At 41.6% G+C, this 121,896-nt stretch overlaps 1 protein-coding gene and 1 long non-coding RNA gene across 4 annotated transcripts; one reads left to right on the forward strand and one right to left on the reverse strand.

Annotated features, from left to right (window-relative positions):
• The first annotated feature begins 47,650 nt into the window (after positions 1–47,650).
• LOC309807696 lies at positions 47,651–104,783 on the forward strand. 3 transcript variants are annotated; one of them, XR_014294623.1, is made up of 3 exons: positions 47,651–48,154; positions 88,736–88,800; positions 98,540–98,564. It is a non-coding gene; the product is annotated as an uncharacterized lncRNA (long non-coding RNA). The 3 variants fall into 3 exon arrangements; XR_014294624.1 differs by lacking the exon at positions 98,540–98,564 and adding an exon at positions 104,123–104,783 and having other exon boundaries at positions 47,652–48,154; XR_014294625.1 differs by lacking the exon at positions 98,540–98,564 and adding an exon at positions 93,968–94,835 and having other exon boundaries at positions 47,652–48,154.
• Positions 104,784–105,970: 1,187 nt separating this feature from the next.
• Positions 105,971–110,364, reverse strand: LOC309808887 (speedy protein E4-like; the record flags this gene model as incomplete). The annotated part of the gene is made up of 6 exons (XM_082629459.1): positions 105,971–106,231; positions 106,392–106,560; positions 108,082–108,167; positions 108,652–108,793; positions 109,578–109,737; positions 110,256–110,364. 6 exons carry the CDS (start codon positions 110,362–110,364, stop codon positions 105,971–105,973), a joined length of 927 nt encoding a protein of 308 aa, XP_082485585.1.
• Positions 110,365–121,896: the final 11,532 nt, after the last annotated feature.

Below are 121,896 nucleotides of genomic sequence, written 5' to 3' on the forward strand. Positions count from 1 at the left end.
AGCCATAGAGAGTGGACTTGAGGACACAGGGAGGGGGAAGGGTTATCTGGGATGAAGTGAGCGAGTGGCATGGACATATATACACTACCAAATGTAAAATAGATAGCTAGTGGGAAGCAGCCACAAAGCACAGGGAGATCAGCTCTATGCTTTGTGTCCACCTAGAGGGGTGGGATAGGGAAGGGAGGGTGGTAGGGAGACGCAAGAGGGAGAGGATGTGGAGATATATGTATATGTATAGCTGATTGACTTTGTTATGAAGCAGAAACTAACACACCCTTTTAAAGCTATTACACTCCAATATAGATGGTTAAAAAAGAAAAAAAAGTGTTGGCAGAGCTACATTCTTTTCTGGAGGCTCTTAGGGGTGTTTCTGTTCCCTGGACTTTATCTGCTGCCAGTGGTCACTTATAGTCTTTGACTCAGAGTCCCCTTTCTCCACCTACAAAACCCAAAATGTTGCATCGCTGTGATTCTGCTTCTATGAAGTCATCTCTATCTTTCTCTTTCTACAGTTGGGAATGGTTTTCTGCTTTTAAGGACTCATGCAATTAGATTTGTTCCATGAGGTAATCCAGGATAATCTTTCTATCTCAAGGTCTATAACTTCAGTCATATCTGCAAAGTCCTCTTCACCATGTAAGGTAACATATTAATAGGTTCCAGGGATTAGGGTGAGGGCATTTTTAGGAGCCATTATGCTGCCTACCACACCCTTAACAAGTGACCTTGAGAAAATGACTGAGATTTTTAAAGCCTTACTTTCCTCAAACATAAAATGGAAAGAAAGATAACTAGTTAATATCATGCAAGTGAAACAGTATATATGAAATCAACTACTTCAGAAAATAAGATTTCTTCTTTTTCTTTATGATTTACATGATTCTCAGAGTTCAGTTACTTGAAGAGTTACTTTTTTGTAAACAGAACTAAGGAATTTCAGGGTTCAGATGCTGTAAGATTGTCTGAATTATCTGAGTAACAATTAGCTAAGCACAGGTGTAAAGCATTTGATTTACTCCCTAGTGTTCTTTATCTTCTCATCCCACTAAATGCATATCCCTTGTCTAGCTCCAGCCAGTAGAGTCAGAGCTTGTTTTCCTGTTTAACTAAAGTTCAATTTAAATTCTCTCTACATCTCCAGATTCTCAGCCCTGGTTGCATATTATATTCACTGGGGAGATTTCAAGAACTACTGATGTCCAATTTCTACCTATCATGGATATTTGAGGAGGGACCTGGAGTGAAATGCTCTAGCTTATGGCTTTGGGCGCCAAATCATGTTACCTGTAGAAGGTATCTTCTAGGTATGAAAATAGTTCAGATAAGTCAAATTTCTCAGTAACAGATGCCAAAACTATGGCTTAGGTGGTAAATTTTCCATGTCAATTTGTCTGGGCCACCATGCCCAGTTATTTGGTCAAATATTATTCTGGATATTTCTGTGATGGCGTTTTTGTGTTTTTTAAATTCTTTCTTTCTTTCTTTCCTTCCTTCCTTCCTTCCTTCCTTCCTTCCTTCCTTCCTTCCTTTCTTTCTTTCTTTCTTTCTTTTCTTTTCTTTTTGGCTGCGTTGGGTCTTCGTTGCTGCCCGTGAGCTTTCTCTGTTTGCAGCAAGCGAGGGCTACTCTTCGTCGTGGTGCACGGTCTTCTCATTGCGGTGCCTCCTCTTGTTGCAGAGCATGGGCTCTAGGTGCATGGGCTCAGTAGCTGTGGTGCATGGGCTTAGTTGGTCCACGGCATGTGGGATCTTCCCAGACCAGGGCTCAAACCCGTGTCCCCTGCATTTGCAGGCAGATCCTTAACCACTGTGCCACCAGGGTAGTCCCTGTGATGGTGTTTTTGGATGAAATTCATATTTAAATTGGTGGTGGACTTTGAGTAAAGCAGATTATCCTCCATAATATGGGTGGGCCTCATCCAATCAGTTAAAGTTCTAATAAAACAAAGACTGACTTCCCTGTGGCAAAAAGGAATTCTGCCAGAAGACTTACAGAAATTGAACTGCAACTCTTCCTAGAGTCTCTAGACAGCCTAACCTGCAGATTATGAATTTACCAAGCCTCTATTATTGTGTGAACCAATTGTTTAAAATCTCTCTCTCTCTTTCTCTATCTTTATATAGATATGGATATAGATCTAGGTATCAATATTGATATCTAGATCTATATCAATATATATGGGCACATTGTATAGACCTGCTGTTGGTTCTGTTTTTCTGGAGAAACTTGACTAACATAGTGGCCCATATAAATACAAGGATGAACCCAAGTTCACCCAGGTAGAAAGTAGTACAATGAGAACTGGAACTTAAGGCCTCATGACTCATTCAGCTGTGAACACTGACCCAGAACTGGGGTCCGCAAACTCTGGCCCACTGATCAGATCTCGCTTGACTCCTGGTTTTGTGCATAACGTTTTGCTTGAACACAGCCACACCCATTCATTAAGGTATCATGCATGGCTGTTTCTGTGCTACAGCAGCAGATAGGCAATTGCAACGGATACGTATGGTACACAAAATCCAAAATATTTACTCTCTGACCCTTTACAGAAAAGATCTGCTGACCCTTGCTCTAGGATGCCATCTGATTTCTGATAGCCCCGAGGAGAATAATTCATGCACATTGGGATAGATTGTTAATCTCATGTCCTCCTTATGTCAAAGATCTCTTAAATGCTCACCCTTGCAATAGCCAGCTTGGGGAGCACCGTCTGAGGATGCAGAAATATTTCTTGTCAGGTCTTTCCAATCCACACTGCTCCCTGACTATGGTTCTTAAAGCCTATTTTTGAGAAAAACTTTATTGGAGTATAGTTGATTTACAGTGTTGTGTTAGTTTCAGGTGTACAGAAAAGTGAAACAGTTATACATATACCCACTTTTTTTTTTTTTTTTTTTTTTTTTTTTTTTGCGGCACGCGGGCCTCTCACTCTTGTGGCCTCTCCTGTTGTGGAGCACAGGCTCCAGACGTGCAGGCTCGGTGGCCATGGCTCACGGGCCCAGCCGCTCCACAGCATGTGAGATCTTCCCGGACTGGGGCACAAACCCGTGTCCCCTGCATCGGCAGGCGGACTCTCAACCACTGCGCCACCAGGGAAGCCCCACATGTATTTTTTTTTAGAGTCGTTTCCAAATAGCCCATTACAGAGTATTGAGTGGAGTTCCCTGTGCTAATAAGAAGAGCAGGTTCTTATTAGTTATCTATTTTATGTAGAGTAGTGTGTATATTTCAGTCCCAATCTCCCATTTTAACCTCCCCTCCACAATCCCCTGGTAACCCTAAGTTTGTTTTCTACATCCGTGCCTCTACTTCTAACACCTGTCTATTTGAACCAACTACCACTCATTGCTTACTGTCTCTGGCTTTATGTACTTGATAATAAATCTACTTCTTGTTCTATCCTGGATGACATGTCCCAAGGACTGAGATAATATCTTACTCTACATAACTTGTCCTTGATATTGTCTATCTTGGGGTCTTCATCTATGTCCCAAAGAAGACAGTCACACTCTGTCTTCTAGTACTACTAATAATACCACATTTTGGGGCATGAATTTGACCCAATCCACTGAACTATCCCTTTAGAAGCTGTATGCAACCTGTCACTGGGTTTTAGCACAGGGGTACAACTCAGATTAGTGTTCCTATTTAAACAAATCTACTTGACCAGAAACCTTTTGTCTCACCATTTATTTTATTACACAAGTAACTTCTGTCTTTGCATCTATGATGTAAATATTTTTAATTTCCTAAATTATCTGAAAAATTATTTAGAGCTTCTGTTTCAGTAGGCATTGGAATTGCTGTGTTATGACTATTTCATTATTTTATTTCCAAATGTTAAATCAGGCTTCAAGCTTTGGCCAAGAGTAGACAGGAAAGGGTTTAAAAAGAAATGAAGAGTGGGAAAGACTTCTGATGCAAGGGAGACATGATAAAGATTTGATTTTGAATCAGTAATTTATAATAAAGGTTTGATTTTGAATCAATAATTTATGTCATTGCAAAATAGCTACCTGGTAAACTTCCATTCTTTGGTCATCATTAAGTCCAGAAATCAACAATCCAAATGTGCAGTGCTCTTCTTCATTTTCTAAACACAAACCTAGATCTAGATGAGAGGAGAATTCATTTCATCACTCAGGCTCTGGACTTACGACTCCAAGTCCTGTCTTCTTTCAACCATACCTGCTAAGTTTCTGTCTAACTTCTTGAGCATGAGGTAATGGCTTCAGCTTTCATCCCCTCCCTCAATATATAGCTTAGTGACTATGAGTAAGGGATCTAAAACTTGAGAACTTGGGTTCAAATCTTGACTCTCAAATTTACTTGTTGAGTACTCTTGAGCATGTTATCTGTTTTTGCCTCAGTTTTCTCATCTATAAAATAGAGATAACATTACTTCTCTCAGCGAGTTACTATGAGGGTTAAAAGAGAAAATTCATACAATGAAAGAATTTATCAGTTCTTGGAACACAATAAATACCAGAAAGAAATGTTAGCCATTATCAAGGGCCCCTCATTTTATGGATAATATAGATTAGTTTATATAGGTCTAATATTTACATATACATAAACATTTTTTACCTAGATGTGTGTATACTTTCTTCTTAGAAATTGAGCAGTTAACGTTCACATCTAAAAGTATGTGCTCTGTGAAATGTAGATCTCCTGTGTACAGACACAGTGCTATATTATCTATTAGATAATAGATATCTAACTGTGTTATCTAATAGATAATACAGTTATGTACTGCTACATAATTAAGAAGTCCAAACTTAGTGTTGAAACAAAAAAAAATGTTAATATGTGCCCAGATTCTGTGGGTCAGCAATTCAAACAGTACACAGAGGAGATGGCTTGTCTCTACTCCATGACTGATGTCTGAAACCTCAGCTCATGAGGATTGAAATGGCTGGGGCTGGAATCATCTAGATAATTTTAATTCCCATTTCTGGCCCTTGAGATGGGATGACTTGAAGACTGGGCCCAACAAGGACTGTTGACTGGAGTGCCTATAGATGGCTGCCCATGTGGCTTGGACTTCTCATAATGTGGTAGTTAGGATTCAAGGTAGAGTATCCCAAGAATGAGTGTCCAGGGTTCAAGCATTCCATGAGAATCATGCAAAAGCTGCATGACCTTTTATGACCTAGTCTTAGATGTTACATAGCATCACTTTCATTAAATACTATTGCAGGCGTTGGAGACCTTTTTCCATAAAGTGTCAGACAGTCAATATTTTAGGCTTTACAAGCCATACAATCTCTTTTGCAACTACTTAGCTCTGTTGCTGTGATGTGAAAACAGACACAAACAATACATATACTGAGGAACATGGCTGTGTTCCAATAAAGCTTCATTTATAAAAGCTGGTAGAGGACTAGATTTGGCCCACTAGCCATAATTTACTGACCCCTGCTCTATTGTTTGTTAGGATTTGGGAGCCAAAATGTTCCTCAGTATTTATTGCTTTGCTAGTCCATTTAAGAAAATGGACTATTGAAAAAATAGCTTCAGACACAATATGGCATTTTATGATTTAGCATAAAACCTGAGAAATATAGAGGTTATCTGAAGCCTGCAATGGTAAAGTTCCCTCTGCTATTGAAGTTATTGTCTTTAAACAAAGATTCTACATCAGTAATGCTATATATATATATATATATATATATATATATATATATATATATATATATATATATATATATTTATGATATTCTGGTTAATTTCCTATTCTCTCTAAGGAAGTAATTGGTTGGTTGGTATGAGAGATGGTGTGGCTTCCAAAGGTGAAAAGTGTTATTTTGTTGTAATTTCCAGCTACCTAAGGATGGGAGAGGCCCAGGACACTGCAGTCAGTATATTATGTGGAGCAGGTTATATTGTGGTTTATTCATGAACTTTTACATGTTTATTTTCTATGCAAGTTTGTGTGCTCCTTTTTGAGTTTTGGAAGATAAGTGTTTTGTAACTTTCAAATACTTGGAGTTATATATATATATATAACTTATATATACGTATTTTAACGTAGTAATTAAAGCAGTGGAGAGTGTACTATAGTCTACCTAGGTTCAAATTCTGGCTTTACTCTATGACTTCCCTGTGGCTTCCTCTGCTCACCTATTAAAAAGGAGTATAAAGACTGCTGTGGTGAGTTATATACTAAGTGCTATTTAAGCATTTGCTATAATGATTATGTATACTCGAAGGCAAGAAACTTGCCCCTTGATCGTGTCTGTATTCCTAGTGCTTAAGAATTCCTAGTGCTTTCCTAGTGCATTGTCTTAGGATAGAGATAGCTCAGTATAGTTCTTCTCACTATAAAGTACTGTTATGTTGAAAGTCTTGGCTTGTGTACTAATAATCTATGACATATCTGCTGAGGACAAGGAAACAAATAGTTTTAAAACGGCAATGGATTACAAAAGATTGTATGATGTAATGCCTTTATTATGTAATTATAAAACTAACAAATGATCATGGTAGAAAATTGAAAAACTCCTAGACAAAATAGAGATCAATAAAATTTGGAGTAACTTTCAGAATGTAGAGTTGTCCATGAATGTTAGTGCGTTCACATTTTCCGGGACTTTAAGTAGACTCTGCTTCTTAAGAGTCTATTCATGATATCTTATTTTAATGATGTTTTCATCATGGGGACACACACACACACAGAAATCTGCTAAAAAAAAAAAGAAAGACATGTAAATCACTGATGTTTCAGATAGCCACATGAAATAAAGTGAGAAAGGTCACCAAGCTGAAAGAATGTGCAGTAGCATCTCCTTAATTGCTTACAGAATTCTGATAATTACCTCTTTGTGGATAAAGTAATTAATGGGGAATCTAATTCAAGAAAAATGTATGAACTTCAAGCCGTCTCGAAGCCAAGTATTTCTTTCCACAGGAGGTTACTTTCCACGGCCGTGCTTCCTTATTACCTGACAGGGAAAGAGTATTGTATGGCAAAGGATCTTCCTGAAGGAGGGTGCTTCCCACACTGATTGTCATAGACGACTTCGGAATTACTGTTGCTGTATTACCAAAATCTTAAACTAGGATATTTTGGACAAATGTGGTCCTTAGTTAATTTTTAGAGCTACAAACTGTCAGATGGCTCTGCAATAGCAATTGTCTGGCTATTCTTCAGGGTGATCACAATATGGTAATGACCTTGAGGTATCACTAAAAAGCAGGAAGGTGGGAGTCTTCCTTTGGTTCCAGAGTGAAATGTGAGTTGGAGTTGGAGTTGGAAAAGAGGCCGACAACCAAGTGATAGAGAAGGAAATGTGAGGTCATTAGTGAAAAACCAGGTTTAAGTTAAGGTGAAGAGGCATGAGGAAATGGTCAGCTGTTACAGTATCACAAAGATCATCAAGAAGCAAATCCATGAATGTGGTTTGTATTGCAATCTGCTGAAAAAGAGACAAATATCCTGGCCTGGGCTTCATGGAGATTATATTTTATTGATTCTGATAATAGATTATTGTTGAAAAGGGCCTCCTATAAATTATAACCATGCAAAGGCAGCAAGATAATTTTTTTTCTTTATGTATGTGTTTCTCATTCCTACTCACTTGTCACTTAGGGGAAGAGAAAATCACAAAAAACAAAAATGTCAAATCTCAGCTATTCATTTTCAAAATATTTTTTTTCCAAATTCCAATGGAGGCAATAGGTTAACTGTTAAGATTTGTAAGGCTCAAAAAGCTAGATTTTTACAAAGTGTAGCCAAATTTTATTCCATAAATAATAGCTTTGGAAAGAATATGTGATGATGCAAAGTTGGAAAAAGCGGGTTTTTCTTCCGTAAATGACTTCATCATGTTGGGAGAAGAGGCAGAGAAGAAATCAAAGTAATAAAACATGGGGTGAGTTTTTCTGATACGGGACTCTAGTGCTTTAAAATAGACTAGATAATCCTAGGGATAATCTGAGGTCGAACAGACCAATGCCTCATTTCCAATCTGGTACCCTGGAAGAAAACAGTGTATTTCCTTTGAGGTCTTGAGAGGTTTTTCTTCTGCTTTGTTTTGGTTTTGGTTCATTTTGTAATCAACCTTATTAAGGTATCATTTACATACAATAAAATGCAGACATTTTTAGTCAACGGTTCAGTGACTTTTAATTAATGTATACATTTGTATAACTACCAGCCCCATAAAGATCGATAACAATTCTAAAACCCTAGAAAGTTTCCTCCTAGGCTTTTGCCAAAGTATCCCCATCTCCCAACCCAAGGCAACCACAGATCTGTTTTTTATCATTAGAGATGAATTTTGCCCAGTTTAGAATTTCCTGTAAGTTGAATAATACAGTAGGTGCCCTTTTGATCTGGCTTCACTTGCTTAGCATACGGTTTTTGAGAGTCATTCATGTTGGGATGTTTTAAACCAGGACTTTAGCCTGGGTGGCGATGTTGTCTGAAGGCACCTATAGGTACATCTGAGTCTCTGGCATTGTCACTGTCTGTTCTTGGCTTAGTATTTTCAACTTTACTAAGAAGCACAAGGTTGAAGTAAGGAAGACCATTGTCAGTATAATGGAGGTGAAGTGGGTTCTGTTATATAATCTTCTCAGCATAAATTGACCTGCTTGGAATCATCGTGTTGATAATCGACAAAGATACTCTTCCCCCCAAAACTCTGATACTATAAAACTTCTAAAGGACGCTGTCCTAGGACTCTTAGTTTTCAGTTTTTGGGAAATATTTCCGGAAAATTCAGATGCTCACAACCTGAAAGCAGCAGTTATTCACCTGATGGCTAGCTCTGCTAAAGTTGAGTTGTCCGACCTTTACATGCTGATAGAACCCAAATAGCCTTGCAAAACAATGCTCTCTTATTGCACATGAGCATATAGATTGTTTAAGTTGGACGTGTATATGCAATAGAGTGAAAAAAACAAAGAATCTTTGAGTTTCCCTTGCTGGGTTTTTTTTTATTTTTTCATTTAAGTTTCTATAGCATATGCTAATAGTTTAGGGTAACCTCAGGTTAGTTTTAGGTCCACTCTTTATGTAAATGTTGAAGTACTCCATACCCACCTTTTTTCTACCTTCCTTCTTTTCTTCCATCTTTCCTTTCTAACTTCTTATAATCCATTCTACTTAATCCTGCATTTGTTGAAGTGGCAATTACTGTAGGAAAATTGAAAGCAGTGTGAAATTTTGCTGTTCAGAATGCATGTTGACCAAATTCTATATTGAGAAAAGGTCTGAATTTACCCACAGTAACCCTTTCTCAGCGTCTCTGAATAAGGGCCATAGAAACTGGGCTATATATAATATCCTGACAGGTATGTAGAATTCACAGCAATTGCCCTCAAAGAGCTTACCTAGCGTAGATGCATATGAATGTATTTAATGATTGCTTTATTGGCAGCAGTGCCAACATACACAGTCTATTTTGTTTTATATCATTATCATTACCTGCTGTTTACCACTGTATACATTGCTAATGGTGTGGTTTCTATGGCTTGTGAATTTCATGGCCAAATATTATGTAATTTATGGCACACTTTATTGTAGAAGATGGAGACTCCATAAATTTTCGTGTGCTCTTTGCCCCTTTGGAATGTATTACGCTGAGATCAGGCAAAGTAATAAATTTATTTCAAATGTGCGTGATAGCTAAACATCAATTAGGACTGATGGGCAATATGTCACCTTCCAGCAACAGAACAGTTTTTAAAGACTAAGCCATTGAACGTGGAGTTCCTGAACATGGGACTCAGTTCACTGGGATCCCTTCTTAGAAAAATAAAGGAAAACTTGAATTGGATATGTGTGGCTTATTCAAGTAGTAACTAATCAGCTACATCTTTGTGAACTTAATTTGTCACAATCGTTTGGTATTTTATTAACTCTCTTGCCCTTCTTCCCCTGACTCTCACGAGAATGGATCATGAGTATCTTAAAACATACTAAGTCGTCTTCCATCCCTGTTAATCTAACTACAAAAGAACACTTTCCTTATCCAGTGTAACTTACTGTCTTTTAGAGTAGCTGTGGTTTTAATTCTCTACAAAATTAAAACCAGCAAAGAGAAACATTTTCAAGGAGCCAGCACATTGTAGAGCTTTAGGAAGAAGACTTTAGAATTAAGGGCAACTATATCATTTTATAGCTAAAGCACCTGAGGCCTAATGTAGGAAGGTAACCATCGAGGTCAGGGAAAGGGGTTGAAGATCAGGTTTCAAGCTGAGAAAGAGTCTACAGGGACTCAATCTGAGCAGGTCGAAAACGGAAATGAGACCACGAATGTTCTGGGAAGGCTGGCATCTGGCCTCAAGTGTGGGATTCAGACAGGGAGTGGGCCCGGGGGGAACTGAGCTTCTGCAGTAGGCAGAGAAGTCCACCTCATCTCCGGAAAGTGCCACTGACATCAGGGAGTTGAGGGGAAAGAGCAGTGAATTCCAGTCCACCTGAGAAAGCAGGCCAATGTGATTAACTCTGAATTTAGGCTTATTTCAGATACTTCTTGAGAAAGAACTTGGACAAGAGCAAGTCCCGCACAGCCTCTTTAAATCCATGCCCAGTATTTTCTGGTGGAGCTGCTTAAACCCTCCAAGCGACTCCAGTATTTTAATTTCACTCTATATTTAATTCCGACAGTTCTATGATTGATTATTTAATGGGCAAATAAGTAGGGTCACAAAAGAGTGTGAATGTATTTGACAGGATGAGGATGGGCAGAGTGGAACAGTCTGGAATAGGACACCAATAAAAAGGGATCTTGGTAAATAAGAAGGTCTATTAGAAATGGAGAGGAATTCTCAAGGAAATTAGTGCCTGACACCACGCCCTTCTCTCTGCATGTTTAGAAGCTAGTTTCTAATTTTATTTTCATAGGAGATGTCCCTGTGATGAATTGTCTTTTACCTCCACACTACTTATCCCATGGAAATATTGTGAAGTTTGTGTGAGAGAAAGTATTAGAATTTGTCTTGGAAGCAGCTATAAACATTTCCTGGAACCATCTAGGGTAGAAGGAAAAGGAAAGGAAGGTGGAAACAAAGGAGAAAGACAGCTAAGGCTGCTGGAGTCTCTCGCTGGGATTTGTGGTATCTCTTTTTGAAAGTAAGTACAGAAAGTCAGAACTTGACTGATTGTTTCTTGATCACGGTTTGTTTTCATTTTTGTTTTCTTGCTCTCTCATCAGTTATTCCAGCCAGTGATACGTCATTTTCAGTTTCAGTATGCATGCCTCTCTTGTTTCCATTTGCATTATTCATGCAAACGTTGATTGAACTGATGGCCCCCAGTTATCACGGAAACATTAGATACACCAGTGGATACATTTCTTAATTTTAGAAAAAAATTACCGAGTGAAGGTTAAAATAACTCCTCTTAAATTTGTCATTTTAAAAAAACTTCTCCTAACATACAATACCTCATTGCCTAATAATGCCAGATAAATGAAGAATTCCTATGTAATCATGAATGCAGGCTAGTCTGTATATTTTTGGGCAGGTATGGCCGAGGGTAACAGCCTGGTTTGCTGTCCATGTCCTGTCTCCTAGAAAGTTGTAGTTTCTGTTGTCTTTAAGTTGGTCCATTGGATATCAGAGGTGAATTTATAAAATTATACTTCCCTTTCCACTTACTTTGTTTTGTTTTGTTTTGTTTTTTTTACTTGAAGTATAGTTGATTGACAATGTTGTGTTTCAGGTGTACAGCCAAGTGATTCAGATATATATATTTCTTTTTCAGATCCTTTTCCATTATAGGTTATTACAAGGCATTGAATATAGTTGCCTGTGCTATACAGGAGGACCTTGTAGTTTATCTACTTTATATATAGTATACACTTACTTTGTGTGATCCAGGCTGGTCAGACCACATGATTATTTTCACTTTTGATATAATTTTTTCAGGTCCAACCTCAAATCTTTGATAAGAAGATATTTTAAAAGAAGTTTAGCATCTGCATGCTCTAAATCCAACAGTAGTTATTAGAGATATGGCTTTGCACTAGGTATTCCTCTGTTTTTTGTTCTTGGCCAACCAACTGAAAATTAGCTTTTATTTTCTGGTTGGTTTGCTATATGTGTATGACTATAATAAAAGTCTTAAATTTTGTCTCATATCTTAAAACACAATCTGAATTAGCAATGGATATTGTGCTATACATAGGGGCTGTGATATAAATATAGTTTCTAACTTCAAAAACATATAACCTGGAAGGGAACACAGACACATGTGCAGCAATTATGGCAACTGCATTTGTTTACTAAGTGAAATAGTACTGAGATGGATAAAGCGCTAGCAAGCCTTGAACAGCCAAATCAGCTTCAAAAATAGATGTGCAGTTCTTTAAAAATATTTTTAACATTTTTCCAGCTACATGTAGAATATAACAGCATAAAAACGGTATGGGTTTTATTTTAAGTAATTAAGCATTTTGACATCGTCATAATGAAATTAAATCCAGAAGGAGGTTTCTCTCCATGATCTCTTGAAATGGTCCTTGATCATCCACAATATTTCCCATCATCACAATGGTGATAGCAAGGGCAGGGAACTCCAACATTATTAAAGTTTCATAAAGCAAAGTCAATTTTAAGAATATAATGTCCCCAAACTGATAAAGGTCTTGACAGATAATTTCAAGGGAAGCATAAATTATTTTCTGTTTGTCAGAGGGCAAAAATATTTAGATTGAGTTAATGAATGGTAGAGTTTTTGAGTGGAGAGTGTCCTTAAAATATGTAGATCTGTACTGTCAACAGATGCTAGCTATGTGGCATTATTCATATGTAAACAAATTTAAAACTAAGATTAAAAATTCAGTTCCTCAGTTGCATTTGCCGTATTTCAAAGATGTTTATTAGCTCCATGTAGCTATTGAATACTGCTTTGCATAGTACAGATATAGAATATTTTCATTATCACCCAAAATTCTATTGAGCAATACTAAAATTATACCCAGATAGTCACAGAGAAGGCAACCAAGTCTCAAGGAAATAATCTAACTTCCCCAAGGTCACACAGCTATGTTTTTAAAGAAAAACAAAATGACATTTTTTCCAGAAATGGAAAAATCAGGTTGAAGGGATTAGCCTGGAGCAGAGAGACCAAGATACCCAAGCCAGTAGGTGGAACCAGACTTTTCATGGAAGTCTCCAAGCCTTAGTCAAGTTCTGGGACCACCAAGTACAAGTCTAAGAGTGCTCATTTAGCCCCTTTGGGCCCCCATGGGAGTGGAGGAAGACTGGACAGAGAGGGAGAATTGAAGGTACAGTATTTACTATGGGATTTAACTCCTGAAAGGCCTCCCAGTAGCTTCAGATCTGCTCAAGAATCCTTCATGTCCTGCTGGTTTGCAGTGAGTGGCTCACAGCTTCAAGGCCTCCTCTGCCAGATGGAGAACTATTTCAACCATCCTGCCTCTATTTTGAACTGTAGCAATGCAGACAGGAAACCTGACCCCATTTTCAGGTTCTAAAGAGAAATTCTAAGTACCTGAAAGACTAAGGAACATGGTGGCTTTTATTTAAGATGGGGAGCTAGAGAGCACATACCTGGACTTGGGCCTGCAGCAGCACCAGATTGCACCAAGAGTTCCCTTTAGTTTCTCTCGCATCTCTGTTTCTCCTTTTCTCTCTGCTGGATTAGCCACGGGGACTCCAAGTTCTTCATTGTGTGGTCCTGGTACCCAGATTCTCCTGGGAATTATAAAGCTATTTACCTTCTACATCGAGCACTTCTTATTTTTTCCCCAGCAACGTTAAGTCATCCTTAAGAGGAGTCAGGTGCTAGCTCTTAAATATATTTTAGTCATCCCTTTGTACATGAAGTGCTCTTTCTTGGAGACTGCTCCTGATGTGGCATTCACCGTGCTCTCAGCTGGCCTCCTGATGTTCTGCCCTGCCTTCCCCACCAGGTACAGTCCAGGAGCTGCCTACCTCAGGGTGATAGGTTATCTTCTAGTTGCTTTATTCCTGTCCCTTTTACTTTAGAGAATCTAATTTGAATACATAAACTTCTCTGTGACCACAGCTTTATTTGCAACCCACAGGTTTTGTTATGGCATATTTTCATTATCATTCAATTAATAAAATTCTAATTCCCATTGCGACTTTATCTTTGACCTACATAATGATCAGAAGTATGTTTTTAATATCCAACTATTTGGTAAAATATTGGTTATATATTTTTAAATTTCTTGCTTATTCGGAGTCTTGTTTTATAACTGGAATATAGTCAATTTTATAAATGTGCCATATGCACCTAAAAATTTCTGCGTAATGTATATATTCCATCATTGTTGGTGCAGTGTTTTATGTAAATGTAGGCCAAAGTTTTTTTTTTTTTTTTTTTTTTGAAAATGACATTCATTTCCCCACACCCTGAGAAACCACCATCATCTTGGTCATCATTTTTACATGCATCACCGTTTTTTTTTTTGCATACACATCCATGCTTCATACTTTTTTTTTTCATGTAAATTAATATGAAAACAGCTTTATTAAGTTGTTTATATAATAAAATGCACATATTATAGTATGCAATTTGATGAGTTTTTTTTTTTTAATTTAATTTAATTTTATTTTTTTGCTTTATAACAAATTTCATCAGTTATACATATACATATGTTTCCATATCCCCTCCCTTTTGCGTCTCCCTCCCACCCTCCCTATCCCACCCCTCCAGGCGGTCACAAAGTACCGAGCTGATCTCCCTGTGCTATGCGGCTGCTTCCCACTAGCTATCTACCTCACGTTTGGTAGTGTATATATGTCCATGCCGCTCTTTCACTTTGTCACAGCTTACCCTTCCCCCTCCCCATATCCTCAAGTCCATTCTCTAGTAGGTCTGTGTCTTTATTCCTGTCTTACCCCTATGTTCTTCATGACATTTTTTTTTCTTAAATTCCATATATATGTGTTAGCATACAGTATTTGTCTTTCTCTTTCTGACTTACTTCACTCTGTATGACAGACTCTAGGTCTATCCACCTCATTACAAATAGCTCAATTTCATTTCTTTTTATGGCTGAGTAATATTCCATTGTATATATGTGCCACATCTTCTTTATCCATTCATCCGATGATGGACACTTAGGTTGTTTCCATCTCCGGGCTATTGTAAATAGGGCTGCTATGAACATTTTGGTACATGTCTCTTTTTGAATTATGGTTTTCTCAGGGTATATGCCCAGTAGTGGGATTGCTGGGTCATATGGTAGTTCTATTTGTAGTTTTTTAAGGAACCTCCATACCGTTCTCCATAGTGGCTGTACCAATTCACATTCCCACCAGCAGTGCAAGAGTGTTCCCTTTTTTCCACACCCTCTCCAGCATTTATTGTTTCTAGATTTTTTGATGATGGCCATTCTGACTGGTGTGAGATGATATCTCATTGTAGTTTTGATTTGCATTTCTCTAATGAGTAAAGATGTTGAGCATCCTTTCATGTGTTTGTTGGCAGTCTGTATATCTTCTGTGGAGAAATGTCTATTTAGGTCTTCTGCCCATTTTTGGATTGGGTTGTTTGTTTTTTTGTTATTGAGCTGCATGAGCTGCTTATAAATTTTGGAGATTAATCCTTTGTCAGTTGCTTCATTTGCAAATATTTTCTCCCATTCTGAGGGTTGTCTTTTGGTCTTGTTTATGGTTTCCTTTGCTGTGCAAAAGCTTTTAAGTTTCATTAGGTCCCATGTGTTTATTTTTGTCTTTATTTCCATTTCTCTAGGAGGTGGGTCCAAAAGGATCTTGCTGTGATTTATGTCATAGAGTGTTCTGCCTATGTGTTCCTCTAAGAGTTTGATAGTGTCTGGCCTTACATTTAGGTCTTTAATCCATTTTGAGCTTATTTTTGTGTATGGTGTTAGGGAATGATCTAATCTCATACTTTTACATGTCCCTGTCCAGTTTTCCCAGCACCACTTATTGAAGAGACTGTCCTTTCTCCACTGTACATTCCTGCCTCCTTTATCAAAGATAAGGTGACCATATGTCCGTGGGTTTAACTCTGGGCTTTCTATCCTGTTCCATTCATCTATCTTTCTGTTTTTGTGCCAGTACAATACTGTCTTGATTACTGTAGCTTTGTAGTATAGTCTGAAGTCAGGGAGCCTGATTCCTCCAGCTCCATTTTTCGTTCTCAAGATTGTTTTGGCTATTCGGGGTCTTTTGTGTTTCCATACAAATTGTGAAATTTTTTGTTCTAGTTCTGTGAAAAATGCCAGTGGTAGTTTGATAGGGATTGCATTGAACCTGTAGATTGCTTTGGGTAGTAGAGTCATTTTCACAATGTTGATTCTTCCAATCCAAGAACATGGTACATCTCTCCATCTATTTGTATCATCTTTAATTTCTTTCATCAGTGTCTTGTAATTTTCTGCATACAGGTCTTTTGTCTCCTTAGGTAGGTTTATTCCTAGATATTTTATTCTTTTTGTTGCAATGGTAAATGGGAGTGTTTCCTTGATTTCACTTTCAGATTTTTCATCATCAGTATATAGGAATGCCAGAGATTTCTGTGCATTAATTTTGTATCCTGCAACTTTACCAAATTCATTGATTAACTCTAGTAGTTTTCTGGTAGCATCTTTAGGATTCTCTATGTATAGTATCATGTCATCTGCAAACAGTGACAGCTTTACTTCTTCTTTTCCAATTTGGATTCCTTTTATTTCCTTTTCTTCTCTGATTGCTGTGGCTAAAACTTCCAAAACTAGGTTGAATAAGAGTGGTGAAAGTGGGCAACCTTGTCTAGTTCCTGATCTTAGTGGAAATGGTTTCAGTTTTTCACCATTGAGGACGATGCTGGCTGTGGGTTTGTCATATATGGCCTTTATTATGTTGAGGAAAGTTCCCTCTATGCCTACTTTCTGCAGGGTTTTTATCATAAATGGGTGTTGAATTTTGTCGAAAGCTTTCTCTGCATCTATTGAGATGATCATATGGTTTTTCTCCTTCAATTTGTTAATATGGTGTATCACGTTGATTGATTTGCGTATATTGAAGAATCCTTGCATTCCTGGAATAAACCCCACTTGATCATGGTGTATGATCCTTTTAATGTGCTGTTGGATTCTGTTTGCTAGTATTTTGTTGAGGATTTTTGCATCTATGTTCATCAGTGATATTGGCCTGTAGTTTTCTTTCTTTGTGACATCCTTGCCTGGTTTTGGTATCAAGGTGATGGTGGCCTCGTAGAATGAGTTTGGGAGTGTTCCTCCCTCTGCTATATTTTGGAAGAGTTTCAGAAGGATAGGTGTTAACTCTTCTCTAAATGCTTGATAGAATTCGCCTGTGAAGCCATCTGGTCCTGGGCTTTTGTTTGTTGGAAGATTTTTTATCACAGTTTCAATTTCAGTGCTTGTGATTGGTCTGTTCATATTTTCTATTTCTTCCTGATTCAGTCTTGGCAGGTTGTGCATTTCTAAGAATTTGTCCATTTCTTCCAGGTTGTCCATTTTATTGGCATAGAGTTGCTTATAGTAATCTCTCATGATCTTTTGTATTTCTGTAGTGTCAGTTGTTACTTCTCCTTTTTCATTTCTAATTCTATTGATTTGAGTCTTCTCCCTTTTTTTCTTGATGAGTCTGGCTAATGGTTTATCAATTTTGTTTATCTTCTCAAAGAAGCAGCTTTTAGTTTTATTGATCTTTGCTATCGTTTCCTTCATTTCTTTTTCATTTATTTCTGATCTGATTTTTATGATTTCTTTCCTTCTGCTAACTTTGGGATGTTTTTGTTCTTCTTTCTCTAATTGCTTTAGGTGCAAGGTTAGGTTGTTTATTCGAGATGTTTCCTGTTTCTTAAGGTGGGATTGTATTGCTATAAACTTCCCTCTTAGAACTGCTTTTGCTGCATCCCATAGGTTTTGGGTCGTCGTGTCTCCATTGTCATTTGTTTCTAGGTATTTTTTAATTTCCTCTTTGATTTCTTCAGTGATCACTTCGTTATTAAGTAGTGTATTGTTTAGCCTCCATGTGTTTGTATTTTTTTTTTTTTTTTTTTTTTTTTTTTTCCGTACGCGGGCCTCTCACTGTTGTGGCCTCTCCCGTTGCGGAGCACAGGCTCCGGATGCGCAGGCTCAGCGGCCATGGCTCACGGGCCCAGCCGCTCCGCGGCATATGGGATCCTCCCAGACCGGGGCACGAACCCGTATCCCCTGCATCGGCAGGCGGACTCTCAACCACTGCGCCACCAGGGAGGCCCCATGTGTTTGTATTTTTTACAGCTCTTTTCCTGTAATTGATATCTAGTCTCATAGCATTGTGGTCGGAAAAGATACTTGATACAATTTCAATTTTCTTAAATTTACCAAGGCTTGATTTGTGACCCAAGATATGATCTATCCTGGAGAATGTTCCATGAGCACTTGAGAAAAATGTGTATTCTGTTGTTTTTGGATGGAATGTCCTATAAATATCAATTAAGTCCATCTTGTTTAATGTATCATTTAAAGCTTGTGTTTCCTTATTTATTTTCATTTTGGATGATCTGTCCATTGGTGAAAGTGGGGTGTTAAAGTCCCCTACTATGAGTGTGTTACTGTCGATTTCTCCTTTTATGGCTGTTAGTATTTACCTTATGTATTGAGGTGCTCCTATGTTGGGTGCATAAATATTTACAATTGTTATATCTTCTTCTTGGATCGATCCCTTGATCATTATGTAGTGTCCTTCTTTGTCTCTTCTAGTAGTCCTTATTTTAAAGTCTATTTTGTCTGATATGAGAATTGCTACTCCAGCTTTCTTTTGGTTTCCATTTGCATGGAATATCTTTTTCCATCCCCTTACTTTCAGTCTGTATGTGTCTCTAGGTCTGAAGTGGGTCTCTTGTAGACAGCATATAGATGGGTCTTGTTTTTGTATCCATTCAGCCACTCTGTGTCTTTTGGTGGGAGCATTTAGTCCATTTACATTTAAGGTAATTATCGATATGTATGTTCCTATTCCCATTTTCTTAATTGTTTTGGGTTCATTATTGTAGGTCTTTTACTTCTGTTGTGTTTCTTGCCTAGAGAAGTTCCTTTAGCATTTGTTGTAAAGCTGGTTTGGTGGTGCTGAACTCTCTCAGCTTTTGCTTGTCTGTAAACGTTTTAATTTCTCCATCAAATATGAATGAGATCCTTGCTGGGTAGAGTAATCTTGGTTGCAGGTTTTTCTCCTTCATCACTTTAAGTATGTCCTGCCACTCCCTTCTGGCTTGTAGAGTTTCTGCTGAGAGATCAGCTGTTATCCTGATGGGGATTCCCTTGTGTGTTATTTGTTGTTTTTGCCTTGCTGCTTTTAATATGATTTCTTTGTGTTTAATTTTTGACAGTTTGATTAATATGTGTCTTGGCGTATTTCTCCTTGGATTTATTCTGTATGGGACTCTCTGTGCCTCCTGGACTTGATTAACTATTTCCTTTCCCATATTAGGGAAGTTTTCAACTATAATCTCTTCAAATATTTTCTCAGTCCCTTTCTTTTTCTCTTCTTCTTCTGGAACCCCTATAATTCGAATGTTGGTGCGTTTAATGTTGTCCCAGAGGTCTCTGAGACTGTCCTCTGTTCTTTTCATTCTTTTTTCTTTATTTTGCTCTGCAGCAGTTATTTCCACTATTTTATCTTCCACCTCACTTATCCGTTCTTCTGCCTCAGTTATTCTGCTATTGATCCCATCTAGAGTATTTTTTATTTCATGTATTGTGTTTTTAATCGATGCTTGATTCATCTTTAGTTCTTCTAGGTCCTTGTTAACTGTTTCTTGCATTTTGTCTATTCTATTTCCAAGATTTTGTATCTGGGAAATAGAATCTTGGATCATCTTTACCATCATTATTCTGAATTCTTTTTCAGGTAGAGTGCCTATTACCTCTTCATTTGTTAGGTCTGGTGGGTTTTTATCTTGCTCCTTCTCCTGCTGTGTGTTTTTCTGTCTTCTCATTTTGCTTATGTTACTGTGTTTGGGGTCTCCTTTTTGCAGGCTGCAGGTTCGTAGTTCCTGTTGTTTTTGGTGTCTGTCCCCAGTGGCTAAGGTTGGTTTAGTGGGTTGTGTAGGCTTCCTGGTGGAGGGGACTAGTGCCTGTGTTCTGGTGGATGAGGCTGGATCTTGTCTTTCTGGTGGGCAGGTCCACGTCTGGTGGTGTGTTTTGGGGTGTCTGTGGACTTTTTATGATTTTAGGCCACCTCTCTGCTAATGGGTGGCGTTGTGTTCCTGTCTTGCTAGTTGTTTGGCTTAGGGTGTCCAGCACTGTAGCCTGCTGGTCGTTGAGTGAAGCTGGGTGCTGGTGTTGAGATGGAGATCTCTGGAAGATTTTCGCCGTTTGATATTATGTGGAGCTGGGAGGTCTCTTGTGGACCAGTGTCCTGAAGTTGGCTCTCCCACCTCAGAGGCACAGCACTGACTCCGGGCTCCTCAATTTGGGATGATGTGTTGTCTATTCATGTATTCCACAGATGCAGGGTACATCAAGTTGATTGTGGGGCTTTAATCCGCTGCTTCTGAGGCTGCTGGGAGAGGTTTCCCTTTCTCTTCTTTGTTTTCACAGCTCCTAGGTCTCAGCTTTGGATTTGGCCCCGCCTCTGCGTGTAGGTCGCCGGAGGGCGTCTGTTCTTCGCTCAGATAGGACAGGGTTAAAGGAGCAGCCTCTTCGGGGCCTCCGGCCCACTCAGGCCGGGAGGGAGGGAGGGGCACGGAGCGCGGGGCGAGCCCGCAGCGGCAGAGGTCGGCGTGACGCTGCACCAGCCCAAGGCGCGCCGCGCGTTCTCCCAGGGAAGCCGCCCCTGGATCCCGGGACCCCGGCAGCGGCGGGCCGCACAGGCTCCCGGAAGGGCGGCGCGGGCAGTGACCTGCGCTCGCACACAGGCCTCTTGGCGGCGGCAGCAGCAGCCCCAGCGTCCCACGCCCGCCACTGGGCCCCGCGCCCTCAGTCACGACTCGCGCCCGTCCGTGGAGCCCCCCCAAGCAGCGCTCTTAATCCCCTCCCCTCGCGCACCAGGAAACCAAGAGGGAAGAAAAAGTCTCTTGCCTTTTCGGCAGCTCCAGAGTTTTCCCGGACTCCCTCCCGGCTAGCTGTGGCACACCAGCCCCCCCCAGGCCGAGCCCCCGCCACCAGCCCCAGCCCTCCCCCCGCGCCCCGACCGAAGCCCGAGCCCCAGCCCCCAGCGCCGCGCGCCCCGGCGGGCGAGCAGACAAGCCTCCCGGGCCGGTGAGCGCCGCCCGGCACCGACCCTCCGCGCGCGGACCTCTCCGCCCCGCCCCACCCAGGTATGTGGGGAGTTTCTTGCCTTTTGGGATGCCTGGGGTCTTCTGCCAGCGTTCAGTAGGTGTTCTGTAGGAGTTGTTCCACGTGTAGCTGTATTTCTGGTGTATCCGTGGGGAGGAAGGTGATCTCCGCGTCTTACTCTTCCGCCATCTTACCCGGAAGTCTGGTCTAGGCCAAAGTTTTTAATGATGGTATTCAGATCTTCTCTAATCTGCTCATTTGTTCTTGTGGTTCTACGTTACTGATCTAGGTAATTTAGATTTTTCTATTTCTACTTAGATTTTTGGAATTTCCCTTCATCTATTTCATTGAAGTTTAGATTTATAATATATTCCTTGTAAAGTAACAGTGGGTTTTATTATCCTGCCTTATCACCAGTGATACTTTTTCCTTTCAAATCTATGTTAACATTAAAAACTCTTCTTCAATTTTACTTATTGTTGTTAGGACATAAGTTTTGAATCCTTTAATTTTCAATCTGACTCTTGTCTCTTGTAGGTGGCATAGAATTAGGTTTTTTGTTTGTTTCAATAATCCTTGTCCTTTAATTTGAGTACTTACAGTTAATGTATTTTCTTATAGACCATTTACTCTTCGTTTACTATTTGTCCCACCTTGTTATGTTCTTTTTGCTCTTCTTTCTTCCTTTTAGATTTCTTCAAATTCCATTTTCCCTTGTATTAGCTTGTTATTTTTACATAAGTAGCAGTTACACATGTACCATGATTTATTAGCTCTTTTACTGCTTCTCAAGCAATGCTGAGATCTTAAATTTCTTTTACTACTTTTCCTCTTCCATTTGTTTTAATGCATTCTAATTTTTGATATATTTTATTATTACTCTTTTGTGCTGTTAGATTTTATTTAGGTTTATCCACTTATTTATCCTTTCTGTTATACATAATTCTTTATAAAGTCCTTATTTTCGTCTCTGATAATCTTCCTTTTACCTGCAGGTCTCCCTTTATAATTTAATTAAGTCAGTTCTGATGAGAACATATTTTCTAAATTTTGTTTGTCTGCAAATTTCTTATTTCATCTTTCCTTCCAAACAACATTTTCTCTGCCTCTAGAATTCCCAATGGGCAGTTCTTTTCTTTAGCACTTAAAAATGTTATTCCATTATTTTCTAGTATCCAGTTTCATTGAGAAGAAAGCTGTAATCTTAATCCTATTGTTCCTTTGAAAGTAATCTCTCTCTTTTTCCTGGGCTGCTTTTAAGATGTCATGATTTTCTTTACTATTCATGAATTGTACTGTGGTGATCTTAGGTGTGCTTTTCTTTGTATTTGTTCTTGTTGCATTTTTTAGTGCTTATTGAATTTATGGCTCCACATATTCTTTTTACTTTTAGAGAACTCTCAGCTGTTAATATTTCTGAAATATTGTTTTCATCCCAATCTCTCTCTCCTTTTTTCTTTGGACTCCAGCTTACACATATGATAAAAATGTTTACTGTGGCCCATATGTCTCAAATGTGCTTTTGTGTACTTTTTATTCTTTTTGTTTCCCATGTTTTAGTCTTAATATTGTTACCATGCTATCTTCCAGCTCACTTACCTCTCTTTACCTGTGTCCAATCCACTACCGAATTTTAAATTTTGTATAATTTTTAATTCTATCAGTTCAACTTCAATCAGTTTATAGTTTCTAGTTGTCAAGTTAAGTTGTCCACCTTGTCATCTATTTTCTTGAACTTGATAATATTTACCAAAATATGTATGAACTTTAATGTTTAGGCCATCTATGATTCTGATTCTGTTTTGTATTTTATTCTAATTCTCCTTTTCTTGGTAGTCTTGGTGGTTCTTCAGTGAATACCAGACTTGGGATATGACAAGTTGTAGGGAACCTGAATGACGTTACAGTTGCCCTTTGAACAACCTGGATTTGAACTGCACAGATCCACTTATACATGGATTTTTTTTCAATAAGTAATACAGTACTACATGATCTGTGGTTGGTTGAATCCTCAGATTCAGAACCACAGATAAGAAGGGCCGACCATAAAGTTATATGTGGATTTTTGACTGTACGGGGAGTCGGTGTCTCTAACCCCTACCTTGTTCAAGGGTCAACTGTATTTTCTTGAGGAGAGAATTTCCTATTCTTAGGTAGGGAGCAGAGGGGAAGATCACCTCAGTCACTGGACCAACTTCATACTCATTTTCCTTCTTTATAAGGTTCAGTGTAGATGTTGCATCAACCTTCCTAACACACAGACACACACAGACACACACAGACACACACACACACACACACACACACGTAGAGACTTTCAATGTCCTAATTCATATCATTCGTTTTCCATTGGGCCACAAATCTTTCATAGGTTCTGAACCCCAATTTTGTCTCTTCAGCATTATGAGCCAACTAAGTCTTTGCTTTGAGTTCAGTTAGCTTTTGTTTGACTTCTTAGCATCTTGCCTTATCTACCTATTATACATGGAAAATACTGCAAGGGAACACTGTTGCTGAATCCAGCTCTGTTCTCTGAATCTTTACTCTCTCTGTGAGTTTGGTCCTTAAAATTCTAGCTGCCTTGTTATTTCTCAATTCCAACCTGGTTTCCTTAGTCCTATGACATTGTCCTAAGATCTACTGGCGTTTCTACCTCTTAGGAGCCACATTTGGTTTCTCAGACTTTTGCTCTTCATCAGTAGTTTCTAAATGACTGGGCTAGAAAAGCATGTGCAGAATATTGTTCTCACTTCAGTGAGTTTCTTTCTCTATTTTACTTTTCTAGGTCATGGCTACCTCAGTAGCTTTCTAACGCTCACAGTCCAATGTTGCTTATGATTTATTTGGCCTTTCTAGTACGTTTTCCTAAGGTAAACTGATATAGTTGGAAACAGAAGTTTGTACCCACCATTTAAGCAATTCTGTTTTGTCTTTCTATGAATTCTCTTTTTGTCCCATCTTCTGTCACTTTTTCCTACCCAAAATTCCCATTCTCACAGATAGATTATTTTAAGATTAAAAATTAAGATTTTTAATTTTATTTTTTATTTTTAATTATTTTAATTTTTAATCTTATTTTAAGATTAAAAATTAAGGTAATATGATAATTTTGAAAGGAATTAATTTTGCTTTGAATAAGAACACAGATTGGTGAATGGAATACGGAAGGTTCCTTAAGACCTTTTTCATCTCTAAGAGTAGTATCCAACCATCGGTACCATTATAAGTTTGTCAACTATGGAACAAAGCAGTCTTTATAAAATCAGCATTATTCAATAATCTCAAAAACTGCTTCACTTTCCTGCTCATGCCACGAATTTCCAAATGTTCAATAGGAGCAGAGAATCATGGGGTGGGACGTGGAGAAATGGCCTGTCATAGTAACTATAAATATTGGAAGAATGAAATTACAAATAAAGAGGGTTTTCTATGAATATATTTGAAGTGTTTGTTCCTAAAGAACTTCTAGAATAAGACTCAGAAGTTTAACATAGACACACCTCTTGATAAGTATGAAACTCAGTAAAATTTATCTCATCATAGTTTTTTCTTTTGTGTTATGTGATTGTCAGAGTCACACAAAACTGTTTTTCTGGACTTCACAGATCTTCTTATTTTTACTATGGGATCAGTGACCCTACATTTTTGAAACGTGGTAAAATCGTTAAAATTGGAACATTTCCCCAGAATCCAGGGCATATGACTTACATTTCTGTAGAAGGCAATATTATATTTCTGTCTAGTTCTGGGGTAAACATTTTCATACCTGCCAATCCAATTTGACTAATGTATCGTTTTTACAGTGCATTAGTGTAAATTAAATGGTAAATTCAGTCAAACAGTCATTTCATACATCAGAAAGGAAAATTAGTCAACACAACTGTCTGACTGAAATGAATGAAGAAAACAATTCAAGGCAAACAACTGTCCCAGTAGACTTGTATAAATACAGTAGTGGTGTCATGTGCAGAATTAATCTTCCCTCACCCTTAACTGGAGAACACTCTGCCAGCCAATTCAGTCACTCAAATGATACTGAATTACAATATTCCAGTTTCATTTACTCTCAGTTACTGGTGACTGCCCTTCCTTCTCCTTCATCTGTCCATCAGTGGAGAATGTCAGAGCAGGAGAATAGTAATATTGGCCTATTGTAATGTACTGTCTTGAATTCTACAGCTTCAAAATTCTTAGGCTAACTCAATGATCTTAAAGAGTCTGGTGCAGAAAGGATATGTGAATTAAATCGCAGACCACTGGCTGACCCTTGCAGCACTAACACCCCTTATTCCTGGTTCTAATATATCACAGAATACTCAAGAGGAAGGTTTTGAGTGGTCAGCATAAATATGGCTCCAAAGCAGGCACATGGAAAAGAAATGTTGTCATCTCTGATCCACTTTAAAGTTGACTTGTCTTTTACTCATAAACCAGATTCAGTTTGAATTCTGTTCTGCTAAAGGTTAGAGAATCTGTTGGAGGAGTGTGGCCAATTCTTTTGAATTTTTTTACTCTCTAACTTTTTGGTTTTTTTAACATCTTTATTGGAGTATAATTGCTTTACAATGCTGTGTTAGTTTCTGCTTTATAACAAAGTGAATCAGCTATACATATACATATATCCCCATATCTCCTCCCTCTTGTGTCTCCCTCCCACCCTCCCTACCCCACCCCTCTAGGTGGTCACAAAGCACCAAGCTGATCTCCCTGTGCTATGCGGCTGCTTCCCACTGGTATCTATTTTACATTTGGGAGTGTATATATGTCCAAGCCACTCTGTTACTTCATCCCAGCTTACCCTTTCCCCTCCCCGTGTCCTCAAGTCCGTTGTCTATGTCTGCGTCTTTATTCCGGTCCTGCCCCTAGGTTCTTCAGAACAATTTTTTTTTTTTAGATTCCATATATCTGTGTTAGCATACGATATTTGTTTTTCTCCTTCTGACTTACTTCACTCTGTATGACAGTCTCTAGGTCCATCCACCTCACTGCAAATAACTCAATTTCATTTCTTTTTATGGCTGAGTAATATTCCATTGTATATATGTGCCACATCTTTATCATTCATCTGTCGATGGACACTTAGGTTGTTTCCATGTCCTGGCGATTGTAAATACTGCCGCAATGAACATGGTGGTACATGTCTCTTCTAATTACGTTTTTTTAAGGGTATATGCCCAGTAGTGGGATTGCTGGGTCGGACAGTAGTTCTATTTTTAGTTTTTTAGGGAACCTCCATACTGTACTCCATAGTGGCTGTATCAATGTACATTCCCACCAACAGTGCAAGAGGGTTCCCTTTTCTCCACAGCCTCTCCAGCATTTATTGTTTGTAGATTTTTTGATGATAGCCATTCTGACTGGTCACACAAAGAACTTTGGCATGGTGTTCATCATCTAGCTTATCCTAACATGCAGACATTTATGAGAGTAAAGTCAGGTCTTTGCCAGAGTGGGTTGCTTATTTGGGCAACTGGGTCCAATCAAGAAGGACAAGTGTAGACTGCCAGAGTAAATAAGGAGAGGAAAAACAAAAAGAACAAGACATATCATTCATCAGTGATTTTCCCCCCAATATTCTTAGCCTCCACCTATCTCCATCTTACTGGTAACACAGGAACTAGACTGAACTATCAGGTAAAAGGTCTCTACAGAAACTGAGGTAATATAGAAAATAAAATAATAAAATATAAAATTGTAAATTTTCTTCCTAAGGATAATTGAGATGATACTTCAATAATAACATAAGATCAGGGGAAGTCTAAAGAAATTTTAGAAAACTTGGATAAAGTAAGAAAACCTCTGTTCACCAGCATCCGAATGTTTGAGAGACACGAAGACATGTGGGCCAAATTCTGGAGAGAAGGGAAACACAGATGCAAGCTTGACATTTGGTGCAGCTTTTCTCCTTGGGGCATTTGCTGATTCAACTCATACAGCCTAGGAGCTGAAAAGCCGAGGAGTTCAAAAGACTGTAACCACAGAAGCCAAACGGCAAGAGCTCAAGCTAAAAGCAACAACTAATGGAATGACAAGCTACACATATCCTTAGTTTCACGGGGCTGGGGGAACCATTACATTTAAAGCCTAACAAATACAAGGGTAGTTGGGAATAGGGAGAATCCAAACTTTCACATGGTAATCCCAAAGGGCAACACCCATAGAGGAAGGACAAGACAGAAATAGAGCACCCTTCACACAGACTGAAAAACAGCTTTGAATGAGCTCAAACTGAGAATGGACTAAGGTTTCCAGTCCCTATAGTAACTGTGTGCCATGGGCAAAAGGAAATCTTTTCAACAGAACAATAACAACATCCAGAATGTGGAGGTATCTTTATAGTTTCCTAAAATAAGTTAAGCCCAATTTTAATATACAAAATAATTGGACATACCAGGAAAAAGACTAAATGATCAAAAGCTCAAAAAAAATAAAAGAAAGAAAGAAAAAAGACAATATAAATAGACAAGGAGGACAAGAGTTAGTAGGTTTTGGTTAAAAAACAAAACAACTATGATTAAACAAAGAAAATAGACACACGGCAAATATGCATATGAAAAGATGCTACACATTCCATGTCATCAGGGAATTTTAAATTAGAACAATAATGAGATACCACTACACACCTATTCAAATGGCTAAAATCCAAATACTGAAATACCAAAGTTGTTGACAGTGCAGAACAACTGAAATTCTCATTTGCTGCTAGCAGGATACTTGGCAGTTTCTTACAAAACCAAACATACTTTTACCATACAGTGATCTAGTAATCATGCTCTTTGGTATTTACCCATAGGAACTGAAAAGTTATGTCCGCATAAAACCTGCACATGGATATTTATAACAGTTTCTTCCATAATTGCCAAAACTTGAAATCAACCAAATGTTTTTCAGTAGGGGAATGGATAAACAAACTATGGTATATCGGTACAAAGGAATAGCATTGAGCAATAAAGAGAAAAGGCTATGAAGCCATGAAAAGACATGGAAGAAGCTTAAATGCATATTGCTAAGTGAAAAAAAGCCAATCTGCAAAGGCTACATGTATATTATATGATTGCAGCTATATGAACCTTAGGAAAAGGCCAAAGTGTGGAGACAGTCAAAAGATCAGTGGTTGCCAGAGGTTGTGGGGAGGTAGAAAAGGATGGGTGAAGCACGTAATTTTAAAGGCAAAGAAACTCCTGTGTATGGTTCTGTAATGGTGGATACAGGTTATTGCACATTTGTCAAAAAATCATATAATGTACAAAACAAAGAATGAAGTTTAAAGTAAACCATGGACATTAGTTAGTAATAATGTATCAATATGGGTTCAGTAACTATAACAAATGTATTACGCTAATGTAAGATGTTAATAATAGGGGAAACTGGGTAGAGAGGTAAGGAGGTATGAGACTCTGCCCTTTCTGCTTAATTTTTCTGTAAACCAGAAACTGCTCCGAAATAGTCTGTTAATTGAAAAAACAAATCTAGACCTGCATACAAAACTTGCACGTAAATCCAACCACAGCAGCATTATTCATAAGAGCCCCAAAGTGGAAATAACCCAAATGGCCATTTACTGTGAATGGATAAATGAAACATAGTAATATCCACACCATGGAATATTATTCAGCCATAAAAAGACATCAAGTACTGATGCATGCTACAACATGCATGAACCTTGAAAACATGCTAAGTAATTGTATGATTCCATTTGTAAGCAATGTCCAGTCTAGACAAATCTGTAGAGACAAAGTATATTAGTGGCTGCCTAGGGTTTGGAGAAATGGGGGAGTGAGTGACCTATAATAGATTCTTTTTCTTTTGGGGGGTGGATGAAAGTTCTAAAATTGATTGTGGTGGTAGATGCATAACACATTAAATTGTACACTTTAAATAATGTGGAAAGTAAATTATATCTCAATGAAACTATTATTTAAAATTATGATTTATGTATTAAGAAAAGGACAACATGTACAATTTAAGCAAAAATGATCTGTGAAATGCAACCAAAAGAAACTTCTAGAATTAAAAAAGCTGAAATTAAGCACTCAGAAGATCGGTTGAACAGTACCTTAGTCAAACAAAAGAAAGGAATCCAAATGTCAATTAAAAAATAACTACACAAAAATTTGGAGGGAAAATGATGGAAAACAGAGAAATAAGTACTTAAGACATATAGAGTATATGTAAAACACTGTGTCTAGCCAGCCCCAAGTCACACAGCCTAGGGAGGAGACACACAGCCTACCTGAATCACGAAGACTTCTCCAAAGTAAAAATGAGGTTCTGATGCCAGAAGTGGAAGGAATGAATTACAAAGAAAAAGAACAATGGTAAACTATAATGTAGATATACATCGGCAAATACATAGGTTCCCTGGGGTTGTGATCTGGTACAACAATAAAAAAAAAAGATAAGACTCATAGTAGAGGCTGCTAGATTCTGCTGAGGAAAATGTCCAGGGAGGGAAGAGTTGATTTATTTCATTATTTTTTTAGAGTCCACATATAAGTGACATCATGCACTATTTGTCTTTGTCTTATTTCACTTAGCCTAGTGTCCTCCAGTTTTATCCATGTTGACTTAAATGATAGGATTTTCTTCTTTTCTAAGGTTGAATAATATTCTATTGTATATATATACCATATTTCCTTTATCCATTAATCTACTATGGACACTTAGGTTGTTTCCATACCTTGGCTCTTGTGCATAATGCTACAATGAACATGGGAGTACAGATATCTCTTCAAATCATGATGATGTTTCCTTTGGGTATATACTCAGAAGTGGGAGTGAGGAGGAACTTATGACACAATTCGACCATGTGTAAAAGATGTTGTAGGAATGAAAAAGTCTGAACACCTAGGAAGAGTGTGGAGTATTTGGAAAGGTCATTGTTCCAGGTCATACAAAGTTTAAAATTATGACATTTCAGTGCGCCTGTGTGCATGAAGGCTTGCTTATATTTTGGGATTTGAATACAGTGCAAAGAAGTGTTGCTAAATTTTCAATCAACATCAAAAAAAGGGTGGAAATGTTTTTTCTTTGATTATGAAACTACAGGAGAGGCAAGCCTAGAATTCTAGGCCCACTAGAATTTTCCCTAATGATAGTGCTAATTTAGGAGAAGAAGAAGGATCCCAGGCTATAGAACAATTTTGAAAGCAAAATAAGACTGCTGAGTCTTCACCCCGTGTATGAGATTAAGTTTTAATGGCATATGATGAAGTGGCCATGACACAGCCGGCAGAACTCGTTGAGTTGTTGAAAATGGCTCTTGAAGCTATAGGAAATGGACAGTAGACATAGAAAAAGAACAAGGTAAATCCCAAAGAGTGGAAGGACAAAATTAATCAAGAGAAAAGTCAAAAATAGAGAAGAAAAGCAGTAAACTTGACAAATAAAACCAAAAGCTTGTTCTTTAGAAAGACCAATAAAATAAGCAGTATTTGGCAAATATGATAGAGATGGGACTAGCTATAAAACAGAGTGAATTTTTTTTTAATTACAAAAGAATACTATGGTAGCTTTATACCAACACATTTGAAAATCTGGACAAAATGGCTGATTATTGATTAGTTCCATGCAGCCATTATTTATACCTGTTTTGAGTAGAGAATACAAGAAGCTTTATGAAAATAGAAAATATAATCAAAGATATACACCTTAGAAAGATATGAGTTATTTTCCAATGTATATAAAAAATTAGAAGAGTCCTAATACAAAAATCAGATATGGGGCTTCCCTGGTGGTGCAGTGGTTGAGAGTCCGCCTTCCGATGTAGGGGACACGGGTTCGTGCCCCGGTCCGGGAAGATCCCGGACCACATGCTGTGGAGTGGCTAGGCCCGTGAGCCATGGCCACTGAGCCTACGCGTCCGGAGCCTGTGATCCGCAACGGGAGAGGCCACAACAGTGAGAGGCCCGCGTACCGCACAAAAAAAAAAAAGTGAGTGACAACTTAAATGATATATGGAATATTTTGCTGACTTACAAGAACATGCAGAATTAACTATGACCCAGTTGAAATATTAATTTTATTTTAATGTGTATGTTGGGGTGGAGTCTTCAAGGTGCCAGAAGACAAGCATTCACCCATCCTGTTTGGAACTGCAGCACACAGACACCTTCAGTTACCAGTTCTGTTCATTCCACAGAATCATCTTGAGAAAACATACTGTTTTTTATGGACCTGGTATATATCTTAATTAGTTTGAAGAATTTCCCAAATACCTGTTAATATGTAGTTCTCCAATTCCAATCTTGTCACGTCCTGTACCAGTGACACAGCACATAGGAGTTTTATTTCTCTTTCTTTCTCTGGGTTGTTCAGAACCCAGCGAAAGAACAATGGAATGTCATCAAAGAGATCAGGGTTCTTGACTCAGATTTACCATAAAATAATAGTGTCCTCTTGGGAAAATTATAGTTATTCTAGGCCCTTTTCCTTTTCTTTCCTTTGACAGAGCTGCACTAGATGACCCCAAGGAACACTGCACTCTTTGCAGTCGTAGCTTAGATGTTACTGGTTTTTCTGAAACAAATGAGGACAATGACACGTGAAACTGTGCAACATCTGTGTAACTATGTGTTCTTCGAGTTGCCTCCATTTTACAGGTGATAAGATGGCTGAGCACAGAAGTAGATGTCTTGACCAGAGGTTCCAGAGTAGACGGAACTGAACCTCAAGTTTCCTTCTTTCCTGAAGCTCACTTTGCCAAAACATAGGCTTCTGAATATTAAGCTGTAAAGCATATTATCAGTGTGCTTTAAAAGAAGCGGTTCTTCTAGGATTTCCAATTAATAGCAGGAGGTTTTGAAATTCTTCAAAGATGATCTAATTTTGTGAGATTTACAGCTCTATTTTCCTGTCAAGCAACTTGTATTAGTGCCAGATAATCACGTGAGCTTCCGGATGCTTCTCTGACCCTCTTGAAGTTTTCTTCTTGCTATCTGAAATTCATGCCAGATAAGCCTTTTTCTAGAGCGTATATACAGACTTGTGTATTTTTATACAGAAAAGCGATGCAGTGAGTGAGGACGGGGGTTAAGCCCTCATTCTCAGAGTGGTATTGAGCTCCTGGTGAAATATAATCATCATTTCCTCAGAATCGAAAAGCAGTTATCTCTAGTTTTCAATCCCATTAACTATTTATACATTTATGTATGATACATGTATTTATTGTACCTACTAGGTGTGTTCTCTTTGGGAAGTACAAAGCTCTTTGAGACATAGGTTGTGCATTTTTTTGTTTTCCCACAAATACTGTGACCTTTTGAGCAGGAAGGTCTATATTTTACTAACATCTAGAACCAGCAGTTAACACGGTGTCTAAGATGTAGTCAGTAAATAAATATGAAATACATAAATGAACACATTTTTAAGGAAGGGCCAGGACATGAACAAATAGAAATTTTTCATTTTCAGTCACAAAGCAACCAGAGACATAAAACTGATACAGACAACAAGTGCTGTGGTCATTCAAAGAAGGCGTAGAATAGATACAACAAGGATCTCCTCTATGGCACAGGGAACTCTACTCAATATTCTGTAATAACTTATAAGGGAAAAGAATGTGAAAAAGGAATCACTGTGCTGTACACCTGAAAGTAACACAACATTGTAAATCAACTATACTTAAATTAAAAAACAAACAAACAGACAACAACAACAAAAAGAATCCGAAAGAGGTCATAGAAGTTTTTATGAGATTCCATAAGAGAAGCCATATGAGGACGGGAGAGACGGCTTTTGAATCAATTCGGAGGAGAAGTCACAGAGAAACTTGTCTTTGACCTGAACTTGAGTTTCCATTAAGATTGCAATGCAGGGATATTACAGATGAAGGTAATCACATAAACTTACTACACTGAGACTTGCAGAGGTTATGAGTGTTGTTCAAGATCCCAAAGCAAGTGCATTGTGGAATCAGAATTTTAAGTGAGGCCTAATGAACTAAAAACAAACAAAAGAACAAGCCCTTTCTGTGATACCATGTTGCCTTTGAAGCCGTTCTATTGGTGGGTTGGTAGAAACTGGTTCCAGTGTTTCTGGCAGGAATGACTAGCTCTGTCCCCCCACTGTCCCCCACCCCCGAGTTGATCCTCAAAGTTTCCTTTAGAATGGACTTGCTAAAATGCAGACCTGCAAGTATTCATGACGCCTGTGTCCAATCATTTCTCCTGCCATTGCCTACTTCACTTCTGGATTATATGAACAATTCACTGTCTTCATTTATGCTTTTCCCTCCTCCAAGAATTCCTTTCTCCCTATGGGGTACCTGGGCAACCCACTTCATTTTTCAAACCTCAGTTTACATATTATGTCTTTTGTGCAGTCTTCTTTTGAGTGTTGTGATCACACGCTCCTTTTTGCTACCCTTGCACTTCTTCATTCCTGATTGCTGCACTCGCTACACTGTATTATAATTGTATTTTTTACATATCTCTGTCTTCTCCTGGGCAACATTCCTTGGGGCCAGGGACTACCTTTTTTCATCTATTGATGTTGCCTTAGCATGTTACTTGTTGTGAAGTAGTTAGTTATAAAAATGAGATTTGATTAAATTGAAAATTGTTATGTACATATTAGTTATTATCATTTACAGATATAACAGGAAAAAATATTAATGTTGGTGCTGAAAGTTCACTGCTAGTAAATGGTGGTGGTACTTGACTTCACATATTATTTTCCCCACTATTTTATATCTTTCTACCTGATATGTCTTCTTTATTTCCACCTATGTTTCTTTATTACTACACCAAGAAAAACAGGGATAAGAGTAGGGCTAGGCCATACTTGGCTGGAATAGTAAAGGAATTGTGTGGGGTTTTGGTGAGAAAATCCTGAAGCATACAGGTCTGCATCTTCCCTTTGCTGCATGTGGAGGGTTCTGCTTCTAAAGACTTTTATTAGCAACTAATCAAGATGGGATTTTGGGTTTTTTTTTTTTTGTGGTACGTGGGCCTCTCACTGTTGTGGCCTCTCCCGTTGCGGAGCACAGGCTCCGGACGTGCAGGCTTAGCAACCATGGCTCACGGGCCCAGCCGCTCCGAGGCATGTGGGATCTTCCCGGACCACTGCGCCACCAGAGAAGCCCAATCAAGATGCTTTTGCACAAGGCTCCTGATAAGCTTTTGGTATACTAAGAGTAAATCAGAGTTAACGTAGCTTCTGATTTCTTTTACATTGTCAATGTGGATGATCATTTTTTTACTGCTGGGGGTGGCGGTGGTGGGGAGTGAGGGCATGTTCCTTTCCTGCTCGTGATGTTTTAGTCCTGTCAAGAGAGCTCGTAGGGCCCTATCAGCGCTGCTTCTTTACTGACTCTGCCCCAGGGTGATCAAGTGACTTATATAGAAAGCTTGAAAAGAATTAAGCGTGCATGCTTGCCTTGACTAATTCTGTTCTCTCCCTTGAGAGTGTGAGTGAGTGTCTTCTGTTTCTCTCATTCTGTGTATTACTAGTTAGTAAATCTGCCCCATTCTGGGGTTCAGTTATGTGATCATTTCATTCAAACTGGATTCTCAAGCCAGGGTTATCAACAGTAACAGGAATATTCGGCCCTCCATCTTTTCTCTTATTTTCTAATTTATGCCAAACCAAATGGAATTAAGGCATTGTAGCTGCTGAAAGGTAATTAAAAGACCCTAACATTTGGTGCATTACTTGGGAACACTGAGAAATAAAAAGAAAGGAGCAGACATTTTGGAGAGGAAAATGCCCACATGGAAAATACTTTGGTACTGCCAAGGAAGGTATTCCAGTGCCTTGGTCTTTAATGTATGGTGGGATGTTGGGACCTTTGACTGTTTGAAAATATTTAAGTTTGTGCAGTAAACTGCTGAAGCCTAGAAAAGGTTTAAGACATGCTGTATTATTCTCCCGTGCTTATTGTAACATACTACCACAAACTTGGACGCTTAACACAATAGAAATTTACTATCTCACAGTTGTAGAGGCCAGAAGTCTGATATCAAGGTGTCAGCAAGGCTGCTTTCCCTACAGATGCTTTAGGGGAGATTCTATCCCTTGCCTCTTTCAGCTTCTGGTGGTTGCCAGCTTCCTTGGCTTGAGGCCACATCACTCAGTTTTTGTCTCTGTCTTCACATCACCCCCTTTCTGTGTCTGTATCTTCTCTTTTGTCTGTCTCACATGTCCCTCTGCCCTTCTTGTATAATAAGGACAATTGTCATCCTATTTAGGACCCATCCAGATAATATAAGATGGAAATCCCATGTCAAGATCCTTAATGACATTTGCAAAAACATTTTTTTTTCAAATGAAGTAACCGTCAAGGATGAGGACATGGATATATCCTTTTGGGGGCCACCATCCAACCCACTCTACCAGCCATAAGATACTTTGATTTTGGCTGATGGCTGCAGCTTATGGTGTGGGAAAGTGGCTGTTTCTTTCGAGCCACTTAAGTAAAGGTCTGACATAAAGAGAAGGGGCATTAGGGAGTTGCAGGTGACTGAGCAATACCTGGAGTGGAATGAATAAGGCACCTGAAGGGTCTTTAGTATACCTGGCACTTGACTTGAGAGTGTGCAGGAGTTTACAGGGCAGAAACGTCTCAGGCAGCTGTCCATCAGCCAGCTGCTGCAATAGCAGCCACAGCCAACTGTACCCTTCAGGTCCAGTTTTTCCCAAGCAGGATTGACTGAGACAAAGACTCAATTGTAAGGAAAACATGTTTTATAGAACTTGTCGGCATTGACACATATGGTCTACCGTAGGCTCAAGTGACTCCCCTTACATGTGGACCCAAGCTGACACTGGATTTGTCAATTATGTTGGAGAAAGAAATGTTCTCTTCAAGGCAGCTGCCTTTGATCTAGGCAGTTCCATAGCAGAAGGCAGTGAAAATGGCCATGGCGGCATAGGACTGTCAAATCTACGCCTCAAAACTGGAGGTGTAATGTCACTAGACAGAACCCATAATTAGTTCAGTACTGCAGTATGAACCACAAGGTCATCAAACAGGAAGGATAGCTCAAGAGTCCACGTGTGATAGATGCTCAGGGCTGTGCACTGCACATGGCAAATTCATGGTGACAAATCAACGTCAGGCTAAAAGATTCCTCCTGGTTCGAGGTTTGCAGGTCAGAAATTTCAAAGAAATGGCATAGACTAATGGACATCCTAGTGAGGCTAAAACCAAAGAGACTTTCTCTTTCTCTCAAATGCCATTGAGTTTCTGCTATGTTCTTTGGTCAAATTCTGTACTGGATTCTGGGAACAAAAATGTGCCTAGTTTCACTCTTCTAGGAGTGGGGGATTGGCTTGCTTTTGAGATTGTTTTTAAATTTTGGGGATAGTGCTGTAAAATCAAATTGTATCGTAGTAACTCTTCAGACTCAGCATGGTTCATGAGAGGGTTGATAAACTGATAAAACAGCCAAGGCCCTGAGAGACCCAAACCCGTATCAGTCTGTTCTCTGTGTCTGTGAGTCTGTTTTTGTTTCGTAGACAAGTTCATTTGTGCCGTATTTTAGATTTCACATATAAGTGAGATCATATATTTGTCTTTCTCTTTTGACTTACTTCACTTAGTATGATAATCTCTAGTCCATCCACGATGTTGCTGCAAATAGTGTTATTTCATTCTTTTTACGGCTGAATAATATTCCATGGTATATATGTACCACATCTTCTTTATCCATTCATCCATCAGTGGACATTTAGGTAGCTTCCATGTCTTGGCTATTGTAAATAGTGCTGCAGTGAACATTGGGGTGCATGTATCTTTTCTTTCTTTCTTTTTCTTTCTTTCTCTCTTTCTTTTTTTCTTGTCACAAGGCATGTGGGATATTAGTTCCCTGGCCAGAGATGGAACCCATGCTCCCTGCACTGGAAGCACGGAGTCTTAACCACTGGACCACCAGGGAAATCCCAGGGTTGTATGTATATTTTTGAATTAGAGTTTTCTCCGGGTCTACGCCCAGGAGTGGAATTGCGGGACCCTATGGCAGCTGTATCTGTTCTCTGCACGTCTCACATCAACCACCTGCACTCCAATCCTTGCTCTCAACGTCATCTTCGGGGAACCCAAGCTGCGACAGGGACCTTGACAAGAAGAAATGGCTCAGGGAAAAGCTACCTGCACAGGGAGGAGCTAGAGGCCATCGACCCTGGGGTGTGGTGGGGAGAGTGGGCACAGAGATTTATCATTTCACCCCCGATACTCAGCCCTCCTGGCTGCCCCACTCTAGGTCACCTCGGGATACCCAGGTGACCCGGTTAGAGTCCCTCCCTGTGCAGGAATCTAGGGGCACCAGCGGGTCTGAATAATATTAGTGCAGGGTCTCCCCCACGGCACTGGGGTTATTTGGGGCGGGTCATCCTCTGCTGGGGGCCCCTCCTGGGCACTGTGTGGGGTTTAGCAGCATCCCTGGCCCCACCCATTTGATTCCAGGGGCCTCTCCACCCCAGTAGTGACCACCACAGATTTTCCCAGACATCACCAAAAAACGGGGAGGCGGGGGCAGGATGGCCCTGGGTGAGGACAGCTGTGTTGAAGCAACCAGCCTGGCCCAAGACAAGGTCTGCCCCAATCCCGTCAGAGCCTGCATTTAGAACTGCCCCTTCCCTCTCCCACCTCCCCTGCCCTGCAGTGGTCTCCGAGACATCATCCCCATGTAATCCATCACACCTTCTCAGTTTACTGTCCCCAGCACCTAGAGGAGTGTCTGATGTGTAGTAGATGCTTCATAAATACTTGCTGAATAAAGGAGTTGAATAAAGGGATGAGTGGATGAATGAATGAAGGTTACCATGGAAGGAGGGGGGAGATTCCCTTTCTGGCTCTCTGGGGTTGGGAGATCAAGTGAGAGATCCATGCTAAATAGGCTGACCAGCCTTCTGGGGTTCCCTGGGAATGAGGGTTTCCCCACAGTTCCAGCGCTCAAACCTGAGCGGTCCTGGGCAAACTGGGGGTGGGTGTTGGTCACCCTATGTAAACAGTAACAATTCCAACTGCAATAGCAATGGCCAAGGACCTCTAGGGTCTTACTGACCAGGCAGAGTTCTTTACCTGGCGGGGAAAGTGACACAGGAGGGAGGGAGGAGTCTAAGGAAGAACATCCCACACGACAATGTGTGCCAATGGCCCTGGGCCCAAGGTCACACCTGACCAGGGCTTGCTTTTTTTTTTTCTAGTTTACTTTTTCCCACATGGGTATGCAATTGTCCAAATGCCATTTATTGAAAACTCCTTCATTTCCCCACTTTCTGTCATATCCAGTTCTCACATATCTCCTTCTGGACCTTCATTCTATACCATAGAGCTTTACGTCCCATCCTTGCACCACTAGGGATGTTTCATCACTCTAACGTTATTTATTTTTTTTATTTTTTTATTTATTTTTAATTAGTTTCTGCTTTATAACAAAGTGAATCAGTCATACATATACCTCTGTTCCCACATCCCTTCCCTCACGCATCTCCCTCCCTCCCACCCTCCCCATCCCACCCCTCCAGGCGGTCACAAAGCACCGAGCTGATCTCCCCGTGCTCTGCGGCTGCTTCCCACTATCTATCTTCGTTACGTTTGGTAGTGTATATATGTCCATGCCTCTCTTTCGCTTTGTCACAGCTTACACTTCCCCTTCCCCATATCCTCAAGTCCATTCTCAAGTAGGTCTGTGTCTTTATTCCCGTTTTACCCCTAGGTTCTTCATGACATTTTTTTTTTAAATTCCATATATATGTGTTAGCATACGGTACTTGTCTTTCTCTTTCTGACTTACTTCACTCTGTATGACAGACTCTAGGTCTATCCACCTCATTACAAATAGCTCAATTTCGTTTCTTTTTATGGCTGAGTAATATTCCATTGTATATATGTGCCACATCTTCTTTATCCATTCATCCGATGATGGACACTTAGGTTCTTTCCATCTCCGGGCTATTGTGAATAGAGCTGCAATGAACATTTTGGTACATGTCTTTTTTTGAATTATGGTTTTCTCAGGGTATATGCCTAGTAGTGGGATTGCTGGGTCATATGGTAGTTCTATTTGTAGTTTTTTAAGGAACCTCCATACCGTTCTCCATAGTGGCTGTACCAATTCACATTCCCACCAGCAGTGCAAGAGTGTTCCCTTTTCTCCACACCCTCTCCAGGATTTATTGTTTCTAGATTTCTTGATGATGGCCATTCTGACTGGTGTGAGATGATATCTCATTGTAGTTTTGATTTGCATTTCTCTAATGATTAATGATGTTGAGCATTCTTTCATGTGTTTGTTGGCAGTCTGTATATCTTCTTTGGAGAAATGCCTATTTAAGTCTTCTGTCCATTTTTGGATTGGGTTGTTTGTTTTTTTGCTATTGAGCTGCATGAGTTGTTTATAAATTTTGGAGATTAATCCTTTGTCAGTTGCTTCATTTGCAAATATTTTCACCCATTCTGAGGGTTGTCTTTTGGTCTTGTTTATGGTTTCCTTTGCTGTGCAAAAGCTTTGAAGTTTCATTAGGTCCCATTTGTTTATCTTTGTTTTTATTTCCATTTCTCTAGGAGGTGGGTCCAAAAGGATCTTGCTGTGATTTATGTCATGGAGTGTTCTACCTATGTTTTCCTCTAAGAGTTTGATAGTTTCTGGCCTTACATTTAAGTCTTTAATCCATTTTGAGCTTATTTTTGTGTATGGTGTTAGGGAATGATCTAATCTCAAACTTTTACATGTCCCTGTCCAGTTTTCCCAGCACCACTTATTGAAGAGGCTGTCCTTTCTCCACTGTACATTCCTGCCTCCTTTATCAAAGATAAGTTGGCCATATGTGCGTGGGTTTATCTCTAGGCTTTCTATCCTGATCCACTGATCTATCTTTCTGTTTTTATGCCAGTACCACACTGTCTTAATTACTGTAGCTTTGTAGTATAGTCTGAAGTCAGGGAGCCTGATTCCTCCAGCTCCGTTTTTCGTTCTCAAGATTGCTTTGGCTATTCGGGGTCTTTTGTTTTTCCAAACAAATTTTGAAATTTTTTGTTCTAGTTCTGTGAAAAATGCCAGTGGTAGTTTGATAGGGATTGCATTGAATCTGTAGATTGCTTTGGGTAGTAGAGTCATTTTCACAATATTGATTCTTCCAATCCAGGAGCATGGTATATCTCTCCATCTATTTGTATCATCTTTAATTTCTTTCATCAGTGCCTTATAATTTTCTGCATACAGGTCTTTTGTCTCCTTAGGTAGGTTTATTCCTAGATATTTTATTCTTTTTGTTGCAATGGTAAATGGGAGTGTTTTCTTGATTTCATTTTCAGATTTTTCATCATTAGTGTACAGGAATGCCAGAGATTTCTGTACATTAATTTTGTATCCTGCTACTTTACCAAATTCATTGATTAGCTCTAGTAGTTTTTCGATAGCATCTTTAGGATTCTCTATGTATAGTATCATGTCATCTGCAAACAGTGACAGCTTTACTTCTTCTTTTCCAATTTGGATTCCTCTTATTTCCTTTTCTTCTCTGATTGCTGTGGCTAAAACTTCCAAAACTAGGTTGAATAAGAGTGGTGAGAGTGGGCAGCCTTGTCTTGTTCCTGATCTTAGTGGAAATGGTTTCAGTTTTTCACCATTGAGGACAATGTTGGCTGTGGGTTTGTCATATATGGCCTTTATTATGTTGAGGAAAGTTCCCTCTATGCCTACTTTCTGCAGGGTTTTTATCATAAATGGGTGTTGAATTTTGTCGAAAGCTTTCTCTGCATCTGTTGAGATGATCATATGGTTTTTCTCCTTCAACTTGTTAATATGGTGTATCACATTGATTGATTTGCGTATATTGAAGAATCCTTGCATTGCTGGAATAAACCCCACTTGATCATGGTGTATGATCCTTTTAATGTGCTGTTGGATTCTGTTTGCTAGTATTTTGTTGAGGATTTTTGCATCTATGTTCATCAGTGATATTGGCCTGTAGTTTTCTTTCTTTGTGACATCCTTGTCTGGTTTTGGTATCAAGGTGATGGTGGCCTCGTAGAATGAGTTTGGGAGTGTTCCTTCCTCTGATATTGTTTGGAAGAGTTTGAGAAGGATGGGTGTTAGCTCTTCTCTAAATGTTTGATAGAATTCGCCTGTGAAGCCATCTGGTCCTGGGCTTTTGTTTGATGGAAGATTTTTAATCACAGTTTCAATTTCATTACTTGTGATTGGTCTATTCATATTTTCTATTTCTTCCTGAGTCAGTCTTGGCAGGTTGTGCATTTCTAAGAATTTGTCCATTTCTTCCAGGTTGTCCATTTTATTGGCATAGAGTTGCTTATAGTAATCTCTCATGATCTTTTGTATTTCTGCAGTGTCAGTTGTTACTTCTCCTTTTTCATTTCTAATTCTATTGATTTGAGTCTTCTCCCTTCTTTTCTTGATGAGTGTGGCTAATGGTTTGTCAATTTTGTTTATCTTCTCAAAGAACCAGCTTTTAGTTTGGTTGATCTTTGCTATCGTTTCCTTCATTTCTTTTTCATTTATTTCTGATCTGATTTTTATGATTTCTTTCCTTCTGCTAACTTTGGGGGTTGTTTATTCTTCTTTCTCTAATTGCTTTAGGTGCAGGGTCAGGTTGTTTACTCGAAATGTTTCCTGTTTCTTAAGGTGGGATTGTATTGCTATAAACTTCCCCCTTAGAACTGCTTTTGCTGCGTCGCATAGGTTTTGGGTCGTCGTGTCTCCATTGTCATTTGTTTTTAGGTACTTTTTAATTTCCTCTTTGATTTCTTCAGTGATCACTTCGTTATTGAGTAGTGTATTGTTTAGTCTCCATGTGTTTGTATTTTTTACAGATCTTTTCCTGTAATTGATGTCTAGTCTCATAGCATTGTGGTCGGAAAAGATACTTGATACAATTTCAATTTTCTTAAATTTACCAAGGCTTGATTTGTGACCCAAGATATGATCTATCCTGGAGAATGTTCCATGAGCACTTGAGAAAAATGTGTATTCTGTTGTTTTTGGATGGAATGTCGTATAAATATCAACTAAGTCCATCTTGTTTAATGTATCATTTAAAGCTTGTGTTTCCTTATTTATTTTCATTTTGGATGATCTGTCCATTGGTGAAAGTGGGGTGTTAAAGTCCCCTACTATGATTGTGTTACTGTCAATTTCCCCTTTTATGGCTGTCAGTATTTGCCTTATGTATTGAGGTGCTCCTATGTTGGGTGCGTAAATATTTACAATTGTTATATCTTCTTCTTGGATCGATCCCTTTATTGTTATGTAGTGTCCTTCTTTGTCTCTTCTAATAGTCTTTATTTTAAAGTCTATTTTGTCTGATATAAGAATTGCTACTCCAGCTTTCTTTTGATTTCCATTTGCATGGAATATCTTTTTCCATCCCCTTACTTTCAATCTGTATGTGTCTCTAGGTCTGAAGTGGGTCTCTTGTAGACAGCATATATATGGGTCTTGTTTTTGTATCTATTCAGACACTCTGTGTCTTTTGGTGGGAGCATTTAGTCCATTTACATTTAAGGTAATTATTGATATGTATGTTCCTATTCCCATTTCCTTAATTGCTTTGGGTTCGTTATTGTAGGTATATTCCTTCTGTTGTGTTTCTTGCCTAGAGAAGTTCCTTTAGCATTTGTTGTAAAGCTGGTTTGGTGGTGCTGAACTCTCTCAGCTTTTGCTTGTCTGTAAACGTTTTAATTTCTCCATCAAATCTGAATGTGATCCTTGCTGGGTAGAGTAATCTTGGTTGCAGGTTTCTCTCCTTCATCACTTTAATTATGTCCTGCCACTCCCTTCTGGCTTGTAGAGTTTCTGCTGAGAGATCAGCTGTTAACCTGATGGGGATTCCCTTGTGTGTTATTTGTTGTTTTTCCCTTGCTGCTTTTAATATGATTTCTTTGTGTTTAATTTTTGACAGTTTGATTAATATGTGTCTTGGCGTATTTCTCCTTGGATTTATTCTGTATGGGACTCTCTGTGCCTCCTGGACTTGATTAACTATTTCCTTTCCCATATTAGGGAAGTTTTCAACTATAATCTCTTCAAATATTTTCTCAGTCCCTTTCTTTTTGTCTTCTTCTTCTGGAACCCCTATAATTCGAATGTTGGTGTGTTTAATGTTGTCCCAGAGGTCTCTGAGACTGTCCTCTGTTCTTTTCATTCTTTTTTCTTTATTTTGCTCTGCATCAGTTATTTCCACTATTTTATCCTCCACCTCACTTATCCGTTCTTCTGCCTCACTTATTCTGCTATTGATCCCATCTAGAGTATTTTTCATTTCATTTATTGTGTTTTTAATCGATGCTTGATTCATCTTTAGTTCTTCTAGGTCCTTGTTAACTGTTTCTTGCATTTTGTCTATTCTATTTCCAAGATTATGGATCTTGGAAATAGAATCTTGGATCAGCTTTACTATCATTATTCTGAATTCTTTTTCAGGTAGACTGCCTATTACCTCTTCATTTGTTAGGTCTGGTAGGTTTTTATCTTGCTCCTTCACCTGCTGTGTGTTTTTCTGTCTTCTCATTTTGCTTATGTTACTGTGTTTGGGGTCTCCTTTTTGCAGGCTGCAGATTCGTAGTTCCTGTTGTTTTTGGTGTCTGTCCCCAGTGGCTAAGGTTGTTTCAGTAGGTTGTGTAGGCTTCCTGGTGGGGGGGACTAATGCCTGTGTTCTGGTGGTTGAGGCTCGATCTTGTCTTTCTGGTGGACAGGTCCACGTCTGGTGGTGTGTTTTGGGGTGCCTATGGCCTTATTATGTTTTTAGGTAGCCTCTCTGCTAATGGGTGGGGTTGTGTTCCTGCCTTGCTAGTTGCTTGGCATAGGGTGACCAGCACTGTAGCTTGCTGGTCGTTGCCTGAAGCTGGGTGCTGGTGTTGAGATGGAGATCTCTGGGAGATTTTCGCTGCTTGATATTATGTGGAGCTGGGAGGTCTCTTGTGGACCCGGGTCCTGAAGTTGGCTCTCCCACTTCAGAGGCACAGCCCTGACTCCTGGCTGCAGCACCAAGAGCCTTTGTCGTTCTTCTTAAAGTCTAGGACTTCAGAAGATCATCTGAAAGGCTGCCCGGCACGAGCTTCAGAGGACCATGCACAGTGAAGTAAGTGCAGCTCAAATTAAGAAGAAAGGCCAAGATTCAGCTCTTCGGTCCATTCACTCCCCTCGTGATGAGGATAGGTTTCAAAACACCCCACTTAGCCTTTGGGCACACCAGAAGCCAGTTAAACCTGATGAGCTAAATTGGATACACTTGATGGTGAAGGGCACGGTGGGCCTGAGTCGTGGCTGGTGGCTGCGTGGAGGTGGGCCACGGAAGCGGCGTCACCAAACGTTGGCTGCCCTTGCTCCGGCCTGCCGTCACTGCCCCAGAGTCGGAGCTCTACAGTGACCATGGGAGAGTGCTCTCACTTGGACTGGGAGTCCAGGGGGCACTGGCCTCGCTGGGTTCGGGCTGAGCGATCTCAATATCTTGTAATAACCTGATTGGAAAACTTCTTGTCCTCAATTCATTGGCTATACTGGATTTTTTTTCTTGGGTCAGACCTTCAGACTTCTACCAGAAATCGTTCCTTTGGGGAAACCAGGCCTTCCCAGAAATTCAGGAAACTTGAACAAAGTAGCTTCAGGTGCTTCCACTTTTGAAGCTGAAAGACACCATAAGCAAGGCCAGTGGTGGTCATCAGGGATGGTCCTCTTCCATGTGCTGGGCCCACTTCTCCTCCTCTTGAGCTTCCTTTCTCCAGGGTGCAGACACCATCTGGTTTCTCTCCGTAGACCCGGAATTCAGCACCTCACAGGCCGAGAACCAGAGAATGAGAACCCAGGGCGCTATGCAGGTTAAGTGAACTCGCAACCTCTAACTTTATTTTTTATTCATTTATTTTTTTGGTTGTGCCGTGCAGCATGTGGGATTTTATTTCCCTGACCAGGGATCGAACCCGCGCCCCCTGCAGTGGAAACTCGGAGTCTTAATCGCTGGACCTCCAGGGAAGTCCCCAGGGCTTGCTTTGACATCCATCGAATGGTGGCGGGTGGACACGGGGAGCAGCTGTCTGTGAGCCATCCTGTGTAGAAATGCAGGGTGGAGGGCAGGACAGCTGGAGCGGGAGGGGAAGAGGCGGAGGAGGGAGGGAGGGAGGGTGGGCGAGAGACAGAGAGTTTCCGGAGACAATAGCTCTGGCCATGTCCTAGGGCATGAAAGCTGAAAATAGCTCCTAGTGCCAGGAGCCTTGGAGCCACAGCCTGTGAGCCAGGGTGACTGGCTCTCCTCCCTGGTGTGTGTGTGGGGGGGTAGCTCTGGGCTTCTCAGGCTGGGAATGGGATGCACGGAGCAGGGACGGAGTAGGGACCCTTCTCTCTGGGACCTCGCGGGCCATCCTTAGCTCACAAAGCTGAGCCACCCCTGGCCCTACGAGTGGGGGGCTTATCCTCCCTGTCCCCTGGATCACACCCCCTCACACACAACTTCCCCATGTGTGCTCCCAGCAGCCAAGAGAATCTGTTTTTAAAAGATTTGGGGGAGGGGGGTAAGCATACAAACAAGAGCAGAATGGATACTTTTTCAGAATGGGAATGGCTCTGTGTAACCCCACCCCCAGGGAAACCACAGTCCTGACCTCTAACACCCTTGACGAGTCAGCCTTGGTCTGGGCTTGCGGACCCATGGAAGCTTCCTCATCCCCTCTTTCAGACCCTGTCTCTCCCTCGGCGTCTTTGTGAGAAGCACTCGGGGAAGTGGGACTGCTAGGCTGTACTGCTGCTAGAACTCCACCTGGGCTCCACCAGGCTCCAGCCCCCCGCCCTGTGCACCTCTCTGACCCTGAGGCACCTCAACTGGTAGGAGCGGCATCACCTTCCCTCCCAGGACTTGTGACACTTAAGGGAGACACCAAAAAGACAAGCGTTTGGCTCCCTGGCTGGCAGAGAGCAGGTGCTCAATTGTCATAAGTGTCTGTATCAGTGAGGCTTCTCCAGACAAACAGAATCCATAGGGTGTGTGTGTGTATATACACACACATACATATGTACACGCATACAAAAATATACAGCTGTGTATATATGCAGTATGCATACAGACATATACACATATAGTATATGCAATACACACATACATATATACACACATATATAAAATGCATCGTTTGTATATATACAGTATGTATACACACATACAATACACATATACACTATACATACACACATATAAAATGCATAGTTTGTATATATACAGTATGTACACATGCATATAACATATGCAATAGACACACCTAGGTACATATATATCATACATATATACACACATACAAAGATATTTAGATGTGTATATAAACAGTATACATACATATATAATATATGCAATACACATACATACATATAGACACATATATACACCTACATATAAAAGCATGTAGCATAAAAATATATGTACTGTACATATAAATTCATCATATATATACATATATATCATATATATAAGATATATACACATACATATACACAATGTATACACACACATACACACCTATATGTAAATATGCGCATGTACATACACATATAAATATATATGCAAGTGTGTCTATATATAGTATATACATATATACATATAATACCTATGCAACATATACACATACAGGTATACAACATATATACACACCTATATATAAATATACACTGTATACATACATACGTACAGCGTACATCTACTGTATATATACACACACCCATATATCAATATATGGGTGTGTGTATATATACAGCATGTTCACATTTATAATATGTATACTATATATATACACATACATACATGTATACAATATATACACACAAATATATAGGCTTGTATGTATACTGTATATAGTACTTACACATATAATACAAACGCACGCACATATAAACATGTGTATACATATATATAATATGTATACACACATATACAAATTAATAGGCTTGTATATATTCAGTATTTTTACATATATAGTTTTGTTTTAAGGAGTTGACTCATGTGACTGTGAGGCAGGCAAGTCCGGGCAGGACTCTGGGCTGGAGACACAGGGAAGAGCTGATGTCCCAAGGCCACTGGAGGAACAGTTCCCTCTTTCTAGGGAACCTCATTTTTCTCTCCAGTCCTTCAACTGATGGACGAGGCCCACCCACGCCGCGGCACTGACAGTCTCCTTTACGCAAAGTGGACCAATTTCAGTGTTAATCTCTTCTGAAAAATACCTTCCTGGCCACATCTGGAATAATGTTTGTGGTTGCCGGGGCCCCACGCAGTGTGCACATGAGATTAACCATCCCCGTGGCGATGATGACACTTTATTTTCTCCCTTGAACATTGTCCCTACTATTCCAATTAAAATGGCAGTGCCATGAGGGCAGGGCATTTCCTTTTTTGCCAGTACTGAGCGTCCGCGGTCTGGTGCCTAGCATAGGCTAAATACACGGCATTTTTGTGAACAGAAGCCGGGATTCCAGCTGTCATATTTAATGAGGAATTATAGTCTTCTTATTGGGGGGGGGGGTGTCACGGTACGTCAAGGGCGGGAGTCGAACCCGCCACCCCAGGCCCCGAGGGGTCTCCTCGGGTCCCCACTTCGGGCCGGTGGGTGTGGCTGGGGGCAGCCGAAGACGTGCGTGCGTGCGTGCGTGCGTGAGAGCGGGCGTGTCCACAGGGTGGGCCGCGCGCGCCGCGAGTGGTTCGGCCCGGTCCCCGGCTCATTGTGCTCGCCTCACGCAGGCCCGAGTTCGCAGCAGCGCTGGAGGCCTGGGGCCTGTGACCACAAAGAGGGAGCCGGGGGCCGGACGGGAGCGCGGCGGCGGTGGCTGAGGCCCAGGCCAGGCCCCCTCCCCTCACTGCCCGCCTGCCTGTTTGCCCCGCCCCCGCCGGCAGCGCCGCGCCCCTCCCCCAACCGCCAGACTAGCACGGTGCGGGGGCGGCGCGCGAAGACATGGGGGAGAAGCTGGAGCTGAGGCTGGAATCGCTCGTGGGGGCCGAGCCCGCCGTCTGCCCGTGGCCGCTGCCGGTCTACGTAAGTGCCACCGGTCCCCTCCTTCCGGACCCCCGCCCCTCTTCCCCCACGGCGCGCGCTGAGCCCACCGAGAAACGGAGCGACTCGAGTCGCCAGACCTTCTTTGGAGCCCCCCTTCCCGCCCCGCCGTGGTTCTCCGCGGCCTTTTCCAGCCCCCGCGCGCAGGGTGGGCAGAGGGGAGCCGGCGCCGGCCGGGGGCGCAGACTCGGCCGCGGGGACCCCGGGCTTCTGAGGGGCGCCCGAGCCGGTCTGCGGTTGGCTCTGCAGGGCTGGGGACCCCGGTCTCCCCGGGCCTGGACTGCCGGCGGGCTTGCCCTTCTGTACTTTAGGATTTGACATGTAGGGTTTCTTTTGCCTGGTAGTTTATTCTTAGCGCTTTCAACGTGCTTAGGTTTTTTTTTTTTTTTTTTTTTTTTTGAGGGCACCCTTTCCTCCCTCTCTCCAGTTTTTTGTGTTTCTGTTTTGTTTTGTTTTAGTTAGGCATTTTGTCCCTCTGATCTTGAGTGGGTGGGCTGGCAGGACACTTGGAGAGGAGGCGTGCTGTCCCCTGATCTTGAGTGGCCTTTGGAAAATGACACGCCAAAGGGAAATTTACACACAAGTCCGGTGATTCCAGAAATGCAGGGTGTCCGGCCAGGTGGGCGCCCGGCCCCTCGTCCCCTGTGGCTGCGTGGTGCGCGTGTACCTTGTCTCCGGGTTTACGCTTGGGCCCCGCAGCCCACCTTCCGGAGGGAAAGCGCAGCGGGCGGCTTGGGCCGGCGCCTTTGGGGCGCCCTTTCGTGCGCTCAGCTTGCGGGGGACCGGCCTCCAGGCGACCCGGCGGGGAAGCCCGCGCGACCCGCGCGTGTGTGTCAGTTTTGTGGAAAGTGTGTCGCGGCCGGGGTCGGGACGCTGGGACCGCCTGGAGCCGATGTTGACTCCGAGCCCCGGTTCTCCGCAGTTATCTGAGGTCCGAGGGTTTCCAGCCCTCCACTGCGCACTGGCGCTTTCTATTTTTGCCCTTCCTGTGCCTGGAGGCGCGGCTGAGCCTGGGCTCTGGCTTTTCCGGTTGGGTAACTCCAGGCGGCCCGGGTGGGCGGCCTGAGCAGCAGTGGGCTGGGCGGGGAGACATGCCAGGGGAGGGAAACTGAAAGTGGGGAGAACCTTCAGAACTCCAGCTGATCCACTTGCCTCGCCTCCCCGCCCCTCTTACTGCACTTGTCATGCCGGGGATGGCTGGCCGGCGCATTTTTCAAAATGTAATAACTTGTGTGTCCTTAGTAGCCGTGAAGCGTAGTTCACTTGTAGTGCACAGTTGTGGGAGTTTTGATCGCCATCAGGCGGCAGAGCAATCCTGTCATCCCATTTGCTGCCCTTTGGCGCCAGGGTGCCTCTAGCCTCTTGGCCACTAATCTCCTCTCCGTCCCGAAGGTTTTGGCTTTTCCAGAAAGTCAGATAAACGGAACAACAGCATGTAGCTTTTTGATTCTGGCTGCTTTGGCTCAGCAAAACCTATGCGAGATTCCTCCCGGGTTTGTTTTTTTTGCTGTTGTTTAAAATATTTATTTAGGTAGTTATTTACTTGGTTGTGCTGGGTCTTGTTGCGGCACATGGGATCTTCATTGCCGCGTGCAGTATGTTTTAGTTGCGGCGTGGGGGATCTAGTTCCCTGAGCAGGGATGGACCCCGGGCCCCTTGCATTGGGAGTGTGGAGTCTTAGCCACTGGACCACCAGGGAAGTCCGTCATCCCTGTTGTTGCGGGTATGAGAAGCCACTCCTTTTTCTGGCTGTGTTGTATTCCATTTTCCGTTTGTCCATTCGCGTGCGGGTGGCAGGACTTGTGGGATGTTTCCAGTTTTGAGGGGATCAGGAATAAAGCTGCTGTAAACATCCCAGGGCAGGTTTCCATGTGAACTTGGGTTTTTACCTCACTTGAGAAAATACTCAGGAGTGGGACTGGGGTCTGTGCTAAGTGTATGTTTAACACCCCTTCTGCATCTTAGAAATTGGTATTTTTGAATATTGGAAGAGTTTAGAAATCCACTGTGACCCAGCACCCAGGCACTTGAAACGAAGTTGAAAGTTCATCTGGAGATGGTCACGTTGTCGCCGTCACTGTCTTTTCTTCGAGGCAGAGCAAGGCCACAGATGTGTAACCCTTGTAAGGAAGGCCTCGTGTGTCCAGGCCGTGGCAGGACCTGGCTTTCTAGTGATGGGCGGTTCTGCAGTGGAGAGCGTCTTTCCCTTGCTGGCCAGACCTCGCTTGGCAGGGTGCGGGGTGTGCTGCCTGCCTGGCCGGGCGCTCTTTCTGCCGGTCAGCAGCCGTTCCTGGTGTGTCTGTCCTACTACCAGGCAGGCGGTCAGGGGCCCTAGTGACGTGCTCAGCTAGCCGCAGCCTTCCTAAAGCTTTGCGGGTAATGTCTGCTACCCTCCCATTTCCCTGCTGAGGAATTTTGCTTTCTCATGGGAAGTGAGGGGCCAGTACTTTATAAGAGTTCATATTTTATGGGCCTCCCTGGTGGCGCAGTGGTTGAGAGTCCGCCTGCCGATGCAGGGGATACGGGTTCATGCCCCGGTCTGGGAGGATCCCATATGCCGCGGAGCGGCTGGGCCCGTGAGCCACGGCCGCTGGGCCTGCACGTCCGGAGCCTGTGCTCCGCAACGGGAGAGGCCACAACAGTGAGAGGCCCGCATACCGCAAAAGGAAAAAAGAAAAAAAAAAGAGTTCATATTTTGTGATGACTCGATGCTGAATACATTAAGAAAAATGGGCTCCTTCCAGAAGCTTAACTTGTCAGAAGGTCAGATTTCGCATGTGACTGCACGTTTGAAATGAGTGAGCTTGTTTGTTCATGGATTCATTCATTCTGCAAGCACCTCCTGGATATTTACAGTGAGTGTTCCAGGGGGCGCAGAGGACAGTAGACAGTATTCTTTTTTTTTTTTTGATTTTTGAATTTTATTTTATTTTTTTATACAGCATGTTCTTATTAGTCATCAATTTTATACACATCAGTGTATACACGTCAATCCGAGTCGCCCAGTTCAGCACACCACCATCCCCACCCCCCACGGCTTTCCTCCCTTGGTGTCCATATGTTTGTTCTCTACATCCGTGTCTCAACTTCTGCCCTGCAAACTGGTTCATCTGTTTGAGACAGCTTTGTACTTCCCGCTTCCAGGGGCTCTTGTGTGGGCGCTGCGAAGCGGGGTTTTAGATGGTGCAAGGTGGAGGGTGGGCACTAGAACCGGTGCCCAGTGTCCGGGTGTGCGTGCGCTAGATGGGGCGTGCGGCCTAGGACTCCTGCCGGCTCGGTGACCCCGGCCGAGTGCTCTAAGGCTTCTAGGTCTCAGTGTTCTCATCTGTAGCATGGGCTCAACAGGACTCACTCTCTCTGGAGGTTACAAGGTCGAACTGTGTTAATGCTTGTAGACCCTACAATGTAGAAGACTTAGGACAGTTTGGAGCATCGTTAATTGTTCCACAGATATTACCTGGTCTGTTGAACGACTTTGCCTGGTACACGCCAAAGCGATTAGGAAATTGGTATATCCCAGCTTTATTTCCTTTCCATTAAAACAGGGCTCAGGAAAAAAAAATCTGTTTTTCAGTAGTCGTATCATATAGTGGAAAGAGCACTGGTGTGAAGGCAGCTTAGGGTTTGAATTCCAGGGCTTATGCTGTCTGTGGCCTGGGCAGGTTACTTTTGAACTGCAATCCCCACACTTGTAAAATGACATTAATAACCACTCTTTCTGTGGGTTCTTAGAATTAATTAAGCAGGTTATGTGTGTAAAGTATCCTGGCACTTGAATGAGTTGTCAGAACCAAGGGCTGCTGGAGACGATGCTTCTGCCCTAGGTAATCTTCCCTTCTACTGGGCGGCAGGTAAACACAAGCACAGTAGTCAGTGCTCTGGAAGAAGTGAGTTCTGGTGCTATAGAGCACAGAATCTCTTTTTTCTTTAATTTTTATTTTCTGTTGGAGGATAGTTGATGTACAATATTGTGTTAGTTTCAGGTGTACAGTAAAGTGATTCCGTTATACATGTATCCATTCCTTTTCAGATTCTTTTCCCGCACAGTTTGTTCCAGGCTATGGAGTAGAGTTCCCTGTGCTGTGCAGTAGGTCCTTGTTGATGATCTATTTGATATAGAGTCGTGTGTCTATGTTAACGCCAAAGTCCTAATGTATCCCTCCCCCCCCCCACCTTTCCCCTTTGCAGAGCACAGAATCTTGGAAGGGAAAGTTCAGGGTAGGCTTCTTGGAGGAGGTGCCATCCTTTCTAAGGATATGTAGAAGCTCCTGGGGTGGCAGGAGGGAGCAGTGTGTGTCAAAGTTTGAGAAATATAAGAAAATATGGCAAAACTAAGGTATAGGACTGGAACTCAGGGTTTGGGAAAGAAATGAGAGTTGATACTGGAAACTTAGTGGGGCCCAAGAGAAGGGGGCCTTGTTTGTCCTGTCAGAAGTTTAGATGTTTATCCTGAAGGCTGTGGGAAACCCTGAAGAACAGTGAGATGGACTTCTGGTTTAGAGACTTACTCGGACCTCCATGTGCAAGGCACTTGATTGGGTGCAGGGTGAATTGTAATCTAAGGTTCCCACTTAAGTTATAAAAGGTTGGACTGGATTTTGCAGATCTGAGAGAGAATGGGTGGGGCCTGGTGACCAGTTAGAAAAGGGAGGGCAGCAAGCGTGGGTGACAGTTTACAGCTGCATCTTTTTGAGAGATACAGAGCACAGTAGGAAGGTATTGGGGGTGGGAAGAGGATCTTACTTCATCTTCAGTGCTTTAGAGGGGCCTGGTAGACAGGTCTGGGCCCAAGGTTCAGATCTGTGCTTTTGCGGAGGAGAGGTGTTTGAAGGCATGGGAGAGACTTAGGTTACCCACAAGAAGATCCAAAGAATCATAGGTCTGAGGGCTTTTTAAGTGGGTATACTGAGGAAGTTTATAAGCTGAAAGAAAGCAGCCAGCAGAGAAGGGGTGTGAGGATCTAGGAGAGGAAATGATTGTTCATTTGTTTTCAAAAAGCTGAATACTTATCGTGTGCCTGGCCCTTTTCTAGGATCTGGGGTTCTCACCATGTGTTACCTCTTCTGCAAGGACAGTTCAACTCATCCCCTGGTGAAGAGAAGTCAGATTATTCTTTGCATCCCATTCAGGTGTAGGAACTGTTCTGTACCTCTGAAGGGACTTTACTTAACCAGAGTAATAAGTTAGAAATCATAAGAAATTAGAGCTGGAAGGGACCTTAAAAGCCACTGTACTTAATTTTGCCTAATATTTTACATTGAATGTAAGAAAAATTTATTGTAGAGCCCATTCTCTTCGGAATTCCTTCCCTGAACTTTCTTTATGACTTTCATCCAGTGGGTCTAGCTTGTAAATTTTGGCCTCCTCCTAAATTTGCTTCTTCATCCACATTACATTTTGCCCAGACTATGGCAGAAACTCCTGGGTGGTTTCGCGGCCCCTGGTCTCAGTTCCTCTAAGTTCATCTGCCTACTCGGGTTGAGTGATCTTCTAACATGACAAGATATGCCTAAAATAATGCTGCTAATGGCTTTCCCACACAGAGTTAGTGCATACTAGCCGCCCAGCGTGTGCTCTGCACAGAGGCCTGTAATCTGAACTGTGCTTTGCCTAGCCTCCTGGGGCTCTTTGGCCCTGAGGAAGGGGAGCTTTTTGTGATCACTCCCTTTATCTAGTCGGTCCTTCAGCTGCGGGGCGCCTTTTTCTAATCAGCGGAGGCACCCTTACTCAGCCAGTGGTAGCCCCAGGCCTCATCACCTGTGGGATACAAGCCATGCTCTCTCCCAGGCTTGCTTGGGCCAACATCTCTATTTTTATTTCTGTCTCTTCTCACACTTGGACCCCTGGTCTTTGGTCATCCCCACCTGCAGTATTTACAGTGCCCAGCAGGAGTCAGGCTTGAGTGTCTTTTCACACATGTTCCCTCTGCAGCTAATGCACCTCCTACTCCACCTCTGCATAGCCTCATCTTTCCAGACTGTACTTCAGGGTTATCATGAAGCCGTCACTTAGATACAACTTTTGGCCTCCATAGGCACTTCTGTGCTTTATCTCATGTGATTGAAATTTTGACTTTATAGATCTTCCTCCTTAATGAGGCTTTAAGGACAGGAGTCATTTCTAATCCTTAGCACAGAGCAGATGCTTTTTAACGGTGATAAAATGTATGGTTTAAATGACTCATTTTACAGTAATTTTGCTTTAGCTTCCGATAGAAATAAAGTTTCCGGATGTTGTGTTCCTGCAATAAGAAATAAAGATGTGAGCTTCCAGTTGTGTAAAGCCCATCAATGCTGTGTAAGTGCATCGGGTGCGCTAAGGAACGTGGAGCCAAGTGGGCTAGTTGTGAGAGAGAGAGACTGAACTATGTTAACAAAGGTAAGCCTTCATTGTGTCCTGCCAACATTTGACAGTTGCTTTTGGGCAAACTAAATTTATAAAATTTTAAACTGTTCCTCCCCATTAAAGGGATTGAATATTTGGCCACTTTGGTGCACCTGTGTCTTGCGAATTGTCCAATTGGAGATGGAGGTTTAGAAAGTGAGTTTCAGTCTTGTTTAAGTATCTTCCCATCAGACTGGTCTCGTGATTTCCTACACACCATGTTACTTCCTGTCTACCTTTCCTTGGTGGTGTTCATGCCTGGATTGTCTCCTGTACCTGCTCAAACCTTGGTCCATTCTCATTTGTACCATGGAAGTTTGTCATGCCGGATACTGTCAGAACTAATTTTACTTAAGTTTGTGTTAAGGTGCAAAGCACACGTTTTGTATATTATCTGTTTTTTGTGTTTGTTTATATTTTTATGGTTTCTCTTCAAGAAATATTATGAGTAGGGAAATAACAAGATGTAAAGAGCAAAAAAGTCATCATTCTCTTTTAAGTTGTTAGAACATCTACCTGCAATCATAATGCACTGTGGTATGTGTTAAAATAGGAAATATGTGTCATGTCCCGTAGGAGCAGGAAAGTCAGTGGTGTTAGTGAGGGTGTGTCATGGAAGTAATCACTAAGCAGGTGACTGCTGGTTGGGGTCCTGAAACATTAGTGTGTGTTCCCTGTGTCCAGTAGTGGTCTGGAGAGGTCAGGAAGCGTGCCTTTCAATTTGAGGGAACAGAGGGTTTGAGGTCCTCTCTGTTCTATTGCTCTAGTATAGTATACTGCATAGCAGCTCATAAAATACTGTGTTTATAGTTGATATTTAAATCGCTGATTGATCATCAAGATTGGGATGTATCATTGGAAATGAAAATAGGAAGAGTCTTATGCTTTTTAGGTTTTTCCTTTTTTTCCGATGTCTCAGAAGGCTCTTTGATGGGGGACTTTTTATTCTCCCATACAATTCCATGAATACTTATACCCTGGCACTTATTTTAATGGCATTTTCAATTTATAAATGTCTCTGAAACACATACTGTAAACTATTTGAGGGTAATGACCATGGCCGTTGATGGCACATCTTAAATGTGCATCGTGTTAATGTTTGAGTGTCAAGTGGTCTACCATCAGTGCTTCCTTCTTTCACCCAGTTTTCTTCCTCATTTCCTTCTCCAAATTTGTCTCATTTTTCTACTCTCCCTTTTGCTTCTCTATTCTTGCTTTCTCTTTCCCATTGCATGTGTCATTCTTCTTCTTCTTCTTCTTCTCCTTCTGACTTCATTATTATGGCCAACCAAAACCTTTTCCAGGATTGTCTCTATCTTCCTTTCCTCTTCATTGCCATCCACAAACTCTTAGAGAATATTCTTGCTTGACTCCCTTACTTCCTAGCATACCCATGTACTTCCTGATCACTTTAGAACATTGAAAAGGGTTGGAATTTTTAAAAATAGGTAATTATAATCAGTCTTCTTTCACCTCTGGCATAAGACTCTTCTTCCTCAATCTGACCATTCTTAAATCTAGAAGTACTCCAGCTCATTGGTCTCCCTTACCCCCATGTTTAGGCCAAAGAACTTGTGAAACCTTAGCCCTGTTTAATACTTGAATTTATCAAAACATAAGAGGGCTAATTCTGCCTAAGGGCACCAAAGAAGAATAAAGATGCCACAAATAAATGTTTAGTCCAGATTTATAATGGACTCTTAAGTGCCTAGTTGAGTGCTAACCGTTAACTCACTTGAACACCAGGGAGGTCATGACACAAACTAACATGTTAATTGTAAAGACACTTCACTTCACCATTCCTCAATGTAGCTGATAAACTGCATCCAGTTAGCTTAAATAACATGAATGATGAATTTCCCTGTGTATATAAATTGGGAGTTTCTAAAGTTTTCTTTTTCCCTTTGTACAACTACTGACTGGCACCTCGCTTGGTCAGTGCAATAGGAAATGATGACTAAGAAACACATTGTCGGGGCTTCCCTGGTGGCGCAGTGGTTGGGAGTCTGCCTGCTAATGCAGGGGACACGGGTTCGAGCCCTGGTCTGGGGGGATCCCACATGCCGCGGAGCAGCTGGGCCTAGTGAGCCATGGCCGCTGAGCCTGTGCATCCGGAGCCTGTGCTCCACAACGAGAGAGGCCGCGGCAGTGAGAGGCCCGCGCGCTGCGATGAAGAGTGGCCCCCGCTTGCCGTAGCTAGAGAAAGCCCTCGCACAGAAATGAAGACCCAACACAGCCAAAAATAAATAAATTAATTAATAAAAGAAACACATTGTCTCAATATCAGTGGACATAATGTCCTAGTAGTCTATAAAAATCTCAAAATTCTTAATCTAAAAGGTAGGTCTGCCAATCTTATATCCTTTTCCTTTGTTAATATAAGTATCCAATCTATGAAGGTCTCAGTTTCCTTACTTAGAATAGGAGGTGGATAGATTTGCTAATATCTAGGGACGTTTCCAATTTTAATATTCCCTAGTTATAAGGGCTGAGCCAAATACAATGGCTCCCTTAATCATTAACCTCGCTCATGATGAAAGTTATCAGCAAGTTCTACTTGTAAGAGATCAAACATTCATATCCATGTATATTGTAGCACATTGACTTTTACAGAACTCCAAGTAACACAACGTAGTTACATTCATAGACTTAAGGTCACTGTGGTATACTTTACAATTTTTCTTATCCCTAGGAAGGGATTTCTTTCTCTGCCTTTCAGTAATGTAAGCCTTTTATTATCTCTTGGATCCTAAAAATGGGTAGGGTTTTGGCAGGTGGAGCTTAGGACAGACATTCCAGGTGACAGGGACAACAGGAGAAAGGGCAGAAGGAAGAATGGATTTTCAGAAAGACTTGATATCTTACACGATGAGAGCAGCGTTTCACAAACTCTGTCCTGCAGAACACTGGTTTTAGATGATGTTAATGTAGTTACAAGACAGAAGCATTTGGGAAGAACTGTACTCTACATCCCGACATGAAATTCAAGTTTCACTTTGTTTCATTACATACTCTGAAAAGTTTTGGAGGAAGGAATTGATTTATTTTTGTTTAATTCAGTCTTACTCACAGTTACTTGACAAACCTATATTCAGCTGATGGGACTGTATTTTGTGAAAGGCCAATCGGAGAAATGGTGAGATGGAGCTTAGGATATTTCTTTGTTGGGACAGGCATGTGATTATTCTTCTTATAATTCTTTACTGTTTGTCGTAACAATTGTTACTTTGCAGGAGTCAGTTTTTTTTTTTTACATCTTTATTGGAGTATAATTGCTTTACAGTGTTGTGTTAGTTTCTGCTGTGTAACAAAGTGAATCAGCTATATGCATACATATATCCCCAGGATTCAGTTTTAAGCCCTCTGTTTTTATCTGAGTTATTGGGACTCTTAGAAAGCTCAACAATCCTGGAGTCTTCATCTCTGATGTAGTTTCCAGAAGCTCCTGGCACTTACCACTATTTCCTCTTGATTCTTTTCCTCCAACTTCAGACTTCTTACGATTATGAGCTGATGGTTTTCTCAGCCTCTAGTGTCAAAACCAGCTACCTCACTCATCTTCATTGTCTCAGTTACAAGGTGCAATATTTCCCATGTTTATATGTGTCAAAATAGAAGTCAGGGATTGATACATAGCATATGCGTAATAAAAATTGTATTTCTGGGGCCTCCCTGGTGGCGCAGTGGTTGAGAGTCCGCCTGCCGATGCAGGGGATACGGGTTCGTGCCCCGGTCTGGGAGGATCCCATATGCCGCGGAGCGGCTGGGCCTGTGAGCCATGGCCGCTGGGCCTGCGCGTCCGGAGCCTGTGCTCCGCAGCGGGAGAGGCCACAACAGTGAGAGGCCCGCATACCGCAAAAAGAAAAAAAAAAAAAAAAAAAATTGTATTTCTTTTTTTTCTTTGTTCGAAGGTATCCAAACACTGGCCAAGTTCTTAAATTGAAAGTAGAGTGATCTAACTTATTCAGCTCATCCAACCATCAATATTGAATATTTGTCTTTTTTCTTACACATATTTCTTGTATTCCAATTGTGACATTCTAGAGCACAGTGAGTACATTTATAACTTATTACTGCATTACTATCTTGGCTATTCCTTGACCAAAATTTACTTCACACAACTGACAGCCTAATTAACCTACTAGAGTTTTTTTTAATGTACGCATATATTAAAAAAACTCTAGTAGGTTAACTGCATTGCTAATAACTGAGTTTTTACATCTCTATGCACCCATGTATCCAACACCAGATCAAGATATTATAAAATATTTCTAACACCCTACACGGTTCTCTGTTACTTCTTTCTGTTCCATACTCTCCCAGGGCAACACCTAAGCTGACCTCTATCACCATATATGACATACGTGGAAACACACAGTGTGTATTCTTTGGTATCTGGCCTCTGGTTACATATCATTATATCAGTAGTTTATTCTTTTATTGTGTTTTCCTGATTTTTTTAAACCTAGACATTCATACAGTGTCAAAGTACCACTGAGTTCTTCATATTATTATGCTGACCTCCATCTTCAGGGGCTTTCTACAGTCTTCCGTGTGTCTTTGCACCTACTTTCTCTTCCATCTAATTATGTTTCATTTAACCAACCTCAGCCAGCCTTCCCTCATATTCCCCAACACGTAGCAGTCCTGTGTTCAGCCAGTTTTGTCCCCTATTCCAGAAGCCCTTTGTGCCATTCCTGACACTGTGCCTGTTCCCTGCCCGGAAGGCCTGTTCCCTACCCTCTATATACTTGTTCAAGACTCAGTTTAAATGCTACCTGTTCTGAGAAGTCTTCTCAGAAGAAGCCAGTACTTTTTGGAATCCTTCTTTAATGAAATCCCATAGCAAGTGTAATCTGTCCTCCCTGATCTGGTAATTAATTATCCATTGTTCCTATCATATAGTGTTTGTTTTCCTTGTGTGCTGTTATTATTTCTTGAAGCAGATTACAGTGACTTGAACCAGGAACTGGGTCATTTTCCTCTTCATTTTAGTGCAAGTTTCTGTGATATGAAGTTAAACTCTTTTTCCCTCACTTCCCATTCACCCTCAGCAGTTGTTAAACATGAAGTACAAGTGAAACTTATTGGTTAACAGGTTTTTGTGGTCCTTGGTTCCGGTCCCTAGGTCTAAGCTGCACTTCTGTAGTGCTGATTTGACTGATTTCTTATTGTCACATAACTCAGGCATTAACTAAATCCTTACAAATTTAGATACATATAAGATAGTATTAAAAAAACCCAGTGGATATCAAAAGTTTTGGCCTGGAGGAGAGTGTTGTATGAGTCCTAGTTTGGTGGGGCTCACACTTAATGATCGAGCCTTCCAATATTCCACTGTAAGTAAGAAAGAGTTATGCAAATATATGGTTAATATTTAACAGTGTTGATAAAAAAGAGAAGAGAGAAAGGGACGACAGATACTTTGAGGGCCTTCTGGAATTCATGAACAATTATGATTGGATGGGGAAAAAGAAGAACCGAGGGCTAACCTCCCACAAGTGAAGTCAGGAAAGAGAGAAGGGCTCATCTGGTATGCAGGTAGAGAGGTTTGACCTACAGAATCTTAGAAAACCTCAACAATCTGAGCAGCGTTGGCAAGAGGCAAACTAAAGGGCTAACAAAAGTCTGCAAAAGTCTCACACAAAGAACTCTGGCATGGTGTTCATCATCTAGCTAATCCTAACATGCAGACATTCATGAGAGTAAAGTCAGGTCTTTACCAGAGTGGGTTTCTTATCTGGGCAACTGGGTCAAATGAAGAAAGGCAGGTGTAGGCTGCCAGAGTAATAAATAAGGAGAGGAAAAACAAAAAGAACGAGACATATCATTCATCAGTGATTTCCCCCCAGTATTCTTAGTCTCCACCTTATCTCCATCTTACTGCTAACACAGGAACTAGACCGAACAGTGAGGTAAAAGGTCTCTACAGAAACTGAGGTAATATAGAAAATAAAAAAATAAAACATAAAATTGTAAATTTTCTTCCTAGGGGTAATTGAGATGATAGTTCAATAATAACGTAAGATCAGGTGAAGTCTAAAGAAATTTTAGAAAAGCTGGATAAAGTAAGAAAACATCTGTTTGCTGCCATCTGAATGTTAGAGAGACACCAAGACGTGGGCCAAGTTGTGGAGAGAAGGGAAACACATACACAAGCTTGACATTTGGTGCAGCTTTTCTCCTTTGGGCATTTGCTGATTCAAATCTTACAGCCTAGGAACTGAAAAGCCAAGGAGTTCAAAAGACTCTAACCACAGAAGCCAATGGGCAACAGCTCAGGCTAAAGGCAACAACTAGTGGAATGACAAGCTAAGTGTATCTTTAGTCTCACAGGGCTGCGGGAACCATTACATTTAAAGCCTAACAAATACAAGGGTAGTTGGGAATAGGGAGAATCCAAACTTTCACATGGTAATCCCAAAGGGCAACACCCGTAGAGGAAGGACAAGACAGGAATAGACCAACCTTCACACAGACTGAAAAACGGCTTTGAATGAGCTCAAACTGAGAATGGACTAAGGTTACCAGTCCCTATAGTAACTGTCATGGGCCAAAGTAAATCTTTTCAAGAGAAAGATAACAACATCCAGAATGTGGAGGTATCTTTATAGTTTCCTAAAATAAGTTAAGCCCAGTTTTAGTATAAAAAATAATTGGACATAACCAGGAAAAAGACTAAATGATCAAAAGTTCAAAAAAAGAAAGAAAGAAAAAAGACAACATAAATAGACATAGGAGGACAAGAGTTAGCAGGCCTTGGTTAAAAAAAAAACAACAAAACTACTATGGTTAAACAAAGAAAATAGACACATGGCAAATAAGCATATGAAAAGATGCTACACATTCCATGTCATCAGTGAATTTTGAATTAGAATGATAATGAGATACCACTACACACCTATTTAAATGGCTAAAATCCCCAAACTGAAATACCGAAGTTGGTGATGATGCAGAACAATTGGAATTCTCATTTGTGGCTAGCGGGATACTTGGCAGTTTCTTACAAAATAAACGTACTTTTACCGTACAGTGATCTAGTAATCCTGCTCTTTGGTATTTACCCATAGGAACGGAAAAGTTCTGAAAAGTTATGAAAGTAAGAGCCTTTACAGTGAGAAAATTCTATGATTCTATGGTTTTTCAACTCATTAATTTGTGTAGTTCATCCATTTTACTCATTGTATACACTTAAGTATATTGTTCCTTGAAATGGCCATTCAAAGTTGTTTCCTGCGCCACACACTATGAATGTTAGGGTTGGTCCTGTGTAAATCTTACCCCCATTGATTTAGTATTATCCCTAAACAAGCAACTTTCTTCCATAAGGAAACAAACAAGAGGTTCAGAAATGTCCAAACTAAGTTTTTATAAAACTGTGTTATCAAATCTTATTTATCAAAAAACTTCAAACATAGCAGTATGAGTTCCCATATACCCTTTACTCAGCTTCCCCAAATGTTAACATTTTCTATTACTAGAGTATAATTATTGAAAGCAGAAAGTTTACATTGTCACAATGCTACTAATGATTTATAGACTCGTATTCAAATATTGCCTATTGTCTTGTGGTCCAGATTCAAATCTAGGATCCCTTATTGCATTTGCTTGTCATATCTCCCCATTCTTCTCTAATCTAGGATAGTTCCTCAGTCTTTTTTTGTCTGTTATGACCTTGAACTAAAGGAAAATCTTAGCCAGTCATTTTGTAGAATTTTTCTCAAATAGGGTTTGTTTGATATTTTCTCATGGTTAGACTGAGGATATGTATTTCTTGACAAGAACACTTCAGGAGAGATATTATGCCATTTTCAGTACATATTAGAGGTACAAACAAATCTGTATGTCTCACTACTGGGGATGCTAACTTTGATGACTTAGTTCTAATGATAGCTGCAAAATCACTATTTTTCCCTTTGTAATTTTTTGAGATTGTTCAAATATTCTGCTTCTTGTTTAATTTTCCCATACTAATTTTAGCATCCATCAATAATTTTTGACTCCACCCATTACTGTGGTGTTTGATGATTGTTCATTTTCTATTCCCATCATTCCCTCTACATTTATTAACTATAATTTGAGAATAAGAAAGAGCTGTTCTTTTCCTTCATTTATGTATTTATCTGGTTATTTGTTCATATATATACATACATCAGTATGAACTTGTGGATAATTATTTTATTCTACGGGTTAAAATTTATTACTATCATTAATAGTTTTGTTTCTCAAAGTGTTCCATATTTGGTCACTGGTACTCCTTCCAGCTGTCTCCTATATTTTTCCTACATGGCCATACAATTTTTGGAGTAATATCTTACTTTCTGACACCACAAAATGCCCCAGACCCATCTTTTACTTTCCTCTGTCTCAGCCTTGAATCAGTCATTTCTCCATGGAGTTCTTGTTCCTTGCATTAATAATGGTATTCAGAAACCAGAATCTTGGTATGAGGTGGATTTATCACTATCCAAGCTACCTCATTGTGTTTTCATCAGAGAGAGCTAAAAATATATATACGAATACATAAAAATATACAAGTATCTCTATTTTCATATTATCTATCTGGGTGTGTATGTATATACACACACGTGTGCACGCACACACATTATCATCTGTCTATCTACATATATATATAACTTCAAATTGATATATGAATTCACATTGATACCTTGATTCCAATCCAACAGCACAGGGTTTGTTCTAGCCTCCCTTACCCTTTCCTTATTTGTCACTCTTTAACAATTAGAAACCTGATTCTCATTATTTGCAGTCTATTCATTTGCTCAATTCTGGAATACACATAAAATATTTAAAAATCATTAACCTGTACACATGTGAAAAATAAATTTACTAACAAGTTCAGTATTTGTGTACATTTCTTTTTGTCTTTAGCTTTTCAGTATATATTGTGCATGGTTAATTACAGTATATTAAAATACTGTTTTCCAAAGTTACTTAGGTTAGCTCTTTCCCACCTCCTTCAGTGTGTTTTTTTTTCTTCTGCAGTGTGAGAAAATCTAGTACTTTGTGTTCAACTCAGACTACCAAACCAGAAGTTCTAGCAGAAAAGGTGATAATCCATATGTGCAGTAAGATCCCCAGGTGATTCTTTTCATTGGAGAAATATGAGGAACACTGCTTGACGTCTCTACAACTAAGATATCTAAAATGAAACTTCAATTATTCCTTCTTCCAAACTTTTCCATCCTGCAAATCTTTTCTTCCTCAGTGAATGGTGCCATGATTCACACAAAAAGTAACTCCATGCAAAAACCTGGGAATGATCCTCAGTTCCTTCCTTTTCTTCACTTTCTGCATAGACTGCATCATTAGGTCCTCTGGAATCTCATCTCTTTCTCTCTCATCACTTATATAATGTTTCTCTTCATCTTCATTGCCACCATCTTAGCCACTACCATTTCTCCTTTGCTCTACTTGAACAGCCTAGTATCTACACAACTATCTTTTCATTTAATTGCTTTCTCTTGCATCTAAGATAAAGTCAAAATCCTTAGCCTTATAGATTCTGGCCTTGCCTTTTCTTGTAAGTTGTATTTTCATACTTACAAGTACAGGCACACTCACACACACACACACACACGTATAGTTGGTATTGTTAGTTTAGGTTTTGTTTGCCCTCCCATCCTAGCATGAGAAAATTAAGAAACAAAGTCAAACCAAAGAAAAACTTTAAAAATAAATTTGAATAATATCCTTTCCCTCCAGAACATTTCTCTAAAGCAGTATTATCATTAATGGCAGTACAGACCAGAATTTTTTCCCTTAGACATAAAGGCATGGTGAAGAAGTCTCATTAAAAACTGGAATCTAAGCTTTCAATGTCAAATTCTGTCTCTAATCTTCTGCAGTAAGCCATAATGATTAAAGTATAGGAATCTGAATCAGAGGTCTGGTTTAGTATAATCTTTTTTGTAATAAGCTTTGTACCTTAGACAAGTCATTTATCTCTCCATTCCTTAATTTCTTCATTTATAAACGGAGATGTTAAGAGTATTGATATTCAAGGCTAATGAAAAAAGAATGCATCTAAGTACTGTATCAAACACTTTAAAAAGTGACCAGTTCAGGTTCTCTGCCCATTTTTAAATTGGAATATCTGGGGTTTTTTGATATTAAATTGTATGATTTCTTTAGATAATTTGGATATTAACTCCTTATCAGATATATCATTTGAAAAAATCTTTCATTCAGTAAGTTACCTTTTCATTTTGTGATGGTTTTCTCCTCTCTGCAAAAGCTTTTCAGTTTGATATAATGACACTTGTTTAATTTTACTTCTGTTGGCCATGCCTGAGGAGATAGACCCGCAAAAAATATTGCTAAGATCGATGTCAATGTATTTTTCCTAGGGGTTTTATGGTTTCAGGTCTTCAATGTGAGTCTTTAATCCATTTTAAGTTTCTTTTTATATATGGTATAAGGAAATAATTCAGTTTCACTCTTTTGCAAGTAGTTGTCCAATTTTCCTAACACCATTTATTGTCTTTATTTCATTGTATGTTCTTGCCTCCTTTGTTGTAGATTAATTGATCACATAACTGTGGGTTCATTTCTGGGCTCCCTATTCTATTCCACTGACCTATGTGTCTGTTGTTATGCTAATACCATACTGTTTTGATTACTATAGCTTTGTAGTATAGTCTGAGATCAGTGCATGTCATACCACCAGCTTTGTTTTTCTTTCTCAATATAGCTTTGGTTATTGGAGGTTTTTTGTTTGTTTGGATGATTCTATACAAATTTTAGGCTTATTTGTTCTAATTCCGTGAAAAATACCATTGGTATTTTGATAGGGGTTACATTGCTTTGGGAATACATACAAATGACCAAAAGACACATGAAAAGATGCTCAATATCACTCATCATCTGGGAAATGCAAATCAAAACCACAGTGAGATATCACCTTACACCTGTCAGAATGGCCATCATCCAAAAGGGAACCCTTGTGCACTGTTAGTGGGAATGTAAATTGGTGCAGCCCCTATGGAAAACAGTACAGAGGTTCCCCCAAATGTTAAAAATAGAATTACCATATGATCCAACAATTCAACTTCTGAGTATCTATCCAAAGAAAACAAAGACACTAATAAGAAAGGATGTATGCACCCCTCTGTTCATTGGAGCATTACTTATACTAGCCAAGATATGGAAGAAACTAGTGTCCATAAATAGATGAGTGGATAAAGAAGATGTGGTGTATGTATACACACGTATATAATGAAACAGTACTTAGTCCTAAAACAGAATGAAATCTCTTCACTTGCAACAACATGGATTGACCTAGAGTACTAGGTATGCTAAGTGAAATAAGTCAGACAGAGAAGAACAAATACTGTATGATTTCACTTACATGTGAAATCTAAAAAAGAAAACCAAAGAGAAACAAACTTGTAGATACAGAGAACAAACTGGTGATTACTAGAGGGGAAGGGGGATGGGGACTGAGAGAAATAGGTGAAGGGGATTAAGTGGTACAAATTTCCAGTTATAAAATAAATGTCTTGGGGATGCAATCTACCACATAAGGAATATAGTCAATAATACTGTAATAATTTTGTATGGTGATATATGGTTACTAGACTTATCATGGTGACCAATTCAAATGTATTTAGATGTTGGATCACTATGTTGAACACTTGAAACTAACATAATATTGTATGTCAACTCTACTTCAATAAAAAAGTGACCAGTTAACATTAATTGGTATTATAATTACATTTTCTCTTCATAAAGGCACATTTTATTGATTTTTTCATTATAAAGTATAAAAGTACCTTTTATTTTCAAGATGAGTTCTAAGATTACTTGTTAATGTTAATATGGTAATTTAAAATACGTCTAGATATAATTTAATTTTAATTGCCTAACACAAATATGTCTGATATTCACCATTATGAGTTCAAACCTTTTGGTAAAGATGTCAGAGGAGTCACCAAAACATTTTTGTTTATTGCCTCTCATTGAACCCTAAATGCTAACAAGACTTTTTGTTGGAATGAGGGATCAACATTTTATACTCTTTAAGAACTAATGCCATAGCTGTTTTATTTTTATAAATAAAGCTCTTTCCGTTTACTTTGTAGTGTACAATTTTTGAATGGCCCGGAAAGAGAAAAATTATTCTTTGGGCTGACAAAAATGATAAAGAGGCTCATTGCTGATGAAGGGAAGAAGACAAAGAAGAATAGAGAAAGAAAGATTAGTTCCTCTTTCAAAAGGGGGGCAAGATACTAGAGGTTTCTGCAGGGAAACTGAAGCACACCTTTCTTTCTGAGATTTGAAAGGAAGAGATGCCCTACATTTAAATATCTAGAGTATATCTTCCATTTAAAAATGAACCTAGCTAATCATCCAGTGAGGAAGAAAAGAGTAAAATAGCCTTTGATCAAGTCCTTTCTGTGGTGTTAAATGCAACGAATTATAATGAATATCACATATCTAATGAGTTCAAGAATTCCCCTTGGAAGAATTGGTCTGTCCTTTACAAAAAAGAGAGTTCAAGTGAGTTATTTGCATTTGGTAGGGAAGCTCTACTGTCTAAATCATACTCATTTAAAGGTGAAGTTCAGGGCTTCCCTGGTGGCGCAGTGGTTGAGAGTCCGCCTGCCGATGCAGAGGACACGGGTTCGTGCCCCGGTTTGGGAAGATCCCACATGCCGCGGAGCGGCTAGACCCGTGAGCCATGGCCGCTGAGCCTGCGTGTCCGGAGCCTGTGCTCTGCAACGGGAGAGGCCACAACAGTGAGAGGCCCGTGTATCGAAAAAAAAAAAGGTCCAGTTCAAAGTCTGCCATAATTTGTTATTATATATGTAATTTTTGAATGTAATATACAGTTATATATGTATATAACATCAACAAGAAAGTGACCCACTTTAGAGTCAAGAAAATATATAGGTGAAGTGTTAAAGGGTTGGAATAGATATACCACAACAGTAACAACAAAACAAAACAAGACAACAACAAAAAAACTGGAGTGGATAAGAAAATATCAGAAAAAAATATTTTAAGATGAAAATTTTTACTAGAGACAAAGATATTTTAAAATGATAAAAGGATTATACCATCTAGAATGTATAATAATTATAAACTTATATGCACCTAACAACAGAACTTCCAAATACAATGAAGCAAAATCGACACAACGGAAAAGAGAAACAGACAGTTCTACAATAATAGTTGGATACTTTAATACCTTTCTTTCAATAGCAGAACAGACAGAAAATCAACAAGAAAATTAAAAAAACTTGAACAACATTATCAATCAACTAGACCTAACAGCCATCTATAAAACATTCCACCCAACAGCATCAGAATATACATTCTTTTCAAATGCACGTGGATATACTATATGCTAGGCCATAAAACAAATTTCAGTACATTTTAAAGGATATAAACAATACAAAGAGTGCTCTCAGATGACAACAGAATGCAATAAGAAATCGTTAACAGAAATTTGTTGAAAATCACAAATGGAAATTATACAGTATATTCCTAAATAATTCATGGGTCAAGTAAGAACTCATAAGGGGAATTAGAAATACTTTGAGATGAATTAAAATGAAAGTATAACATATTACTACTTGATTGGTCGCACATAGTCTTTTGAAAAGCAGAGGGGTTAGACAAAGAGATCTAAATTAATTAAAAAATCATTTATTATTCTGGGAATAAAAAGAACTGGGCTTAGTCTCAGTTTTGCCTTTCTTTATCTTTGTGTCTGTTGATCATCTTGGAATAGTCATTACATAGTCAGAATACAGTTGCCATCTCAGGAATCAAATACTGTTATCTCTAGGGCTACCATAACAAGATACCACAAACTTGTTAGCTTAAAAGAACAGAAATTTATTTTATCACAGCTCTAGAGTCCAGAAGATCAAACTCAGAGTGTTGAGAGGGCCATGTTCTTTCTGACACCTCAAGGGGAGGATGCTTCTTTGTCTTAACCAGATTCTGGTGGTGGCCATCAATCACTGGTGTTGGCATTTTTTGATTTGCAGCTGCATCACTCTGGTCTCTTCCACTGTTGTCACATGGAATTGTCTCTGTGTGTTTCTGTCTCTGGAAACAATTGAAATAGAAATTTCTATTTTAAAAAAACAAACTGTTGATTACTATGCTCTATTTAGATAGTTCCTCTAACCCACCCACCTCCATTTCCCCATATGTATTTGAGAAGGAAAGAGGAACTCCTGTGAGCTATCATTTTGGAAAAAATCAATGATACAGTGTTTTACTAGAGATGCCTCTTATCTAAAATATTTGAATTAAATATAAAATCTGGGGAAATTATCACCCAGTTTCCCTCTTCTAGAGGCATGATCTAAATGATAGGCAGCAGAATATTTTATAGCCATGAGGTTTGCTGATATTATTGATTTGATCCAGAATCTGTATTTTCTCTCTAAAGAAAACAGTATTCTCTCTTTGCTTTCTTTAATTTATAATGTTGATGTCTTAAGATTATTGTCAGAGAGGATGCTTGTAGTTCAAATGATTTGGCTGTATTTCACCAGTATTATTACAAGCTAGTCAAACAGTGGCTGGGCTCCAGTATAGACCTCGGTCCCTTTGTTCCACTGGGATACGGATGTGAAAGCCACTGTTTCCTTATATTCCAAAGACCAAATAAATAAAACAAATAAATAAACACAAAAAAACAAGTAAATGAAACTATCTTAAAACCAACTCTCTTTTCTTCCTCATCCATGTTAATTCTCTTCTACCTAAAATTACTTCCTGGAAGTGATTTTTATGTTTCTTAGAGCCTCTTTATGTATATATCCACACTAATGCATATAAAACTGTTCCTTGTAGATCTTTTACTTTTTCCATTTGAAGAATTATTTTCACATGTCATATAGAGTTTATCCATTGTCCTAGATATGCATTTTTCCTGTGTATTTGAGCATCATAGGAAGATAAATTCTACTCTTGAAAATGTTAACTGGTGACTGAGACACAGAAAGCTATTCTTCTTACCATTTTTCAATAGTGAGTAGTAGATTCTGTAGGGGTGGAATTTTAAGATGTAAGTATACTGTTTTTCTACACTCCAGTTACGTTCCCCTTATCATAGAATATTGACCAGTGAAGTGTGCTGCTGACTTTTCAGAATCCATGTACATACAATCCATTAAGTTATTAGATATAACGTTGGTCAGAAAAGCATACTGTGAAATGTTGCTTTTATTTAAACTCCCACTATTTTCACTCCATGGTTTCAAGATTTGACTTCTTTATTGCCCTCTGGTAGTGGGCTCTGTGAACTGCATATTTACGGGTCTGGAGCACATATCTTCCCGGAGGTATTCAACTCCTCAGGTACAAGCTAAAGAGTAGATGATAAGAAGCATTCATATTTATTAAAACTAATTAAGAATATCAGTAGCCTGACTGTTGTTTCTAAAAATATAAAATATTTATCCTTCTGTTGTCAAACAACCATATTTCATGAAAAGAAGTAAATCCTTTTTTGCTTGCAATGAAAGAACAATAATTGAAGGTATTCTTCATTTGGACCAAATACCTTCTCTGAAAATATAAGTTAAAATAGGAGTTGAACTTTGCAAAATATTCTTTAGTAAATAAAACTCCACATATAATTTCAAATTATCATTGAATTTTACCTTAAATTGAAATATCTATATTGACTTAAATGGTGTCCTCTGTAATTTCGGATGATTCCCTCCTTTATATCTTCTTCCTCTCTTCAACAAATAAAATACATATGAATGCCTAACATGAGGTAGGGTATTCTCTGTGAAATAATGATGTTGGTATACTTGATTTTGACTTAGCAGAGGGATTGAGCCTCTGTGTTGGTGAATTCTCCCCAGATGGTGCGTGGGGAGAGGGTCAGGCATGTCTCTGTGCTCCTGAAGTTTTCTCTGTGAAACTGTCAACCTCCAATATCAGAAATAACTTCCTTCGTGAGAAGGGATTTTCAGACATTAAAAGTTTTCTCTTAAAGTGCAAGTATTTTTAAAATCTATAAAATATAGGGCATTATACATTTTCTTTAGTTACTACAAGCTGAATTTTAACTGAGAAGACTGGGGACTCCATGTATGTGTACACGCATGCATGCGTGCATGTTTGTGTGTTACACATGTGTGTGTGTGTGTAGGTCTACTGAGGATACAGAACGTATTCTGCACATGACAGAGCAGTGGTATATCAGAAGGGAAAAGAGTATAAAGGACCAGCTTCACCTGCTTAATTTGTCCCCTGACCTGGTGTCTTCTTATTTTCCACAATCCTTTGCTGATCTGTATACTAAATACCCAGGGTTCCTGGGTACCCCCAGGTACCTCTGTAAGTTTTACAAGCCTATCAATATCCCATGTACAGTGGATGGAACCTGGACTTTTTGCCCATATAGTTTTCCTTTCCCTCAGAGTTTTCGTCTGAGCTATGTCATGGGGTAGGTAGTGTTGTGAAAATTTGTGCTCACTTGTTAAATAGAAACTACTCATTTAACTGTTTAAACAAATAAACAGTATCTTGAGTCAATTGCACGGCACCTCCAGTCTCCACAAAGCAGAGTTACTTTGGGACAGGAAGTTCTTTTAGTTTCCCCTTAAATCAAAATACAAAGTTATTGAGCAATTCTAGGACCAACGCTATAGTTGCAAACTTGGGAAGAGATCACAGGATTCTGTAATTGTTTGCTTACCCCCTTACTGGGACAGCAAATAGCTCAATAGTTCTTTTTTTTTTTTTTTTTTTTTTTTTTTGCAGTATGCGGGCCCCTCCCGTTGCGGAGCACAGGCTCCAGACATGCAGGCCCAGCAGCAACGGCTCACTGGCCCAGCCACTCCGTGGCATGCGGGATCCTCCCGGACCGGGGCATGAACCCGCGTTCCCTGCATAGGCAGGCGGACTCTCAACCACTGCGCCACCAGGGAAGCCCAGCTCAGTAGTTCTTATACTGAAGTCAAAAGGAAGAATAATACCGGAACAAAGTCTGCAGTTAAAGTCTGCGTCTTATTTTTATTTTCTCTTGGCACATAGTAGGTAACCGTTAAATGTTCTCTTGATAAATATTAAAAACACACAAGATACTTCATATACTAGGGGTCATAAAATTTCAACTTTTCTTTTGGCGTAGGGGTTGATGATGAAAAGTTTGGAAACTTCTGGTCCATGTTAATGTTCCTGCTTTGAGAACTGCAGGGCGCAGCTTTTAGATGGAAAAGGTTGCCAAGAGGACCAGAAGTAGAATAAAGGCATTTATGTAATTCTTCCTTATAATTTCATTTATTGGTTTTCAGCATCTAACTTTGAAAAGTTGCCTGAGGCTGCCTAGGGTCTGCAATAAGGATCACAGCTGTGCTGTCCTACCCCCTCCCCACACGTGGGAACAGAGCCTCCCCAGCAGTGCTCATAGAGCCCCATGGCTTTCCGCCCACCTCGGTACTGCTCAAGGCAGTGGCTTTTTTCTACCAGCCTCGCCCTTCTCCATGTGAATCTTTTTCTTCTTTCCAGTTTTATTGAGATGTAATTGACATGTAACACTGTATAAGTTTAAGGTGTACAACATCATAATTTGATACATGTATATATTGCAAAATGATTACCACAATAAGGTTAGTTAACACATCCATGACCTTACACAATTAATTACCTTTTGTGTGTGTGTGTGTGTGTGTGTGTGTGTGATGAGAACATGTAAGATCTACTATCTCAGAAACTTTTGAGTATGCAATAGAGTGAGGTTAACTATAGTCACCATGCTGTACATCAGACTCCCAGGATTTATTCATCTTACAACTGGAAGGTTATACCCTTTGACCAACAACTCCCCATTTCCTCCACTCCCCAGCCCTTGACGGCCACCATTCTACTCGGTTTCTGTGAGAGCAGCGTTTTTAGATTACACGTAAAAGTGAGATTATGCAGTGTTTGTCTTTCTCTCTCTGACGTATTTCACTTAGCATGATTCCCTCAAGGTTCATCCAAGTTGTTGCAAGTGGCAAGATTCCCTTATTTTTTAAGGCTGAATAACATTCCATTCTACATATGTGCCATATTTTCTTTATTCATTTGTCTGTCAATGGACACTATAGAAACAGAAACTCACTCAGTTCCTACAAGTGTCCAAGGTAACAATAGACAAAATATGGATGTTGGTGGGTGTAAATCCAGGCAGTAGGTTAGACTACATCCCACAGGCAGGAAGGCCACTATTTTAGGAGGAGCTGCTTTGAATATGAATCAAATAATAATTGATTTATATATCACCAGTTCAGAACTAACTCATCTGTTTTAGACACCTCACCATAGATATGAAATGAGAATGAGTGGAAAAAGAGGCTTCTGAAGGCAAACAGTCATAAAACCCATTATTATTCTGTAAAAAGGAGACTATACAGTCTTAGCTTTAGAACCTCAAATCAAACAAAGACATGTAGCAGCCTCAGTAGGATATAATCACAACAGAAAAAATACAAGCAGAAGGCAGAGGAAAAAGAAGTGCCATTTAGTATGGGAATAACTAGCTCTGTATGTCTCAAAAGCCTCCTATAAACATGTCTGGGTGTCAATATAGTGTAATAATTAATATCCATAAACCCTGAGTCTTAAGAAAAAAGAACTGTATCTTTTGCTTTCTTTTAGAAAGGGACAGAAAGGTAACTATATTTGCTTTAATAAATACAGAGACTTAGTGCACTTAAATATTTGATCAAATAATTAAAAAAATGTTTCTTACAGCATACATCATTTTCTTTTTTTTTTTTTGGCGGTACGCGGGCCTCTCACTGTTGTGGCCTCTCCCGTTGCGGAGCACAGGCTCCGGACGCGCAGGCTCAGCGGCCATGGCTCACGGGCCCAGCCGCTCCGCGGCATGTGGGATCTTCCCGGACCGGGGCACGAACCCGCGTCCTCTGCATCGGCAGGCGGACTCTCAACCACTGCGCCACCAGGGAAGCCCCATCATTTTCTGATGAAACGGGTAAAATAAGGTTCTAGGGTGTGAGGCAGGCATGAGGTATTATACACATTTTCTTTTCTGTCCTTTTGTAGCTGAATATCCTTTTCCAGGCCTAAAGAAGTAGTAAAATTATGGATCTAAGATTGAATAAAAGGTTTCATAGACATATTTTACATATATGCCATTAGATTTCCACAGAGTTATTTCAGGCTGCTGACAGGCTGCTTGCTTGAGCTGAGACCCCTCTAAACAAAGCCCAGGAAGAAACTAACAACTGTGAAAGCCAACTTATTTCTTCTGTGAGTAACTTGGCTGCAGAGCAGACTAATTACCCCTTTAACCACACTGTTTGAACTCATTGTACTTATCTGGGAATCACTATTCTGAAAGTAGAGAAGGGGACTAGGGAAGCTAAAAGAGACAAAAGGTGTAAATATGGTCTCTTTGCAGAATCTCAAAGGTCAGGCAACAGGCTTATTTCTGATGGTTTTAAAAAGAGAAGCTGAGCTGTGGTTTAAAGGTCCACTTTGGAATTCAAATTCTACCTCAGGTGCAGCCTGAATGCTAGTCTCCACCTGGAGTGAATCACTGAAGGATCATTTCTCAGCACATAGTCAGTGTTTGTTAAATTTTCATATTATTTTATCCCAGTGAATAATACTGATGAGGGATTTTGAAACTATTAAATTCCGCCAAAGGACTTGATTTTGTAATGATACCAAACCTTGGAAAATAAAGGAAGTAGAGATTGGTGAATCCTTGACAAATTATTAGAGGTATAACTGATTGTTTCATAAGGAAAGATAGGGAATGGATCATTTAGGAACCTGAATGAATACTTTGAATCTCATCTATTTCTGTTAAAACTACAGGTCAGTTGAGCTCAAAAATTGTGGGTATAAAAATTGTGTTTTTTGGTAATAAAATTTGTTTTAACCCTTCTCTCAATTATGCATTCAAACGTTGACCAATTCACAAGTAACTGTTTACAGTCGATGGATTGGCAAGTGGCTTTGGGATCATTCATTTTCCAGTCTGGGATTTCCAGTGTTATCTTTATCTTCCCATGTATACTCTATTTCATACATTTTATTAGCAGCAGTAGTAGAAATGGTAGCAGCAGTATCATTATTATTTAGTTAGAGTAGAATTGTTTCTGTAACTTCTTACGGTCAGACGTACACTAAGCAACACACATTTTGAAAGCACTGGTGTTGGAGTAAATTCGATGTTGATGAGACTAGTCACTGCCCTTAAAGGAGCTTGTCTTCTAGTTGGAAAGATGTGACATATACAATAATCTGAGGCAGTAAGTAAATACATGGGTCTGAGGGCAGAAGATCCTGAAGGAAGCAAGCTGCAAAGAACTCATTTTGAATCCTGGCATTAATATTGGCAGATCTCCTCACACCTTTTTAGGACAGTTATAGACAAAGCAAGTAGGACTGGAGAATACACTACAATGGCCAAAATAAGATTTAATGTCACTTCAGCCTAGGGGATTCTTTCTAGGCTTTGAGCATATGATAATTTAAATGCCACCTAAATAGTAAACTTACTTTAATGCTGACAATGTAGAAAAGATATTTTGCTGCAAAAGTATACACAGTAGTAACAAGTGGATTTTGGAAGGAACTAATATTTTGCCTTATACTGATACTACACTATTGCCCTAGACCTAGCAGCAGCCTTTACTCTTTGTTGTTTTCTTCTAAGACTAAAGAGTTTCTTTATTGTCTTCCACCAACAGATCTCAGAGCAATCTGAGTGCACTGGCCAGTTGGGACACAATTATCATTAGAATTCTTGGCTAGAGAAGAAAGCTCCTAATTTAAGAATGGCTTTTTGCCTTCTGAGAGCTCAGAAGAGCAAATTGCAAGCCATCTACATTTATAAAACATGTTTTAGTATGGAAAATTTCAAACATCTACAGAAGTAAAAAGAAAGAAGTAGAAACTTTCATCAATTGTTCTCATCAAATGTCAATTTCAGGCCAATACATTTTCTCTACACCCTCTCTGAATACTACCGCCATAATCCCCAGCAATTTTAAAGCAAATCCCAGATTTCTTTTTCTCAGTGAAAACGTCAGTATACATATTTCTAAAATGCAGGAACTGCCCTTTTTAAGCTCAACTATGTCATTATCACACATCCGCAAATAATAGTAATTCCTTAATATCAACAAATAGCCAGTCAGTTCATGTTTCCTTGATTGTCCTATAAATGTATTTTTATTTTAATAACCATTATTTATTTGATTGCTGATCCAAACACAATTTCTTTTAAAGTATAGGTTTAAAAGAACTCAATTTGTTCATTTTTCTTGCAAGTATTTGTCATTGAATTCAAAGCATTCATCCAGTAGGGTTCCCAACTGTCTGGATTATGCTGATTGCATCCCCTTTATGCTTATATATTTATCATGCTCCTTTGGCCTATGTATTTACTGTCAGTTGGTAGATAGATCTAGAGCACTGACATAATTCAGGTGTGATTTTTTGTCAAGTTTACTTCATAGATAATATTGATGAATTCCAAAAGGAACTATAAAGTGTCTGTCTTACTGTGATGTTGCAGCCATTAATGATCAATGTCTAGATCCATTAATTTCTTAAGGGTACCAAATGGTGATATTCTACTAATTAGATTATTATTCATTTACTAGCTAGAAGATTATTTCATCAACTACTTGGTTGCCCTGAGTTACAGTTTAATTAGGAAAGGAAGAATAAATGTTTCTTTTATTTTATTTACCAGTTTTACAAAAAAAAGAAAAAACAGGAGAGAGAAAGGTTGACTGCAAAGTAGCTTCCAAAGATGACTAATGAGGTATTTTCTTTCTTTGTTGTTGTTTTCAGTGAGGTTGTTATAAATATCGATGCAGAGATTGTCCCCTCTTAGGCTCACGGATCCTGTTCAAGTTGGCTCCTGAGTCCTTTGCACACAACCACAGTAGTCTTTGAAGTCTTCCCAGCTCTCTTGTACGACAAGGTGTAACAGGAACATCTAATTCGTTTCTTATGCTGGATTTGAAATCAGCTATTTCTCCAAGGAGGCATTATCCACTGTGTTTATTCAAACTTGTGTTCCTTCTAGTTTAACCTTCTCTCGAGACATGTTTTTTTTTTAAACAAATTACTTACTGAATTTTTTCACCTTTTCAAATCTTGCTATTCTCCAATCACTTCATTTCTGATTTTTTCTAATTTCTTTTATGTTTTTCTTAAAACCAGTTTCTATTCCTTTTAAAATTTCTTTTACTTTTTCCGCAATATCAGGCAATAAATTTCATTTGTTCTGTGGACGTGTCTTTCTGTCACGTTTTCAGGATTTGCTGGAACTTTCTTTTCACCCTCTTTTTTCTTTTTTTTTCTCACTGATTTTCTACAGGATGTGAGTGGAATACTCTTCTGTCACTCATTTTTAAATGAAATAAGTTTCCACTTTAGGAGGGAATCATAGATCAGAATATAATTTCTAGCTTCAGAACTCCAGGGCTCACTATCTTCTATTATTTTCACAACATAATTTTTAAAAATGACCTTAAAATTTCTCAAATCCTCCTCCTCGGCCCTCCTCTGCCCATTTACCCAGGGCTCCTCTTTCTTTTCCTTGTTGAGTATGGGGGTTTGTTCTGGAATGGTGCTTTGGTTTGATAGGTGTCAAGGTTTCACAGACCCCAGAACACTTGGCATCCTCAGAACATTTCAAGGTTCTTGCACTCAGCTGCAAAGTGGAGCCTGCAACCCGGTTTCTGTCGCTGTTCTCAGTGAGTTTTTCAATCTCAGTGAGTTCTTGAACCATAGTAACCTTTGGCTCTCCTGAAAGAGAGAGAGAGTCCTTCCCTTGTCTTCCTCCCACTCACCTTGGGATACACATATGTAGGTCTTTTTCCTGTTGTTGATTTGTTCCTACCTGGCTATATGTTGCAGTTAATGTGGACACCTTGTTGTAGATGTTGTCTGTGGGTTTTTGATCTTGCTATTCTAGATGCTTTTCTTTCTTCTTTGTGGGGGTGGGGGCTTGTGTATTTAGGGGAGGGGTGGCATATTCAGGGATAAAAATCTTCTCTGTAGCCACCATCATTTCCCCAGAATCCTCTGCCATTAATATTTAAAAGAAAATCATAGGAATCATTATCCGGATCCTTAGGATAATCATTACATTGTATCTGTCTTTTTTCCAGGCTTCAAGCTGCCTGTGGCTTCCCACGTTAGTATACTGACATGACTGGGCAATGCCTAATTTGACAGGTTCTTTCTGTACTACCTTCCTCCTAATCATGACAGCCTTGTACGCTATATGTAGTCTTCTTTACTGATAGGGAATTTAGAAAATACAGGAAGCCATGGGTTTAATAGCTGAAAGTGGAATTAATGTATTATTTTTCTCAGGTAAAATATCATAAGACTCCTTAGGCCCAAGTTGTAAAATGAAATCGCAAATTTCCTGGAATCATTTTGCAAACGTGAATGCCCACATAAAGTACACTAGGACTTGAATCCAAGGAATAACACATTTTTAGAGCCTCCAGATTTATAAACTTAGTACAAGTCTGCATTACTTCTTAAGGCAACTGAAGAAAATAATTTTGTGATCAAATAAATATTGATTTTATTAACATAGTTATTTTAAAAGTTTATAAAGCTTTTAAAAAATGTTAAGGCTCTGTCAGCGTCATCAGTTGTTATTTCTTTTCTAGAATCTTGGATAAAGGAACAGTCGTTTGAGGGGAAACATGGTATAAAATGGGAAGATAATCTAACAGTGAAGATAGTTATATCTCTTCCTGTGTGATGAACTACTCCTAAGCTTGGTGGTTTAAAACAGCAGGCACTTTATCTCGTCACAATTTGTGAATCAGCAGAATGGGCTGGGATCCCCTGGGTGGATCTATCTTGCTTTCACCTGAGGTGACTACTGAGGCTGCCATCATCTGGTTGCTGAACTGGGGCTGGTTGCTTTCACATGTCTGGCCATTGATGCTGGCTGTGGCCTGGGCCTATTCTCCACTAGGTTAGCCAGGCTTCCTAACATGTCAGGTTTCCATGAGGACAAGCCCTAAAGCACGAGTACTCTCCAAGCTTCAGCTCTTGATATGCCGTTGGGCCAAAGCAAGTCATGTGACCAAACCCAGGTCAAGGTGGAACAAAACTACACAGGGTGAGAAAACGGGGGGGAGGGGCATTTTCACTGGGGGTCAGTAGTCTAACAAACTGCTGCAATGACTATATAAAGAAAAGCCCCCCGGAGGACAACTGGCAAAAAATAAATGTGTGCGGGGTGGGGTGGGGGTTTGGCATGCGGGGGCAAAGGCAGTAAACAGGGACTACCAAAACCTGAAGATTCTGGAATTTTTGGAAAATCCACTGGGATTAAAGGAGTTACACAACCATGTTCTGACACCAGAAGAAAGGTCCCAGTTGAGCATCAGGGAAGTCTAGCGCTCTTCCTCCATCGCATCAATTTCCACATTTCTTTGACTCAGCATATTTGTAGAATGAATCATGACTTTCTATACATTTTTAGTTCAGTTTTTCAAAGAAATAGTGACCTCGCTTCTATCTGCTGTGCCACAAAAATGCCGTAGAAAAAAATTCCTTCTGTTAAATCGCTCACTAGGTGAAATTGTATGTGTAACCTAGTACCAAAGAGGTATTAAGAATCGCCACAGCCGAGCCGGCCCTCCGCACCACGCACCCTATAGCAGCCAGTGGGTGAGCCGGGAGTCGAGGAGGTCACCGTGGGAAGGAGGGGCGCGGGCAACGTGTCAGCCTCCTTCCGTCTCCGTGGAGCCACCTCCTGCCTCTGGTACAGGGAGTCGTCCACAGCAGCCGTCGGTGGCCAGCCTTGCAGCGCTGTGTTCTAGGTCAGTAGCTTCCAAGACTCCAGTTGGATTCATTGGAGTAGGCAACGTGGGGAATCCAATGGCAAAAGAGCTCTTGAAACATGGCTAGCCACTCACTATTGCTGATGTGTTCCCTGATGCATGCAAAGAGCTGCTAGATGCAAGTGGACCCGGTAGTGTCTTCTGCAGCGGATGTAGCCGAAAAAGGTGACAGAATTATTACAGTGCATCAATGCGCTAGAAGCTTATACTGAAGCAAATGGAATTCAAAAAAAAGTGAAGAAAGACTATTAATAGATTCCAGTACTGTTGATCCTATGGTTTTGAGAGAATTGGCCAAAGAAGTTGAGAAAATGGGAGCAGTTTTCTCGGATGCCCCTGTTTCTGGTGGTGTGGGAACAGCTCGGTCTGGCAACCTCACATTTAGGATGGGAGGGGTTGAGCTGCTGTGGTGCATGGGCTCCCATGTGGTGCATCGTGGAGCTGTTGGGACTGGCCAGGCTTCGTAGATCTGCAAACACTTGCTGTTAGGTATTAGTAGGATTGGAACTGCTGAAGCTATGAATCTGGGACTCAGGTTAGGGCTTGACCCAAAACTCTTGGCTAAAATCCTAAATACGAGCTTAGGACGATGTTGCTCAAGTGACACTTAAAATCCTGTACCTGGGGTGATGGATGGAGTTCACCTGGCTAATTACTATCAGGGTGGATTTGGAGCAACACTCATGGCTAAAATCCTAAATACGAGCTTAGGACGATGTTGCTCAAGTGACACTTAAAATCCTGTACCTGGGGTGATGGATGGAGTTCACCTGGCTAATTACTATCAGGGTGGATTTGGAGCAACACTCATGGCTAAGGATCTGGGATTAGCATGAGGCTCTGCTACCAGCACAAAGAGCCCAATCCTTCTGGGCAGTCAAGCCCATCAGATCTGCAGGGATGTTGTGCGTGAAGGGCTACTCTAAAAAAGACTTCTCATTCGTGGTCCAGTTTTTGCAAGAGGAGGAGACATTCTGAGTTTGCCCTCTGGCTGTGAACACTGAAACATTGAAACCAAACTGTGTCTTGGAGCCCCTTATGGCTCACTCCACAGGAAAATGGGCTTAATCAAAGGTCAACTGTCTGCTTTTGAGTGTCTAGGTCAGGGGTCCCCAACCCCTTGGCCTCGGACGGGTACCAGTCCACAGCCTCTTAGGAACTGGTCTGCACAGCAGGAGGTGAGTCGCAAGCAAGCCAGCTATAAGCTTCATCTGCCGCTCCCTATGGCTCACATTACCGCCTGAACCCCACACACCCCGCCTCCCCTCCCTGGAAAAATTTGCTTCCAGGAAACCGGTCCCTGGTTCCAAAAAGGTTAGGGACCTCTGGTCTAGGTCACAATAGATCCTGGGATTTTTCACCCATTTTAAACTGCTTATTCTTTTTATCTATTTAACAAACATATCATCTGTAATTTTTTTTTCTGCAAGCCACTGATGGTAACTGCTAGCTAGCTAGCTGATTGGCCTTTTTCAAAAGTTTGATTCCTGAGCATCTTCAGCTAAAACGCTGCCTACTTCACTCAGGATATTATTTACTCCACTTTACAAATAAAACTAAAATTGTTTTCAACAGGATAAAATCTATCCTCGAGGAAAGAAAAGAAATTGGTGTGAGAAAAGGTATTAGAGAAAGGGGAAGTATAGTGAATTACTACCTGTGTGCCTCAGAAAATTTGTCCTGTTATCCCAGTGGTGATATTCTTGCATTGAGATTACTGGTTTATTTTCTAGGAGTTGTTAAAGCAAGAGAACTCCTTGCTGCACGTTATGTAATTTGGACTCTTACAATTATCTTGGTGTGCCCCTCTTGTAACAACTTCCCATACTCAGCAAACTGTTTTTTTCATATTTTTGCTTCCTTGTACATTTTTACTGCATATTTTTTACTTCAAAAGAATGACATCTTTAGAACTGTTTCAGAGCCAGCGATGATACGTGCTTTAGATAATTATTACACTATGCTAAATATAACCATATTCTTTTGAATTGAAATAAATTTCTATGCTGATAAAAAAAGAGAGGCACATTTCATTAATGTTTAAATAGTATCCTTCCTCCTCTAAAACTTAAAATAGGATTCAGTCTGATTCCTAAAGGGTTATTTTCTTCAACAACAAGAGCTGACTTAGGCCATTTCTTGGCAGTGGAATCTGAGCATAGAGGTCTCTGTCTCACTGCCCTTTGATTCTCACTCACGGTATCCTGGGTGAATGTAATGGATGGGTGTGCCCTTATGACTTAGCCCACTGCTACTGCTCCTGATGAGGGTTAGTGGTGTGGGCCACTTTAAATCTTGCCCAGCAAAGTGCTGACATCTGGGGTTTCCTATCAAGTTTACCAGATATTCCACAGTAATTTCATAATTTACACAACATAAAAACACTGATCTTGAGCTTAGGAAAGCATTTCATTTAAACAGATACAGAACACTACTCTACAAAATGGTTTAAAATTTGTGAGCAATTACATTAAATAAACTCTAATATAAATTAATCTAATACAAGTAAAGTAATAGTCGCAAAGCTACTGGTCGCTTCAGAAGCGGTGGCTACGGATAACTTCAAAGTTGTTTCCTCAGTGCATTAAGAGGCGAAACTATTTGCTGTCAACTTCTTCTTGGGGAAGCTTTTTTCCTTAGTTTGATGCTGATTCGCGTTATGAATGTATAGGAACCATTACTGGTTCTTCCTTTCCATATTCAGTGCACCATTATACTTCTATCCTCTTAAGATCTGGATATCTGTTACTGCTACTGTTGGCTGGAGCCTGGCAGGAGGAAAGCTATCAAGAAAAAAGGTCAACAAGTGTTAAAGAGTTTTAGCATACTACTGAGACTTTTTATCTACCATAATCATAAGAAATAATAATTAAAATTACAGCCTGGTCAGTGAGACCTTGAATAAATTGTGGAAGCATCCATGTTTCCTACAGTTTCAGGGGATGGATATTTCCTGTTATTAACTCTATATCCTCTTCAACTGGAACAGAGAGACCTTTCTCTGTTGAAGCAGTTTTGTCTTTTTCCTGGGTATTTTTAGTTTTCTCTTATGATAGACTTGTAAAGCTTACCTACACAAACTTACACATACACGTATAAAGCAAAGAAGGGGTAGAGTAGTCTTGAGAGGACACTGTTTTGTAGCAGGCACACAAGACAGAGGTAATACTCCCTGATTGCATTTGCCTCCCTAGCCCCATCTCCTTTGTGGAAAGCATCAGCATTCTGAGTGGTCTCTGCACCCCACTAACTGGACGGAACACTGCATTGGCATTCTTAGGGAGCATTGATGGTCCCTACGGAAACTGGTTAGAGCTTGTGCAGCCACAGTGCACAGGAAAGAATCAAATATACTTCATATAACATGCTTACTCTGTTTTGCTTAATTAGCACTTACTCCCTGTAAAAGGCTGATTTCTGCTTTGACAGGGAGTAATCGAACTCTGTATTCACCCAAACCATAAAATTAAAGTTAACATACCTCAGCTTTTCATCCTACTGGAAGAAATGTATGAAATCTAAAGTTATTTTTTAATTGCTGCTGTTTAGAATGCCTGAGGCCCATTTGCTGAACTTGTTAAAGAGCAGTGTTAATGAGGGTAGTTTTCGTTTCTTTCTTTTCCGACCACAGCATGAATTCTCAGCCCAAAGTGTGCCCTGTTTCCCACAATAGAGACGGGGAAAAGTGAGAGTCTCTCACCACAAAGCATGAGACAACTACAAATACTTTGCTCCCAGAGTTAACATTGATGACAGTCTTTGTGGAAAAGGACTTCCTCTTTTTGCGGGAATACAGTAGAAATGCAAGTCATATTCTCCATAATTTCACTACTGGAAAAATAATTTCATAGTCCGTATATATATACGTGTATATATATATATATATATATATATATATATACACACACACACATATATATATATATATTTTTTTTTTTTTTGCGGTACGCGTGCCTGTCACTGCTGTGGCACTTCCTGTTGCAGAGCACAGGCTCCGCACGCGCAGGCTCAGCGGCCCTGGCTCACAGGCCCAGCCGCTCCGTGGCATGTGGGATATTCCTGGACTGGGGCACGAACCCGTGTCCCCTGCATCGGCAGGCAGACTCTCAACCACTGCGCCACCAGGGCAGCCCCATAGTCCATATTTTTTATTGGTCTTCTTAAAAACATATACAGTGTTTACAATAAGGAGTAAAAGAGAAGATTTTCAATGCGATATTTCAAGGAGCATTTTGTAAAGGCGGGATCCAGTCCCAACTTTGGAAAATTAACACACACCTATGAGATCAAAGAGTCACCTGCAAAAAATTTTATTATGTTTTTCTTTCATACTAGTTTCCTAAAGGTGCATTGTTACTTCTTGGTAATGTAATAGTCAGAAATGACTATATGGTGGCCATTTGAGGAAGAAGTAGCTCTTACATAAGTGTCTAGTGACCTTATCTCTTTTGATACAATACCTCTTGGTTTCAGAGGCTTGCACAGATTTCCTCTAAATGAATAAACTTAGTAAGATGTTTCTAACTATCAATCTAAAAGTAGATTTAGAAATCTACTTCTGAAGCAGTTTTGTTAAGTAATTATTGGTCAGTTCTCTTTCTGATTGGTACTTCTTTCTGCAAAACAAATCCCTGTACTTAGAACAATGAATACCACCATCCCTGGCTCCTTGATTATTACACAGTGATGTTTCTTGAGAAAAAAGCTTACCCTTTTTTGGGGGAAACTTCAGTCCATGAAGTAAAACTTCATTAAAACTACATCTGCTTCTAATGCCAGTGTGATGCAGATCAATATCCCCTTTCTTTTGACTTTCCAGGCTGTGTGAAGAGAATGGTATGGTTTGGTTTAGGAAGGGTTGTAGCTTAAGAGGATTGCATTATGTTTCTGTGTCACTTTGGGGGGTTTTATTTCAATATTATATCCTGTTCTGTAAAAACACCATAGTCATTCTCTTACTTATTATTAAATAATTAAACGCTGCCCTTTGTTTACTTTCCCCTTCTGATCAGAAGACTCCTCTCCACTCTAGGCCTTGATCTGAGTTCCAATTCATCAGCTTGTAGTAGCTACGCTTCTGGTTTCTTTTTTTTTTTTTTTTTTTTTTGCTGTATGCGGGCCTCTCACTGTTGTGGCCTCTCCCGTTGCGGAGCGCAGGCTCCGGATGCGCAGGCTCAGCGGCCATGGCTCACATGCCTTGCCGCTCCACGGCATGTGGGATCTTCCCGGACCGGGGCACGAACCCGTGTCCCCTGCATCGGCAGGCGGACTCTCAACCACTGCGCCACCAGGGAAGCCCTACACTTCTGGTTTCTGAAGTCAGTCAGATATGGGTCCCATTTCTGTCTTCATCAGTTATAATTTATTCTCTGATATATGCATACCAGAGCTGGCAGTGACAAACATTTTGCTTCTCCTTATAGGGTTCTGTGCATTTTAATAGAGGATCACAATATTTTAAGCAGAGCTGGGATGGGGTGGAAAGAAAGAGCAGGAAAACATGCTTTTAGGAAGGTCTGAAATACAAATCACATGGAGGTAACTGCTTGAGAGAAAACCACCCCTACCTGAGTATTGTCAATAAAGTAGCACAGGGAGGCAAACGAATCAATTGTTCACTAAAAATGTTTTTCTTTAGAAGAATAAAATTCACAAGAAAGCCTCATTGCAAATAAAATATATTTGTTTTCCTAAAGGAAGATATTTGAAAAGTCGTAGTAAATACCTGCTTTGACCTTCTGTGTCCCTAGTGTTCTATCTCCACTAAGTTTTATGAACACTACATAGAGGAGGAGCCTGAGTCTCAAAGACCATAAGTAAGAGATGGATTCCAGAGCCTTTGCAAGGTCCATTATGCCCCATGACTTCCCATTGCTTGTGCTGTTCATCCAGATAGGTGCTTAGGATACCAGAATGAATACATCTCTTTCGAGAGGTTTTTAACAGACATTAGATACTAAACAAGTACAACACCTAACAAATAGAACAGAATGCTTTATTTAAAGCAGAAACAGAATAAATGCTCACCTAGTATCGTTTAAATCCCCTTTAAATTATTTTTTGAATGAACATGTTTATATTTGAGGGTATTTTCTTATTTTTTCCTAGTTCCCTTTACTTGCACCTCCTTTCTTTTTCTCTTTTCCCAACTGAAACGTTTATGGTTTCAAAAGTAATTACTTCTTGAAGAAAGTTTTCGTGTATACTAAGTGCTACCTAATGGAAGCCATAAGCATAGAGTCTGCTAGCATTTAGAGTGGTATAATACATAGCCAGGTTGAATCAAGTGGGAGAGAAGGTTAATCATTCTTTTAAACTGGCAGTGTTGCCGGAGGTGGATTGATATGCTTTTTGAATCTCTTATGTCCTGTAAGTCCCCTTGATCACAATCACTATGTTAATGGTTGAGGTTTTGAATTAGAGGTGTCTCCTGGGCTCAGCTGGGCCAAGTCCCTTCATCTCTCTGGCCATATTAGGTGATAGTTTTCTCATTTCAATACACGATCTATGTTAGAGGGAGTGTTGACTATACCAGACTTTCAACGTGAGCACCCAGAAAGTGGAAGAATCTCTCTATTGGTGATTAATCATAACTCTTTTCATTGTGAATATAGTCCTTCCCTTAGGTAAGGCAGGAACACCATGAAAAATAGAAAGTTCTCGGGTGTCTGTGGAAGCTGGAGTGCTCTCGACCTGTCAGCTCACTGGCAGAGCAGGCTTCGTCCGGACACTAGAGAACAAAATGTGAAATTGGCACCAGCCAGCCTCTCCATTGCACAGGATATCCCTATTTAAATTTGACAACCAGGATATTTTACAATTTGAAATTCTTGTCATCTGGTTTTCTTTAGTTTTTTCTTTGGGTTGAAAAGACTGAGAAGCTTGTTAAAAAATCTGGAATTCTGATGGTGAGGCTTAACCAGATGTATTGAGTCATCAATCAGCAAACATTGACCAACGCTTACCATTCCCCCAGTTACTATACTAAGGACCCAGACACGTCTCAGGTAGTGGCCTTGCTCATTCACTGTATTTACAGTACTTTTTTCTAAATGTAACCAGAGCTCAGGTAAAGACAAGACATTGATTTGAGTCTGAAGTAAACAAAGCTGACTGGTCTGATCCCTTCAGTTTCCAGAATTATTTTGTTTCAGGTAGTAATTTTCCCAGACCAATAGAACAAAGTTCTATCGTCTATTTATTTACTATTTTATCACAATAGTCCTTGCCCCTTTGACCTCTAGTGAGGAAATTTGCATAAGAAACTGAAATATGCTTAGGTTCTATGGGTAAGTGCAGGTAATGATATGAATGAAATTGAAAATGAAAGCCAAAGGTGGAAAAGGCAGTTCTGAATAGTTGAAGTAAGACAGAGGTATTTGAAAAATCAAGTAGAAAAGATACCATAAGGAATGGAGAGCTTCTGGAAGTTTTCTAATAGGTGAGGGGTTGGTACATCTTTTTTTTTTTTTTTTTCCTTAATAACATGTCTGGCAGTTGTATGCCAGAGAAAGTTATAAGGGGGTTGACTATATGCATGAAGTCCAGTGAGAACACTGTTTCTGTAGGCCACTGACGATGTTCTGAGTGTACATTCTATAGTACTAGAAATTAAGTTAGGAAACAAAGGGTAATCTGATGTCATTTTAAATGAAATTTCACAAATGATTAGAGCTAAAAGGTGTCTTTTTTCTCTCAGCCAACACGTTGAGCACGTACTATGGGGCAAACACTGTGCTTATGGGTAAGAGATAAAAGAAAAAGGCCAGAGGAACTCAAAAGAGAGTGTGAGAGATGCATGAACAATGCATTACAATCGAGTAGGGATAGGCTATTAAATAAATAGATCATAAAAATATAAATTTGTAAAACAGAACTTGGAGTCAGTAACCCTTCTAGGGGATATTAAAGAGAATGCCAACAATGAGGGGTCTTGGAATTAGGTTTTGAACGTCAGTAGGAATGTTCCACGTGGAGAGAAGGTCGGGGCATACCAGGCAGAAGGAACATCCTGGACTTGAGAACCAACACAATATATGTAAGTGACTGTAAATGAGATTCTTTTTGACTAGAGCATAGGGTATAAGTTGCCAAATGGTAGAAAATAGAGTATAAAAGTTAGGCTGGAATGAAAGTATAAAGTGTCATAATTCTTATGATGAAAGATAGGTGTTTTCTACAAAATGGGTTACTTATAAATATTTTAAAAATAGAGACCCCGGAGAGAGGAGCACGCCCGAGGAGCAGCCCCCGGACCGGAGCCTCGGGAGCCCGGGGCTGGTGAGTGAGTCCCGACGGGGTAGGTGTTGCGTCTGCAGGCCTGCAGGCGGTTGTGGAGCCTGCGGCCCTTGGAGAGCAGGGCTTGCGAGACCGCGGCTTGGAGAGCGGGGCTTGGCTTTGCCCGCCCCAGGGCCCGCAGTAGAGCCACCGGGAGGGTTTGACTGCTTCCTGGAGGTGGAGGGGCTGGGCTGGAGGACAGGGCTGGCTGCTCCGGATGGGGCTCCCCTGGGACTTGTGAGCTCCGGGTGTCCTGGTGGAGCAGGGTCCACAGGCTCGGCCGGGACGTGCCGCGTCCTCCCCTCCGTCCAACCCCGATCCTCCTCCTCCTCCCGCTCCTGTCGCCGTCTGGGCATCTCGCACGTGTGTCTCAAGGCGCGTCAGCACCTTGGTTGTCTAATGTAAGCGTCCGCCGCCCCCCTGGGTTGTGCCCTGTGGAGTCGCCCAGTGTAATCAGTGCAGGATGAGTCTGCAGGGCTTCTGTCCTGCTGCCTCGGGTGAGGAAGGAAGCGATGGGGCCTGAGGAGGGAGATGACTTGTCCTAGACCCTCACCGGGTGTGCACGTGGGGTCGCTCACAGGACTCCAAACTCCTAGGGCAGGTGTTCTGTCCACTTAAAGTCAGTTTTAATAAAAGATGTTTTTGAGCGTCGCACTTAAGTTTGTAAAGTTTGTACAAATCATTGCAAGACAAGCGCACCTGAGTGTGTCCCTTTATTCTGGGTATCCTGTGGATGTTCTGATCTAAGTTGTTAACAGACTGAGAAGAGGTAAACTATAAGCGTTTTTAAATTTCATATTTAATGACGGAGGTTTATTTTAATAGGATTCAGTGTACACTCGCTATGGAAAAATAAAGTATCCCCTCAGGTACCAGAGCCACGTGGGAGCTACAGACCTGAGGGTGGTTGCTCCCTCCTTATTCTCACAGGCCCTTCTGAAGGTGAAAGGACGGGTCTCCCACAGGTGTCTCTTGTGGAGCGCGGGGCGGGTGCTCGTGCACCCCGAGCCGCTTCAGTCGTAGCTTCACTGCCTGCGTTTTCCTTCTCCAGGTCCGCCTCCACTGTCACAGTCCTGCACGTTGTTCCAAGAGCAGCGGAAAATGAATCAGCCTCTGGTGAGTTTTGCTGTTTATGTGTTTACCTGCTGCTGTTCTTTTGTGATAACACCTTGGGAGGCGAATAGTTCAAAAGTTAAAATGGGAAAGTAGGAGTAGGTAAAAGATGTGGTTAGACAAAGTGTAGAGGAGCAGGTCAGTACCAAGTGTTTCTGGCAAGTTCTACGTGTAGATCCCAGGATCCTCTTAGAGCCACAGTACAAGCCTCGTGTTCTTGACATTTGTGGCAAAACACCATCCCTTGCTTGACTTACATTGTCCTGCCGAAGCACTTTTGTTCTCGAGCGTTAAAAGGTTTCCTTGAGGATCCCGCTGTAGGCCGCGAGCCTTCCTGAGTGACAGCCCCTAACGTGTTGACGTTGGTGCCTTCCTTGTACTTCCTGTAAGCTGAGAGCGTGCTGTCCAGGGAGCACTCAGTGCATATAAGTTGTCTGTTCGGTAGAACACCGTTGTCACATAGGTACATTGTTTCCAGTGCTCAGTCGAGGGATGCAATGAGGATCATCTGGAAGAACAGCCTTGTCACCCTTCCAGTAAATTTCCCTCTTTGTCTCTTACAATCTCAGAGGGTCGCGTTACACACCATGCAGTGAGGTCTCTGGCAAAGATTCTTGTTTCCCAGCTGAATTGTATCGTGCAGCCTGCGGTCTTGGTTCTGCCCCTCCATGGAACCTGATCCGGTTGAGGTGACCTGGCATCCAGCATACAAAGCAGTGGAGATTTGCCAGTCGTCACCTCAGACCACTGTCGCCTTGCCATCTGCAGAGTCTGCTCTGTTGGTTTCTGTGACAGATCTCTCCTTGCTGTCTTCCTGACTGATTCTTTCTTCCGCCCTCTTTGTGTGTTGTCTTTTCCCCCTTGGTTCATGACTCTTCAACCCGTCTGATCTCACCCTCTGGTGCTTTTCACCTCCAACTCTGTCAGTTCTCCCACCTGGACCAGATAGATGCCTCTGTCCAGCCACTTGCCAGCATCTCTATGGAGTTTGATCTCTATGGAGTTTGTCCAAAGGGCACCTCGAATTACTAGATCCAGTAGATCCAGAAATGATTATTTACAGCTCCCCTGCCCCTTGCCTTGTCCTGTTGTCTCTAGTGGCTCATCGTTGCATCATCCAGCCTGTCACCTGCCCAGAAAAATGAGTTCATTGTAAAGTCCTTCTCCATCCTCTGTTACCACGTTGTAGTGTGAGGCTTGTTAATGTCGTATTCTAAATGTTTTTTATTTGTTCTCCTTCATCCCATACTTGCTACCATTAAAACAGCTTATCTTTTCATTCCTGTAGTTACAGAAACTTTTCTTCTGTGCCGCTACCTCTTTCGTCCAGCAGCTCAAGTGTATTCTCCACGCTGAGTATTTCTCCTAAAATATTAATCACAGCATTTTGTCTGCATGTGGGAAGCACTTTAGAGGTTCCCTGGGTGACTGGACAAACGAGGTTGCCGTTCCGCGGAGCCATTAACCATCGAGCCCAGCACTGGGGGGAGGTCGTACCTCGCTGATGATGCGTTTGGATGGATCTGTGGGGTAAAATCCTGATCGGAGAGGCTTAGGAGAGAGGAGTGGGAGAACTGGGTTTGTTCTGGTCCCAACTTTTTCAAGACATTTTGCTGTGACGGGGAAAATAGAAACTGGACAGTAGCTGGGGTAGGAGCTGAGGTCCGGGGAGGATGTTGTGTTGTGTTGTGTTGTGATGGGAGAAATAACAGTGGGAATGATCCAGTAGATGCGTGTGGGGGAGGGGAGAGCTGCTGCCCGTGGTCCTGGAGTGGGGAGGGGATGGCTGAGCAGGGTTGCAGGTGGGGAAGCCCTCCGATGGCTTCTCTGTTCTCAGGGAAGCAGCTCCTCAGCTGAGGGTGAGGGTGAGGTTGGGGGTTTGAGGGGAGAGCAGAGCTCGGGGGCCCAGCTCCATCGTGACCATCAGCACACAGTGCGTCCAGCTGGGAAGACTGCACTTGCCTCCCTGCCTGAAAAGCCATCTCCTTTCTTAAATGTGGGAGTAATTACTCCTTGGGGAGCCTATGTAATTACATGGGTGCTTCTCAGCTCCAAGCGAATTGAGTGCCAGTTCTGGCCACGGACATTTTCTTCTCTGCTGATGGAAGGGTCCCCAGAGGAAGTGTCCTGCTTGCCTGGCTCTTGGCCTCGAGGACCCTTCACACCATCTAGTGTTGTGTCTTTTATCTTTGACATAAGCATCAAATGTCTTCAGTTTCTGCATGTGATCTTAAGACGCAATTCCCTGCTTCCAGGAGCTTCTGTTCTCCTCGGGAAAGGCACTTCACAGACGTAATTACAGGAGAGGACGGGAATCCTGCCCGTCGATACGTAGGGAACTCCAGAGTGCTGACAAAGCAGAGCCTGCTTTTATTTATTTATTTATTCGTTCATGTTAATTTTTTATTTGTTTACTATTTAACTTATTCAGTTTCAGCTGCGTTGGGTCTCTGTTGCTGCGCGCGGGCTTTGTTCTCTAGTTGCGGCGAGCGGGCGCTACTCCGTGGCGGTGCGCGGGCTTCTCATTGCGGTGGCTTCTCTTATTGTGGAGCATGGCTTCTAGGCATGTGGGCTTCAGTAGTTGCGGGTCCCGGGCTCAGTAGTTGTGGTGCGCAGGCTCTAGAGTGCAGGCTCAGTAGTTGTGGCGCATGAGCTTAGTTGCTCCGCAGCACGTGGGATCTTCCCGGACCAGGGTTCCAACCCGTGTGCCCACTATTGGCAGGTGGATTCTTAACCAGTGTGCCACCAGGGAAGTCCGAGAGCCTGGTTTGAAATGCATTGTCAGAGCACGTGGCTCAGTGACTCGGGGAAGGGGGACGGCCCTGAAGTGACCAGGACTTGGGTAGCTGCAGAGGTTGGCGAGGCTCTCAGAGCAGCGTGAGGTGGACTGGATGAGGCTCCTGAGGTGCTGGTAAGGACCTCCTTCCTTAGGATGTGGGCCTCCCGTCAGGAAGAGCGGGACGTGAAGGCAGGCAGACCCTGAGTTTGACTAAAGAGCCTCCCCTCTGTGCTGGTTTTGGTTTCTTCCTGTGGAGAAACTGAAACCTTGTAATTGGAACACTGAGTCATCTGATCAAAAGATGTCATGTGTAGAGACTGTGGACGGCATGAAACGCGGGGTGGGGTGCAGTGGGTGAAGTCAGGGGGACTCTGGGCTCCAGCGCGATGCCCGACAGGAAGGGGCGAGGCCGCGGTGTGTTCCCGCTCATCCTAGGCCCCGGTAAGCAGTATGGACGTTCCCTTGGGGTTTTTCTGAATCGTGAATGAGGTTGAGAGTATTTTCACGTGCTTAGAAGCCGTTTCTTCTTTTTAATTGGTAGACAGTCTTTAGAGCAGTTTTAGGGCTATAGGAGAACCAGAATCGAGCAGACCGCACTTTCCTATACCCGTCCCTCTGGGTTCCCTCCCTTGGTAACATCTCTGGCCTGTGTGGCGCGTCATCTCAGTGATGGCTCGGCACTGACACCTAATTCTCCCCTGGAGTCTGTAGTTTATATCAAGGCTCACTCTCTGTGTCCTACTGTTCAGGTTTGGACAGGTGTGATGACCTGCAGCCACCACTGCAGTGCCACCCAGAACCATTTCACTGCCCGAAACATCCCTGGGGGCCACCTTCCCTACCAGTGCCCTACCAGAACATCCTACCAGTGCCCCCAAGCCCCCGACAGCTGCTGGTCTTGTTACTGTCTGTGTTTTTTTGCCCTTTTGAGAATGTCACGTAGTTGGAGTCCTTCATTCTGTGGTCTTTTCAGACTGGTGTCTTTCTGTTTTTATATGAAGGGCCTGTTCATGTCCACTGCCCGTCTTCCTGCCCCAATACTGTCTTGTTTTGTTTTGTTTTGTTCTGTTTTGTTTTCCTTGTCTTATTGGCTTTCAGAGTCGTCTTAAATGTTTCTAAATTTTTCCAGTTGGGGTCCTGTTAGTAAACATTGTTTTCCAAGGTTTATTGTCATTTTCCTGTATTTTCCAGCATTGCTATATAATTCATTACTTTTTTTTACTTTGAGAGGTTGAATACCATGCATTTCAAAAGCTTCTCAAAATCAGCACATTTGTGTGGATAAGATTCCTAGTTGAAGAGCACCCTCCTTGGTCAGTACTGGGGTGCAGCTTCTTTGCGGGGGGAGGAATGCATCGGTCTCGTGGTTCCCTTTCTGTTGGGTCTCAGTTCCCCTTTCTGGTTGTGGGCACTGCATCAGCCACTCTCCTGGGATAGGCCAGGCAGGTGGGGTCCTCACTTCCTGGCTCCAGAAGTTGTGTGTGTGTGAGAACACCTTTGTTTTTCCCTGAGGAGCAAGAGGACTCTTTTGGTTGGGGAGCGGCATCCTAGGACTGCGGCCCTTGGGCCCCCACTGTTCTGTGTCATTTGGGCCCCAGCCATGTGTGGGAGATCTCTGACACAGGGACGCAGCTGTTAAAGTCCTCTTGGGGTTGTGTCATTTACAATCCTCTGAGGAATACTCCTTTTCTTTAATGAAATTCCAGTGCTTAAGCTTTCTAGCCACTCATGAAAGGAATCTCAGAAAGGAAAGGAGACCGGTCCTCTCTGCCCCCAAGCAGGGGAGTGAGCCGACACTGTTAACCTAACAGTGAGAAAGTGGCTTGTGGGAAATGTGTAACCAGTTCTGAGTTCTGTGATTACAAGGCTGTCTGTGGAATCTTACTGTACCAAGGGGTCTTTTAAGACACATACATCATGGGTTGTTCCCTTGTGTTTTGAAACTAACCTAAAACCCCTAAATATTTGCAGTTCTGATTGCTTTCTTAATTTGTTATCCAGGTTTCCCGAAATCCATTTTCTTAAAGTTTAAAGTGCAAGAAGAGTGCAATTTTCTCATCTTCCTTTTACATAAAAGTGAATGTGGTCAAGCCGCTTAACCCATCACCAGATAGAAAATCATCTGGAACATTCACATTAATGCTCTTTTCAAGCAGGAACAGTGCGTATATTTTTATGCCCATTACCAGTGAAAACTATAATGTTTTCTTATTGTGCTGTTTTTTTCGCATCAGGCAAAATGACAAGCAATTAGAAAAGCCCCACAAATCACACATTTTGTGAAATTACAAATGCAAAACCGGAAAGTAGAATAAGGTGCGCGTGATTCTACTTAGGCATTAAAATTAGAGTAGTTCATGGTCTGATCCCTCACTCTCTTGCATTTGGTAGTAACTTTCAGTGTGTGAACGAGTGGGCCCCCAGTCTTCATCCGGGCAGCCACAGATGTGACCAGTGACACCTGAATGGAATATGCTCAGAGCTTCTGGAAGACTTGCTGTCGATTTCTGAGCCAGGCTTCTCGAGGCTGAGCCGAGGCAGTTCTGCACAGACGCTTGTCTGCCTTGGGCGGCAACCAACTCTTTCCCCCGGCCCCCCTCATCCCCCCACCTCGTGTGTCCTGTCAGCAGCTGGGCACCCTCAGCCTTCCCAGGCCAGCAAAGCCTGGGTCCCGGACATCTCTGCATCTGGAGCTGGGGGTCAGGTGACCTGGCATCTCAGGGGACCTTGCTAACAGAACCCATCCTGCCTCTTCGATTGTTCCACATAAAGAACTTTGATTTGCAGTCAATGTCAGGAGTTTGTTGCCATCTGAAACGGCCTCTGAGCTTGGCATGGTCTTTTCCTTAACCTCCTCCACACCATTCCTTAGTTACACTGTGGCACGTGGGGTCTCAGTGTCCTGACCAGGGATTGAACCCAGGTACCCTGCATTGTAAGGCAGATTCTTTAACCCTGGACCACCAGGGAAGTCCCTACCCTTATGTTTTAACAGTTTTGGAGGTCTTCACAGAGATCTTGGATGGATTCACCTAACATCACCAGGTAAACTTCGTTTCAAAAGTAGTGCACCTCATTCCTCAAAACTTTTAAAGTAGAACTATTATAAGATCCAGAAATTCCACTTCTGTGTATTTTTTGGGAAGAAAACAAAAACACTAGTTCAGAAAGACACATGCACCCCTATGTTCATTGAGCATTATTTATAATAGCCAGTGTATAGCAGCAACCTAAGTGTCCATCCATAGATGAATGGATAAAGAAGATGTGTCATATATACATATATATTTATATGTCTACGTATATATATATATATACACATATATATATGTATATGTATATATATGTATAACTGTACACACACACACAATGGACTATTAGCCAGAAAAAAAGAAAAGAAGAAGAAGAATGAGGGGCTTCCCTGTGGATGCAGTGGTTAAGAATCCGCCTGCCAGTGCAGGGAAAATAGGTTCAAGCCCTGGTCCGGGAAGATCCCACATGCCACGGAGCAGCTAAGCCCGTGTGCCACAACTATTGAGCCACGCTCTAGAGCCTGTGAGCCACAACTACTGAACCCATGTACCACAGCTACTGAAGCCCACTCACCTAGAGCCCATGCTCTGCAACAAGCTAAGCCACCGCAATTAGAAGCCCATGCACCGCAAGGAAGAGAAATCCCCGCTCGCCGCAACTAGAAAAGAGGCTGCATGCAGCAACAAAAACCCAATGCAGCCAAAAGTAAAATAAATAAATATTTAAAAATTAAAAAAAAATGAAATCTTGCCATTTTGTGGCAACGTGGATGGAGCTAGAGTGTATTATGCTAAGTGCAATATGTCAGACAGAGAAAGACAAATACCGTATGATCTCATTTGTATGTGGACTCTAAAAAACAAAACAAATGAACTAATGTCACTAAACAGAAACAGACTCATAGATACAGAGAACAAACAGGTGGTTGCCAGAAGAGGGTAGGTGGTTGAGTGAAATAGGTGAGGGAGATTAAGAGGAACAGATAAGCAGTTAGAAAATAAATGAGTCATGGGAATGAACTATACAGCATGGGCAATACAGTCAATAGCATTATAACTTTGTACGGTGACGGATGGTAACTAGACCATAACTAGAGTTAATCTTGGTGATCATTTTCTAATGTACAGAAATATTGATATTATGCACCTGGAACTAACATAGTGTTGTAGGTCAGTTACACTTGAATTAAACTTTTTTAATTCAAACGAAAACAATAGTGTGCCTCGTTAACTAGAGATGCTTAGTCATACAGCAGTTCTCTAGAACGTATTCATCCTGTGTAACTGTAACTTTATACCCGTTGAACAACTCCCCATTCTCTCCTCCCCCACCCCTGACAATTTTTGGGTGACTCTTTTAGATACCTCACCTCATGTAAGTGGAAACACACAGTTTTGTCCTTCTGTGACTGACTTATTTCACCTATCATAATGTGTTCTGTTTATATCCCCGTTGTCACAACTGGTAGGATTTCCTTCTAATAGGAAAGTCTGAATAATATCCTATGTATATACCCCATTTTCTTTATCCATTTCTCTGTGGATGAAAATTTGCATTTTTTTCCTACCTTGGCTCTGGTGAATAATGCTGTAATGACTATAGAGGTGCATGTATCTCTTCTAGATATTGATTTCCTTTTCTTTGAATATACAGGCTATATTATATTGTATTATATTCTATTACATTATATTCTATTACAGTTATTGTGCCTCCCGGATCTTGTGTTTTTCACAAATTGAAGGTTTGCGGCAACTCTTTGTTGAGCAAGTCTGTTGGCACTGTATTTCCAACAGTAGTTGCTCACTTCTTGTCTTTGGGTCATATTTTAGTAATTCTCACACTATTTCAAACCCTCCATCAGCAAAAAGGTTACTACTCGCCGAAGGCTCAGATGATGGTTAGCATTTTTTAGCAGTAAAGTATTTTTAATTTTCTTTTTGTTTCGGCTGTGCTGCACACCACATCACGTGGGATCTCAGTTCCCCGACCAGGGATCAAACCTGCGCCCCCTGTAGGAAGGCGGATTCTTAACCACTGGACCACCAGGGAAGTCCCTAAAGTATTTTGTTTTAACATCTTTATTGGAGTATAATTGCTTTACAGCGTTGTGTTACTTTCTGCTGTATAACAAAGTGAATCAGTTGTATGTATACCTGTATCCCCATATCCCCTCCATCTTGCGTCTCCCTCCCACCCTCCCTTTCCCACCCCTCTAGGTGGACACAGAGCACTGAGCTGATCTCCCTGTGCTATGCGGCTGCTTCCCACTAGCTATCGGTTTTACATTTGGTAGTGTACATGTGTCCATGCCACTGTCTCGCTTCGTCCCAGCTTACCCTTCCCCCTCCCCGTGTCCTCAAGTGAATTCTCTATGTCTGCGTCTTTATTCCTGTCCTGCCACTAGGTTCATCAGAACCACTTTTTTTTTCCTTTGGTTTCCATCTCGCTTCGTCCCAGCTTACCCTTCCCCCTCCCCGTGTCCTCAAGTGCATTCTCTACGTCTGCATCTCTATTCCTGTCCTGCCACTAGGTTCATCAGAACCACTTTTTTTCCTTTGGATTCCATAAATATGTGTTAGCATACGGTATTTGTTTATCTTTTTCTGAGTTACTTCAGTCTGTTTCACAGACTCTAGGTCCATCCACCTCACTACAAATCGTTCAATTTCGTTTGTTTTTATGGCTCAGTCAAATTCCATGGTATATATGTGCCCCATCTTCTTTATCCATTCATCTGTCAGTGGACGCTTAAGTTGCTTCCATGTCCTGGCTATTGTAAATAGTGCTGCAGCGAACATTGTGGTACGTGTCTCTTTTTGAATTATGGACTTCTCAGCGTATATGCCCAGGAGTGGCATTGCTGGATCGTATGGTAGTTCTATTGTTAGTTGGGTTTTTTTTGTATAAATTTATGTATTTTTATCTATTCATTATTTTTGGCTGTGTTGGGTCTTTGTTGCTGTACGCGGGCTTTCTCTAATTGCAGCGAGCAGGTGCTTCAGTGTTGTGGTGCGCGGGCTTCTCATTGCGGTGGCTTCTCTTGTTGTGGAGCGCGGGCTCTAGGCATGCGGGCTTCAGTAGTTGTGGCATGCGGGCTCAGTGGGTGTGTCTCGCGGGCTCTAGAGTGCAGACTCAGTAGTTGTGGCACACGGGCTTAGTTGCCCTGCGGCATGTGGGATCTTCCCGGACCAGGGCTCGAACCCATGTCCCATGCATTGGGAGGAGGATTGTTAAACACTGCACCACCAGGGAAGCCCTATTTTCAGTTTTTTAAGGAACCTCCATACTGTTCTCCGTAGTGGCTGTATCAATGTACATTCCCACCAACAGTGCAGGGGGAGGGTTCCCTTTTCTCCACACCCTCTCCAGCATTTATTGTTTGTAGATTTTTTGGTGATGGCCATGCTGAGTGGTGTGAGCTGATACCTCACCGTAGTTGTGATTTGCCTTTCTCTAATGGTTAGTGTCGTTGAGCATCCTTTCATGTGTTTGTTGGCAATCTTATATCTTCTTTGGAGAAATGTCCATTTAGGTCTTGTGTCCACTTTTGGATTGAGTTGTTTGTTTTTTTGATATTGAGCTGCGTGAGCCGCTTGTATGTTTTGGAGATTAATCCTTTGTCAGTTGCTTCATTTACAACTATTTTCTCCCACTCTGAGAGTTGTTTTTTTGTCTTGTTTATGGTTTCCTTTGCTGTGCAAAAGCTTTTAAGTTTCATTAGGTTCCACGTGTTTATTTTTGTCTTTATTTCCATTCCTCTAGGAGGTGGGTCCAAAAGGATCTTGCTGTGATTTATGTCATAGAGTGTTCTGCCTGTGTTTTCCTCTATGAGTTAGACAGTGTCTGGCCTTACCTTTAGGTCTTCAATCCATTTTGAGTTTATTTTTGTGTTATGGTGTTAGGTAGTGTTCTCATTTCATTCTTTTACAGGTAGCTGTCCAGTTTTCCCAGCGCCACTTATTGAAGAGGCTGTCTTTTCTCCATTGTATATTCTTGCCTCCTTCATCAAAGCTAAGGTGACCATATGTGCGTGGGCTTATCTCTGGGCTTTCTATCCTGTTCCATTTATCTATATTTCTCTTCCCCAGAGTATATTTCAATAAAGGTATGTACATTGTTTGTTTAGACACAAGGCTGTCGCACACTTAACAGACTACAGTATAGTGTAAACAGAAGCTTTTCATGCACGGGTACACCAGAAATTTCATGTGACTCGCTTTATGGCGGTATTGGCTTCATTGCAGTGTTCTGGAACTGAAGCTGCAGTGTCTCTGAGCTGGGCCTGTACACCCAGAAGTGGGATTGCTGGATCATATGGAAATTTTATTTAAAAGATTTTGAGAAAACTCCATACTGTTTTCCACAGTGCCTGCACAATGTTACATTCCTGCGTACAATATGCAAGGGTTACGATTTCTCTACCACCTTGACAACTCTCATCTTTAAAAAAAAAATAAAAAATTGTAGGCATTCTAACAGATGTGAGGTAGTATCTCATGATGATTTTGATTTGCATTTCCCAGATGATTAGTGACGTTGAGCACCTTTTCATGTACCTGGTGCTGTGTTATGTCTTTCTAACACACATACACACACAGGGATAGAAGGAACCTTTTGGAAGTGATGAGTATATTACCGTGATGGTGGTGATGGTATCACAGGTGTGTGCATATGTCCAAACTCATCAAGTTATATACATTAAACATGGGCTAGATTTTGTATATCAGTTCTACGTAAATAAAGCTGTAAAAGCCCAGCAACAAGTGGTGTATTTCATGAGCCAGTGAAGCCCAGGTACATGTTGTCTCCTCTCCCAGGGGTGAACCCAAGCAGCCTTTGAACTTGGCTCACTTTCTGTTTCTTTAGTTTCCCCTTCTATTACTTTTGTGTTTCTCCTTTGTTTTCAGATTCCAGCGAAGTGGTTCCCCATTGGTGGCAGCAGTGGTTCTGAGTTTGGCTCTGTCGTTTGAAGACTTGATGGTCTCTAAAGGGATGAAGTTTCTACAGAACTGATCTCAGTTACGTGAGAGGTAACAGAGGATCTAGTTTGTTAGTCTTTTCTTAGTCTTTTCTGTTTGTCTATTTGTCTACTTTGACAAGCTCAAATCAATGAAGAATCTCTTGCCCAATGGGATGAGAACGGCTCTTTAATATCTAGACTGGTGAGTGTTTATTCCTGACCCAAGTCTAAGACTTAAAACTGCAGGTAAAAGTTCCATTTCTCTGTATGTCTGTGTGTCTGTAATTCAAAAAGGTCTTTACCTCTGACAGTGCGAGTATGTAATGTTTTCCTACTTCTGGATCTATTAAAGTAGATTGTAGAGTCTGTTAAATTAAAGGGTTTCTGTCCTGATTGGCTTACAAAGATACAAATGTGCTTATAAAAATTATATATCCCTAAAATTCTCAGAGAGAAAGGAATTAGAACTTCTAATACTTTAAATGTGCTAGAAAAATATTCTTATTGAAATCAAGTCAGGGAATTCCCCAGCGGTCCAGTGGTTAGGACTCGGTGCTTTCACTGCCAGGGTCCAGGTTCAGTCCCTGGTCAGGAACCTAAGATCCAGCAAGCCCCTCAGTGCAGCCAAAAAAAAAAAAAAAATCAACTCAGAAATTTAAAGACTTCAAGTTTACATAATTTAGGTAAATCTTTGACACATGAAGCTAGTTTAATATTTTTGGTTTAATAAAAAGTTATTCGTATCTTATTTATCAGTATTAGGCATACATTTAAAACAATTCTACTTGGGTGTGTTCTTCCTAAATTTATATAGGTGTGCCCATCAACTAAGCTCATATTACTTCTACTTAATGTTTAAGGTTATGAAAACTGTAAGTTTGTGTTTAACCACATTTAGTTTTTATTCTGACAGACTTTCTTTCAACAGTAACTATGTTTTCTACTGTGTTAGCTTGTCGATAAATTCCCAGATCTTCAGTTTACGTAAACCCTTGAACTGATACTAAATTGTGTTACTTACTGGATAATCATTGGATACCGAGGTCATTTGTAAGCAAGACAGAAACCTGAGGCATTGATTACTAAGCATAATCTCAAGTTATATGCTCTTGCTGCATATGTTTACTTGTTACCTAGAGGCTCTGTCTGTGGGTGAGTTAATGAATGTGTTTGTCTCTGCCACTTGAATAAGTTGTGTAAGGGATGTTTGTGGCTGTGTAAAGTTGTGTTATGTGTGTTCATGAGCTCTGCTAGCCTGAAATGCTGATGTGTGATGGGCAGTTGTCTATCATTCACTCCTAGTTTTCTTTGTGAAATGGAAGTAACTTTGGTTCAAAGTTAGTATTAATATACTATGAATGAGACTTGACCCATAGTGATGTTATCGGCTGGAACAGAACTCAGGTTCAGCTGCTCATCGCTCAGAAGTCAGTGTTCCAGAGACAAGGGTTGGTGGAAGAAGAAAGATGCTTTATTCAGGAAGCTGGCAACCTGGGAAGATGGTGGGCTAGTGTCCCCAATACCATCTCCCAGTTGCCAGTGAGAGGGAAAAGGGGTTGATAGGGAAAAGACGGGAAGTCTCTGGGCTGTGCCGGTGGGGGCTACATGCGGAGTAGCACAGTCAGCTCTGACCATCCTCTTGAAATTGGTCATGCAGCGGTGTGGTCAGTGTCATGTTGATTGTTTCAGGCACAGTTAATCTTCAATTCCAGTGTTGGTTTGTTCCCATTTCCTTGAGGCCAGTTCCTGGAATTGTGTAAGCCATCGGTTCAGGTCTGCTCAAGATGGAGCAGCTTGTGTCATAGCTCCAGTCTGGTCATCATACAGTTAGCTTTCTCCTCTTGTAGTGGTTTTAGTATCTGCAAAACAAGTTAGGAGTGTGTGTCTGACACTGTTACTTATGTCCTTCGGGAGGAACTAAAGATTCTGTGACTGCTGTTGTCCTAATCAGTCCCAACTGCTTGAACCTGTTCTTTGGTGACTCAGGGGAGGCCTGAGAGACTGCAGCTATTTTACAAACAAGAGGCAGGGGACATGGAAGGGCCCTGCATGGTCCTGCTTGGTTCCAGCAACCGAGAGGTACAACTTTGTATGCAAGATAATGCGATGTAGTTTTGTTTATTAACAGGAACAAAAATAGTTTGGTCCTAAAGTAAAATGACTGATTGTTCCAGCACCAGAAAGAGGATAGTGAAGGACACAACCTGAATGAGTATAGAAAGTTGTAGGAGACGGGTCGAAAGGGAATTTTATTTGTCTGAGCCGAAGGCAGCTCAGTTTTGATGTTTATTCCAGAGATTTTCAAAAAAGAGCTTATGGTTCTCTTAGTAGCAAATATTATATTGATGCAAAGCTGGAGTTTGGTTTTCTCTCTGTACAAATGATAAATTTTTTTCATGGAGTATTGGTCTCTTTAATAAGTGGTTGGAAAAGTTGTTCTCTAAATCTGCCTAAACAGCAGAGATTCTGTATCTCACTGGAAGAGGTTTCTGCACCTAGTTCTGAATTCATCCGGCCTTATTATTTTTTTGAAAATGAATGCACAGGGACTTCCCTGGTGGCTCCTTGGTGAAGAATCCGCCCGCCAGTGCAGGGCACACTGGTTCAAGCCCTGGTCCGGGAAGATCCCACGTGCTTTTAGAAACTAGAGCACGGAAAGACTAAGGTCACGTGAAATTTGAAACGCTAAATATTGTCATAGTGTTAAGCAGTTTGAAGATTGTTGGAAGAAATTATTTGTCATTCATTCAAGCAATAAACATTTGATGAATACTTGCAAAACATAAAAAACCTCTAGAGCCCGTGAGCCACAACTACTGGAATCGACGTGCCTAGATCCCATGCTCCGGAACAAGAGAAGCCACCGCATGGAGACGCCGACGCACCCCAATGAAGAGTCGCCCCCGCTCCACTGCAACTAGAGAAAGCCCACGTGCAACAAGGAAGACCCAACGCAGACAAAAATAAATAAATATATAAATAAATGTATTGGGGGAAAAAAAGAAAGAAAATAAATGCACAACAAAAATTTCTGCATTTCTGAGAAAGTTAAGCTTCCTTAAAACTGTGTTCCTTTTGGTCTGGTTTTTTTTTTTTTTAAAGTCTACTGTCAGGAACTCCCTGGCACTTCAGCGGTTAGGATTCTGCGCTTCCACTGCTAGAGGCCTGTTTTCGATCCCTGATCAGGGAACTAAGATCCTGCAAGCTGCGTGGAGAGGCCGAAAAAACAGCCAAGACAAAATAATCATCTCTTGGCTGTTAAACAAAGTCAAGGACTTTTAGTTCCTCCTCAAGGGCTATTGGGTAATATTCTGAGCCACGTCCTTGGAGCTGTTTGGCAGAGACTGAAACCCCCAGCAGGTGGAAGAAGTTAACTGCATGTTGCCCACAAGCACGTAGACCCCAGACCAGTTGGAACCAGAAGGCTGATGATGTTGAGTCCCCGTTACCTCACCACTGACCAATCAGAAGAATGACCGTGAGCTGATCACGCACCCTGTAACCCTCTCTTCAACATGTAGCCCCTTTCTCTTTTCCCTGTATAGTCCTCAAGCAAAACTTCAGGAGGGGAGAGTTGGTTCTTCGGGACATGAGTCCACCTCTCTTCTGGACTGCCGGCTTCCTCAATAAAGCTATCTTTCCTTTTACCCAAGAGTTGTCTCTCAGTATTGGAGTCCTGAATGATGCAAGACCTGCCTCATCTTCTGTAGTTTTCTCTACATGAAAAATAATTGAGGACTGTTTTTCAGAGTTAAGAAATGTGGTTGGATAATCACAACGCCATTAAGCAACACCTCGTTGGACAGCAAAGAGGCGAAGCCGACTGGTAATGACCACACACATCCTGACTGTGAGAAGACTTTCATCTTTATTGTAGTTCCCCAAAAGCTGCATCGCACGGTACTCTTGAACAATCTAAAATAACATACAAACATGCTGAGGCAAGTTAAAAAATTAGGACTGAATTCCCACAATTCAATAATGAGAACTAAAAAAATACAAAATTTATGCTTACAAGAATTGGGAGGAAATACCCACTATGCTATAAGTAGAATGGAAATATGATGTAATAGATAAAATCAACAATCTCTCTTGAAAATGTGAGTAAAACTGTATATATGTGTAAATATACAACAGCTACAGTTCTCATCACAAAAGTTTGTAGTAATAAGATGTTTCAAAATGAAGACTATTTCAAAACTATTTAAAATAAATATATAAATATAAAATATAAAAATACAATAATTTTATAGGTGACATTTTCAAAATAAGCCAGTGAAACTTAAGTCATGAGTCATGACCCTGTGGCTGTAATTATATATATATATATATTTTTTTTCCTAATTATATATTTTAATGTTATTCCCTCCTATTCTGAGCCGCTACACTCCACCTTCAAATGCTTCTAGACTGGGGCAAACAAGTGTATAAAAAATGGGACCTCCAATGTTCGTCTCAGGGGAGATGGAAATGAAATGATCTGAAAATTGAGGTGGTGCCTTCCAAAAGGGTGGAATCTGAATAAACCCTGTTTTCTTATTGTCCTGCCACAGACTCCTAGAAGCACACCCCGCTCCTAGGAGTATAACACGAAAACTGGCCTCCGCTCATTCTAGAAGATGCTGGCTTCTTCTCGATGATCTGCACAAGAGGCTTCTCCCTTCCTTCTTCACGGCTGTCGTCAGTGTCTGGATTGACCTCTTGTTGAACATCCTCATCTCTCCTGGGCTCTGTGATCTGGAAGTAAGAGAAGGAGCAAGGATGTCAGATTTCAAAGTGGCAACTGTCCAGATATAAAGGTTTTCACATTCTTAGTCAATTCTAACCAGAATTGAGACTCATTTATGATTGGAGTTTTATCTCAAATTCTCCATTCTGAACCCCAGACCTGAACCATTCATTGTTTTCAAGTGCGATTCTTGGACTTTGGTGACCCTGACTCCAAAAACTACTGAATGCACCCAAGGTCAGGCCCAGTAATCTGCTTTATAGCCCAGACTCCAGGTGATTCTGCTCAGGGAGCTGGCATTTGGAGAAGGCTGCTTTAGTCTTAACTCACCTTGGTCCTTTGGCACCACTTAAATTCTGAACTTGGAAGCACACTACAGACATCACTGACAAGTCAACATCGTGGACCAGGAGACCTGAGGCCGGATCCCTAACCCTAACCCTGCATCCTAATGTCTATGTTATTATTAAGTTTTCATTTATTTACTTATTTTCTTTCTTTTATTTTTGGCTGTATTGGGTCTCTGTTGCTGTGTGTGGGCTTTCTCTAGTTGTGGTGAGCGAGGACTACTCTCCGTTGCTTCTCCTGACGGCTTCTCTTGTTGCGGAGCACGGGCTCTAGGCACACAGGCTGAGTAGTTGCGGCTTGCGGGCTCTAGAACGCAGGCTCAGTAGTTGTGGCTTGCGGGCTCTAGAGTGCAGGCGCAGTAGTTGTGGCGCACGGGCTTAGTTGCTCCGCGGCATGTGGGGTCTTCCCGGACCAGCGCTCAAACCTGTGTGCCCTGCATTGGCAGGCGGTTTCTTAACCACTGTGCCAACAGGGAAGTCCCTGGGTCCTAATGTTTAAATAATACTCAGCCCTAAACTTGGTTAGTGTTATGTGCTGAATGTTTGTGTCCCCCAAAATTCTTATGTTGAAATCTTAAAATCTTAACCCCTAAGGTGCTGGTATTAGGAGGTGGGGTCTTTGGGAGGTTATTAGGTCATGGGGTAGAGCCCTCATGAATGAGATTATTGCCCTTGTAAAAGAGACCGTGCTGTGTTGTTTCTAAGCAACGCGGTCTGTAGTAGGGCAGGTTGAATGGACGAAGGCAGCTAGTTTGCAAGATTTAAACCAAATGTTTGCTCAATCCTCTGCCCACATCTAGAACTCTAATGTGTCAATTGTAATAAGCCATGCTGAAGATGGCATTCCTTAACCTTCAGTCGTTGTGATAAACCCCCTTGACCATAAACGTGAGGGGGAAAAGGTGAATTGTACTAGAGGAATCATTGGTCCAGAAGTGGTGAGTCAGGGGGAATAAAGAGTCACAGGTGATCTGGCCATAGGCAATTTGAAAGTAAATTTGGAGGAATATAAAGCTAGTCATAATTCATCTTTTCTTATTGAACGTGTGGGCTGTTCTATCTAATATCCTGTTTGTAGACATTTACTTTGTTGTAGATAAATGCTAGAACCCATAACCCTGAGGGATGTAAGGCCAAAAATGAATGAAAAAGAGAAACTGGAAACGCAGTATATGGAAAAGAATCACCATCTCGTCAAAGCTGTTATTTGGACCCAATTGCTTTGGGTGAAATAACTTCAGTGAGACCCATGCGTCTGGGACAAACTGGTTTCCCCGAGGTCTGGTGCCCACGGGCCTCGCGGTGCTGGTGTCTGTGTGTGGCTGTCAGTCCGTGGCTGGCGCAGAGTCGGCACGTGGCTGTGTGCCTGGCTGGCCCCCTTCACAGTGTGAAAGGTGATGTGGGTCCAGCAGTGGGATTCCTCCGATTTCCTCAGTAGACAACACGTCATTCCACCCGCACCTTTGCGCACGCAGACCTACCTTTGCGCAGGCCGATGACCTCAGGCCTGCGTGGTCCTGGGGCCTCTGGGGCAAGAGGGCGCGATCTCTTCCCCACACCCAGAGCTCTGGATCAAAAACCTGGATCTGGAAAGACAAACAGCCCCTGGCAATGAGGATGCCGCTGCCTCCCGTTGCCCCGCCTCCGGTTCTTTCTCGTCTGTCCCCAAGTCCCAAACCGAGTCCCCCATGATCCCCACCTCCTCTCCGTCCCTCCCCCTCCCCGAGACCGCCACAGCCCACCCACCTGCTCGCACTCTTCCCGAGTGACCCATGTCTTCCAGCCCATGGAACGGATGAACTGGGAACGCAGTTTGTGGAACAAGGCATGCTGCGAGCTGTTCTTTCCATAGAGGAACGAAACGATGGCCTGCTTGGGGGCCTGGTTGTTCTCTTCCATGTCGCTGGCCACATAGCTGGGGAAAGACATCAGGTCGCTGTCATCAGGTCAGGAAGGGCCTCCACTTGAGATCAGCTTCCCAGAAAAGAGGCAGGCTGAGCATCCTCACACGACCCACCCAGCCCTGCCCAGCGTCACCGGGAGCCGCCCAGTCATCAAGGAGCCACTGCCAGGCAGGACCTTCGGAAGGGTGCCTCTCACACCTTGATGATGAGGACACGATCCAAACCCCCGTTCCCTTCAACTTGTTTTATGTGCACACACCTCTCTTCCTATGTTGTAGGTACATGTACAGTTCCTGAGGGCAGGAGCTGATCTGATCTGTTTCTGCATTCATCCCTCTCCTAGCAAATGACACATTTAGGGCTTGGTTCATATTGATGCATGAATTCAACAGCCTTTTGTGAATCTCTGTTCCCACCACCTCATATTCCCCAGCATGTAGGGTGTACTTTACTTTATAAGGTTTGTTAGATGAATGAATGAATGAATGAATGAACATTTTATCTCATGGCCAAATGCAATACTGATTACCTAGAAGTCTCACAGTAACAAACATTTGCCCAATGAAAAGAATTGTGCTGAGTGTTTTGGGAATGCATTGACATTTTGACGAGACCTGCCTTCCACATGGTGTCTAGTCTAGTGGGACCGGGGAAGGGGAAGGGGGGAGATAAGAAATGACTATAATGCAAAGCATCACATTATAATACAATTTGAACTAAAGTGCCTCTGGGATGCAGAAGTTAGGGAGATCGGGCATCGTGAAGGTTTTGGTGTTTGAACCCACTTTAAGGATAAGGTCGTTTTCTTCAGATAAATGTATGGCAAAGATACCTGGATAGAAAGCTCAATAGAAACTTAGAGGGCAGGGTATTTGGAAGGAGCAGTGAAACACAGGAATAAAGTATCAGGACGGTGTGCTGGAGATTGCAGAGAGAGTTAAATCCCAACGCAGAACTCTGGCCTTGATTTGGCATGTCATTAGCCAATGAAATTGTGTGAAGCGGTCAGACCTGTGTTTTGGAAGGATGTTCAGGCAAATAGAGCCAACTGGCTTGGGAGACTTGGAAGAAACATCAGTGGGGAGCATTTGACACCAAATCCGTGCTATGTGATACGGGCCCCGATTGTGGCATTTGTCGTGGGAATGCAGAAACGGAAGATAATCACACTTGGTGCTGATGTCGGAAGACCCGAGACCGGAGAATTCGAACCGGAAACGTCTCAAGTCTGTTACTCGGGGGCAGGATGGTGTCAGTTCTTTCTTCCTCTCCTCTTAGGAAAGTTTTGCGTTTTGCTTTGTTTCTTTCAGTGTTTTAATTGACATTAGGGTAGTTTGTTTTGACAATGAATGCTATAAAAAACAGAACATGGTTTGAAAAAGAAACCACGGTACCGTAATCCTGTCATTTTCACACCTAGAGTCAGTACAAAGGGGTTTAAAAAAATAGATGAAAGGTCAGAGCCCCACGTCTCTCCCTCTGCCCTCCCAGGGTGTTGAATATTGATGGCGGGGATGGAGCAAGGTACTCACAGAGCTATGAAGAAATGGATTCTCTGGAATTGCCAGGAGAGGAGCCCGGCCCGGCTGACATACGCTATTACCATCGACAGGAGATACTGATGGAAAGAGGGGAAAAAACGTAGGAGAGAGGTCACATCCTGGAAGAGGAGAAAGAGTGGGAGGGAGAAGGGAGCAGGGGACGAGGAATGGGTGGTGCCACTTGGAGGAGAGACCCCCGTGTGGGGTGAGCCTGATTGTTTGGGGAAGGGGAGAGGACAGAAGGTCAGAGTTGGCGGCGCTCCAAGGATGGGAGGCTTTGGGATTGAGGGCGTGGACTTAGGGCCGCGGGCACAGGACGGTGTTCGATGAACCGGAGCCAAGGCGAGTCCTCAGGAGCTGAGAGGAGAGGGGACTTAGGCAGCAACCACCAAAGGGGCACTCCTGGGGCTCAGATCCCAGAGGGGACCTCGAGGCCCCTGGAGGGAAGTGTTGACAAGGCATGAGGTTAGGAGGGGAGTGGAAACGTGGGTGTAGAAAGCACCCAGCGCGCCCACCTAGAACAGGCGCTGGAGCAGGAATCCATCTCAGTGGGTGACTTACCTTGTCAGATACTTCCAGGTTTTTGTCCCAGGCGAGGAATTTCTTAACGACGGGATCCTCTGTGAAAAAAGGGCAAATGTTGCCAGTGGGAACAGGGCTGTCGTGGGAGCATTCCAGAGCCAAGAGGGTGAACCGCGCCCCCCTGGGGAAATGCCAAGATGTGGCCCAGGGTGAAGCTGACGGAAAGAGGGGAGGGAAGACCATTCACTGTGGGAGGAAAGGGGGTGACTCCCCTTCTGGGGGGGCCGAGTGACAGGGAGTGATGCCCCTTCATCATGCATTCACGTACCTGCAGAGGGCATCAAGATACTCTCAGCCAATGTCTCAATTGACAGTCATGTCAGGGGGTGAAGATGGCTTGTCAGCCCCTCCTCCCCCCACCCCGAACATGCCAGTAAGATTCAAAAGGCCAGTAAGAGCTAGAGTCTCGGGTACAGTTGAAACCAAGCGAACCTAATCCTGTATCATTTCTAAATCTAACCTAGTCTTGTATCATTTCTAAGTCTAACCTCATCCTGTATCTTTTATGTGTCCCCCGTATCCTTTATCCGTAGACAGTCCGCCAGGGACGGAGAGCGCACCAAGTAGCAGGGAATTCTTTTCCACTGGGAAAGTGTAGTCATGGGAAGTTCTGGTTTGTTTGTTTTTCAAGTATAGGATTGGAGGTTGCTGGGCAGGGCGGTGGGTCCTTACCAAGCATCCACTTGAAGACCTTGTGGTGCTCAGGCAGCACTGAAGACACCCGCTGTCGCTTCAGCTTCATCTTGAGCCCACTGAACAACTCCACGACCCAGGTGTCGGCCTCGTGGTGCTCAGGCAGCACTGAAGACACCCGCTGTCGCTTCAGCTTCATCTTGAACCCACTCAGCGACTCCACGACCCAGGTGTCGGCCTCGTGGTGCTCAGGCAGCACTGAAGACACCCGCTGTCGCTTCAGCTTCATCTTGAGCCCACTCAGCAACTCCACGACCCAGGTGTCCTGGGCCTCAGCGGCCGTGTTGCCCTCCACCTCCGCTCTGAACGCCACTGACCTCTTCCTCTTACAGCCGGGGCGCTGAGGCGGGGGGCTGCAACCAGCCCAGGGAGCTGACGAAGGAGAAGAGACTACAGTATGACGCTCTCGTCTTGGGAATTCAGCCACTGGTGACCACCCAACCCCACCCCGACTCCGCCTCCCCCCCGAAGCACCCCCGTGCTTTCCAGTCTCACAGACCGCTGACCTTGCCCCAAGTCATCTTTCCATCTTTCTCTGTCCACATCTACCTATCCCTCCCCTGACTCTTTTTGTCATTTGTCCAGCTTCCCGTCCTCGAAACTCTTTCTCATGGTAGATAATTTCTCCCACCAGGAATAAAAAAAAAGAACCCTCCCCTTGTTTCCTCTCTCCCCTTCTCTCATCCTTGGATCTCATCTCCTAACCCTGTTTCTTGCTCCCCAGGTGTTCCGTGTCCCCAGCTCCTGTGCTCTCCTCCCTCAATCCCTGGCTTTCTGAATGTCTCCTTTCTTTCATAGGCACCTTATGCAGGTGCTCCTTCCCGACCTCTGTACCCTTTCCTCCTTACTGGTCAAATCTCTGAAATTCCTTCTCATGCCAGCTCCCTCACCTGACGGTCCTGGGCTTTCTTCATAGACAGTCAACTCCAGGGGGTACCCTGAAGAGCTGGACTGGGAATTCAGCTCCTCAGCCTGGGAAGTCGGTTGACGATTGTCCATGATGTCTCCCAGACTCTTCCCTTCCTCGAAGCCTAGACTCTGCTTTGTCCCAACTCTTCTTCTGGACTTGGGCTAAACACAAGTGGTCGTCCCTTCTCCAAGCTGCGGGGCAACTGTCAGTGGAGAGAAGCTCTGGCGAGATTCTGTTGTCTACTACTGCTGCCAAGCACCAAGGAGTCTGGTCCATCCAATCGGGAAGGTCGGAAGCCTCTGATGTCATCATCGGAGTTTGAAGGAAACCAGTTTGAAGGAAAGCACAAGTAACTGTCAGACCTATGCGTGCACTTGTCCCAGAGATCAGGGGTAAATGGTATCTCCTGCCACTGACCCAACCTCTGCCCATCCTCCAAAACCCCCCTCAGGGTATCCGGACCCCTCTTTTTTTTTGTCATAAATGGCAAAATTTTATTCTTTTTTTTTTCTTCATCTTTATTTTTATTTATTTTTTTGCTTTATAACAAATTTAATCAGTTATACATATACATATGTTCGCATATCCCCTCCCTTTTGCGTCTCCCTCCCACCCTCCCTATCCCACCCCTCCAGGCAGTCACAAAGCACCGAGCTGATCTCCCTGTGCTATGCGGCTGCTTCCCACTAGCTATCTACCTTACGTTTGGTAGTGTATATATGTCCATGCCGCTCTTTCACTTTGTCACAGCTTACCCTTCCCCCTCCCCATATCCTCAAGTCCATTCTCTAGTAGGTCTGTGTCTTTATTCCTGTCTTACCCCTATGTTCTTCATGACATTTTTTTTTCTTAAATTCCATATATATGTGTCAGCATACAGTATTTGTCTTTCTCTTTCTGACTTACTTCACTCTGTATGACAGGCTCTAGGTCCATCCACCTCATTACAAATAGCTCAATTTCGTTTCTTTTTATGGCTGAGTAATATTCCATTGTATATATGTGCCACATCTTCTTTACCCATTCATCCGATGATGGACACTTAGGTTGTTTCCATCTCCGGGCTATTGTAAATAGGGCTGCTATGAACATTTTGGTACATGTCTCTTTTTGAATTATGGTTTTCTCAGGGTATATGCCCAGTAGTGGGATTGCTGGGTCATATGGTAGTTCTATTTGTAGTTTTTTAAGGAACCTCCATACCGTTCTCCATAGTGGCTGTACCAATTCACATTCCCACCAGCAGTGCAAGAGTGTTCCCTTTTTTCCACACCCTCTCCAGCATTTATTGTTTCTAGATTTTTTGATGATGGTCATTCTGACTGGTGTGAGATGATATCTCATTGTAGTTTTGATTTGTATTTCTCTAATGAGTAAAGATGTTGAGCATCCTTTCATGTGTTTGTTGGCAGTCTGTATATCTTCTGTGGAGAAATGTCTATTTAGGTCTTCTGCCCATTTTTGGATTGGGTTGTTTGTTTTTTTGTTATTGAGCTGCATGAGCTGCTTATAAATTTTGGAGATTAATCCTTTGTCAGTTGCTTCATTTGCAAATATTTTCTCCCATTCTGAGGGTTGTCTTTTGGTCTTGTTTATGGTTTCCTTTGCTGTGCAAAAGCTTTGAAGTTTCATTAGGTCGCATTTGTTTATTTTCATTTTGATTTCCTTTTCTCTAGGAGGTGGGTCCAAAAGGATCTTGCTGTGATTTATGTCATAGAGTGTTCTGCCTATGTTTTCCTCTAAGAGTTTGATAGTTTCTGGACTTACATTTAAGTCTTTAATCCATTTTGAGCTTATTTTTGTTTATGGTGTTAGGGAGTGATCGAATCTCATACTTTTACATGTCCCTATCCAGTTTTCCCAGTACCACTTATTGAAGAGACTGTCCTTTCTCCACTGTACATTCCTGCTTCCTTTATCAAAGATAAGGTGAGCATATGTGCGTGGGCTTATCTCTGGGCTTTCTATCCTGTTCCATTGATCTTTCTGTTTTTGTGCCAGTACCATACTGTCTTGATTACTGTAGCTTTGTAGTATAGTCTGAAGTCAGGGAGCCTGATTCCTCCAGCTCCATTTTTCGTTCTCAAGATTGCTTTGGCTATTCGGGGTCTTTTGTGTTTCCATACAAATTGTGAAATTTTTTGTTCTAGTTCTGTGAAAAATGCCAGTGGTAGTTTGATAGGGATTGCATTGAATCTGTAGATTGCTTTGGGTAGTAGAGTCATTTTCACAATGTTGATTCTTCCAATCCAAGAACATGGTACATCTCTCCATCTATTTGTATCATCTTTAATTTCTTTCATCAGTGTCTTATAATTTTCTGCATACAGGTCTTTTGTCTCCTTAGGTAGGTTTATTCCTAGATATTTTATTCTTTTTGTTGCAATGGTAAATGGGAGTGTTTCCTTGATTTCACTTTCAGATTTTTCATCATTAGTATATAGGAATGCCAGAGATTTATGTGCATTAATTTTGTATCCTGCACCTCTACCAAATTCATTGATTAGCTCTAGTAGTTTTCTGGTAGCATCTTTAGGATTCTCTACGTATAGCATCATGTCATCTGCAAACAGTGACAGCTTTACTTCGTTTCCGATTTGGATTCCTTTTATTTCCTTTTGTTCTCTGATTGCTGTGGCTAAAACTTCCAAAACTATGTTGAATAAAAGTGGTGAGAGTGGGCAACCTTGTCTTTTTCCTGATGTTAGTGGAAATGGTTTCAGCTTTTCACCATTGAGGACGATGCTGGCTGTGGGTTTGTCATATATGGCCTTTATTATGTTGAGGAAAGTTCCCTCTATGCCTACTTTCTGCAGGGTTTTTATCATAAATGGGTGTTGAATTTTGTCAAAAGCTTTCTCTGCATCTATTGAGATGATCATATGGTTTTTCTCCTTCCATTTGTTAATATGGTGTATCACGTTGATTGATTTGCGTATATTGAAGAATCCTTGCATTCCTGGAATAAACCCCACTTGATCATGGTGTAAGATCCTTTTAATGTGCTGTTAGATTCTGTTTGCTAGTATTTTGTTGAGGATTTTTGCATCTATGTTCATCAGTGATATTGGCCTGTAGTTTTCTTTCTTTGTGACATCCTTGTCTGGTTTTGGTATCAAGGTGATGGTGGCCTCGTAGAATGAGTTTGGGAGTGTTCCTCCCTCTGCTATATTTTGGAAGAGTTTGAGAAGGATAGGTGTTAGCTCTTCTCTAAATGCTTGATAGAATTCGCCTGTGAAGCCATCTGGTCCTGGGCTTTTGTTTGTTGGAAGATTTTTTATCACAGTTTCAATTTCAGTGCTTGTGATTGGTCTGTTCATATTTTCTATTTCTTCCTGATTCAGTCTTGGCAGGTTGTGCATTTCTAAGAATTTGTCCATTTCTTCCAGGTTGTCCATTTTATTGGCATAGAGTTGCTTGTAGTAATCTCTCATGATCTTTTGTATTTCTGCAGTGTCAGTTGTTACTTCTCCTTTTTCATTTCTAATTCTATTGATTTGAGTCTTCTCCCTTTTTTTCTTGATGAGTCTGGCTAATGGTTTATCAATTTTGTTTATCTTCTCAAAGAACCAGCTTTTAGTTTTATTGATCTTTGCTATCGTTTCCTTCATTTCTTTTTCATTTATTTCTGATCTGATCTTTATGATTTCTTTCCTTCTGCTAACTTTGGGATGTTTTTGTTCTTCTTTCTCTAATTGCTTTAGGTGCAAGATTAGGTTGTTTATTCGAGATGTTTCCTGTTTCTTAAGGTGGGATTGTATGGCTATAAACTTCCCTCTTAGAACTGCTTTTGCTGCCTCTCCTAGGTTTTGGGTCGTCATGTCTCCATTGTCATTTGTTTCTAGGTATTTTTTAATTTCCTCTTTGATTTCTTCAGTGATCACTTCGTTATTAAGTAGTGTATTGTTTAGCCTCCATGTGTTTGTATTTTTTTACAGCTCTTTTCCTGTAATTGATGTCTAGTCTCATAGCATTGTGGTCGGAAAAGATACTTGATACAATTTCAATTCAAAAAAAAATTTTTTTAGCTAAGTAGTATTCCATTGTATGTATATATATCACATCTTCCTTACCCATTCATCTCTTAATAAACACTTAGCTTGCTTCCATATGTTGTCAATTGTAAATAATGCTGCCATGAACATTAGGGTGCATATATCTTTTCAAATTAATGTTTTTTGGTTTTATTTTTTTCGATATATATCCAGGAGTGAAAATGCTGTGTCATATGGTAGTTCTAATTTTTTTTACAAGTTTATTGGAGTACAATTGATTCACAATGGTGTATTAGTTTCTGCTTTATAACAAAGCGAATCAGTTATACATATACACCTGTTCCCATATCCCCTCCCTCTTGTGTCTCCCTCCCTCCCACCCTGGACCCCTCTTTACCGCTTCCCAGCAGGTGCACTGTCCTCTCCCTGCTGGACTCTCCCCCTCCCTCCCATTCCTCTTCCACGGCCTGGTGGGAGAGTGGGGAGAGGGACAAGGAAACTTAGGGGAAGCAGCAACGTTTCAGCCTTATAAGAGTGAGATAATGGCTTCCGTGGTGGTGCAGTGGTTGAGAGTCCACCTGCCGATGCAGGGGACACGGGTTGGTACCCCGGTTCAGGAAGATCCCACATGCCGCGGAGTGGCTGGGCCCATGAGCCATGGCCGCTGAGCCTGCGCGTCCGGAGCCTGTGCTCCGCAACGGGAGAGGCCACAACTGTGAGAGGCCCGCGTACCCCCCCCCCAAAAAAATAAATAAAGAATGAGATAAGTATGTAAAAAAAGATCCCAGGTACATCGACTCACTGGATTAAAAAGTTACGTTAAAACACGCCATTTGGCAAAGCTCTTTGGCTGAATGTTTACTGACACTGCGTTCAGAATTCTGTACTGGGGGAGTACACGTCCGCTCCCCTCAGGCACCTTTGAGTCCAAGAGCCATTTGGAGAAGCTAAAATCATAGAAAACTACAGGTGCTCACGCACCCTTCAAAGGGTGTCTACAAACACACACACACACACACACACACACACACACACAAAGGGCACCTTTGGATGTCACAAAGTCCATGGATTGTCCAAAGCCTGCCCCTTGATTCCAGTTAAGAAGTTCTAGTCTACTTATCAAAATCTTGAGAATGTGGTATCACTGTTGACCCAGAGATTTCACTACCTGAATAAAAATGTCACATGTACAAAATACTAAATGGAAAAAACTCCAGTTCAACACAGATTATTTTTCTGAATAAAAATGTCACATGCACAAAAAGACTAAATGGAAAAATTTCCAATTCCAGACAGGTTATTTTTCTATGAGGGTAGGAAGTATATGGTAGCCGAGATGCAGAGAAGAAAATAGCCAACTCAGGGTCATGCAGTGTCACTGGAAGCTTCTTCTGAACCTCCCAACTCGTACTTCCACTCCTCCCCTTTGGGTCTGAGTCTTGCTTTTTTTCTTGGGTTTCCCTGGTGGCACAGTGGTCAAGAATCCGCCTGCCGATGCAGGGGACACAGGTTCGAGCCCTGGTCCGGGAAGATCCCACATAGCACGGAGCACCTAACGCCCATGCGCCACAACTACTGAGCTTGCAAGCCATAACTCCTCAGCCCGTGAGCCACAACTACTGAGCCCATGCGCCTAGGGCCCATGCTCTGCCGCAAAGAGAAGCCACCTCAATGAGAAGCCTGCACACTGCACCGAAGAGTAGCCCCCGCTCGCCGCGACTAGAGAAAGCCTGCGCACAGCAACGAAGACCCAACGCAGCCGAAAATAAGTAAAACAAAAATCTTAAGGAAAAATAAAAGAATTCTCATTGTTGTGCAACCATCCCGACCATCCATCTCCAGAATGTTTTCATCCTGTCCAAGTGAAACTCTGTCCCCATTAAACACTGACTCCCCATCCCCCTCCCAGCCCCTGACACCCACCACTCCACTTTCTGTCTCTCTGAATTTGACCCGTCTGGGGACCTCACAGAAGTGGAATCATGTAACATTTGTCCATTTGTATCTGACTTATCCACTTAGCGTAATGTCTTCGCATGTCATCTGTGTGGTAGCCTGTGTCAAAATTTCCTTCCTAGACCCCAAAGCCAGTGTGGACAGTACACAGTACACAGTGAGTGAGAAGGAAATAAAACCGTGGGTCTGAAGAAGTTCAGATGTTTGCCAAGTGCAGTGGGAAAGCAGTGAATGAGAGGTGTCCTGATCCAGTTTGCACTGAAAGGGGAACAATTGATTTTGGCTGCTGCATAAATGGATGGGGTGGGGATTCAGTAAGAGTGGAAGTTGGGAGACCCAGATAAGGTTAGGAATTTGGCGTGGTAGTCCAGGAAGACGATGTCTGAGAAGATGGAGAGAAGTAAACAGGTTCTCTGTATTTGAAGGGAGAATCAGCAAGGCTCATCGGGGGATCAGATTGCGGGGAGGTAGTGGGGCGCTGTTCTGTTTACTCTGTGTGCACGTGTGTGCTTATGCCTCTACTGCTGAGACTTAATTGTTTCTACAAAGAAACACTAACCTTTCCTCTTAAAAGTGGAATTGTTAAATTTTCACTGTTCATACAAAGAAATGTCAATCTTTGAAAAATACATAAATGGTCTTTGTATCAATTAGAAACTTTCCTTCCTGTTTGTGGGTGAATAATATCTGTTGTGTGAATATACACACTACATTTTCTTGATCCATTCATCTGTCAGTGAACACTTGGTTTGTTTCCACATTTTGGCTCTGAATCTTGCTTTTGAATTATTGTTTGGACTTTGATGAGAAGTATCTGTGTTGTTCAGGATGTGCCCAGAGGTTTATTCTGTCTTCTGATCACTTCCATATTTCTAATTAGCCCAAGCAATGCATACGTAGAGTCAAATCAGTTCATCCAAGGTGCAGGGACTGAGTGTCTCTTTGGTTTGCACTCGTGGACTTTCTGAGATGTTCTAGGTCTCAGAGGCCGTGCAAAGAGTGCCTGAGGTCCTCCAGAGCTGCCACAGCCTGGCTCTCCTCAGGGTCTGCACTGCTGGGAAAAGCACTGCTGCTTGAGGACCTGTGTCCCTCTGCTGTAGACGTTGCATTGTTAGGAGGCAAATGAATTCAGATTTGCGTTCCTCATGCTTTCAACCATCACAGCTGATTGGGTCCTTGTATAACAAAACAGAAGTTCACTCTCCCTCTTGGCTAACAGGCTTTCAAATATTAGAAGGTTGGTATTCTGTCCCCATGAAAATTTCTCTTGTGTACTGTGAAATACCCTGATTGCTTTATCTAGTCTTCAGATCTGGATTTGCATAATCCCACCCCACCGCACCTTGTCCAAATGTGCTACAGTCGGGTGGGACCCATCTTAAGATGTGTTGGTATGTTGTCCAAAAATGGCGTAAACAGCCCAGATTGAATGTGATGTTGTAAGTGAGCAGGACCTTGTGGGGCCTTCCTGGGACGGATTCTCCCCATGTCTTCTGCCTGCTTCTTGTCTTTAGAAAATTTTAGCCTCCTAGCCTTCCGTGAGTTGGAAACAAACAATTTAATCAGAGAAGGGAGAAAGTGCCAAAAGCAAGGAAAAGAGTCCCAAAAGACCAAATAATACTAGTGTAGCCGTTAAACAAAGTCAAGGACCTTTAGTTCCTCCTCAAGGGCTGTAGATACTGTTCTGAGCCACGTCCTTGGAGCTGTTTTGCAGAGACTGAAGCCCCCAGCAGGGGGGAGGAAGGTAACTGCATGCTGCCCACAAGCACGTAGACCCCAGACCAGCTGGAACCAGCCGGTTGATGATGTTGACCTCAGATTACCTCACCACCAACCAATCGGAAGAATGTCCACAAGCTGACCACACACGCCTCAACCTCCTCTCCCTCACCCCACTCGTTTGTAATTCACTTTAAACATTTTTTAAATTTTATATTGGGAGTATAGTTGATTTACAGTGTTGTGTTAGTTTCTGGTGTACAGCAAAGTGATTCAGTTATATGGACACAGATATCTATTCTTTTTCAGATTGTTTTCCCATTTAGGTTATTACCGAATTTTGCTTTTTTTTCGTGGTGCTGTGTGGCTTGTAGGATCTCAGTTCCCCGACCAGGGATTGAACCCGGGCCACGGCCGTGAAAGACCAGAATCCTAACCTCTGGGCCACCAGGGAACTCCCTAGGTTAATACAGAATATTGAGTAGAGATCCCTGTGCTCTACAGGAGGTCCTTGTTGATTTCCTGTTTTATATATAGTTGTGTGCATATGTTAGCCCCAACCTCCTGATCTATCCCTCTCCCCCACCTTTTCCCTTTGGTAAACCTAAGTTTTTTTTCTATGTCTGTGAGTCTGTTTCTGTTTTGTTAAGAAGTTCATTCGTATCACTGTTTTAGATTCCACATAGGAGTGATAGCATATGGTCTTTGTCTTTGTCTGACATCCTTCACTTAGTATGATAATCTCTAGGTCCATCCATGTTGCTGCACATGGCATAATCTCATTCTTTTTTATGGCTGAGTAGTATTCCATCACACATATGTACCACATCTTCCCTATCCGTCCCTCTGTCGATGGACATTTAAGTTGCTTCCATGTCTTGGCTATTGTAAATCGTACTGCTGTACATATTGGGGTGCATGTGTCTTCTTGAATTATGGTTTTCTCTGGGTATATGCCCAGGAGTGGGATTGCTGGGTCCTACGGTAGCTCTAGCTTTAGTGTTTTGAGGAACCTCCACACTGTTCTGCACAGCGGCAGCACCAGTGTACATTCCCACCAACAGCCTCACCCCATCTGTAAACACCTTTTCCTGAAAGCCACTGGGGAGTGGGGGCCTTTTGAGCCCTAGATACCTGGACCCCTTGCTTGTTGCCCTGCCATAAACGTGGCACTTTCCTTCACCGTGACCCGTGTCAGTAGATTGGCTTTAGTGCGTGCGGGCGAGTGGACCCAAGTTTGGTTCAGTAACAGCGTGTTTGGAGATAAGCAAAACTATCACCTCTCCTCCTCTCTTTTCCTCCTGTGGATGCAGTTTAATATAACAACGGCTGTAGCTCTCGTGCAGAAATATCAGTAGGGTGAAGCAGAAGTGCTTCGTCAATACAATCCTTTGGGCATGAGAGTCACGTGGAGAAAATATTCCAACACAGATGCCTGGACCCAGCCTCACAGATTCTAATTCCACAGCACTGAGCCAGGGCCTAATTTTAACCTTCTCAATTGACATGCTTCTGATTTGGAAATGACTGGGTGGGATGTGCCACCCAGGCTGGTGCAGTAGGGGGTCTTCAAGGCGTCGTTGAATGCAATAAGCAGGAGGGAGGTGAACCGTGACCTGGATTTCAACCAGGCAGCCTCTGTCAGGGCTGTGGCCGGGCCATGGGTCCACAGCTGAGCGGACGTCTGTGTCAGCCTGCAGTCCTCCTGCCAACGGGTCCGTGACAAGCCCTCCGGCGGCCTGGTGCTGCTGCGGATGAGCAGCCCTGGGATCGGAGTTCAGCCCAGGCACCTACCTGGTACATACATAGTGCATGTGCTTGTGAGGAAACCGCCCTCTCCACCAGGAAGCCTGGAGCACATCCTCCCGTACAGCCCTCAGAGGGGACCAACCCTGCTGACACCTTGATCTCAGACTTGCAGCCTGCGTAAATGTCGGACAGTGCATTTGTGTTGCTTAAGCCCGCCAGTGTGTCGTATTTTGTGATGCAGCCCAAGTAAACTGCTACGACCTGTATTTTGAATAAGAAGGAATTCACATGAGACGGTCACTTTCCTGCTTCCCCTGCCTTTATTTTTTTAATTTTTATTTGTAAAAAATTATTTATCTCTCTTAGGCTGCATCGTGTCTAATTGCAGCACGCGGGCTTAATTGCCCCGTGGCGTGTGGGATCTTAGCTCCCGGACCAGTGTTCCCAGGCTTTGAACCCACGTACCCTGTATTAGAAGGCGGATTCTTTACCACTGGAACACCAGGGAAGTCCCTCCCCTGCCTTTAAATTAAGACGTGTCGCTGAGCTTCAAAGAAGAGCCTGTCCTTTTCTGTTAGATTACAAACTTGAGTTTTCTTCTTAAACATTGCGTTTCCTGGTTGTGGTAGATGTGTTAGTGTTGAAAAAAATGGTTGAGAGACTTTAAGAGGAAAATGATTTTACAAATCCTGAAGATGGGTGCCAGTTATCTTGATAAAATTGGTATGTTAAGAGACCCAAAATAAACAGGAGAAAACACAGGCAACTACTTAGGAAATGCAGGATGGGAAAGGCTTCTTCAAGTACAGTGTCCAAGCTGATGAAAAGTATGAAGTGAAAGTGAAAGATTTGAACACAAAATATCTTTTTAAGTGTCTGTATAACAGAATGTGAGAGTAAAAAATTAAGTTAAAAAGATAACAGGGATTGACAGATACACACTTTTATATGTAAAATAGATAAACAGTAAGGACCTACTGTATAGCCCAGGGAACTATGTTCAATATCTTGTAATAACCCATAATGGAAAAAAGAACCTGAAAAAGAATACATATATTCTTACATAAATACATGTAACTGAGTCACTTTGCTGTACACCTGAAATATTGTAAACGAAGTATACTTCAATAAAAATAGATAAGTGACCAAGTAGGGAAAATATCTGTATTTAATAGAAATGCAGATACAAAAAGAGAAAGCTTTATATTGTAAATCTCCATATATATGAAGAGATCTTAATGAAAGCAAACTAAAAGGTGGCCATTGCTGCTTCTGGTCAAGGTGAAATCGCAGGGTCCAGGTTTACCCTCCTAGCTTCAACAACTTTAAAAAGGGGGAAATGTATGAAATGACAGTTTTTCACCTTTTGGAGAGAGGGGTGAGTCGTGAGAGACATCAGCTCACTGCTGGACATCCTGTTCATTGGGATGACTCTGTACTTATTATTCCCTTTTTTAGAGCATTTCCTCAAGACAACTTGTAATAGAAAGACTTGCAGAGAGTGTCCAGGGCAGGGGGCTGGGGAGCCCAGCATGTCTCTGGGCTGGAGGGATAGAGTGAGGTGTTGAGGTGGGCACAGCAGCTGGGGTTCACAGGCCACCCCAGTCTTCTGCTGAGACACGGTCAGTGCACGTGGGTGAGGTGAGAACTGGAGGCCTGGTGGCGTGCTCATGGGCGCACTGCCCTTCCAAGGCGCTTCCCAGCAAGGTACTCCGTGTAGCTGATGTCCTTACGTGGTGAACTTGGAAAATGCGAGAAATGCGCCCTGGAGGTTTGCCAGGCTCAGGCTCAGAGGAGGTGTGGTCGCTGTCATTCCCACACAAGCAGCATTTCATCAGTGAGAATTCAGGCAGAGGCCACAGTCAGCAGCAGCAAGAACTGGAAAAGACCATTCTTGGCTCTAAGCAGCCACTTCCAAGAGCAGTTTTGGAGAAGCACACATTTTGTGCAGGATTCATTTAATGTGGCAGTTCAGCTGGGGAAATCAGGAATGGGTTAGGTGCTTATTCATTTGCATGAATCATCACTTCTTATTTCCGTTTTTAGAGGATTTCCTCAAGACGCTTGTAATAGAAATACTTCCTCTGTCCTTTTCGTAAGTATCTAAATCTTTTTAAAAGCTAAATCAGTCTCTTGCCAGCATTACAACCCAGGAATGTTTATGTTAAGGACCTGAGAGCTATCTTCTTTATCTCTCTGTCA

This window comes from Mesoplodon mirus (genome assembly GCF_964341445.2).
Source record: "Mesoplodon mirus genome assembly, chromosome: 7".
Lineage (NCBI taxonomy): Eukaryota > Metazoa > Chordata > Mammalia > Artiodactyla > Ziphiidae > Mesoplodon > Mesoplodon mirus.